Source organism: Streptopelia decaocto (genome assembly GCF_964273445.1).
Source record: "Streptopelia decaocto genome assembly, chromosome: 5".
NCBI classification, from domain to species: Eukaryota; Metazoa; Chordata; class Aves; order Columbiformes; family Columbidae; genus Streptopelia; species Streptopelia decaocto.
Genome location: NC_138659.1, coordinates 38536433 through 38657092, shown reverse-complemented (window position 1 = coordinate 38657092; position 120660 = coordinate 38536433). Strand labels below are relative to the sequence as shown.

At 37.5% G+C, this 120660-nt stretch overlaps 1 protein-coding gene across 1 annotated transcript; it reads right to left on the bottom strand.

The window, feature by feature from the left end:
- Positions 1 to 5656: 5656 nt before the first annotated feature.
- LOC309440491 (catenin alpha-3-like) lies at positions 5657 to 120019 on the bottom strand (the record flags this gene model as incomplete). The annotated part of the gene is made up of 7 exons (XM_082054179.1): positions 119916 to 120019; positions 112648 to 112840; positions 102032 to 102198; positions 91167 to 91286; positions 21847 to 22110; positions 15952 to 16155; positions 5657 to 5818 (listed from the first exon to the last, which is right to left on the bottom strand). Exons 1-7 carry the CDS (start codon positions 120003 to 120005, stop codon positions 5657 to 5659), a joined length of 1200 nt encoding a protein of 399 aa, XP_081910305.1. The 5' UTR covers positions 120006 to 120019.
- Positions 120020 to 120660: the final 641 nt, after the last annotated feature.

Sequence of the window (120660 nt, the reverse complement as noted above, 5' to 3'; positions counted from 1 at the left end):
TACACACAGCAATAGTCAGTAAGCGGTAAACAATCAAATACCGAAAATTATACTATCAATCACATCATCCCAGAACATCAAAAGTTCCTGTTTACATCACAGTTCATAGATCAAAAGCATCAGAATAACTTAAAGTTTTCTTCTTTGTAGTTTCAGGAACTTCAGGCTATTTTCTAGGTTGCTTTATGTATTACTTCAGCACAGGCTAACAAGATATTGAATGAGAACTCATTAGCAGCTGGTCAACTGTAAAGAGTCCATCAATCATTTTCATTTCTTTACTGTCAGCAACTCTAATTTCAACTCTGGAAAAAACTTGTGTTCTGAACTGTAAAATATATCACATAAAATAGTGGCATTTGGTAGTATGCTTTTAGATTTTCATGCTTATTGTGAAAAAGTTAGTTCAACATATAATGAAGTCATTCATCCTTTATAACCACCAAACATAATTAATGGGGGTGGGGGGGAAAGTTGCTTCATCTAGAGCAGATGAACAAACTACAATCTACTCCAGAACAAGTCCATCATTTTGTACCTAAAGCTCCAGTAAAAATAGCAAAACTCTTTCCTGTGTTATATTTACATGATTTCTTCAGAACAAAAAGCAAATATATATTCTGGATTGTTCTTATATTCCAAGTCAGTGAAACATCAACCAGCTACTATAAAAGGGCCTTTCAGCTGACAACAGGAGTCATATCTTCACCATACCAAACCCGGTGAACTGCTCCAGTTTTCAGGGTGCTGTTTTCACAGACAGACTTCCACAAACAGCTTTTCTACAAGAAACTTACTTGACATTTGGCAGAAGTTCATGAAGAGGGTAGCACTGCAATTAATCACACAAAATTGCATCATCACCCTCACAAATCACCAGCCTTTTCCTTCATGCGATTGTAGCAGAAGCACGCTCAATCTCCAAATGCTATGTTTACCATAGCTTTCTGTTTATTATAACAGAAAGATTCATAAAGTTGAAAACAATAACTATCTAGGAAGGAAAGCCCAGATGGCCAAGTGACTCAAATAATATGAAAATAATTACCTCCCCGTCCTCTGTATCCTGACACAGTGGGTAGCTTACTCCTTTCTTGATTCCTAGTCCAACGTCTTTCCTGGCTTGAAGCAACCTTAGAGAGTTTCCTCTAGAACCTTAGGAAGATTTTTTCCCTCCAAATCTCAGGTGAGGCTCAAGTGCAGCAGCCAGCACAGGTAGGGCAACGCACTCGCTTGTTCTTCTGGTTTTAGAATAGCATGGGATGAAGTGTATGCAGAACACACTGAGAGCCCAAACACTGAATAACCCAATCACCCAGCTCGTGTGGCCCGGCAAGCTGGCTGGTTCCCTGACTAACCTGTGAGCAAGGCTGCAGCTGCCTGAAATGGGAAGTAAATAACTCCTCCAGCCAGAGGCAAAACCAAGCAAAGCCTTATTCCCTCTTACATAAAAGCACTGAGAAGAGTGATATTGACATTTCCTAAATTATTAAATAATTAGCAAAACAAATATTAAAAGCAACATTATGTACAAAGAGTAATGTTAAATATTAAATATTATTTATTAGCTTTTACATTAATACTGGAAAATTATTGTGGATTACTTCCATACAACCAAATCTTAGACAGATTTGTTTCGTTGGTTGGTTGCTTGTTTTTTTTTACAGTGCATATCAACTTTCTTCAGAAAAAATTGTTAATATGAGAGAACAGCTCACATATTAAATTACACAAATGCAATTTGGTTGCTAAAGTTTTAATCTTGTACAGCGACATTCCAATCTTCTACTTCTTGTACCTGAGTTCTGGTTCTAGTTCATGAACAGATTATAGGATGCAAAATTGTTAGGTGGATTCTAAAATATTAAATTTAGATAAATCTTTCTAGTGTACTTATAAATTTGGCAGGGTAAAAAAAACCCCTGCTGCTATGGTAAGCTGAATCACTAGTAAATATATTACTTCCATGCTCATGACAAAATTGACTCTTAGTGTGCACAAAACCATTAACAGCTTTTTTTTGTATGGCCAGCCTGCCCCAGATACTGAAGGAAAAACTGCAGAAGGGACAGATTATTATCTGTAGATAATCTGGAAGTCTAAAAGCCCCACCAAATTTCAGACCAGATTTAATCACTGCATATGAAAAGCATTCACCATTACAATTCTAATCCAGGAAAAAAAATATTTGTAGTAAGAAAATGCACGACTGAGAAAATTACTTTAATAAAATGTAAGCCAAGAACCAGTGGAGCTAGAAGGGACCTAATGGTCACCTTTTCCATTTCTGACCACTGTGAAACAGCCCAAGTGTTCCTAGAGCTTCCCAGCCAGAAGGTTGCCTAATCAGTCTTTAACTGTGTCCATAAATTAATCTCTGCAGCCTCCTAAGGGAACCTGTTCCAGTGTTTACTCACCTATATGATCAATTTTTTTAATGTGACTTTGCATAAATGTTACCTATTGCCAATTACTTTTCTCTTTCTTTTAACAGATACGGAGAACAACTTAACAACATACACCTTATGAAAACCTCTTCCATATTTGAAAACATTGTGTTCCTCTACTCTATCTTTTCCATCCTAAATTACACAAACTCAGTTAAGTCAACTTCTTCCTACTTCTTATATATGTTCTAAAATCCTTGCTTCATTTTGTTGGTATCACTCCATGCTATTCTTAAACTGGGATGCCCAAAAGAAAATACTGAGCTGAGCCCTACTGACAGTTCACTTCATCTGTAATTCTCTACAGGTCCCAATGCCTTATGAACATTGCCACTAAGCCAGAAATCCTGCACTTTTATTCATACAGCTGACTTCTTCCCAAGGGTAATCATTTGCACTTGTCATTTCAACTTGCAGATTTCAGAAACTTTCTCCAAATAAAAAAGAAATCAAACTCTGCAGAAGTCTACTCTTCATTCCCTTGGCCACCTCATTAACAAAAACATGTCATTTACGTGGACTCAGGCCAGAATCACACTTTATTAAACTATGCCAACTTGACCTGCAATAGTATAAGCAACATTTCACTAGGAATATTATTTTTCAGTGAATTGTATTTTCCCTTAATACTAAGTTAACTATGCTTCTCAAGTTTGCTCATGAGAAAATCCTCCTCTCAGTGTGAAATATATGCAAAGTTACGTCCCATTTACTACTTCCCTTTTAATGACTAGACAGCTATTCTGTTAAACAATTAGATATATTTGACAAAAGGTATTTTGAAAATTCATTCTTGTTGTTTATCATCACCTTCTTACCCTGAAGACTTCTAAGAAATGAACATTTAAGGATTTCCTGTAGGTTTTTCCTGGTTATCCAGGTTACATGGAATGATCTATAAATTCTGTAGTTTTAAGATAAGTATTGCTTTTCTATTACTTGCAAATACTCATTCCTCACCATTTTTCTATGATCAATGCAAACGGTTCAGAAACTCCTTTCTTAAATATTCTTTAACTTCTTTCTGGCATGTATTTCACTTTGTCCAAATAACTACAATAAGCACTTACACTTAACTATTTACATGAAGCCTGAAGCAGGTAAAAAAAAAAACTTTGACTTACTGTCCCCCATTTACAAAGGTGTTTACTTCTTCATTCTTATTAATACTGGATTACTGGAAACTTCTTGCCTTATGCATCCTCTACTGGCTTTATCACATTCTGTGCTTCAGCTTTTTTGGCTGTGTCCACAATCAATGCTTGTCCTTTTATTTACACTACATCTCTATTTTCCAGTCACTAAAAAGCTCCTGATGCAGGCAAGTCAGAATCTTTCAACATTGTCCACTTTTCCCGAAGTCTGCTCTTGCACTTCAGATAGCTTCTACCCTCCACCTTACTTTGAATCCATTATCTTTATTACAATCATTATTAACCAATCATTTTGCCGTGTATTTTCTCATATTATTTTTGACTAAAATGTTTCCAATGCTCAGATTTTCATCCTCTTCTTCACTATTATAATTCACTAGTTACTTCTTTGTTTTAACAGGGCAAACAAAATCTTTGATACTATAGGAAGACCTGATGGAGTGTGCCTTGCTGTATTATTTTTGCCATAGCACATCTGTTGTTTGGACAAAGGAGCCAACAGCCATTCTGATCTAGAAACCACACATCCAAAAAACCTTCAGGTAGCCAGCAGCCAGGTCTCACAGAACTGAGGAGAAGGTCCAACTTCCACAGACAGATGGCAGCAAGGGTTTCCCAGTTCTCCCACAGGCACACTGTTATGAGGTTGTTCTAAGCACAGAGCTGGAGCTCACAGCAATCCCATGCCACTATTTTCAAACTCCTCCTCATTTACTGCCTCCTGTCACTGAAGATTCATTCTCACCAGCAGCCAGAGAGAATAGGAAGGACAGGATCATATTTCAGCTGTTTGCAATCAATGCATGATTCCCGATTTACAGGCTACCCTATACATCTATATCATAGATATACACAGACTCTCCACTACAGTAATAAACTAGAGAATTAAAAAATTAAAACTTCCAACCTGAATTAATGGTTAAAAAAAAAAAATCTCTTTGGCAATGCCTATAAAAATACAGAAGCCTGAATTACATCACCTAATTCACCTCTGTCCTCACCAGTGTTAAGAGTAGGATCCCCTCCTCTGCATGTTGCAAATGATACTCCTTCTCATAAAATCTACCTTTCCTTTTTTTTTTTTTCAATATGTGTTCGAGGGAATATCATCTGCCTCCTTTGGTAACCTCATCCCTTGGAAACTGCAGTCATGTAGCTCATACACAACCCACATGCCATTCAGTTACAGTGTGTTTCTGGAATACCTGCCTTACCGAACTTAGCCAATTATATATTTCTTTTTTGTCTCAGCCAAGAGCCAAATATAATCTACAGATCCATGCAGAACATACAGACTAGCATAAAACACATTCCATGCTGAAAGAAATCAGTGAGGCACAAAAACAGGTGAAAGGAGGCAGGAAGACTCTGCTGTTGCTGAGAGAAGTTGTTAGTCTATCACAGAGGTGCTGGTATATCCAAGAAAATGAAACAGGCTCACATTTCTTCAGTAAAATGCAAGGAGGAAAAACTCCCCTAAGCTTTCTAAGGAGGAATTAGTTGCAAAAACTACAGGCGTTAGGAAGGAAGCTCTCTAAAGAGAACCTCTCTATGGGTGGAACCTGAGATTTAAGACACATGTGAAGAATGAATCTGTAACACACACCTTGCCAAGAAAGGATGATGAGTCGGATGGAGAAGGAAGGAAGAGTGGGGGGTCCTTCTCATTTCCCAGGGTGCACTGAGTTAATAGCTCACAGCCCACAAAAGCAACAGTTCTGTCCAACAAGCCCACTTCCACACTCTGTTACTCATTCCCATTGCCCTGGGGATGGATACAGAGCTTGTGTGCCCTTCTCAGAGCTTGAGTCAGCTCAATAAAACTGAAAGAAAATCCAACAGGAACAAGAGAAGAATAAGCTTGGGCAGCTCACCTGTCCAACAGACAGGGTCCCTGAAGCAGCAGAGCTAGTGCAAGGGAGGGGAAGATCTGGGTGGCTGACAGCACAAACATGCAGAGTACACAATGGAACACCCCTTTCCAGCTGAATGAAGCACTTGGATCAAAGCAAGGGATAGACGGAAACTCTGATTAGACAGAAGGAAATAACTCCTTCACAATGAGGATGATAAAACCCTGGAATCGGCACCCAGAGAGTCAGCGGAATCTGCATCTTTAGAAATATGACCTGATTGAACAAGGCCCTGAGCAACCTGATGTAACTTGATAGCAGGCCCTTCTTTGAGCAGAGAATACCACCAGATGACCCTGATAACCTAAAATATTATATGACTGTATTAAAACGAACAGTTTCAATGATTAAGTTAATATTGAAGACAGCTACAAGAGATAAAACTAAGTAGTCAAAGGTTTCCTACTTGCTTACACTGCTATCACACATTTCAAATTGCATTGACAATGCTACAGACTAACTGAAAAACTAAGATATTATACCAAGAATTGAAGCACCACATCAGAGATCAGGAATAGAGCTGACTGGAAATTCTCCACAGGAATAATTCTTCTTTGAATTTTGCCAGTTTATCAAAAGCAGAATACTCCATGGAAATAAAGCAAGATCTTCTGAAAAAAAATGCAGGAATATGCCCTGTCAGCTCTGCAAGATGGCCCTGGAACCAAAATCTGAAAGTCTGGGAATGAAGAACTTAGAAGCACTGCTCCTGAAGTAGTCTTACTCTACAAAAATTGTGTTCCCACAGCTCAGAGAGGCAGGTGTTCTGAGGATCACAATAACTGAGGAGCCAAATGGCCTAAGAACTTGGCAATCTCACCTGAGGCTTATTTAGACTTTGCAGGCTCACTCATACGCAACAGCACTCTGGGATCCCGCTGGGATCTAGAATAACAACTTCCCCTCTCATGTCAGCAATCTGGTCAGTTGGTCCACAGCTGTTCAGGACTGGACAGGTATAAAAGTGACAATAATCTTGGCAACATCAGTCAACATCACCTAAGACATCCCAGCATGATTCACTTTGAAATCCTGCTTTCCTGTGTGCACAGTTGAACACAGGAGGTGGCTGGCAGAATGCAGAAGATTATTAGGCCCCTCTTTTTCAAATTAGAAACATTTTTTTTTACCAATAACTTGAAAGCAAAAAAATAAAAACTGAATTTCCTAGCCAATTGTAGTAAGGATCAAAAATGTCATTATGAACTTGCCTCCTTAAAAATTGGCTACAAGTTGTCATATAGAATTTCAGGATTCCTCTACCTACTCACTCTTCGGTTTCATTTTGTTCACACTTCCTACTGGAAATCTGCAAAGTTTTCAACTCTTTCTCTTCCTTATTATTCCAAACAGTAAACTGGAAATATCATTACCAAACCAAAATGGTCCCTACCTGTGTGCATATGCTCTCTCACGTATACATTGTCCATTTGTGCATATGCACAGTTAGCAAATAGACACATTAGACAGTGTTCTTTTGCTGTATTAAGAAAAAAAAGAATTCAAGTTTCCAGAGAAGAAATTTACCTTGGGCTCCAGTTTTGTTTTCTATTACCTGCTTCCAGGTTGTATGCAATTATTATTATTATTATTACATAATATATTATTTTATAATCATCATAATAATATTCTAGTATTTCTTCTTTTCTCTGGAATTAAAATTGATTATTATTCTTCATTTCTACTGCAAAGAGCTCAACAGTATTCAGTACAAGAATGGAGGGAGGGATTCCTTTACCAGTTATCTCCTTTTAAAGACTGATAATTCCTCCTATGCAACATTAAGTTTTTGAAAAAATGAGAAACATCACTACTTGATAGAAAAGATAATCCTAGATGATTCATGAGTATAGCCCCTAGTTAAGTAGCTGGCTTAGCCTTTCTTTCCATCTCCATATAAATTTTCTTTAATTTTTGACACTGATAATGAAACAAAGGTTAAAAATAATTAGAATAACCTAAGACAGAAAGGATTTTCCAGTAAATAGAGTAATTAGAATAATTTACTTTATTTAATGTATTCTACTAAGCATTGCAGCTGTCTGATTTGAGACATTTATTTTCTTCACATACTCAAACAGAAAGAAAATGTGCCAATTGGCAACACAGCCTTAAAAAACACCTGCGAGAAGCAATTCTTGGGAAAAGCTGGTCTTGAAAGGCCTTTTGCTTTTTTTTAAAATTAATACGATGGTGGGGGTTGGTTTGATTGTTCACTTTTTCAGCCTTCTAATCATACACATTGGTCACAAATGCAATGATACAAAGGAATATTCTTCCTTTTTAGTTTTAGTTAGTTAAGAAAAATAGTAACAGTACAGCAGACAGAGAAATGAGTGGAAATGAATCTCCCATCATCCAGCCCTTTCTGTTATGGGAGACAGCATGAGAAGGCTAAGATCAAGTTAAACACCACCCAGCACTCTATCACACCAGCCCACGTGTTTAAAGATTGCACAGAGATACCTGGGGTAGTGTAGGTTATGGACTTCGCAATTAAATGGGGTTTTTTTTAAGCTAAGAATTTAAGGCATTTTTGATTTGTTTAGAAAAAATAATCCCTTCGTTTAAAAGTTGGACTTGGTCTTCATTTGTCTGCAACATCAATATTCTATTAAGAGTTCCCCAAAATATCAATGGCTGATGTTTTTAATAAGAATCGCTATAAAAAAAGAAGTAGTAAACAGCTTTTAATCTGAAACAGAATACAATTCAGAAATGTAGCTGGACAACAAAAATTATCTGTCCTATACAGAGGATAAAAACCAAGATAAATGCATTCTGAAACAGCAAACTTCAGTAGTGTTCCTAGAAATGGCAAACTAACATTCAGAAAAAACAATCAGCCTTTAACGTCCTCCAGAAAATGGGAAACAGGTCAAGAAACACTGCACGTAGTGACAACTATTTCCCATAAACTGTAAAAAAACACCAAACCTTGTAAATCAAACAGCTAGGTAGATGTTGAGTTAACAAATACTTTAATATTTATTTGTAATGCTTTTTTATTGCCACAATCAATGATTTATTTCATCTTGGAGAGAGAAAATGCTACTTTATTGAAGGTTCCCTGAAAAAGAATTAGTCTCCAGCAACCCAATATCTGTCCAGTCCTGTCAGGTATACCAAATACAAATTACTGACTACTGTACTGAATCATCCTCCACAGATCCAGGAGTTGCTCATCACGCTACATTACTTCAATGCAAGCTTTAAGTTAAGATCCGATTAATCCTGAAATAACTTGGCTCAGAACCGTTAAATGAAAAACAGCCTAAGAATAGAAAACATTTCATTATCTTGCTTAGCTCACATACATAGATCCCAGTTTATTGCAAATTCTGTGAGACAATCTATAATCAGGTAAATTTAACTGCAGCTTATTTTGCAACTGTAAACCTATTTGGAGAATTCACTAGACTACTTTTGTGTTTTAAGTACACCAAAAATCTTCCTGAACAGTTCATATCTGATTTCCCTATAAAACTAAATGTTTGACAAAAGTTAACGTTTAGAAAAAACACATACTGCATATAAAAATGTAAGAAAACCCATTGTAAGAGTGTTCAAAGTCAACTGAACTAAGTACTCAGCCAATGTCAACAACTGAATTATGAAAACGACATGTTTTCCTGCATAAATGCCAGTATAACATGCCATATGGGCACACCAATTTTACTGGAATAAATATTTTTTTCTGAAAACATAATGCTCAATAAAGTCATTAAAAAAACCCTGAATCAGAAAAATCTGAGTGACGCTTTCCACCCACACATCACACATTGAAATGTTTATAGTTTACATTTTGCTATACCAAACTTCCAAATTTCTCTGGAACAGCAGTTTTAAAAAATAGTTGAATATGAAGAGAACAGTAGAGCAAGAACATTTGAATCCATTCTTTTTACAAAATGACATTAATACAAGCTCCATTTGTTCATTTTCCTACACAGAAGTACCAAAAAAAGGATTTTGGAAAGTCATTCGATTCAATCGCTTGCATGAATAACCAATAGCTATTCTGTTCTTGAAGACTTTAACAAGGCATTTCTTCAAACTCTCTGGTTAGTCTAGTCTGACACATTGGTGAAAAAAAGTGGAAGTAACCAAGATGGACAAGTCAAACAGTTCCCTGTTCTCAGCCACCTAGATGTCACACTGAAGTATATTATTGAACAAATAACATATTTAACAAAACTCTAAACAGTTGCCGTAATCTTCAGCTGTGTCATATATGATTGTTTGGAATACCTTTCATTACATGGAGAAAACTAGAGACACATACATCTAGCTAAACAGATAAAGGTACAAAGATGCATATGAGAATGCATTTCTTCAGTTATAGCTCTTAGATTCTTTAATTAATGAGTTGAATTATCAATTTACAGATTCACAGTATCATGTAGTCACACAGACAATTTCACAGGAAGCTGCTATCAAACAGTGTTTTGGAGGTCTGTAAGAAAATGTACGTGCCTCGGCAGAACTGGTAATGTCCTTCCAGCAGTTTCACCATCAACAACAACAAAGGACAAACACTGTGAAAATGGTAAAATACACACATTTAGACATGTATCAATATATGATCTGTGGACTGGTTGTAATACTTCTGATATCTGGCAAGAAGATCTCTTCTGACAAATGTTTAAAACGCATTACCATAGCAGTTTTCTATAGAAGAACGAACAGTAGCTGGCAGGTACTGAGATGAGAAGGTTTAAGTATTTATGAAAAATGTATTCATGAAGGAAACTATACATTCCAGATACATTTTTAGCATACTATTAAAAAATATTCATATTAGAATGTTCAGAATACCCCGACTACAAAATATAATGCAAATTAGCCCCAAATTAATGACAGTTTTAAAGTGGCAAACACTATGTTTCCTGAAGCAGCCTGTGTTCTCATCGAGCTCGGCTGACAGGAACAGGTGAGGTGAAGCCTTACGGGAATGGAGAACATAAGCTTTACCATGAAGAGCTGTGGCAGATATGAAAAGTGTCTGGAGCTTTTTCACGGGTTTGGTTATTTGATTCATGCAATGTGAATCTTCTCTGGTAAGAGATACCAATTTGGGCCCTAATTTCTTATTGATGGAGTATCAGTCTTTTCATATACATATTATTAGTCATCAGTCATCCATTTTTCTGCAGCTATAACATAAGGATAATTAAGAGACACTAGTCTCAAGAGATGCAAATATCTAACAAAGATGGCGAGGCAATTCTTTAAAGTAAACATATGAAACAGTCCCTTTTCAAGCTGAACAAAATGTTTCCTTCAATCTGAAAAAAAACTCTTTTGGAAGATTTCTTGCCTTTTCCAGGACTACTAAAAGTGTTCCCCCTGAGCACTGAAATGAAAAATCTACTGCTTAGAACAAGATTAAGTAGCTTAAATGCAAGCTACACTGCACCACTGTGATGATAAACCAAAGCGTCTTGTCTTCCCTCTATCCAGGGAATCATTAAAAGACTTCATCAGGAAACCGTAAAATACAAGTAACATGAAGTTTAAGGCATCTATATGTTTGAGGTATCTACATGTCCTTCCACTCTAAAAGAGTAAGAGTGGTGATAAAATACTACACAAAACATTATTAATCACAGGCAGTCACTACATGGAGATGGTGGGTCAGACCTTGAGCTGTTGAAGAGCACTCAAGAAAGGAGTGAAGCAAGGCATTAGCACTCCACAGCACTCAAATTTATGAGTTGAGAGAAAGGGTAAGGCCCAAAACCATGCCATCAATAAATAAAGACTCCTCATTTTCCACCCATTTTCTGGTTTGGAATTTCCAGCGCTCAGGTGTCCAGTAAATTAACAATTACAATTTGAAATCTAGACAGACACAACAGCACAAGTCCCAACTATCCACTATATCATCTTTCCTGCAGTTGGACCTTCCCCATGTCTACAGAGGGTTCTGTACCACACATCTTTTCCCCAGAAAAAGGACTCCCTGTCTCAGGTGTCCCTCTGCTTCCAGGGATCCTGTCTCCTCTGCTCTCATCCTCACAGCATTTCAGTTTATGTGCTCTGATCTATGTATGTCTCAAATACAAACGTGTCCCATATCCAGAAGCTGTGGACACAAAGGTGTGGTGAAACAACAGGCTTCAGAGAACCTTCAGGTGTTCCCAGTGAGACTCAAGTATGCAACACATGTGCTCCACCATCTGCCACCAACTACTTCATCTCCTTTGCAGCATCATTGCTGGAGTGGTCCAATGCTCTCTGCTGCAAAGCAGATGAGATTTACAGCCAGCGTCAGCTTGGCCTGCCCTGAGGCTACATGGATGGTCAGGGCTTGATTATCAGTGCCCTAGACATGTCTTATAAATATGTACAGTGAGTCAATTTCAGTCCACTTCTTGATCTGATCTCAAGGTAAAATGTGTCATTAGCCTCCTTCCGGCAGGTGTGAGAAGGGCTGGCTTGGCTCTGCTCCCTGCCACGCTCAGCCAAAACCTTAGGTAATTTTAACATAAAAACTCAGTTAAGAAACAGAAGTTTTTGAAACACACAATAAGAAAGAATGAAAACACAACCTACCAGAAAAGGCAAAAATAGTACTGGCCCAGCTTACATAACAGTGTGTGTGTATGTATATATAAATACACATGCACACATCCAACTGATATCCAGAATAAGCTGAGAAACAGATAAAGCTCAGATATGATGAAACAACATTTTACAAGTAAGGAAACTTTAATTCAAGAAAGCAGCTATCATATCATAAGCATATCCGACCTTTCTTTAACAACCTTATTTCAGTCTTGTCTAAACAATCTAGCCAGTGATCTCTATTCAAATCCACAGGTGGGTACAGAATAATCATTGAGACATCCCCTCCCTGTTTACTGAAGGCAGAGAAAGCAGTGCCTGCAATCATCCTAACTGCTGCTCACAGCAGCCACTTTAACCCACACTCAATCACAACTCTATTATCGCTTTTGATCACCCAGATAAGTGCACATCCCTATTGTGACTGGGAGTGAAAGCAGCTAGAGAACTCAAGAAACATAGAGCCAGTATTGCTGCACTACAATGTGTTCAATAACTTTTCATTTTAAAGAATCAGCAGAGACAAGAGCTTGTCATTAGGAAAATACAAGTGCTTATTACTAGAAAATGATTGCTCCTACGGATACATTATTATCCACAAAGCATAGGATGATTCTGCCATTGATAAGCTATCCAAACTCACAATAGTAATTCCTGTTATTTGATGTCCTGAAATGCAAATACATCCCTTAAAAATATATGTCTATAACTCAGAGAGGATAACAATAGTACACAAATAATTCTGAAATATTGGAAGAAAAATTGCTGTCTTTCAGAAGACTAAATATGTTTGCAATTTACTATATGTCTGAATTACTTTGTGAGCAGAAAAACTTCAAGCTTCTTGGAGATAGAGTGTGTCTTTATTAGTGTAGAGAACATTTTGCTTAATTTTCCATTGCATCACCTCATTGTGATATAGCCTGTGTGAAGAACAGCCACTACATGAAAGTCAGTATCTGCTGAAAAGATGTTTCTCTCAGCTTGTAGTAAAAACTCAAAATTTAACCAGACACCAATAGGCCCTTGAATTCACTTGATGTCCTTAAGACTTATTAAAGACTTACAATAATTGAGAGGAAAAAAAAAAAAACAAAACAAAACCAACAAACATCACACACAACACCAAATTTAGGAACCACAAAAGCCATATTCCTTATACTGTTTCAAATTTCTGTAAGCACAGAGGGTTAGTTTCAGAAAAGGTGGGTGACGCAGAACTTACGCAGAATTTAGGCACTCAAGTCCTTGGCAAGGATCCTGTTAAAGCTGAACACTTCCCAGGTGAGCCAGAGCCAGGGGCTTTAGAGATGCACTGGGGGCTGCCAGTGTCAGCGCAGCTCCCAGAGCTTCCTGGCAAACCAGCTGCTCGCAAAGCATTTGTGAAGGTGGCACTTACTGTGTGGGGTGTCTCTGAAGTAATGCAGCTCCCACTAGCAGCACTCAGATAGAAAGCTTAAAAAAGTAATGCAACCAGTATAACAGCAAGAAATGACAGGAATATCCAGATAAAAAAAATCTTCCGAGAAGCTGACTAGTACAACTCATGAGTGTGACTGAAAAGAACCGAAATGACAGTGGGTAGGTTTTGTTTTGTAAACCATCCACCACCAGGATGAGGACAGGAGCAAAAGCACGTCCTTTGTGGAGAGTGAGCAAGGAAAACTCTGTGCCTCACTCTGGGCATTAGGCACAAATATACCATGCGAACATATGCACAGACTCACATGAAGTATTACATAGAAAATGCGCTTGCTTGTGGAGTGCAGCAACGTTCCCTAGGAGAGGAAGGGAATCACGACTTGGTCCTTAAACTGCACTGTGTTAACAAATGGCTGGCATAATTTTTATAGCTCAAGTCCTAACTTCATGAAATTATTAATAGTAGAGCCCAGAATACAGTGATAAATCAGAACTGTCTGCTGAATCTGTCATCTATTCTTCAGTGAGTTAGAGCTGTGAAATAATGTAACTGACACATGATCATCTTCTCATTGAAAATCTTATTTAATCCAGTCCCCTTATAGCCATAAATTATCCTTGATGAGAGTTTTTCCATTGAGATCAATATTAATTGTATAAGCAGACTCCTGTTGTTTAACCCTAGAGTAACACTTCATACTTTTAGATCTTTTGTATTTTTTCCTTTCTGCTTCCCTCCTCAGCTTTGCCACCTTGTGCAGACACTGTGTCATGCAGCACATTAGGTTACACTTCCTCCTTTTACCATATTTTAAAAGCTGCTTCCTGACTTTCTCAAGTAAGTGGACTGGGATATGTATTATTCTTTTCCCCTTTGTCTGCATTATGTAACCCTAAAACCCTAACCATTTCTGAAATAGAAAAGATAATGACAATTTTGTTTCAAGAGTCCAAGAATTTCAGACCATTTGACTTACAATCACGTAGTTTTATTCCTGCAAGATGTAGAATTCCCCTGATGGGTTCTTGCAACAATCTCACAGCAATCTTTTGGATTAATATACACCACACCTGCATTATCTCACATGCTCTGGCTACTACAGGTTGATGTCTTATTAAATTTGCCAATATTTAACAGCAAACCTGATCCACCCTAGGACAAATATCTCAAAAGACATCTCCTACAAGAAAATAATGTTCCAAGCCAACCAGAGCTAAAGAAATCTCACATAGCTAACCCATGTGTAAAGCACCACCAGGCAGGTTGAGGAATTACGTTGCATTCAACAGAAATTGCAGCTAAACTTGGAGTAAAAATACAAAAGTATCTTTATCTGGTATAGGGACTGAAAGAGCAACTTGAATTGACAGAAAATTCAATAAATCAGTTGTAAATCCCACCCACTCTTGGGCCCTCAATAAATAAAAAGAAAATATCAACAAGTACAATATGTATGAAATGAAAAAAACATCTGATATACCCAGATTACCTTAGTCCCTATGCTTCATTATCCTAATGACAACAGGATAAGTCAAAGAAAACAGTCTCATTAGAACAGCTTTGGACTTGGTTAACTACTATGACTTACAGAACAGAAGGAAATTTCAGCTTCCAAAAAAAGAAACAAATAGCTGTATCATACAATTATCCTCTCAATGTGCTTGATGAATCATCAAGTATCTTTAGATAAGAACAGTATGCCTACAGATAACGTTTCCAGAGGAAAAGCATGATATTAACACTGTGTACCCATATTAATAGTATCAGTCTCTACTGTTTTATCATTTAACTGCCAGATGTAAGTGCCAAATTCATTCTTTAATAGTTATTTTTTTAAACACAAACTATATTCCTTTTCAAAAATTCACAGATTAATTGGCCTATAAGCATGCCAAACAATCAGATTTCTGGATTTACCAAAGAATCCTTGTAACTTGGTGCTCTTACACAGACCAAATGTAGTAGTGTGAACACTACTTTAAAATGATCTTAACAGATTATTTACCTTTTAACAAATTATTTAAATTGTTGCATGCTACAGGAACTGAGATCACATTTTAAAGGTCTTGTCCTAAAATTTTAAGAGATAACTAGGAAGCGAAATTAAAAGAAACTTCTGTGAACATATGAAGCATTACGCCTGTTCTGCACTCGTGACAGTTCACAATAAGCATAAAATAACATAAAGACACGTACATTGTATCTGTAATACAGCATTTTCCACAGACTGTATGATATAATATGATTCTTATGATTTCTGGAGATCCATAACTAGCTTTTGCTTAGATTTATGTAGGAAAATGTTCCTTTCAACCTTTTGAATAGCATGTTGAGAAATTTAGGTCAAACTCTGATTTACATTAATTATAGGTTAAATTCCAGTATACACTAAAATAGGCCCTGAGACAGGCATTAAAAAAAGGAAAAAAAGTCTGGTTACTTACATTGCTTATGTATTCAGAAAGCAGGTCTTGGAGAGCTTGGCGTATAGCATTGCATTCAGCAATGATGCGTTCTCGATGAACATCACGCGTGCAGGAAGAATCGGCCAGCAAAGCTGCTCCACTGATAATAGCTTCCAGACGTTTCTCTAGTGATGGCCTTATTTTCTCTTCATTCACTTCAAGAGGATCCAGGATAATTAAGTTCTGGAAAAGATTAGGAGGAGAGGTAAGAAAGTTCAGCGCAATTAAGTTGCTGCTTTAATTTTTATGTGCACAAACTACAGTGGCATTATGTTTCCTAGACTTGCAACTAGCCCTTTCTCTTGGAAAGATCCAAAATAGTTTTGACTGTGGCAGATTCTGTTTTCTGTTCTTGGGCTATGCATACAGGTCATTTGCAGACAAATCTCTATCTAAGTTAGCAAATCCTACTGGCCTAGACCCAGTACTAAGATGGCAACAGAGCTTTCCTGCCAGAGCTGGTTCACACTCAAGCACCTCACAGCACAAGTAGAACAAGATCACATCTACCTGCAGGCCATGTTGACATCTTCTGACTACAACTGCCTTGTCTCTGACTCCTTCCTCTTGTTTATTACTTTTGCTGTCTGAGATTTAAGATTGTCATCCTCAGTTTCAACCTCTCCTACACCTGTATCTGGCATTTCTACAACAGAAAGGCTATTTGCCTGCCTTCATAAATATGCACACATTCTTATCACTGCAGTATCCATTTGGTCAATCAATTGTCACAATACCCTACTCTACAATGAAAAACTATCGACCCCATTTTCAAAGCAAAAAATTGAGGCCCAGACTGTCAAGTTCATGGTAACACACAGGGTATGTCTTAAAAGAGTCAACTGTGTGGCACCTTCCCAAGTTCTCAGCCAGCATTGTTTCTCCTCTTCATGTCTTGTTGCTGTGCTTGTAAAAAAAAGTATTTCTTCTTTCAAACTCTTTCCTGTTTCTGTCTGTGCTTCTTGAGGATTATCTGTCTTCCTCATCCTCTCATACAGTGGGTCTGTCTTGCATATTTATCTTAAGATGTTTTATACTAAGCTAACAATGTCTATGTACAACTATGACATCCGCAGTGTATAAGTTCACTTGTCAGTAATATTCCCTATTTTACCTAAGTATCTCAGAGCAGAATCTCAGCTTTGTCTGAAAGAGGAGTTCAGCATCCCCAAAATTTAGACTTCTAGAGATCAGGAGGACCTCAGGATTTAAAACAAAAACAGCAGTGCTAGATGACAGCTAAGAATGTTAAATCAGATACACGAGCAGTCTAGTTCTGCAGATTTTTAGTTTAATACAATCCCACACTGTGGCAGAAAGTCACTGCTGCTACCTTTAGCAGGCTGAATACAGGCAAAGACCAAAATAGTAGCTTTTGTTCAACAACTGTTTTTTCAAAGGACACAGATATTGTGGCCTCTTGCTTTTCACTAGCCAGAAAGCAGACAAAAGCAGACAACTGTTTTGCCATGATAAAACTATAAAACTAATTACATCTGTGTGTCAAGCAAATATTCTGAAGAGAAAGAAAATGAGAGGTGATGTTTTCATGAAATATCAAAGTAAGTGTATACAATCTTCAGCATTTAAATGAATTCAAACTAGCAGTTTTTAATTTAACTGAACATCTGAAACAGTGCTACTATGGTCCAGATCACCAAGTTTATATTCCACATAAATTCATTCACCTGTTACATCTATATGTGATTCCACACTTTCAGAAGAAATATTAAACAAGAAAACTATGCCATATACCCTTAAGTGCAACTCAGGTCAGGTACATTGGAACTTATCAGTGCTTATCAGACTACTTTTAAGCTGGAGAATTTTAATTATTTTTTCAATTTAGATTTAATATCACAATTTCAGGTATTGTCTAGCTCAGGCAATTCTAAGAGTAGTGAGATAAAGGTAGTAAGATAAAAGCTTAAACACCTAGGACAGGGGACTTCAGTGACCTTGAGATTTTCTTGTTGGTTATTATTAACATTATCCTACATGTTAGGTATAATTCAGAGAAAGAAAGACATTTTTACATGTTGAAGCATCCCATCTTTTCTGAAATACACATGAATTGTTTTGAGACAGCTGGGAGATTCTCCAGCAGACATAGAGAAAAATCAGACTTGATAATTCGAATATTTCCCAAGGAAACCAGTGCAGGTTCTTTCTGCATTACCGTGTCATTCAAACAGAAGGTTGTATTTCCCAGCTCGCAGGATCAGTGTACGTTTCTAAACATTCCACCTCCACTACTGTTCCACTGCCCTGAAGTCCTCCACCTCATCTAAAAGCATTCTAGGTACTTAGGCACCCGCAGCAATTCAGCCCCATACTTACTACCTATTAACACACATAAAATCAGTAGACAATAAACTTTCTTAAATGACCTCTGTAAGACCTTCTGGGGCCTAAAGTTCTAGGATTATGTTATGCTTTGCACCAAAAACTAGGACTAGATGAACTCTAGTCTTCACATTTCCGCAATGACTAGAAAGAAAAGGTACTAGTGAATTTCTGTCTGTCCCCGCATTTTCTGTGTTGAATTTTGGGATTTTCATAGCACTGCAGAATATCACCAAAAAATCAGGCCAGTGATACTGCTAGTGCAATTTTCTGTTTTCTACTCTGAGAGACTAACGAAAGTCTAAAACTAAGTTTATGAACTTGTTTCAGCAAGTGACAGGATAGACCATTAAAATGGTTAAGGGGGTCTATGTCAGGTGTTTATGTGCAATCAGCAGATGCTACGTTGGATTAAAGTATTAACTATGTATTTCCAAGTTCCTGCATTTTCTCAAACCAATATTCACATATCCAGATGTACATAATAAACTGAAAAGGAGTTTATGTGCAAGCAGGAGGGAAAGAGATTAAATATTTTGAAGATGAAAAACATAGTTATTTGTATATCCATAAAAGCAACATATTAACCTTATTTTTATCTCTTAACTACTTCCTATTTGAAAGATAACACAGGAAGGCATTCTAAGTCAGTGTCCAGCAGTCAGGACAACAATTTCTGACATGGAAGACAGATTTATTTGTGTTAGAGATTTGAAATTCTGTCTCCCTCATATGTTCTGTGGTACCTCACCTCTGCTGGAGTTGTGCCACTTAGTCACTATTCACTTGAGCAGCAACTTTGCTATTGCATTCCTATGCCTTAAGCACCCTCAACACTAGTCCATTCATACAATGTCCATCATAATGTAAAACATACCTGCCAAGTAGAATATTTGTGTTACTACAGAAAGAAACAGCTTCATTGATTATGGAACACTAAGACATATTTGAAGGCTACAGCCAATTAGTCATTTAGCTAGTAAAAGGACTGCCTTCAAATCTCAGATGAAACAGGAGTAGCAATGTTTTCCTTTGAGAGACAGTTTGTAGAAAGCTGATGCAAAGATGGACAAAAAGCACTGGCAAAAATCTACTACAGTTCAGCTCTAAATTAAAAAAAAAAAAAAAAAGGCAATAATAACCAGGAAAAGATGATTTAAGATTCTGCCCACAGATCAAATTCTTCAAGCAATTTCATCAAATATTTATGATCAGTACATCTAGGCAGAAAAGACAATCCAATTTCCAGCCAATCAGAAGACACCAGATATGCAACCACCAATTTTGCACGTTTGTTTTAACAGAGCTAAAGGGTTAGCTACCCAAGTTCTTCAACACAAGCAAGCACTGAAAACAGAATTATTAAACAACTGTTTTCTCCCTCATTGGTCTTCTGATCCGTAAAAAGGAGGGCTCATGGGTATCCAGAAACCTGGTTCTATTTCCTGACATTTTGGGTTGATTTACAGTATTTTGACATTTCATAAGTAATTGCTCTGCCAGGTAGCCATGGCCAGATGGACACGCTAACAGAGTCAGGCACTGAAGACCTGTATCATTTTGTGAGATATCTCTTCACATTCAGAAGATGAAAGACCAGTGAAAAGCCTTAAATAAGCTGCACGTACACACTCTTTTAACACAGATCTTAATATGTAACGTCACAAATTTAATTGCAATTTTTTGGTTATTTAAGAATGACCTGGTAGTTACGACCTGGAGCCTTTAAGAGGAATTCTTGAGAATCTACTGATTTAAGAGTTAACTCCTCTAATTTACTTATAAATCTGTAATAGCCTTCACACTGCCAGCACTGGCAAAGGAAGAATAGCATAGCAAGACATCTAAATACTGTAATAGATTGTTGAGTAAGCTCCGTGATACATTTCTGCACTATAAACATTTAATGAGATTTATTCCCAACAGACTATTTACTACATCAATCTATTCCATGGAACTGTATTTGCAACAGGGAGATAGAGCAATGGCTATTTCAGGTCCTTAGCCAAAAGAACTTCCTGTAAAGAAAGAAAAGTGAAACCATCTAATTCACAAAATCATTTTAAGAAGTTAAATGCTCTATAAATTGTGCTTTATCTAAGTCACACAGCTTCAATTCCCATTGGTGTTACCTAGGTAAAACTATATTGAAAACTCCACAAACAAGTGGATTTTTACAACAGTCAGACTTGTACGTGCTTATGTTTCCAAATAAAACCAAATTCAATCCAAAGGAGATTTTTTTCCCTTTTGTGATTATCATAACTCTTATAATAATAAATTTAATTACATTTTTTAAAAAAATCATTAACATGGTCCTGCTCACATGCAAGCAAGATGATTTCTACAGTCAGAAGATGCAATCCTTTTGCCAAATTTCATTTAAACAATTTGTATGTAAAACATGTAAATAATAGAGCCCATTTAAAGTATATAATTTGTCATTCAGAGTTCCATTGTAACAAATCAGTATTACTCTTAAACGTTTCTCTTTAATTTATGAAGAAAAGAGATTAGAAACTGTAATTTTAAAACCCGGTGTGAGAAGCAAGGAAGGATGACCTGTAACTTGCAATTGTAGCCTGTTCCTTTGCAGGGAAAAAATTCCACTTTGAGCGTGACTGAGAGGTCTGCTTTGATCAATAAACTGCCACTACAAGATTTGTGTCATATATGGATGTCTATGTATTTCTCTACGCTTTCACTGAAAATTTTAGACAAAATCTATTACCATGAGTCATAACATCAATTCTCCTGACAATGTATCAACAAAACTGGAGTTTTGAGGCTGAGATCTGGTAAGTCTGAGAATCCACAACCAAAAAGACCCATATTTGTAAATGTGTTTAGAAACTTTCATTCCTTTTGTTGATCTAGGCCTACACCAGATGAGGAATGTGGTCTGTAACCTCATCTCAGGAGTCCTTTTACCACTTTTGGCAGAGCAATGGAAAATAACACTGGTAAGAAGCAGAGCAGCCATGAGAAAAAGGGAAAACTCCATACAAAAGGTTAGGATCAGGTCAGGAGTAGAGGAAAAAACTGACCTTCTCAAAGCATTTGGCTAAATAATGGAAGTAGAAATCACAATTTGGCAAAACGTATTGGTTATGTCACTTTATTTAATGATAAGCAGAAAAAATAATTAGGTTTCTAAATCCTTCAACTATATAAATCACTTAACGATCTCAATGACAAGCTTTGGAGTAAAGGACTTCATTTCACATTGTACTAGTTCAAATGCAGTCAAGGTAGCAGCGATCACCATCATCTGATAATCACTGCTATTTACAAACTAAACTCAGAGGTTCTTCCCACTTAAGGATGGGTCTGTCTCCACCATCAGTGACACAGTTGGAACTAATTCTTGCCTGCTGTATGAAGGAAGCTAAATATTGAACGTACATGACGACTTAATTCCAGACTCTTTTGAAGGAAGTGATAGCTCCCAATTAAATAACTTAGAGCGATACTATTTAGACTACAACTAAGCAGAGCACCAGTTTGCAGGTTCACAGGTTTACATACCTCAAACTCATCAAGGGCACTTCCAAGAGTAGCTGTATGAGATGTAGGTTGTGCCATTTTATTTCCAACTCCTTGGGAAGCATTAGAAATTACATTGAGAGCATTCTGTATTTCATTGCAAATTGAATCCTTGCTGGCTGTAAGGGACGCAACATCTGAATGTTCCAAACAAGCTGAACATATTGAATGTAGGAGAGAAGAATTCTCCTTCAGGGATGCACGTGCTGCAGCAATTTCATCTCGCTGATTGCTAGATTTCAAATCCTGTCAGCAAAAGAACATGCAGTTTATTGCCAAAAGCACTTCAAAACTGACAAGTAATGTATAAACAATTTTTTTTTTTTAATCTTTACTCTGTTTAAGGAAACATCAGGTTAAATTTGTCAAAGATTGTGAAAATGGGCTACAACAGTACTTACAATTGAATCATCTTTACCTCATGAGAAACGAACAAAGTCTGTGTAAAACAACTCCAGTTTTTATTGTGCCTTATTATCAGCACCTTGAAGTGTCCACAGCTTATTTGGTTTTAAGCAGTTTTCCTATGAGAAAACTAGCCTGGAAATCAGCTCTCTTTCCTCCCAGACATGTCTTTCTTAGCGAAATAGAGCAATAGAGAAAGAGAGAGGTGCAGACAGGATTAAGCAAGAAATTCTGTGATCGCTGCATTTAAACAAGTTCCCGGTGCTTGTTTCCCTGCCCCACCAGCGTATGTCTGGAGCACCCTGCAGAAAGGAACAGCAGGTCAGGGCTGGAGCCCTGTGCTCCTGGGAAACAGGACGCATGGAAGGTTTGGAAATGAAAAAGGTGCTGATGAGAAGCCACCTCTGAAGTGCCACTGCCTGTTTCTCCTCCCTTCCTGCTATGTACACACTTAAAGCATGGAAGGTTTGGAAATGAAAAAGCACTCAGGGAGCTTACTACACTCATCACGTTCCTCCCTTCTCCACATAGATCTTCTAGAACCCTGGCTCCTGCCAGCCCAGACAACAAGGAGAGCACAGTTTGACAGAGCTATCAAGTCAGGTTTAACTGTTTCTGGGAATCAAGCACAGGAGTTGTTATTTGGACAGCTGGAAGTTACGGACTTGGATGCAATCATACAGTCAGCATCAGGATTGTAAGGAACCTCCTGTTGCATCCATCCTATTTTACTCCAGATGTCCTCCCTACTCTCTTTTTGCATCTTCTACCTTTGGAAAAAAGCTGGTAGGTATCTGCAAAATGGCTTGGGTGAGAAAGTTAAATTCAGGGTAAAAATAAAAAAGGAAGAGAAAATAGCATATCAGAAAAACAAAAGCCTGTGGCACCAGCTTCAAACAGCATAAGACGCTCAATGCAGAATGAACAGCAAAATGCGTACAAAGCTGCTCTCAGCCTGCTCTAAAGGAAGCTGAAGTCTTTCTAATTATTTTCCTTTGCATTGCATCAGGCTGCATATGCATTATTTACAAAAGCATCCTAGTATCCACGTCTCACTGCATAAAGTTTATAAGTTTATGGCTGAAGAAAAGAGCATGCAATATTAAATGAACCAGTTCTATGCTTTTAAAATCCCATTTACTGCAAGAGATACCTCAGACATAGGATTGCACCTTACTTCCTCAAGCTAACTTAGAAATCTCAGGGACATGGTAAAGAAAAACCAACTAACAAACGAAAAATAAACACTATGACCCAATATATCAATGAATCACCTCTGTGCAGGAATGACTTCATTGCCCAGTGTGCTCAAACCCAAATACTAATGCACCTCCAACCTTGGTAAAGCATCTGCAATTTATCCAGTGAACTCCCAGCAAAAAAATATTATTTATTTTTGAACACAGACTCTTGCACTGATTAGTGAATCTATGTTTCCTACAAATAAATGAAAAGACAACAGAATGCCCTCCTTTCTTCTGGGCTGCAGGAAGCTACACACAGGGACATACAATGGCAAGTCAATACAACACTTTAGTCCAGCTGACTGCTATTCTTAGCTACTTCTTATTTTGCTGCATCATACACAAACGAACTCAAAAGTCCTTCCAAATTACTTTTCCCCTCTAAAACAGCACTGTCTAACCAGGAATGAGGTGTTCATACGAAATCTCAAACTGTCAATCCAGTAGCACAAAGCCAGTCACAGCAAGTCAATAACAGGGCATCTAGAAACAGTCCAAAACATTCATGTGTTATTAGTTTTGAAATACAGAATGTTTGGTTTCATACAATGTTGTGTAGAGTGTCAGAATCATGGTATTGGTAAATTCACCTATGAAGAGCCTCACTTTTATTAAATAACCTTTTAAAAAAATTAATCCTTAGACCCATGAAATTCATCACTACTTTTGTTGTTCAGTTGTGAGCCTTGGACAACCTCAAAAGCTGCAAGGCTGCTGTTCTTTTCCACCTTGATGAAGAATTAATTCCTCAAGATTTTTTCATGTGAACAGGAAGAGACGTGTAATAATCATAGTCTGATCTTCTGCACAAACAGGCCAAAAAACCCTACAATTCAGTGATTTCTCTATCAAATATTTGCGTATGTGGATTATCAGAATAATGTAACTAGTTCTCTGAAGAAGGAAGTTAGTCTCTACAAACAGATTGTTAACTCATAGTCAATAAACTTTTTCCAGTGGAGAGAAAAATACAGAAACCATCTGATTCCTTTTTTTACTTGTCAAAGAGAACACACCACTAAGAAACACAAGAAAGCAAGACAGAGAGCATACAGTTTGAGTTATCCTTTGACAGAACATATCACTTGAGAACTACAAGCTGAGTGTTAACATTCTCCCATGAACTATCAAACCATCACAGTTCTGAACATGTTCACAGGCACTGTGCTGAATTTGAATGACTTGCACACTTTCAGACAAGTTCCAAACTAAGACCATAGACTTTTAAAGGTCTGAGCATTCAGTGTATCAAATCTGGCTGCACTCAACATTGGACTCAAACTCTGCCTGTACTGACCCTTGCCCAAATACACTACATTAACTTTGGCACAGAATGCAACAAGATATGTTTCTCAAGCTGCAAAAGAACCATACAGGGAAAAGTATGTGTATAGGATTGGAATATCCGTAAAACATGGCACCAGAACAAAAGGAACAGGAAAACACATACTACAACCATGGGTTTTGTTACATGTTTTTTGAGATTATTTTAAGTATGGATGGATCACCTTCCACTTGAACAGAGGCAGAAGACTAACAGAACTAGGGAAGGGAAATTTTCCAAACAAGTTCTTACTACTACTGTCTTCATACCTTAATATCTGAGCATTTGTAGTTCATTCAGCTCCATTTCTGAGCATTACCATATTTTTCTTTTTCTTCACAGCTTACCACTTTCCTCTTATCTAAACTGTTTTTTAGGCTAGTGGACTATTTTCACTGATCTGGGATTTATTTTTTCCACACTAAATCATTAACTGAGCTCTAGATATGTCATGTAAGACCAGTTTAGATCAGAGATAATCGTGCATCAAATCACTGCCAATCTAAGAGGCCCAGTATAGTATAGTATACTTTCCCAGGCTGCTGTCTTAGCCCCCCCCGAGATGTACTATTATGTCTTCTCCATACCTGGTTGGCCCTGATAAGAATGAAAAAAGAATGGATAGTCACAGGTATTCAGCTGTGGGTTGTTCCAGCCAGACACTGTCAATGGACAAGACCACGCTGAATGGAAAGCTTGAAAATTATCTTCACAGTTAAGCTTCTGTTGTACTACTTCAATAAGAAAACCTGTTCTTTATGACACTTAAGACATGTAAGGTTTGACAGGACAATACACCAGGAAGCCAGCTCTTGTTCACAGCTCCTGGGATCCAAGCATCACTGTGGGTATAAACCACAGTGCCATATTTTGCACCGGCTGCAGTCAATGCAAGGTTCACAAAGGCAACTTCAAATGAAGTGCACTGCAGTGCTTTAGCTCACTCTTTGCAGAGACAAGTGCCATTGAACTGAGTTCTATCTCCAAGAAGAACACAGATATACAAATCCTCATCATTTCCTACTACTATAGGGCTGGGGGACAAAAGCATTACTTTTTATCACAGCTTAAACTTTGACCTTAGTGTTTAGCTTTCAGTCAAAAGTGACTGCCAAATTACGTGTATTTGGTGAATCAAAGACAATGACAAAACTCAACCTTTTCCCAGTGCACTCATGCACTGTTTATCTGGGCAAGACCCAAGTTTATGAACTTCCTAAGAACTGTGTAGTCATTCAGTGGAAGGAAAATATCTCCCAGACAAGAAAGTGAAAAAGATCTGGACTCACTGCCACACTGCTCTTCAGCTGTGTCAGTTATTCAAAGATACTACTACTTTCACACAAGTTTTAAAGGCTTATACCTGCCAGGGCCCTGCGAGCGCCGCCAGGCCTCAGATCCATCCACTCCTTGCCCCGGAGCCCTGGTTCAGCTCAGCCAGGGACACTCAGCCCCTCTCTGACCTATGTCGCAGGAGTGCCAGGCTCCAGCTCGGCCACAGCTGCCCCCCTTCCAGGCCTCAGCACACAGACTGACCTGAGCTCAGCCCTGCTCTGTCACAATGGTGCTTCTGAGCAGTCACTAGGCTGTCTCACACTGGTTACCCTCACCAGGCCCAGCCCTCACCCACAGACCAACTTCCCAGCTGCTTCCGACCTGTCTCATCACCACAAACTTTCCCGATTATCCAGACTCCTGGTTGAAGCCGGTTTCCATCACCTGGCATGCCCAGCTCACACTGACGCAAGGTTCAGGGCCCTGGCTGGAGAGGCTCCCACCTCCCAGAGCTGCCAGCCCTCGCTGAACCCCCAAAATACCTTGTTCTAAACAGAGAAGCACTCACCATCAGCGGGGATCACCTGTCATAAACTCCATCATAAAGTTGACCCTGCCTACTCTACAAAATGCTAAGTTCAGAGAAGTTGAACAGCATGACCTAATGGCTCCTTTCCTCCACATCAAGCTTTTAACTATACGTCTAAAATGACTACCTTACACAAGTGTTTGTAACCCGACAGAAGACAGATACAAACACACACTGGGAAAAAGACCTCACTTAGGATAATGCTTTTGTTGGCACAAGAAAAACATTGCTAGAACATAGAGCTGTGTTACACTGACCATAAAAGTTCATGTTACAGGCATTCACAGCAAGTTAAACACCACTGGGAAGGTATGCCAGTAAATTCAGAACAGCACTGAATCAAAGGAATTTGCTTAAACACACCTTTGTGCATTTCTCATTGAGTGAATCAAAATCCCACCATTACCTTCACCAGTCACTGTTGGATTTAAGTACTCTAGAAAGCAAATGATTACATCTTCAAGTGCCATAGAAATGGAAACTCACTGGAAATTCTTATCAAAAATCTCATCTGCTCCTTCGTAGAGAAAGCATTTATTCCAAAGCCAGTTTGTTTGTATTTTGGGTTGCGCTTCTTTTGTTTTATATACATGTTTCCAGAGGTTGTTCCAGGCCAAACATGTAGATGAAATAAACCAATACTACTACACCCCAGAAACATAAAAATTTTTCCTTTCTAATTTCTGTTCTTTAATAGACACACAACACTGAAACATCGACAGCAGCATTGGCAGGCATCGCAGAAGTAAACCATTTAAAAAGATATATCTTATAGATCAAGGAGGTCTGGAGACAAAAACAGAAACTTATCTTTACAAAGCAGCACCAGTTATGTGTTTGATGGTCAGGCATTCCAAGCTAACTTCAGAAGTCAGCAGCAGTTCTTAGTGTCTCATGCTACACTATACTACAGTGTGTATACACCAGATATATATACACACACACTACATATATACACACACTATACATGTATGTGTGTGTATATATATATATATATATATATATGTACACACTCTGTATGGCTATAAACTGTAGGCAGAGTTTCTTTGCATGAGCCTTACACATGAATATACAAGGTGTGAAGGACTAAGCCCTGAGTGATACCCTCTGCCTCCAGGAAGACTCTGCACTGTCTTTATCAAACCATAACTTTCAGTCAACTTAGAGCAAGCATGAAACATTTACGGGACCGAGGTTCCCAGTAGAAGTGAAGCCTTGCAACATTCTCGCTGTATCTACACCTATTTACTATCAATCATACTCAAACTGATATATAATACTGCAGAAGAGCAAAACTATCTTATACAAAGTATCAAAAATTGCCCATGACTGTTTAATATCCCAGCGTTTTCAATTTACAAATGTTTTCCAGAATTTGCTGTTCAGCTAGGGAAGATGCTGTTTCTTTTGATGACTTTGTTGCATCAGATTGCAACTATTGCAGAATATTCTGTGTCGCTCATGCTTCAGCAACTTCTAGCCCAGTTACAGATGACAGAGCAACACCTTGCTGTCACTTCTCTATCCATTATTTCAGGATTTGGTCCCCACACTTCTAATATCCTGCTCTGTTAACTATCAGTCTCTTAGATGAAGTAGGTCATTTTGAAAGTTAGCAAAGCAATTTTTCCCTGTAAGAAATAATGTAAGAATTTTTCTTTAAGTGCAGCAATCCTTTTTCTGCAAACATATACCACTTAATATATTAGCTCACGAAGGTTTTTCTCCTACTACATTTATGGCCACATTTGTCAGGAATGAGCTTGAGTGGAACTAGAGCAGGAAACATTCATCAGGGAGAAGGCTCTGAAGTTAGGAACCTCCAGAAGGTCTTATCGCGTCTTGAGGAGAAGGAGATGACTAATGAAGATGTGGAGAGAAACACAGCAGAAACAGAGATTAATTTAAAGACAGGGAAACGGGAGATACAACACAAAAGAGTGAGAGTGAAAACCGTAAGGAAGATTAGGATGAAGAAACAACAGACAGAAAGGAGTCAGTGAAACACCAACCTCAGTTGATGCCAAGCACTTGAGAAACAGAACGGCCAGTGTAGAAGCACCCAAAAGTAAGGCAGCAGTGGCCTACAGTCCTCTTCCTTAATTTAATGAGTAAAGCAGTGATTTATTCTTTGTAAAGAAAAAAATGAATAAAGCAGCACATTCTTTCTTTGTTAACACTTCCACCTAAGGAATGTCTTATCTTTATGCTGCTGTCAAATATAGTTTAAAATTTTCAGAATTTCAGTATTTTCATGGCATCATTTTCTTTCCCTGTCTAAAGTTGCTTTGTTTTCAGTGCTTAGTTCTTAAAGTGACTGAGAGATAATTTCTTTTCAAAAAGCTAAAGAGGTGGTAGGTGTTAACTGTTTATTTCAGAAGTGCCTCGTATCAGTTAATGTTGGCTTGACCCATGATGTTAAAAACTCCATCTTACACTTCGAGCTAAATAATCTGCTGGTTAACACCCATCCTTGAAAGAAAAGAGCTCAGAGATCAACACATATTTCTGGCAGTCAAGACAATTTATAATTTAAAGTTTAATATTAAAGCAACTTATCACAGTTTTCAATAGACAAGGAAGTTGCACATACACATCTAACTAAGGAAAGTAATACAAGGCAAACAATGCAGAACATGGAGCTTGCAGAAGCAGCAGGAAGTTCGGAAGATATCCCAAAATAGGACTTAACTTCTTCATAGGAGTAAACACACCTGAAAAGTGGCATTTCTGAGAAATGGTAAGGTTAAAACTATTCTCTAAACATTCATACAAAAAACAAAGTAAAACACATTGAGCAAGACTCAATGAAAGATTTTTCATACTGTAGTTATTTCAGAGGTATGGAAAATATAAAGTATCAATATTCATACATAGTACAATGCATAGAATACAGCTGTTAAAGCTTTCAGAAAACATTTTGGCCTGGAATTTTTTCAAAGGAAGATGAATCACTGAAAAATGTGGCAGAACGATTTTTATCCAGAATTACTTATTTCTGCAATTTTATTAAATTCTCATAATACCATATGTGATTAATTTTTACTTGCTTCTTTTCTGAATTTTTAAAATTAGAAGGGATTTTGGGTACTTATTAAATTGAAAACTTATTTCATTCTCTGCCTTAGTGGTATTAGGCTACTTAGAAACAACTTAAGTAAAAACACTAGTAGTGGAAGACCATGTTATGCATGGTCCACTAGCATTTTGACTGATACACAGTTTCACAGATACCAAACATTAGCTCTTTCACATTTCACTTGTCCTGGTTCAGCCTTCCTTTTATACATATAGTCATGTCTAAATGTATTCCATCTGCCACAAGTGTTCAGGATCTCTTTCTCCAACAAATCACCTCAACATTCCCCTAGGTACCAGTTTCTCCTGGTCTTGAACAGAGCATATTAAATCTTCCTAGATTTAATATCTCAATGTGAAAGATGTGAAATCATCAACAATAGACAGGTACACGACTCAGATCAGGCAGCCTGTTCCAACTGATATTTTGTCACAGATTATATACTCAACAAATAATGATGGCACTTCTCCCAGTTCTTCCGTCAAACTCTAGTTACAGTTTAACTATTTGTAATCATTTGTTATAAATGCTTCCCAAATATTTAAAATAAGTTAGTTTTCCTTATTTCTAATTTAAAAATCCAAAACTAAACCAAGTTGAATTAAGAAAATCAATGACATTGCCTCACACTCTCTCTTAAGATACACACAATTCAAACATTGCAGGGACTATTCAGTTTCTGTAACATGAAGACACGTACAACTGACGTATGTAAAGACTGACACTCAAGCAAATGGAACTGAAGTGCTAATCCATCAAAACAAGCTTATTAGCATTACCAATTTCAGAAATATTAACAGTAGGTTTTGGGTTTGCTGTTCAACGTCAACTGCTGATTTCAAGTATTTATCATGGATAATACTTTTCTTTTTTTCCCCTTCTACATCAATTTAGGATTTTTTATGTTCTTTTCTGCATACCTTGCAAACACTTAAAGGACAGCAAGTCAGAGCAAGAAAGAAAAAGCCATAAGCCCTTGAGCTCTGTACTGAATGTTAATGCATTTGTATATGATAGATTTAATACAGCACTGAGAATAAATGACTTTCAGCAGCTGCACTCTGGACCTATAAATTGCTGTGAGTACTACAGAATCCATACTGGGGAAGAACAGCTGTATAATTTACAGCATCACTATCTGTCAAGAAATGCTGCAAATACAGAACTTGACTTCTTCATTTTAACATTCCTATAAAAATTAGAAATTACCCTTACATAGATTCTATTTAGATTAGAACTTTTATTCATATTCCCTGATGGCACTTCAATGCAGAATGCCATTTGAATCTTACTGGTGTTAGATAAAATTCAAAAAGCATAAGCATCAAAAGAGGGTTTTTTAAATAGATTTTTTTGCGTGGACTATGCCTAGAAAAATGTATAGTACTCTGATCAGATGATTTATACTATACAACAGATGTAGGCTATACAAATCCACAAGAAGCAAATCTCAGGGGCCAAGGTTTAAATAGTTGGATTTTTCTCAAGATGCACCCTTACCAACAGTTGTGACAGCCACCATATCACACACTCCTGTTCTTCTTTATGCTTGAGAGAATTTTGCATCACCCTCTCAGCACAGTGCGACCAGCCCAAGAGTATAGCCCAATATGCTATCAAAACACATAGTATAACACAACAGCTGTAAAAAATAGTATGCACTGTAACTAATATCTAAAACTGCAGAATTTCATTAATGTTATGTAAGAAATCCAAAGTTTTGGGTCCCAAATAACATGACAATTCAACAGGTTTTTTTTTCAACATGATTTCTTATTTGTGAACACCAAGCAATGGATTTTTAAAGAATGAATAAGATCTGATTTTTTTACTAACAAAGAAGCATGACTTAGCAGCCCGTGGTTTTGATTCAGAAAATGAGAACTTCTGGATTGTGTTTTTCTTTTTTTTTTTTTTTTTTTCCAGACAGACAATGTAATAGTTGTATTTATAAAGATGTTATTACAGAATGTTTTTTATTAACACGAGTAATTTCAAAATCCATGGAACCAAAATGGTTTTGTTTTCTTGAAGGCATCAAAAATAGTTCCTTCAAGACAGAGATCAGTATGGAACTGCATTGCCTAGTTTGTCTGTTGCCTTAAAGGCTACTGCCTGCTAACAGTAGTTTAAAGTTGCATTTTAATTTATATGTCAGCTTCCAACTTCTGTAGTTGAAGTGACTCAGTAGGAGACAATGTCTTCTTGGTTTCATAGCAAGTGACAGTTAGCCCCATAGTGCATTTCTTATACAGTAAAAGGTTGGTAAATGCAGTTTCCTTGATCTCCAAGTATATAAGAAATAAGGTGTTCAAGTCCCTTTAAAAAATACAACTGAGGTAAGCTGATCCAAAATAAGATATTTCATTACCATTTTTGTAGCAGAAAATCAGAAAAGTTCCAATATATTATATCCGTTTTTTCTAAACCGAGTGCTCTATCAGAAATTCAGTCACAAGAACCCCTTCAGACTGGTCAGAATTCAGCTTTATCCCTGTATCAGACATGTAACCCTACCAAACAAAACACAGTATCTCATATGGCACCAGCTGTTACAATTCAGTGGATTCAACACAATTCTGAACCTTAATACAAGGGGTAAAATAGGCAACATGCTCAAAGACATCCATGTTCAGTAGAAACACCATCCAAAATGTAATGATTCTCATTAACACAAGAAACAGCAAACGAAAGCAGTCACAGTTTGAAGTTCATTAGGGAAATTTTGAAGAGGACCCTATGGATTCTGTGGTCTAGCAGAATATGTCCCTGCCCATGGCAAGAGGCTTGGAACTAGATGAGCTTTAAGGTCCTTTCCAACCCAAATCATTCTATGATTCCATGAAATTGACATCAAGACTTACAGGAAGGAAAAAAGTTCACCACAAGTTGGTGATGCACTGCAACAGGGACCTAGAAAAGTCAGGAAATTTTCATTCTTAAAGACATTCAGCAGTCAGCCAGACAGGACCTGAGCAATATGATTTAACTTAGCCCTGCTTTGAGCAAAATATCGGACTAGATATCTGGAGGCCCCTTTCAGCTAAAATATGATACTAACTTCCATTATTGAAGGGCTAAAGTGAATATTTTGGAGCTTTATGGAATGTCAATAATCTTCCTTTTCAGATAATTATATAATCATCCAGTCCTGCTTGAATGGTTTCCATCAGAGTAAAGAATATGTGATTTATTGTTACAGAAGATTCAAAACCATATACATGTAAATCATCAGCCTCAAAGTACTCTGAGGCCTTGGTTCTGCATCTTCAATGCAGAAAACTCATACTATTCAGGATATGCAAAACTTGCCATGGTGAAAGGCTAACTACCCCATATTCCATAATCCAACAGACTGGGAAGAGGAAATATTTTAGTAGACTTCTCTCCCCCACCATTTAGAACTTCCAATTCCAGTTAAGTTTGGAGAAATTTAATGAAGAAAGAATAAGTCACAAATTTCAGGTGAGATACAAAAAGTAAAAAAAAAAAAAAAAAAAAAAAAAAGACCAACAACTTACTTTGCATTGGCTTGTGTAACTGGTAACTGTTCATAATTTTGACAAATGAATAGGCTGGGCTAAAACTGATTGCATCATGTATCTGGAGGGGTGGTTTTGTTCAGGTACTTTCAACTTCAAGGCTAAGGAAAGCATTCTTCTCATGTTAATATAGTCTAAGCAGTATTTTCTTGAGAAAATATAGTATTTCCACTTTTTGAAGAACTGACTTCAAATTTGCTTCACTTGATATCATGTGAAGTTGCAGCTGCAACAATAGAGATCAAGAACAAAATACAGCATGATGGTTAGGGCACTTTTCAGAGAGAAGAAAACTCAGAATCCCTCATCCTGGGAGACGGCTCTGACAAAGAAACCACATTGTGTAAGGGCACAAGGGCAGAGAAGGTAAAGGAGCAGAAAGACTATCTCCATCTCTTCCTTATTTGCTTTGTCACACTGAAAATACCTTTTAACTTTAAGCCTATGTCACAAACTCAACATGAAAAAGCAATTTTATCTAAACTGGTTTTAGAAACTACTCCTAAAGCAGGTAAGTTATTCCTCCGTACTACTACTAAGACATTGTATTGAAGTAATCACATACTATTTTTCCAGTTAGTCACTCAGTGCATAATTTGTCTACTTCTCACAAAAGAAAAGCAAAATCTACAGAATTAAAGCAATTATCTGCAACTGCCAGGTTTGCTGCCTGCAGGCTCTTTTACTTTTTTTTCTATCTGTATCCAACCCAAAGCCTATTCATCATCAGAAGGCATACTTCTTATATATCACCTGATGCTTGCCACATACTTTTCTCCCCAGAACACTGGCCAGTGTTTTGATCTCTCAGGTTCCTGCAGCGCCAGGCCCTTTGCTGCTCCCAGCTCCAGCCACGAGAAGACTTGGGCACAGAAGCACACCTTCCCCCAGCTCTAAGGAGAAAAGATGCCACAATCGTACGGCCACACATCACACAACAGAAGTTAGTCGACTTAGTTAGTTGACCAGTTAGTTGACTGGTCAGAATTATTTCCTCCAGTCATCATATATTATCCACATGCCCTTGAGAATGAGAGAGGCTGTGATTGGGATATAGGCTCAGACATACACTAGAAGCAGCAAAAGTGAGGGGGAAAAAATCAGGAAAGACACGTGGATAAAGAGGAACAAAATATGGAAGAAAAGTTAAAAAGCAGGAATGCTAAATGGAAGATGTAGGAGAAAAGTTAAAGGCAACAAGCAGAAGGAACAGCAGATCTAACAGAAACTTTGTTTCAAGTGCTCAGCAAGTGCTAAATACTTACCCATTAAGGACTTTGTGCCACTGGATACTTCTCACTACCAGTCAGTCCTCTGAGACAAATACCATTGCACTAATGAGCCTATAATTGGCCATTGTTAGTTACAATTGGACTAAAAACAGATTTAATCCCAAACCCCCTCAAGCCAAAGGGAAACTTCGACACAAGACTTTGCAAAAAAGTGTAAATAAAAATACCACCACATAAACAACAGTCTTTTATATTTCTGCATCTGTCTTTTATGAAATTGACTTAGGCATTTCTTTCATTGATGTGCTAAGTATTGACCAATTAATTTGAATTTAATTACTTTCATCTCATTACAGTATCAGTCTTTTTGATTGTAGCACACTCACAAACTGTAAGATTTACAAGTATCCAGAGTGCCTTTCATTTATAATTTTGGATGAGTGGTGTAATTTCCTGGGTTGCTGAGACTAGAATGCTATAAATTATATTCTCTCTTTATCAGCCATAAGCCACACTACAATCAACATAAAATCTTATAATTTCAGGACTGTGAATTACATTTATTTTAAAACCACAGTAGAGTTATTTTGTCTTGGAAAGTTTATTTAACATGAAAATAAACTTTCTGAAACATTTCTTCCTTCTAGATTATTCTTGTGATATACTAATGCAACACTAAAACTTTTCTCATAAGATAATACCTCGCTGTTAAAATGATTAATCACACACAATGACTATCTAATCAATTTACTTTTTAGAAAGCGAACAGAATTTTTTAATAGTGTAATCCCTCAGAGATCTGATCTTCAAAGCTAAGCAGCATAACTGCTTTCTGAAAGGGAACACATCTTTTGTATTTTATTACAATAGTCTATTTTTACACAATGTTGGAGAGGTTATTCTTGCTTAGGAAGAAAGCTCCAACATTTCTAATATAAACTTATTTCAGCATGAATGTGGGATGCAGTTATGTATTTGTATATTTCAAAAGTGAGTTTCATATGGTTTTCCCCCTGCAACAGATTTTAAATCTGTGAACTGTATTCTGATTCTGCAATATTAGGTCTTTAAGAGAAGAGGTAAACAAAATCCTTTTCTCTGCTGGCACAATTTGCAGTAGTACTGCAGAGTAACAGCTGAGATCAGAGCCTCGTGGCACAGGCACAGCAGAAACCTCACATAAGGGACACTTTGCTCCTGACACAAGATAACAGAAACAGGTGCTGCTATGAAGAGGTATGAGAACCTACATGGAAAGGAGAAAATAAACATGTGAGCAGGAGGATACATAATTTAAGCCACGTGTTGTGCTTTTTGTTCTCTTAAACACAATCAGGCTAGGGGAGAAAGGAATGGAACGGGAGGAGGCAGGAAATGTTTGCAATCACATGGAACTGTGGCAACCGTAGGAAAGCTGGTTAGATGTATCTGGCATTCTCAATGTGTCAATAATAGTAAAAGAGAAATCTCACTCCTTTTAGTGATTACAGAAATTGAAAGAATAGCACCTGGCACAGGAGTCATCTGAGAGAGAACAAGAGAACAGTGTCCCGAAGAGGAGCAAAAGCCACGTGAAGCACTGCGAGCCCACAGGGCGCTTGGGCTCTGAGCAGGGCAGCTGTGCCCAGTGCTCGCCCCACACCTCGGGACAGGGGTAAGAAGGTGCTGCTGCACCCGGAGTCCCACAACACCTTGGCAACCCAATTCTTCCAAAGCTAAATCATCCCTTGCTTCAAGCATTTTTCATGCTAATCAACTATCAGTAAAACCTATTCCTACCTTAGTCTAAGAAGCCACAGATTTGCCAGTTTGGGGAGTTCTTTTTGAGTTGGGTTTTTCTAGTGGTCTGGTGTTTTTTTGTTGGGTTTGGTGGTGGGTTTTTACTGTTGTTGTTGTTGTTGTGTTTGTTTGCCTTTTTTATGTTTTTGAGGGTTTTGTTGTTGTTGGGGGGGTACTTTTTGTGTGTTTTGTTTGTTTGTTTTAGGAACTATCCACTGAAAACAAAGGAATCTGTGTAAAAATTGCCTAAGTCTCCAACATCATTTCAAGGTTTTTCATTCCACATTCACTCTATAGAATTGTGACCAAACTGGAAACTGTATTAGGAAATTGTAGCATAGAAAATATTCTTCTGTTAAAATGCTACTCATACACTAACAACAACAACAACAAAAAGATATTTAACAAATGCATACACCCACATTCTGGATACTTACTCAACTTACAACACCCACACAGCAGATGTGGAATGCCTGTTATTAACTATTTTTCCTGATTTTTAGACACTCTTCTAGCTTAGACAAAAATAATTTGTCCTTGTTAAGCAGTCATAGAATGCCAACCTGTAGATTTAAAAATCACCCTCATCAATCACTTCAGCACAGAAAAAGTCCCAAATGCAAAACATTTTAAATTCTTTTGAGCACTGTTTTAAACAGCTAGCCCTGAAAACTCAGATTTGTGAAAGTCGGTGAAATATGTTCAAGTGTGCTGCCAATTCAGCCTGCTAATGTTGCAGTAAAAATAGTAAGGTGCCAAAAATCCAACAACATAATTACAATTCCCACAGGAAAACAATTGTGATAATTACAGTCTCCTCAGATAATCAAGAAAAAGTTAATATCTAAGAACATTATTTTTTCCTCTCATAACAAAATTGTTTCTATACCATTTGTACATTGCATTCAAAAGCTACTATACTGCAAGGGAACTGTCAGATTGCTCTGGACCATGCGTGTTGTCAGACAACTTGGCACATTTGGCAACTCTCCTCTTGAGGGGCTGCTTGTGGACTTGCACTTGCTCATCTGCAAGGAAGTTTGTGTGTCGATTAGAGACAGTCCTTCAAAAGAGACAGCTGACTGCTGATAGGTACATAAACTATGTATTGAGAATGCCAATGACTATAATCACAAGAGTTTACGCTAATTAGACAGTAACTAGCAAATCCAAAATACATGCTTTATCTGACCTGGCTAAACTTACAGTTCCAGTAAATTGCAAAAATAGTGATATAAATAGATATACATGCCAGACAAAATGCAACCAGCGTGAGAAAACTAAACAGCCAACCAGCAATATATTATAAGGGGAGCAAAAGTTCATTATCTTTGCAACTAGAGCATCTGGGCACCTTTTCCTCCCCTGGCTGCTGCTTGGCCAGGATTGCTGCAGGAGTGTGGTACTTTGCAGAATGCGTGAATAAAAAGATAGCCCCCACAAGTGAAAACTCTGGGTCATACTGGTTGTGCAAGAGAACTTAGGATCTGTGGGTTGCTGTCAGCTTGGAGGAAATGCAACACTCCTTACTACCCTCTGGAAATAATGAGATAATGATCGGTGTGTCCAAATGAGGCTGCTTTACTGTCCCAATAGAGATGGCATGTTTCCTCCTCCTTCCCCCAAGAACTTGTACCTGAAGAGTACCGCAGTGTTTGTTACCATCACTACTCAGCACTTAAGTGACACCTGCAGGGACTAATTACTAGCTTTTGGAAAGCTTTGCAAATGTGCAGCTCAAAGCAGCCTTAGATTCTGTCTGAAGTGCCCCTTTCTGTTGTCCTCTACGTGACGAAAAATCACGTGTTGAATGGAAACTCACTGAGCTCCTGCTTGCTCTGAGTGGGACACGGATGAGGTTAACACAGAGAATGCTGGAAAACAAACAAGAGCTGTGACTTCCAACAACTGCACAAACTTCTCTAATTAGAAGAATTCCCTAAGCTTTCACTTCCCAATGAAAACAGCTCTGTTCTTTCCTGTGATAAAACAGAAAAGAAAACAAAAAGCGGAGGGGAGGGCAAAGGAAAGTAGCTCAACAGCCCTTCAGAGGATATATCAGTAAAACAAGTTTTAGCTACTTTTGATGTGCAAAGAAAAATTGCTTCAATAACCTAGCACTTTGCTTCTTAAGAGAACACCACCAAAAAATGAATGTTATTAATATCTTGCTCTTTTAAAAGGCTCCTTATCAATACACAGACCAAAGTAGTGGCCTGTTCATCCCTGTCAAGCTCAGAATCGGTTCCTACACACAAGGCACCAGCCCAGGAGAAATGGCAGAGGATGACGAAGCTTTTAATCATTGAGCTGGACACAGTACCAGTCACAGCATGACCTTCAAGTGAGGAGTAACTTCTTTGCAAAGAAGTGACCCAAACTTCATTGTTAGGTTAAGTAATAATTTATTCTGCAGTTCCTCTCCAGGGAGAGGTACAGAATTTTCCAACACACTATATCTATCTATCTATCTATCCATCCATCCATCCATCCATCCATTAGCACTGAGAAGAACTGTTCTGGTCATTAAAATTAATCCTTTTTCTGCATGAAACATTTAAAAGAAATACCTTTAAGATAACAAAGGGACCTGATTCATGAGAGACTCAGCACCTACTCTCAACTGAAGTCATCCTCTTACTCAGGTTTCGATTCTTCAGAGGACTACATAAATCTGACTCCTAACACGAGTGCCATCACCAACCTCCATGGGACTAGAGACACACTTTCTACTTAATTTAAAATAATTATGACGTGGTCATTGGTAGACTAATAAATGGACAGAGATGATTTCCAGTAAGACGGAGAACAGCTGTTACATGTCATCTCTAATCATCAGAAAAAATTTCAGATTAGAACCTCTGGTCTTCAAATGCAAGGTTCCATATATTGGTATAAAATTCTTGGAACAAACAGTTCCAATGCCATATGCCAAAAAATTCAAGTCTCTAATCAAGTCTTCCTAGTCAGTAATGAATCCTAAAAGACAAATCATTCAACCACTAAGGTGGAAGACATTTATCAGCATTTGCCAGGTTTGTTTATTTCAGAAAAGATTAAAGATTTCATTTCTAAAAAGGAATCTAAGGCTTCAAACTGAGCACTTGTACGAACCACAAAGCAATATTGCCCATTAGAAAAACTACAGGTAAAGGGTTCACCTTTCTGTTGTACAGTCAAGAAAGAAAAACAGGCATTTTTACCCTGAAATCAATAGAAGGCATTCAGCTGCTCATGAATAGGCAATTCATGATGGTAGTTATGAGAAAACCAAGTGCCATATGCTTACAATGTGCTGTAATTAACATAGCCAAGAGGTGAAGGCAGCCTGCCTTGTATATCAAAATCCAGAAATATGCAACATAAAATTATAATATTTTCCACTTTCACACTAGTTCACGGGATCTCCAGTTTTTACAGATATAGATATTTCCTTTTTTAAATCAGGATTATGGTTCTATATGCTAGCGTAAATAGATTAACTTCTGTAGAACCCAGTACTCCACTCTTAAATGCTGCAAAACTTTTTGAAACCTCTTTGCTTGCAGTTCCTTGGTGAAAATTTCAGTTGAGGGAAGAGTGATTAGAATAACAGCTGTACAGTACCACTTCTCCATAAATCATCCGCAATTCTCTAAATCACATGGATTTACTTTGAACAATGTTATGTGTTATACTTTGCATTTGCAGTTTGCTATCACACTAACAATCAAATGGATAAGCTAGAGCAACTAAATTAGATTATGCTACTGCTTCATTAGGAAGCCTTATGCACAGTTTTGTTGTGATGCACTACATGCAATAAATGATTAAAGGAAAAAAAAAACCCTTACCATAATCAGAAGTACTTCAATGGGTAGCATGTGGCAAAAACACATCCCAGGAACTCATTTTAACTTCATTTTAATTTGGAAAATTTCTGAGCAGTTCGTTTTTCTCAGATTAGCTACCAAAAGTGTTGGCTCAGGACAGTCAGCAAAAATACCTCATTTCTTGCAGCAGCTTCAGTGCCAAGCAAAAACATGTATGAATGAATAAACAAGTCTACAGAGGACGAGTGCCATTCGAAATAAGGCTACTAAGCTCAAATAAATAACTTACTAAGTCCAGGAGACTCCCACACTTTGTTACATGAAGACATACAACTCTCCCATACTGCTGTTGCTGTACTATGATTGAAATTACATGGAAAAACAGAAGTTGCTTGGTGAGCAGCAGAGCTAGAGAACAGATACCAGACCTGCAACACTCACTACCCAACCTTCAAAAAAACCACCAAATTTCTGTTTATTTTCACTGTTACCTGTGGTGTTCTTCCACAGGTGCTAACAAGGACCTGGAGTTCTCAATGAAATCATTCTGCAGTTGGCACATGCCACCTGTCACTATCTAGGCAAAGAAAGAGCCCAGTGTTCTGCATTTTGGAGCCATTTTCACTCTGCTAACCAGCCTTGCTAGAAATGCTTCAGGGCCAGTGCATTTCAGCACAAGTTTTACACGTCAGATATCCTTGATTTTCACTTCCAAATAACTTATATTTCAGTTCTTAATCTATTCCTGCATATCTCTCCATCAGACCAACACAAGTCACAAGTCTAGTCTCTGCATCCCCCAAGATCACAAGCCTTCCTTTCCGTACTGATTCTTCACTGATTCTTCTGCAACCTAATTCTGCTCTAGTAATTGCCACATCAGAGCAAAAAGCTCACAGGTTACAGCCTGTTGCTGCTTTTTGCATCTAGGTTGCACCTTTATATGCACGCAGGATGCCACTTGACTAGAATAAAGACAACTTTGACAGACACACAGTGACCTATGACAAACAGTCAAAATGTGGGAAACTGAGAGAAAAAAATGAAATGGGTTAATCCTCAAATACTACTTTACCTTCTCGGAAGGAAGAAGGCAACCTATCCAAAAGAGAAACTATGTCAGATTACTGCAATCAAATTTAAAAGAATAACACAAACACATGAAGGAAAAAATCAATACAAAAGATAAAATGAGCTGGAATTAGCCAGGGACCCACCAAACACAGCAAGAAAAGATTCTGAAAATATTGAATTAGTAGGAGAATAATGAAGGAAGCACTGGGGCACTAGAGGGAAAACTCTAGAGAGAGATTATACTCTGAAAGACAAAATGTTCACTGTTTTTTTCCTTCAAACTTGACTTGACAGATCACTCACAATCATTAATTAAAATCAGAAGAATGTAGTTAGATTTCAGGTGACTATTGGAAAAGAACACATTAAGAATGGCAGCTTTCAAATTGCCTAAACCTGTTAAATTTCAGCCCATTGTACCCTGATCAAGACTGAGTCATAAGTGGTTAAATTGAGATCCTACTGGAGTATTGTTGAGGTAATTACAGAACTAGGAAAAAGGATATCCTTAAAAGCAAGTATTCCTTAAAAAGAAGAGAGCAGGGAAGAGTAAGGGACTAGACATTTAACTGCAATTCTAGGGGAAAAGAAAAAAAAAATTATTTGTGAGCACAAAAATGAAAAGTGGAAAGTGAATTAAAGCCAATTTGAGTTACCTCAAGCAATCTCATTTATTTCTGTAATGGGGCCATGGGCATGTGACTAAAAAGTATTCAATAACATACACCATTTCCCTAGCATGGTTTTTAACCCCATCACAAATCAGGTTCTTCAAAGGAGGTTCAGAAAGCATGCTCTAAAGGAAGCTAGTGCAAGGACTGTACAAAAACATTGGCAGTGGAAGCATCTTGGAATAGATAACAATGGACCATTATTAAATGGAAATATGTACCAAATAAGGCTCTTCAGAAACTTTTTCTGTGTCTGGAAAAACTAAATATTCTCAACCAAGGTTATGAAAAAGAGAGAAAGCTGAAAAAGAAAACAAAGATGACAAAGTGCAAGAATAAAACTGAAATAGTCTTGATAACTTGCAGACACAGACTTAAGCTTAAAAACAATTAAAAAATACATTTATACATGTATGAATGGCTGTATTTGAACCAGAAAAAATAAGCTGCATGCTATATTGCAGTCCTACAATAAAGAATCACAATAGTAGAATTCATAAGCTTAGTGCAAGGGAAACACGCTGCCCTGTTGTAAATCCCTCGCCAGTCCCGCCCAAAAGAGCAAATATCCAACTGAAGTGAATGAACAGATTGCAGCCTGTAAGAACATCTGGTTACCTTTCATCACCTTTAACAGTGATAAATCCAGAGCTGAAGTGGTGTGAATAGTTGTGGGCATTATAGTCCCTAACTCTCCTACAAAAACCTCTCTTCACAAGAGGGAAGAGAGCACTGAGCATGCACAAGAGTCCTACAAAAACCCACTTTAATTTAGAGTAATAACTGAGGAGACTGAGGCTGCAAAGAGAAATGTTACAGACATTATAGATCTCTTTCAAATAGATAAAAAGGAAACTAATCATCTGTTCTGGATAGCAGGAAAAAAAAACAAACACACACACCCCCCCTCGATTTAAATTACAGGAATTAAAACAATTAAATAAAAGGGGAAACATTTTAACACTAAGGATAGTGGTATACTGAGATAGACTGCATGGAAATGTAGCACAGAGAGGGATAGATACTTTAAAGAAAAAAATGTTGGAATGGCTCATTTATATTTAATTCTGGTTTGGGATGCATGGATCCTGGATGACTTCCCTCATCCCTTTCAGACCTACTTTTCCGATTCTACAAACACACAGTTTCAAACAGACAACACATACCACAAATCTCCACCACACTAGAAAAGAGCAATTTCACATCCAATACAGAAGGAAATGTGTGTGACTAACATAAGAGAGTTACAAAGGCATAAAGAGGTCTTCTTTATGGGTCAGTAAACTGGATCTCAGTTTCTGTGGTCATGACCACAACAACTGTCCTGTACAGACTTATGTACAAATGTCAGGCATGTTGTCAGAAGAAGCCAGAAGATCACAGGGTCTGTGCTTCTGCTCTAATGGCCTCTTTGATAAACAGACCCGTGCATGGCAATTTTGCTCAATGCAGCAGCTTGCACAGCCGCTAAATTAAATGCTACAAAACACACAGCAATTATAACTACAGATTAATGAGTAAGCTGCATGTGAAGTACAGAAATCTAAAAAGAAGACATTAAAACCATTTACTGCACATGTTATTTTTGTTCACTATGTCTGAGCAAGTTCCTAAATTATGATATAACATGGAAAGTAACGCTTGCATTTTGGTCCCAGGTTTTAAATATTCTCAGTTCAGTAGTGTTTAGGATCTCAAATTGATTTATCAAGTATGTTTGAAATTATTCTGGAGAGCATCAGACTGCACCTGATATTGCTACTTAAAAGCCTGAACACTAATCCTGTGCAGCGAAGTGTGATGCAGAGATCCCCACACCAGCCCTGATCAGGGGTGAAACATCTCCACAGCACAGAGACACAGGGAGAGAACTGCCCCAATCCAGCAGAAATGTCATTATGTCAGTACAGTGCTGTGCCACGTTGTGTCACTGTCTTAGAGTAACCTCTGCAGGTATAGAAGATCAATATTTGGGGCTGTCTTGCAATAATCAGTAAAAGGAAAAATGGTAAAAGGAAATCCAAGTTTATTAGCCTCATGCAAAGTTGTGCTGATGGAGCTGGACCACTTTGGGACTCTTGACCTTGTCTGTTCAGTTGTACACAGCCCTGACAGTGCGAATGAACACCCATTCAGGTGGGTTTGCTACCACATTCCTCTGCTTAGTTGTCATTAAACCTCTATTTCCTTGCTACGTGTGAAATCCATTCCATACATTTTGTCTCTGCTATACAAACCCCAGAAATTTTACAAAACATACACATATAGCTGTGTTTACTGAGAGATATTTTTTCATAGAATCTGTGCAAAATAATTGATTAATTATTAACAGAAATAATTTAGTGATATATCTTCCAACCTTTCAAGTAATCTTTTAGAAAGCTATTACAATTCTCAAGCTCAGCACCAAACGCACTATCAGTCCTAAACACCTCTCACAGACTCTTCAACACATCTCAAACTTTTAACTGAAGAATCTCTTGGAAAACACTGCTTGCAACAGTTCCACAAATCAGCCGCATGCCCTGGCACACCACAGCTCTGCAGACCGCAAATCTAGAGGATCTTTATACATCACAAGAGTGCTGTAATTAGTGCTGCAAGACTGAAAAGCGGAGGAGAGAGCTGATTAAACATAAGCAGGGAACTTATTAAGTAAATGTTAAAGGTTTCATAGAATTCAGCAGGTGTCCTGTCAAGTGGTGGTTATTGTCCCCCACTGATTAAGATGATATGTCTCTGATGTGCCTCTGCCATCACCTTCTTCCTCTCCTCTTCAATTGCCTCATCTAAGAGGCCTCTGTTTACTCACTTTATTCATCTTGTGAGTGAGGCAGGCAAATTATACACATGGCATTAATCTGTTCTAAGGGCAATGGAGGTTTCCAAGTCTTGTTATCCTCTCCGTGCAAGCATGTGACAAATAATGTTTACAAATGGCTGTTATTATTGGTTTAGAACATGCTGGGTCTTTTTTAACTACACCAAACCAGTAATCACCCTGAAATATCTCCTCCCACAGTGTGTTTGGATCTTACTCATGACACTTTTGCATTTAGTCATTGTGGGATGTCTCACAATTACTCTCTTACAAACAATGTCATACAGCAGTGTTGCAGGGTCAGGAACTGCGTTACTGAAACCAATGAGCTTCCAAAAATGAGCTCAGTAAATGGCAGTGATGACAGGACCTGCCTTGGGAAGCAGGAGGTGTCAGTAGTTCTGTCCTTTCAGGCCAGCATGTGCTCTGAGGGGCACCCACAGAGCAGCCCAGCAGTATGTGCTCATGGCTGAGGAACAGAAAAAGCTGCCTATAACCTCCTTCCCAAAAAAGTCATGCACCTTGTCAGCTCTTTCTAATCACAGCCCAGCAAACAAGGACAATTGGAAATCATGCTTTGTTTTACAAAACAACTTAACTTAGTCTAGACCAGCTCCATTTTAACACTTTTTTTTGTGTATCCCAAGTCATAATTCATGACACTTCCTAATACTTAAAAATAACATTTTTCAAGCATTTTCCTGCTCTGCAAATTTCATATCCACCATAAAGCTGTATTAAAGCACCTATGTCATGTTTTACATCACTGCAACACTTTGAAAGAAGACAAAGTGTAGGAAAGTTAAATCAATTAACATATATTTCTTCACTATATGTTTGAATAAATCATCATAAAACATAAGAACGATTGCTTTCCCAAAAGTACGTATAGATGAATAGAGGGCTAAGACTCATATAATTTAATACATTTTGTTTCAATTCCATCTTCAGGTGAACGACTCGCTTTTCATTTTCATTTCCTGGAAACTCCAGCCAGATTTGTAAATTAACTGAAATTTTGATAGGGTTTTTTTTTGCACTAAGATCTGACTAGTTGTTATACTTTTTTTCTCTCTTGATCTTGTGATGCTATGCTAAATGTGAAAACCTGTCTTTCATTTGAACATAGACATTCCTGAACTGAACTAATTTTTGAATAGTTTTCACAGTTTGGGAGTCAAATCTCCAACCTCAGATTTTCATGACATAGCCTCTATTCATCTAAAGACTGTCTTCCAGCACAACAGATCTATAATGTGCTCATTTATGAAACACGATCAGCGGCTGACTGTGGTGAGCCATTGCTCATGTTGCATTGCAAGTGTTAAAGTTTATTTGCTTCACTTCAGCACTTACAAAATACGGCAAGACAGTGATATAGATGAAACGATCAAATCCAGCCCTGATGAACACACAACTCTTCAATACCTCAGCCCTGCCTTTCACAGAGAAATTACAGTTCAGAAAATCCCCCTGAAGTTATCCTTACTCTGACATTTACATTCAGTAAGGAAACTAAAATACATATCTAATCAGTGCACATTCTTTGACAAGTGGTAAAGTTAAGCAATTTTGGAAAATTTTAGAACTGTTAGTGTTGAAAATATTATCATTGAACATACAGACAACAAATTAAATCAAATGAGTGATAGATAATATACATTGTATAAGGGCATTGTTCATAAGGTACTATGTCAGAAACACTGTCAGCTTATAATATGTACATACATTAATAAATAGTTGAAAGGTTTAACAAGGAGTAGAGATTCAAACTCTGCAATCTACAAACACCTTAATTCAGCCATGTAAAAATTCTCCACAGCAGCCGTTCTCCCCCAGATCTGAACACCAGCCCTTATCCCCCCAGCAGTCTCTCCAGGAGGCAACTGCCCCATTGCCCTGTTAACGCTCTTCTCTCCTCCTCTACACCAATGGACAGGCCAGCAACCCTGAGGGGCTAGGGAAAAAAAAAAAAAAAAGGAAGTAGCTCTCTTTTTGAGTAGTAGATGGGGAGAATCACTTGCAGGGACAACAAGCAATCCCTGTAGTCCCAACGATGACAGCCAGGAAGCTATCAAGGGTTCCTTAGCAACCACAGATTAATGATAACTGAGTTTTACTTCCCTGTGATTGCTGAGGGTATCCTATAATTTTCCCTAGCTACGGCACCAAGGATTAAAAAAGGGGTGGGAGGTACAGGGAAGACAAACCATCTTCCATTTCTCTCTTCTTTAGCCTTGCCTAGGAAGCAGAAAGGTTGTTGCTGTGCTGAAGGGAGGCAGGCAGCTCCCCAGCCCGCATCTCCACACCGAGACACCGGAGAGCAGCGGGGCAGCGGCTCAGCCCCCATGGCCACCTTCCACTCCCCGACAGCAGCCAGCACCCACACACAAAGCACAGAGGGAGGATGCCTGCAGCAGCAGCTCTGGCAACAGCCAGGGCTCTTGGCCCATTGGAAGAAATAGACACTTCAGATTGAGAAACTCAAATGCATCTATATAAAACAAAATCTAGGAAGAGTACAGTTATGTCATTTTTTCTGAATAAGCTACGTATACAAAAAGGACTAAAAAGATCTTATCAATGTGTATCATCTTTTATGGTCATACTAATTCAACAAGAAAACTGGAAGAATACATAGCATTGTATTAAAAACGGCTTCAGTATTTCACAAAGCCAAGGAAAAACCTGAGAGGGCATTCAGAAGAATTTAAATCCATGTTTCCATTAGATTCATAAAATCATCTATTATATTGAAAATACTTTTGAGACTGCAAAAATATGTGACCCAAAAAGAGATCTATAAATACACCTTAAGACTAAAAATGCTAAGTTACATAGTCAAGTTAGAACAAAAAACGTTAAGCCTGTTCTTTTCTTCCAACATTTGTACTTCTCTTGAATCTTCAGGTCAAAGATGCTAACAATCAGAATGCCACTGCTCATCATGCTTTCTATTTTCAGTTTGCCGTTGAAAACAACCTGGTGTAACATTGCCTCACTAGTTTGTTGTTCCAAAATCCTGTAATCTTACATCCCTAATGGTTGCTGCAATCAATCACATGAAAATTATTGCAGCAAATGTTGAAACTGGAAAAAAATAAGATTAACGGAGGTTGTACTAGAAGGGCTATGTAAAGCATATTACACTGCTCAGTTTTAAATAGGTCACGAGCTAGAAGGGAAAAAAACGACTTCTCATGTACCAGAGAGCTGTGTAATTTTAAAAATCTTTTTTTCTCAGACACTCTAGGATGAACAGGAAACCAGTGAATTCTGTGTTACTGTAGTAATACTGAACCATTTTCATTTTGATAAAATTTATTCATTAAAAAATGAAAGACTGTGGAAGCCAAAATAATTTCTCCTAACAAAATGGAAGACAGCCATATTCCATGGTACACAGGAACAGTTAGCCTTCTCTTCCCATAGAACCAGACACTGTGTGCTTCAGCTCTGAGATTTTTTTTCACACAGGATTTCATCTGGAGCCCTGAAAGATTTATATCCACTGCACATCATGTATTGATCGAATGGCTCTCATTTATTTTTCGAGAATGTTTTGGGAAGAATGGGTTCCAACTCTTCTTTCCACAAGCTTCTGAAATGCTGTCCGTGAGGATTTAGGCCAGTACTAGCAGGAATGCTGACAGCTTCCTGCTAAATACAGTTTGATCCAAAGTCCACCTTCTCTGATACCAACAGATTCTACATTAGTCCAATGGTTACATAGCTGTTCCTGTTTTTATAATTTTCAAGCACTTAATGTTGCAGTCATTTAACAGTAAATAGGCTTTTCAGAGAACGTCAAAGGTCCTAATATTTACAAACCTCCCAAATTTTTTCTCTTTGTAAAAGATCATAATGTAACTATATAATTTGGTGTCCTACTGAGCTCTGTCTTCACTGATTATTGAATTCTTGCCAGGATAAGCCACATGCCATTCCCTTCATTGTTCATTATCACATGACTACCAAAAGCGTTAAAAGCAGTTGTTTAAAAAAGTGTCGTTACAATTTTTCATCACAGATACCTGCTCCCTTCTGCATTTCTTCTACACTCTGTTATTCCAAAGAGGTTTAGCTTTTTTAATGGGTTCTAGCCACTACTGTTATTCTTGAGAAAACTCCGGTGATGGGCTGAAATATTTTCATTACAAAAAATGTTTCAAATTTCTTTTTCAAAGTTGTCAAGTATTGCCTGACAAGCCAGCATGTCTCACAAACAAAAAGAACACAGCGTTAACACCAAACAGAATTTGTGTTCCTATATGTAGGATCTTATTTCTGCCTGACCTCAGCTGTCACATCTATTTTAAATAAAGATACGTCTCTCTATATGTAACTAGGGTGCCTGTACCCCTTGAACTGCACATGACTTAAAAGCAGTTTAAATGCACCTAAATAATCTCCAAGTAGGGGAGCAGGAATGCAAGGAGGATATTAGCTAGTCGAAAGCCCTGGATCTTCAAGGAAGGAAGCCACCCTCATCAAATCACCCCAGGGTTCAGCTGTCTCCTGAGTGATCACAGGAAACCCTCTTGTGAACTTGAAGTCAGCTCTCCCTCCCTCAGGCTTTCCAAGGGTTTATGGTATGTATCCTGTGGCTATTGGACATACAGTGTTAGGATATGCAGTCAAGTGGACAGGAATTTTGAACACCTGCGGTACACTGCATTTCCTGATACTCTTATTACTATTACAAGGTAGTTATAGTATTTAACTTACCAGTTCTTCTATTTATCAAAAATGCAAGATGAAAACATACACAAAAGATTATACTTCCCACTAGCAATGACTTCTTTGTACCAAGGACTGCTAGACATGGAACACCTCTCCTGTAAGCAGGGGCTGAGAGAGAGGAGGTTGTTGAGCCTGGAGAGGAGCAGGCTCTGGGGAGACCTTTCAGTACTTAAAGGGGGGCTTATAAAAAAGAGGGCAATGGACTTTTTAGTAGGGCCTGTTATAACAGGATAAGGGCTGATGGTTTTAAAATGAAAGAGGAAAGATTCAGATTGGACATGAGGAAGACATTTTTTACACTGAGGGTGGTGAAACCCTGGCCCAGGTTGCCCAGAGATGTGGTGGATGAACCATCCCAGGCCAGGCTGGACGGGGCTCTGAGCAACCTGAGCTGGTGAAGATGTCCCTGCTCATGGCAGGGTGGGCACTGGATGAGCTTTGGAGGTCCCTTCCAACCCAAACCATTCTACGATTCTAAGATCCTATGATTGTTAGCTAATGACCTATCCCTTGGGAAACGTGGCAAAAACAATGAGTAGAATTTATGTAGATTTAGAAATATATTTACATTGAACATTACTTAAAAGTAACGTTGTTCTGATTCTCGGTCTAAACTACTTCCCTAAATAAAATACTTGGAATACAAAAGTAAAGTGAAAGTGTTATTACCTAAACTCCTCTATTTTATCTAGAGAAAATCCAGCCTTCAACCAAGATCGCTGGCACTAGAATAGAATTAAGGCTTCACTGAAAGCATGTACACCCCACTGAGATCACAGTGGAGCTGGAGCAAAACCTTATGCCAGTTCTTCAAACAGTGAGAGATAAGGCAAACACCTCCTACAGTTACTGGCTTGGCTGAAATATCTCTGCCATAAACACAGACCCAGAAAGCCAGAATTGCTGCAGGGAAGCACAAGACCTGGATGTCTCAAGGTCACACATAAGCAGTGGCTCTGATATTTGTATCAGTATTACTAGTTTATCACAGCCCTGGAGGGCTATTAAGCAAAATCACAGTGAATTTCGTATATATTATTTTGTAGCTACTGTTTGAGGAAACTATCCATGGACAAGCAGAACAGCTTAATGTGTGTGATAAGTGGCAATGACCATTTAGGCAAGGAATCAAATGAATTACAGAAGTTACCAAACACATTCAGTTTTGCCTAAGCAAAACTGAAAAAGTAAAGAAAATATTTATGCATATGTTTCAAACACACCTATAGATAGCATCTCTGGATTATTTCTTACATTTTGCGTGCTGTTCCAAAACCTTTGGGTTACAATACCTGAAAGAATGCTTATGTTTGATCTTGCTGACGCAATGTACTAGGTGAGTACATACAAAAAAGAATTGTATTATTTTCACTTGATTGTTTATTCTTTAATTGGGAGTGATAAGTTGAATCTGCAGCAGTTTGACTGCTCTACCATGTCTATTGTTAGCTACTTTCAGACATGAGCCACTCTAGACGTAGTACACAATCTTCTGCTAAAAGATTGTTCAAAAATTCTTGTAATTTTTGTGTGAACACTCATTTCGTCTCCACACCACTCCTGTGAGAAAACCACAATGTCAGAAAGGTCTGGAGCAGCATAAGCCAGAAGCAACAGTGACAAGAAAAAAGCTCATGTTTGATCCTTCTGTGCAGATTTGAAGTGGCTGCATTAACATTTTGGCAGATGTACAATGGCACAAGTACTCAGAGAAATCTTCCCCTCCCTGATCATAGTTAAAGAGTGATTTTGATGTGAGAAGCATTAGCAGTTATTCTAACATTAGGTCAAAATTAAGCAACAGTCAACAGCATAGTCTGTGTTGAAGTATTAAAAAGAATTGCTACAAAACCTGCAGCCTCAGCAGGAAATACTCTGGTAACTGAAAAAGTAGGACCTAGGAGGGGCAAAAAAAAAAAAGTATCTCGACTTACTGCTTTTCCACATTACTAATCCCAAATGCACAAACCCACATGGCAATAGACTTGTAGAGTACTATCTTTCAGTGCCACACTGTGCGAAAATTAAAATTTGAACAGTGTTATTTTACCTAAACCAGAGAGGTCTTGGTCAGTGCTTTGATTTTATTCTATAGCAGGAAATGACCTCTTATATCCAAAATATAAATTCAGTTCAAAAATATCACCATCAGTCAAAACACACTGCATTTTGCTGCAGCTTAACTTAGCTAATAAATTTTCTGCTCATTTCACTAACAAGCCAGAAATTAAAGAACCATGTAAAATCAAAGCTGTCCTGCAGGCTGTTTTAAATTTACATCTACACTGGAACATTCAGATTTCTTGCCATAATTTTTTAATAACTGCAACTAGACCAGCACATCAGTATATATAGCACTGCTGCTCAGCGTAAGAAAAGGTTGCAGAACAGGTCCATGAGGAAGAAAAATCATCTCATTGCAAACCTGTGCAGCAAAGTGTTACAATTAGCACCACAGTATAGACAAACTCCTTATAATACTCAGTTATCTCCATGCAGATGTCTCTCATTACTGCTTTTTGAAATCCATTAAAATCTACCTAAAAAAAGAAATTTTAAAAAAATCCCATCCTCCCCTTAACTATCTTGCTGTAACACAACTGGTTTGGAACTTTCAGCACTTGCTGCCTGAACATACATCTACATAGTAGGCTTTGTAGAAACTTTATTGCCTCTGCTGCCAGTGCTCTCAAGAGGTATTACTATTTGTAAGTGTGGTCAACCAGTTAGATATTGAGGTCTTCAGTCAATCAGATACATTTTTAAGAAGCATTGGGCATGTAATACCAACCATTCAGTCAGAAAAAAAGGGGTGGCTAGCAATTCAGAAAACCGGGCTAATGCATTTGAAAAAACCCTGATTTGACTGCACGACACAAGGACCATAACTGACAACGCATAATCCCACATCAAGACCCAGACAACTTGAATTGTTCAGCAAGTTTATCAAGTGCAGGATGAAGATATTTGCAGAGAGAAGTTAGAAAGCAAGCAAAAAGGAAGAGTTTTCTAGATTGGGATGGAGAGAAGGAAAAATATCTGTAGAAGAGAACCAAGAAAAACCAACCTGCTTTTAGAATATGCCAGGTTTCTTCTCCCCAAGAAACTGACTAAAAGCCTCTAAAGTCCCGTCTTCAAATGCATACAACATATCACCTGGAACTCGCTGCTTAGGTGGAAAGCCAGTTCTCATGGTCTTTAGACAGGTACTGAACAGTTTCAGAGCAAAAAATATTTAGGGCATGAAGTTTCTTCAGCATAACCCAAGAGCCACATTCTGCTCTTAGAAATGTCAGTCTCATAAATGTGTTTCTACCAAATGCTCTTTTTTTACTACTATTTTTTCTCATTACTTCATCACCATTTCCCAGCCTTTCAGATCTGCAGAAAGGGAAAAAGAAAAAAAAAAAAGGAGGTTTGATGTGTTTGTGATGTGTTTGATGTTCCCTCTGCATTTTCTGCCCTCTGTTCCTTAGATCTGCAGACACGTTGCAAATATTGGTCTACAACAGCAAAGCTTTGAAGGACATGATTTCGGAATCAGTTGGAATACTTGTTTATTTGTGGTTAAAAAGGTACTCAGATGCTTGTCTGATTCAGGACCCCAATAGTTTCAAAGAACAAACAAACATTAACAACCGTCCCCACATTTTCCACGCTGTCTAGGTAAATAATGACATCTTTTTTGGCTTTGGGAAATTTATTTAGAGGAGAAACTGTATTTGCCTGCCTGCTGAAGCTGCTGTGATTAAAACATTAGTATTACATGAGTCAGCCAGAAGGGAAAACTGGAACAGACAATTCTTAGAACTTATCTTGAAACTATGTCCAAATGTGGATGTTACGGGTCCTTAAACATGCAGGGATTGTTTAGAATGGTATCAGAAAGAGTAATACACAATCTCAAGACATATGTTGTCTGCCATTTAGAAAGAAATTTTAATCTTAAAAGCACCAAAGCATAAATCATCACTCTATACTAAGCATATGACATCCTAAACATAAAACTAATTTTTAAGAATCTTCCAGAGTAGATTAAATTTCAGTGTCTTCCCCATGGCTTTCTGAGTAAAGACATTAGACAACATTTCCTCCTGCATACAAAAATAAGTTCACCTCTGAGAAAAGGTCATCCATGAAAAAATTCAGCCTTAAGGATTAATATTTGGAAAGTTCTGAGCATATATAAGAGAATGGCAAAAGAAAAATACTATTGAAGCTCAAACCACAGAGTTGGTGTTTTGAACCAGCAAATTTTGAAGGAGAAATATATTCTACTGTTACTGCAAATTTTTATGTTGTCACCAAGAACAGTGAACAAAGGAAGTTTTTTTTCCTTGAAAAGCCTGTCATTTTGGAAAATAAAAAGTTTTTGTTTAAGTAATTTTATCGAAGACATATTAATTCATTCTAGATAAACTGTGTGTGATAAAGAAAAAAATATCTAAAGCTATGTGAGATTCCATTTTTAACTGTATAATACCGATAAGAATAAGGAATTAATGTGCAAATATAAGGCACAAACTACACTAGTGGTTAACAACCCAATTGGATTTATTTCCAGAACTAATATTAATAGCCTTTAGGTAGACTTTGTTTTCCTCATAGAGAATTCTAAGGAGTTACATCCTTGTCTATTTTGCAGTTTCTTTTAATAACACACACCACAGACCAGGAAGTCTCTCAGCCATTCCATTCCAAAGATTATAGCATGAAAGTTCAGTCTGTATGGCAAAGTATACTGGAAAACCTATATAGCGTATAATTTTATTTATCTATTTATTTAAAACCTTTTTATACCATTTCAGGCTTATTCTCTCCCTTTCCAATGCTGTAATTAAATGAAACAATCTTCCAAACCTAGACTAATTGAAGTTGTAGTTTCTCAACTAAATAGTAAGTATATACATGTATCTATGTACATTTTCTTGTATTTTCATTATACATAATATATATTTTCAACTTCACTACTGGTAGTAAATAAACCATAAGTACACTATATATATTAAAAACAGAAACATGGTTGAAAACTCTTTCTGCTCAGGCATTTTCAGGGATAAGCTGTAGAAGGAAGAACACGTCAAAGAAATGTCAAATATTTTCCATTTCAATGTGCATTTTAAAGAATTCATTTGCTACGTTATTTGCACTGAAGTGCTAACCCACTTTGTTCGCATGCAAATTTTTACATAACTAAATGCACTGCATACAGTCTACCAAACATGGAGCTTTAGTGTATATTATACCTTCAAGAATTGTTTAAGACACTTACATGAGCCCCTATCTATCCCATATTCTAGCCACATTTGACATGACTTAGTGATTTCACTGGCTTTTGGGCAATCTGAAGCACAGAAGGTTCTAAAATACACTTCTGCTAACATTTAGATTCAGTCAGGACTATAATGGAGAGCAAAATAAAACCATACATTGTAGATGTCTAATGAAAAGACTATAAATAACTGCGGGTTAAAAGAACTGTGAGAAGCAGTATTATCCTTTTTTATCAGCCAACAGTAAAGAAAAAAGCAGGAATGAGAAAAATAAGATGACTTCAGAAGTGTCTGGGGCTCAAATTAGTTTTCAAAACACCTTGATAAGCTGTCTCCAAAGGGTTTCACGTTCATACATGCTTTGATTAGGAACAGGGAGAACCACTCCAGATACATGAAGGCCAAATTTATTAGCAGTCAAGCCTCACATTGCTCTCATATGAACTATTAATATTTGTTGCATAGCAGAAGACAGGACGTGCATGTGTAAGCCAGCAATGCCACTACATTACACCTGCTCCTCCAAAGGAGATCCTCACAAGCAGCATTCTGAACTACAGATCCTGCGTTTTTGGTTAAGTTACAAAAATTCATATACTTGGGCCTGAAGCTGGAAGTCCCCAATTCCGTCCCAAATACTGGCCAACAGAGATTACCACAAATACACACCGCATCAGCTTGATGACATTTCTCTGAAACATGCAGGCAGCCGCTTCCACTGAAAGAATCATAACCATTAATGGTCAAAATAAATAAAAAAAAAATTGCTGTGTTTGTTGAAGATGGTTGATTATATTTGCTACTGACAGATAAGAGGAGTTCTGCACCTTTTCCATCAAGCGAGCATACAAAAAGATGAGATAGTGGCAGCCCTTTGGTAAAGCTATGATTAAACACTGTGCAAAACAGCAATAAGGAGGCATCTTCAAACAAACAAAACCCAACCCAAAGTGAAACAACAAAAACAAAACAACACCCCAAAAACCCCAAAACAAATCACCACAAAACAACAAACCAAACCAACCAACCAACCAAACCAAACCACAACCCACCCAGAGCTCCAATATAAGATCTGAGAATCTGAGGGTCAGCAAGGCTCGGGTCACTGTTTCCAGTCCCACCCGACCCCACAGTTCCTGGCCCCTCAGGAAAGCCCCTCATGGCCTCTCCTCTGATCAGTCCAAACTGGGGCCACTACGTGCACCACATTGTCCTAGACCCTAGAAGTCCCGTGCAGAGCCCAGCACGGGCTAGGCCTCTGAGAAGAGCCAGCTGCCCCTCCTCTCCAGCAGAGCTGCCTCTCCGCTTTGTGGCAAAAGCATTTCTAACAGACTGGAACACGCACAGAAGTTGTGGTGGCTGGTTCAAGAAGCAAGCAAGAACTGAGACCCTTCTTAGATCCTTTAGGCTGCAAAAATTCAGCTGCAAATTGGAGCAAAATGGCCAACAGCGCAGTAGTCCATGTAATTATTTCACAGCAGATCTTGAAAACATCTCTTGGATTCACAACATTCAACAATTCTTGGCCTTAGAAGCATAGCAATGGGAAGAAAAATGGGTTATTATTTTTTTACATAAGCTATTGATAAATTGTAAATGCAAGAATAATACAATTCCATCTTGTTAACAGCAGTCCTTCAGACTTATAAGATCCTACAAAATTCACAAAATGTTATATAACTGAGCTTTGGAAGATTAAATTATGTTTTGATAGAAAAGGAAATTAACTTTCAATGTGGGAAATTTTTTAGCTCACTGCCTTTCAACCAAGCATTTCCAGATACTGTAAACACAAAAATATTAGCTCTTTTTATACCAAATAAGACCCCACTAGAAATATTTGAACATGCTCCTTCAGCATGGTAAGAGATCAACCACAATGAGATTGCTTTACTATCAGTCTTACCTTGAATACCATACTCTACAAGTTCACAGAAACATTTTCCTGCACAGCCAAGCAGTACAATACAATATTCAGCATTGAAGCCTCAGCTCAGCTTTTCTTCCTCAAGCATAATTCCCAGTGAAACCAAAGGAAATTACTCAAAACAGGATTGCTGAAGAGAGCCCAAAGTAGTAATGTTTCCAGTTCAGGACTCTTGCTGCCTGCCAACAGGCTGTGATCAGGCATGAAATCCTTGCTCCACTGAAATCAAGAGGATCCTACCACAAGAAGTGTAGCTGTCACCCTTTCTGTCTGTTTTTTTTTGTGCTACAACATTGGTCTTTAGAAGAGGGATAGTGAACTGGCAGGGCAGAGACTGTATTTGGTCTACAGGTCTTCCTTGTTTCCATGTATATTGCATATTGCCAAGATCACAGTTCTGTGCATATCATCATAGCAGGAACAGAGAAGCAAAATCAGTTTAGTCTATCAGAGATTTTCCAGTCACCTACGGAGTCAGAGTAACATGGTAGGCCCTAGGGGTTTGTCTTCACCAAAACACGTAAACAAAGATGGTTCCTGATTGCTTAGAAGTCTGTTAACTCTGTTTCTAATACGTTGCATGCATGGTGGTAATCGAAGTCCATGAAGACATTGAAGTGCTTTGATGGAAATTCACAGAAGGAAAAAAATATGGATGCTTGTGTCCAAAACAGCAGACAATGTAGAGATGGTTAACAAACTACCGAGCAAATAAAATGGATAAAAATAGATCCATTATCCTAACAGTTAAAATGAATGCATGTACGCATGAAATTAAATTTCCTTTTCAGCCTTGCAGTGCAGCTATCTAGAAATTACGTTCTGAGTGCTTTTGTATTTTATGTATTACATTGTATCCTGTATATTATATAGGACAAATAGATGTCTAAAACAACAAGAATAACCGTAAATATGTTTTCACAGTAATCTCAATTATTCTTAGATTATTTATGTATCCACAGGTGGTACTCTGGATTATTAAGTGCTCCATTTACTGAAGTCCCTCTATCTCACATGCAAGAAGAAACTCTTTTCACCATAAAGCCTCATAAAATAGACTGGCTTTAAGAAAGACTGTAGAATTGCAGCTTATACTGAGTCAAGTTAAGGCAATATTTTACAAAAATGAAGTACCATAAATCTGACATAGAATTGTGAACTGCACAGTACTAAAAACCTTGAGATTCACCCGACCAAAGTCACTGCTACTGCAATAAGAAAATAACCAAAATACAGTTATGATATTTCTCTCTTGCTGGACAAACTATGGTGTTTAAATATGGTTCCTGCCATCAACTGCATAAAGAACCAGAACCATACTGAGCTACTGAACGTTCAAAAGGAATCCAAAGCTTTCCCGCATGCAGATTATTTTGTTTAGTTGGTTGATTGTTTTTAGGGTTTTTTTTAAGAAGATGGGAGAGATTAGGTTTTCTCTGAACCATCTGTTTAATTCATATGTAAAATACTCTCAAGACTGACCATGCATGAGAGATGAACACTAAGCATCAACACTACCTAAAGAAGGTTCAATGGAGGCAGAAGGAAATTACAGACCTGTAAATCTGAGTGTGCGAAAAGGAATCTGCCAAAATTCTTTGAATATGTGACTGCTGAGACAGATAAGGGAGATACACTGGTTGTCATAGTTAAAAATGTGTTTGGTGTCTACGTACAGTGCAGTAACCCTTCAAGCCTGTACAGAAATCCCACTGTCTATTACGGAAGTTTAAAACTCTCGAATTTAAAAGGTAGGAAGGTTAGTTAGTGAAGCTTCAGTTTGTTATCTGGTGAGAGAAGGCACAAGGTGCCTCTGCATAACATTCATACTTGTAATGAGTACAAAAAACATAATAAAGAGACCCACCTCCAGCGCTGCTGAAGGCAGTAGCGTAATGGGATACAGGATTATGGTTAAACACGTTCAAAAGCAAGGAACAGGGAAAGAGCAACTTCTGTTAATAACATACACTAAATGTAGAGTCTTGAGGCCCTGGTAGTTCTTTTACTAGAGGAAAACCACACTGCAGAGGTGAACACAGCCTTTGCTGCAGCCACCACGCCCTGGCTGGAGGGGAACACCCATCTTTTTAAAAAACACCTTTCCCTGAATCCTCTTCTTGCAAGCCATTCTGTTAGAGACAGTCTGATTTCACAGAGCTGGAGTTGTAGTCAATTACCAGAATTAGGCCTTCCTGAATTACTTTGAACCCAACGAACATTGTCCCCAACTCTGTGCAAGTTGTTCTACTTGGATAGCATATTAATGGCATTAGTTGCAGGCACCAAATCAAAACCAATCTGATTTTTGGGATATGAGTTTGTAGGTTTGTTTTTTTTTTTTACTTATTCACTCATTATTGATTGGATTTATAATTCATGCAGATTAAAACTCAACTGTTGCACTGTGGTGCATTTTTATCACTGTAGTAACATCTAAAAGACCATGATCCAACCAAATGTCAGTTTTAAGACTGGAGATTATTTTGGTGAATTTTCTACTTTTGTGGTAAGGATATTCAGTACAGAAGTCAGATGTGAATATATAGCTGCGCTGTGCCATTGTTACTAAACCACTTTTCAGAGAAGAAACACATTCTATGATTTAGCTTCTTTCCAATGTAGCTTTACAGCTCAGAACAAAAAAGCTAAACCATCCTGCGATAAACCCCCGCAGACATGCTGAAGAACAACAGCAGTTACTTGTCGCAGGTTAGGACCTTCTTTTTTAAAAAAAAAACAAAAACAAAACAACAAAACTACAAGCACTACACACTACAAATTAGTGCTACAATAAATTGCTTTAATAAATTTTAAAATGCCAACAATATCACTCAATTTCTATCACAACCTTATATCCTTTCACTTGTCAGAAGCAAGTCTAACAAATCTAATGACTATCATAACCTCTATTTACCCAGTCTAAACCAACTATCAACCCAGGGTTTTGTTTGAACGAATACAAAATAACATAATATTTCTGTTTCCTAATAATTACAGTTTAAAGATTATTAGTTAACAAATAATTTTCTGAGTCATCACTCCCTGCTTGCATGCGTACTGACATTACCGATTTCCTACTTAATTCTTACTAATCCTACAGAAGTTCTTTAAGATGATGCAACAGAGATATTTTAACGAGACTTCAGAGGTACCATCACTGGAAAGCATGTGCAGCCGTGTTCAAATATCAAGGTGACAGGTATATAGGAATGCAGGCGAGGCAGAGTATTTTGTTTATTTTTTTTTTCACTTGACACTCATCAAAGAGGAGGACAATATTTTTGGTGTGGCACATACAAGCAAGGACATGCAAGGATATCTTATGTGTCACTACTACTTGTTGCCAGAAGTACTATGGACAATGAAGGGCTATTTTGCAATGCATTTCAACAAACTCCTTCCTGTCTTACACCCCTCTGAATGCTAAGAAGGACTTAGTGAGGTGTATTTTTTCAAATGGTTGACTGTGGTCTTGTTCAGTAAGTGACTGAGCTGTGCTGAACTGACCTTCCAAACTTGCTGTAGTTGATCAATATTACCCTGACAACAAATGTCAAAATACAGCAATTCCATTTGGTCAAAACTCTTTATAACCCCCTGCCTATTTTATTTTTCCTTTTTTTAAAGATCTCTCAGAAATGAAATGTTGACAATATTAAAATAATTTTGTGTAAGCTCTTTTCAACAGAAATGCATTTTCAAAACCAAAATGATTTTCCAATTTTTTCAAGGTAAACACAAGTCGTAAACTTTCAGAGAGCTGACTGGCTCCTGGAAGCAATTTTGCAATATGTAAGTGTATTCTTGTTTATGTTTATGCCACCACTCCATGATTCTGAATCTGTTTACACGTTTAAGCAGCTTTATTGGATTATGGCCATGAAGACTGATGCTTTAAAGTCTCTGTACACAGAAGTCTCATAGAACTCAACAGGATTTTTATCTGCTAAAAAACAGCAGAACCAAAGCCATATGGCCTGCTGGCTTGGATTATAGTATCATATGAATATTGACTTTTTATTCTCCTAAGGGTGAATTAACATAGTAATGGAATATGCAGTACCCTAAGGAAATATTTGTGTCCAAAAGCTAGAGCTGACTCTTTAAAATCACAAGGCTTGTTCTTGCACAAATGTTTCTAAGTAAAGCATTGGACTTCAGTCAGTGGCTGTTAAAACATTTGCAATGCAAATATATAATGTATTTTTACTGTTTTCTTTTGTTTTATTTACCTCCGCACCAACAAGTTTAGCCATATACACAAAAATAATTTAATCTTTTAAAGCCACCGGTTTAGAGGTTGGCTGTTCCATTATGCTAAGATGGCTAATATAGGACTCCAATAAAATTACTCATGTGAGTAATGCTTTACTGAACAAAACATTAATGTCCTGCAGACTTTCACAGATATAGAGGAAAATAAATTACAGTCCATATTTCCAAATGGTTGGCCTTACTTCTGTTATAAATAAGTGTATATCATTTATATCCCCATAAATATTCCACTTTATAAAAAAACACAGTTTACTTCTACACCAGTCTCCCCCAATGTACTGTAACTCAGTGGTAATTAATGACTTTTCTATTATAAAGATGTTAATGTAGTTCTTTCAGTTTTTATTACTGAATTTTTCAGAATGAAGATGAATGTTGACTTGTTTAACCCTCCTGCTGCTCTGTACACCTGCAGACTGCCTTATGCAGCCCTCCTGTTGTCCAGGGCATCTGTTCACATTTTACCTTCAAAATGTACAGCTTCTTCACATTTTGATTTCCCCTATGACTCCTTAATAAACTCTTTGTAGAGTCAAACAATGACAAATTGTAAGCCCAGCAGAGCGACTTTCCATTCTTTTCAATGGCAGATTTTGTGGTACCACAAAAACTGCTCCAATTTATCCCCTTGAAACTCTGTTTTTCTGTTTACTAATTCTTTTTATTCATACTGACAATTAGGAGCCACTGAAACCACTTATTTCCCAGATGAAGAGAGACCATACCTTGAAAATACTGAATGCTTGTCATATAAGATTTGTTCTGCCACTGTCTTTTAATTCCTTCCTGAATTTCTTACAATAGCACCATTCACATAATAGAATTCCCAAGAATGCATAAGCCATTAAAATAGGAATACAATATATTTATAATGTGCTAAATAGTCACACTAAATTCTATTGAGTTTTGGTAGTATTACAAAAAAATATAAGTCACAAAAAGGTCACTTAAAGGAAGCCTATCCTAGCCAAATTATTACAGATGAAAAAATAGGTTTTTTTCCAGACAGAAATGCTTTTGTAACTGCATGCTATCTTCAATCATGGGATAAAGCTAACATCTGGTTTAGTGGTTTGCTGTGAAAATGAAGTATTTTCTAACCCTGCACAATAGAGAAATATTGTCATCTCAAGGAAAAATCCCCATAGCCAAAAAGGTAAAAAATTGTGTGCAACAAATCAAATATAATATGAAAAAAAATCAAGGAACAGTGTATATTTGTTTAGCATTTATGCAATATAATTAAATCCAATATTAGAGATGTGCAGTACTTGGCAATAAGTTAACATCATACAACGCTTTTGTAGGTTTGGGGTGGAGGAGAGGTGCATGTTGGTTTTCGACAGAGACACCAAATGTATCACACAACCTTGCAAAGCCCAGGGTCTCCAGGAAATTAAAAAGGCCCCGTGTTCCCTAATGCACATCCAGACCTCATGTATGTCGATAAGACTCCTACCAGCAGACTGAGGTTACTAAAATGTAACAGCAAGGGAAGTTTCCTAAATGAACACATATGAAGACAAAGGGCAGCCCTCCTGGCTTGCTCTAGCAGGTTGCCTCAGCTGCTCTGAAAAGCAAACCTAGAGGTCATGGCAAAACATACCCATATTTACACAAACTACCACGCAAATGAAACCGTAACACTTAGAGGTATAGCCCCACCTCATCGTTAAGACTATTTATATCAACAGAATCACACATGTGAGAAGCAAATACAAAACCCACAGTTTCATAACAATGAGGATTGTCAAAGATAGGTAATTGCTTCCAGAAGCTCTCTCGCTGAAAGTATAAAGTAGTTTTTTTATATTTTGCTCATAGAAGCTAGCTAATGCTAGACTGGAATCCTTAGATCTCAATGTCATCTCATGACATCAAGTCATTATCTCTTATTCTGATTTATGTGCCAGAACATTTAAAGGAATACATCTTGCATTCAGTGCTTCACCTGTTAAGAGAAGTTAACTGGTATAAAACCAAACTGAAGTCAATATATATTAAAATATATGTATATATCTCTAGGTATTACAGAAAACTACTGCTGACGTTCAGGAAATTATTAGTTTTGGCTGAAGAACCTAAGTTATAATCACAGCCAAAGATTAATGGGCTAAAGTAAAATAATTTCTTAAATAAAATATTTGAGAGACTACTTTTAAGAGTACATAAAAGAGAAATGAAAGTGAATTAAAAAGAGAAAAAAGTTTTCATTTTGTTCAATTACATGTAGTCTTTTTTTTTAATAGTTTGGGTTGGAAAGGACCTTTCTACGTGATCAGAATTAATCAATACTACAGAAACAAATCTAATAGATATGAAGCAGAAAAGGTACGCATCTCTGCACTGTCTCTGTGTTTACATATAGAATTGATAGTATATGCATAGACACACCATCTGTCTGTTACATATATTCACAGAAAGATATAATTTAAAAAATGTACTCAACAATATCATTGTCCAGCTCATGGAGTAAAAAGTAATGGGAAACATGTGTGATGACTACTAGAGCTGTCCAGAAGTCCTGTTCATGAAGTATTTATACCTAAAATTTCTGATTTATTCCTCTTTAAAAATGGTATTTAAAAAAAGGAATAGTAAATGATACTCTGTAGGAGAGAGACATTGCCATTCATTCTTCTGTTACTAGTGCTGCAGCCGCATTTGTCTCTTCCTGTCACAACAGGATCACACTGAATGGACGTGACATGAAAATATGATTTTATATTTTCTATTATGAAAATAACTTTTCCTCTGTGCCACATAAAAATTCTCATCAGTGTCATAATGAATTAAAATGTACAGGTAAAACCCGTCGACTCACAAACTTTTCGAAGTCTCTCCCCATATCTATGGAAAGATTTAACAGTGGAGGTGGCAGAAATTCCATCTTATGAAAACTCCATTATTTTCACAAGGTATTTAAAGAGTGCAAGACAAATAGGTCTACAACCACATAGCTATGAGTTCTATAGTTCCTGCAACTAAACATTTACACAGATAAGTTTTGCAGCAAAGAAGGACAGGTGTCAAACTAAGACACCTGGTAAAAATTTTACTAGCAGTAATTCTTCTGGATAAAGGGGGTGAGACAATGTTTGAATTCCTACCACAGCCCACAGAAAGTGCAAACGGTCCTGAAGCCGCCCCTGTGCTGAGATGCAGGCACAATGTTTCCAAGGAGCTAACATGAAAATAAAGCAGCAGTGAGGAGAAAGTATTAAAAGTAACGTTTCAAAAATGAGCATAAAAATAGATGGCCCCTCAGTAGTTCTCAGGACATCTCAAAGGTGCTCGGAGAAGCAGATGTTGCCAGGGAAACAAGCTCTTTGCAGAGAGCCGAGGGAACCATGTTGAGGCCAGCAGTCCAGCAGCAGGCAGGCTGCCTTTCCCCATCACTATCAAGACTTGTCACGATAGCACAGCATGTTATGGAAGCAACAAAAGCTAGAGGAGTTACCAGCTCCAAAAGAATATCATGTTGCCAGCTAGCACTTCCCAGTCCCAGGGCTATCAGGAGCGAGCATTACTCCTTTATTTAGAATTCTTCTTCAGAGTCACAAAATATAAGCCAGGAGATGGCATTTCTTTCCAGCCAAGCAAGGATTTGGTTCCTTTGGTTTTGAGACAACTCTCCCATACTTAAAAAACCCCTATGAATTAGATATATTGGAAAACAATTCATCTTCGAAGACAAACGCAGAACAGTGGTTAATTAAGATTAAAGTCTCTTGCGCTCAAGACAACCATATGTTGGACTGACCACTGATTCTATGAACCTACTGAATTTTAAATCATTTGGTCCACTGCTGCACTTACAAAAGGAAGCAGTGCACAAGGTTGTAGGCAAAAGTTTGCTCATGTGTAAAGGAATACAGAAAACAGCTTTATGATACTGCCTTTAACAACACCTGAACCACACACAGATATGCCACTCTATTTATAGAATAGAATGTATAAAGTCTATGCACTATATTCTATTTAAATGCATCTTCCACCAAAAAGGGATTTGCTGTATAATTTACACACACGATATAGTTATATAAGGCCACAGACCTTCGAACGCATACTTCATGGGCACTAGTAATGCCAAGAAAGACATGAGCTTGCAGGCATAGCGCCAAAGTCATTCTCTAGGAAAATTCTTAAGGAATTGAGGGACCAAAAGTAACCTGGGCTGCATTAACAGACTCTTAGCCAGGAGGTCAAGGGAAGCCAGTATTCTCCTTTACTTGGGGCTTGTTGGATCACATCTAGAAAACCGTGCCTGGTTCTGGGCTCACTGGTCCAGGAAAGACACTGGTAAGCTGCAGAGATGTAAGTGGAGGGCCAGCAAATGACCAGGGGCTGGAACACTCCCTTGTAAGAAGCAGCTGAGAGAACGTGGTTCACTCAGCCTGGGGAAGAGACGGCTTTGGGTGTACCTAAGAGCAGCCCCTTAGTACCTACAGGAGGTCATCAATAAGAGAGTCAAGGTCCACACAGCAGCTAATGGTAGGAGATGAGAGACAACAGGCAGAATTCGAAAAAAAAAGAAAGGTCCTGAGTAGACGTAAGCAAAACTTTTTTGCCCAGGAGACATCCCGACAGGTTTTACAGTCTCCATCCTCAGAGATTTCCAAGTTGTAACTGGATAAAGCCCGGAGCAGCCTCATCTGACCCCCAAGCTGACACTGCTTTGAGCAGGAGGCTGCACTACAACTCTCACGAGGTCCCTTCCAATCTGAATTATTCTGTGATTCTATAATTATACGGAGAAACTAGAGGAGCTGGTAGTCATAGATAACTCACTGTGACATATAAAATAATATTGCAGTAAAATTATTATACAAGATTATAAAGAGTAAAGTCTTTATACAAAACTTCATAAGCCATTCTTATAGTTTGTATGAACATAGTAAAATTTATATGCATGGTAAAATGTCTAATTTAAAACTTTTATAGGATTTAACTGGTTACATTATATTACATTGCTTCCTTCCAAAAAAGAGGATTAAGTATTACAATTAACCACATCTTGCTAAACGACAAGTACACATTTTAATATTTAAGTAATGGACATGCTTCAGGTTTTAACTTTGGTTTTCTAGCTAAATAAATCTTGTCTGTGCCAGAAAATTTTACAGAACAATTCCCACCAGCACTAGTACTGCCTCTACTGAACTCACATTAACAATACCAAAGGAAGCTCTAAATCAAACAAAATTGTTTGACTAGGAGCACACTTTTAATTTTGCCCCCTATCTTTCCATCTTAACTACCAGAACAGCAAATGTGATGCAATATCCTGGAGCCTCGTTCACATTACAGCTAACCTGAACCCACCAGAAGAGGGGTGTTTGTTGTGTGGGGAATGTTGTTGTTGTTTGGGTTGGTTTGGGGGTTTTGTTTGTTTCATTTGGTTTGGTTAGTTTTTTTAAACAGTGTGAGATATGCTGTAATGTTTCTTTACTTGACTACATAGAACATCCTTCATTTCCATCCCCAACAAAGCTGCTCAAGAGAATGCAGTCATGTTTGTACATGTATTTCCTACATTTTTCAAACTTTGTCTGTATCAGAGGAGGCTGGATAAAAACCAAGAACTTGGCAGAACACTTTACTTTGAGAGGACACATGTACAACACAATATCTATAAGGAAAAAAAAAAAAGAATAACCGAAATGGATCAGACTAAAAATATATTTAGTCAAGCATCCTATATCTGACATTGGAATAAGACCAGGTCAGTCACAGGTGTCTCAAGGAATACTGATGAGCACACCAGAGTCCACCTTCTCTGGTTGGGGTTTCAGGGTATTTACTATAGTAGAACTTGGAAAATTAGAAATACTGGTGTGTGTTGCTCACAGCATGCCTCACACATAGCTTCATAAACTTCTGATTTGGCATAGGAATGAGCACCACAAAGAGCCCTTTGTCACAAGTAACATGGACAATGGTGATTGTAAATGAATAGCAGGAAAGAGAAGAAGTACTTAACACATTTTCCTTTCCTGGCTGTCATGTACGTTGGTCCCCAACTAAAAAAGTATTTCCTTCTAGCCTTTTTTTTTTTAATAGATAGCTGGAGACCAAATAAATACTACTATTTTTTTCTTGTCTAGTTCCCACACCACTCAGGCGCGCATGAATAGTACTGACAGCTCTCATCCCACACTGGGGAGTTCACCCTGTGCAAAGTTCTATAAACTTTGAGACTGTGAAAATAAGAGTAACACAGACTAGGAGGAACAGATGTGTGAACACCAGCCTTGCAGGTCACTGCTACACCTGCACCTATGGCAGACGCTTACCAGCAACCCAGCAACCAGGGACGCGGGTGATCGGATCCTCAGTTCTGGCTCCTAGAAGGAAGGGTGCCAGCTCCCTGCATAAATACTTTAAAGCATTATCTCTAATAACATTTTTAAAACCCTCATTCCTAGTAACACACCTTTCAAGACTCCTGTAAGGTGGTTTAAGGTTTATCTCTACTTACAAAGACTTGAAGAGTTGTCTGAGACTACTAAAAGCAGTGGAAAAAAGGAGCTGCTAAAAGCCATGAAGGATAGACAGAATGCACCAAAATTATTTTGAATTTTCTTCTTTGAATTTTCTTAGAATATTTCTCTGCTGCATCTTCTTTTGAAGTGCTCAAATCTATTTTACATCATTTCTGTTAATATTTTATTTCCAGAATTCTTTCCTCCCTCCCCTGACAACTGTTTTAATTTCTCAACTATGTCAGAAGCATCTGTCATTTCTCCCCTAAACTATTAAAGATACTTGGAAAGGGAGTACATTGCCTTTCTGGACTATCCTTACTGAAGACAATAATAGTGGAAAAAGATTAGGCAAGATTCATGCAGTATGCAGGCAGAAATATGCACAATTCTTTAAATTAATCTTCATTTGTTTTAACCTTTTCAAGATTCATAAGAGCTTCTCAGCTAGCTCTTTGAAAGTCTAATGAATCATTTTCCAGTGCGACATAAAAACCTTCCCATTTCATTTCCAATAAGCCAAGAAAGTGGCCAAGGCCAGGATCAAGAACTCTTTAGCATGCTTTCAATTATCTTTCTCACTAACTCCTCTCCCTGACCTCCTAGGTTCAATTCTATACACACCACAGTAATGAATCTGTCCATGCTCCTGTGACAAAATGCAGTCCGCTTCGCTAGCAGTCACTTCCCATTGAGTTCAGAAGGGACAGGATCAAGTGTATCGGGACACTTTGCTATAATTTTACTTCTGTTTAAAAATGAGAACCTATTTGTAAAATGAGGGAAAGAAAATTAAAAAAAAAAAATAAAGAAAAGAAAGAAAGAAACAAAAAATAGAAGAAAACAAAGAGCTACTATTCCTTATATCGTCTTCGTACCTATACTCTCCTTTCTATCAATTTAGCAATAAAACATAACTGACATCTCCAAAGTTTTGGTCTGCAATCAAATTTTAATTCTATGGACTTTAGCCCCTCCATTTAGGTTCAGATCCTTGACATACAAAGAACTGCTCTAAGAATCCTGGATGTTAATATTAGTGAAAACATAACCTTTGCCAGGAATCTCACCCAGAGACATATGGTGAGCAGCTCATTTCTGGCACATCTGTTATTTGTCTATAAACTCATAATCAGTAAGGAAGTTAAATGTAATGCTGCACACTTTGTTCAGATCCTGAAACAATTTATTGGCCTCTACTAATTTAGCAGAAGAGAAATACTGCAGTATTTTCTCCAGATGCTAAAGCAAAGGCTAACTTAACATTAACTTACTCATCTGAATGTGTGAAGAAATGTATTAATCATAGAATCATAGAATAGTTGGGGTTGGAAGGTACCTTCAAAGGTCATCTAGTCCAACCCCCCTGCAATGAGACTGGACATCTTCCACTAGATCACATTAAATGTAGGAGCAGTTACATTTATCCAGTCCTACAATTACATTCAGCCCTTTGAAGGCAAGCACGAGGCTGATGGGGCCCCCAGGGAAAATGCGTTTGACACCCCTGCACTAGATCATAATACTTCTACCTAGTGTCTGTACTTGCTAGAAACATAGTATAATATCTGTATTGGTCAGGAAAGAGAACCAATAACTAACCAAAACTGCAAGCTATTAGTCAATATATATGTATAAAAATTATTGACATCATTCACTTCTGCCTCATACTTTGCCTTTACCCCCTCCTGCAATTGTTAGTAGGAATGTGAACAGTTCAGAGAACACAACTAGTATTTGTGAGTACAAGTAGGTACTGGGCTGGAGCACAATGAGGTTTCTGCTACAAGCAATTCAGCAGGAGGATGGCACAGTTACAGAAGAGACTGGAGAATATCAGTTATATCCACCAATAAACATGACACTCATTTATATCTCTACTGATTGTAAAAGTTAATTTAAGCCATACCATACAGCTGTAATATCACTAAAATAGAAGTACAGATAATATACTGTGCATGGAGTCTGACAGTGAAATGGCTGTTGTTTAAAAAGAATTGCTTTCTCTTTCTGAACACTACATTTTCATGGTTAGCACTTCCTCAATATAGCAGCACACAGAAAGATCTGGAAGATAGTAACAAGGCTCTGCCTCCTCCTAGCTTTTTAAAGGTTTTTCAGTCTCTGATCAGAAATCGTACACTCAACTGAATAACGAATAAGCCCCAAACACCTGATTTCTCCATGCTTTTAGTTCCCATTCCACCAGCACTTGCAACAGCTCCTTTATTCTCAAATCTTTTCTGAACTGACTGTGCCTAAACTGACTATTGCAATCTAGATTTAGTATTGACTGTACTATAGTACAATCGGACGTACTTTCCTGATAATATGTCTAAATTGTAATTTTTTTTATGTTCAGTCTATACTCATTTGCACATCACTAGACCATATTAAAATTGTGTAAGACAAACCAGTGGTCTGCTCATCAGACCTTCTGAATCCATAACAGCCATTCTTCTAGGTCCTGTTCTCCATTTCTGGGCCATGTTCCAAGTGCAAATTAAATACATCTCTTTAATACAGTAACTCTGCACTTCAGACATACCATCTGCAGGAACTGCTCAGAGACATCTTTCCCAGATCCACAAATGAAAAAGGGAATCATCATTAGATCTTAGCCTCCAGTTCTCCTCTCCCTGAAGGATATTTAACCATACTCTGTGACCACATGGTCTGTTAATCTCTTTTACACTTTAGTCAATCCAGTGCTGAATTTCTTGAGCACAGATGACATAACTTAGTAAGTTTATAGAATAAAATGTGCCCCTTTTTTTGGCAACCCTTCATGTTCTAGCTAAAATAAACAGCTACATTAAATTGTGCTGCAGTACAGTTTGTACTTCTCTTCTAAAAATCAAAGAGGATGCTCATCTTTCTCCCAGTGATAACCAACTAAGTTACAGCTAAAATGAATATTGTTGTTGCATATGTAAAGCTTGACTGAAATCAGACTTTATTACATATTATCTCTTGTTCTTACAATGTAAAGTTAGATTCATGGTTAAATTATGCAGAAAAAAAAAATCTTTCCTACTCAAGGAAATAAAGCTTGATTCAAACTGGACAGAGGAAAGTGTTCACTGTTTCATTACCAGCAGAATTTATTAGCATTAGTTATAAAAGCACTGTTACAAGTATCAAAATCTTACTACAAAGAAAGTTTCGTTCCATAATGACCATTTACAGAAGCATAATTTCTGTAAATAACATGAATGCAGACTTCAAGGTAGATCAACCAAATAATTAGGTCTATAGTGAAAAGGAACAAGCTGTAGAACTTTTAAAGCATTAATGTCTTACAATACAGACTCATATTTGAACAAAAGCTAGGTGACAAAGAAAAATAGTAGAGCCTGGCAAGCCCCATCAAGCAAGGGGAAAGTCTAACCGTGTTCTCCCAAGTCCTTGATGAGGGAGAGAGTCAATGACAGGTCTATATATCACAGACAACCAGATGCATTTTGGCTGGGCTGGGACAAGGATCTAGAGCTCTAGACGGACAGGGAGGATGAATTCAGGTCAAGAAGGTCAAAACTAGGCTGGGGCAGTGACCTCTGTTATGACCCACACTTTGCTCTCCTTCCTACATGCATGGGCTGTGATAAGGACAGGGAGAGATCACTCACCCATTACTGTCACAGGCAAAATAGACTCAACTTGGGGAAATTAATTTTTGTGTACGGACAGAAGAGAAACAGCATATGTGTGGGCAGAAATGCTGTTTGTTTGAATCTAATGTGGTATCTTTCTTTGAGCAAAATGAATGAGTAAACACCTTCACAATGAACAAACAGGGAATGAGGTTCAGATGACAGAAAGGCTCAAAGGAGGAAGAAGACAGATTGAACAAGACTTGATGCAGAGTGACTGGATAAGAAATTAAAGTGCTAAATGACTAGAGTGAGTTTTAGAGGGAAACTGCACATGAGTAACATCATGGAAATGCAAAATGTAGAATGTAACTTTATGCAGAATATGTACCAGGGAAGGGGTGAGGGCATGTGTTCGGGAGGCAATACAAAAAGAAGGACTAAGAGCCCAACTCAATAATGTCACATAATATCTTGGGTTCAAAACAAGATAACAAGTGATTTGTAAGTGTATGCAACACTGAGTTCTATCTTCAGGGTTTTGGTTCAGCCTTGTGTAGCATTGTTGCAGGTTAGCAGCATCCTCAAACAGCTGGAACCCAAAGGTTGTATGGGTACCTACTATTCAAGTGACAGAAACCTCACTAGTAGGGCTTACAAGTTCTCCCCAAAAACAAGGCTGTCAGCCAGGGCTGAGCCATGAAGCTCACCTGCTACATAATCCTAACTGGTTCCAGAATTTGAGTTTCATGGGAGGCACAGAAATCCCTACCTCCACCTCTTCACCTCTGGCCAGGCAGTTGGAGGTATCCACATGAGAAACAAATGAACAAAAAACCTACATCCTGCATTAACTCTCTCATGTTGAAGCAGTGCAATCAACCAAATTTTGTATTTTCTCTGTAAATGTTCTATCTACTAACGCACTGAAGTATGGGCAAGTACTATGGGCACTGTAACTGGAACAAAGCTCAGCCTTAGAAAAATACAGCAAGATGACACAACTGTTCCTGGGAGACCCTGCTGTTGCTCTTATGTGCTAAGGGTTCCTGAAGCAAGCAGTTGTGAAACAATGTTCCTGCAGAATTTGTCCATTTGTTCCCAAGCATTATGTTCTCAAACCATTTTCCATTCACAGCTCAGTCATTTTGCAAAGCTTTGAATTTCATCTAACCTGACTTTTATGAAGCACCAAGGTAGAGAAACATTTTATAAGTGCATTTATTTTTCTGTGAGAAACCAGTATATGTCTGTCAGGCTTGGATCAATATAACACAACATTCCCCTCAGATGCTCCTCTATCGACTACTATTACTGTCATTTTCACCACGACATAACATCATTCATTAGACAGTCTTTCCTAATCAAGGCTTTACATTCCAAGCTGCTATTTTACTTCTAACTTGCATTACTTCTGCATCTGAACAACAGTTTTTTCTCACATTAAAAAATAAACAAACAAACAAACAAACCATAGTGGTTCAGACTGTATGTTTCATGCTGCCTCTAACCTTGTAAAGATTTGTCAGTTGTCCTCAGACTGAACTGGTTCACCCAGGTGAGACAAGTGAGAACATGAAGATCCCACACCAGACTGGCCTAGTACAGGGGTCAGCCTCCTGCATTCCTATGCTCCTTGCCTGACAAGACTTACCTAGTCTGTCATAAATCTGACAAAACTTCAACTAACCACAGAATTTTACTGGCACATCCTTACACACATATAGGTTTTTAATGCTTGGATGGAGGCATTTAGTGATGTCCTCCAGTAGGTCTAGTACTAAGAGGTCACAGAAGAAAGCTGTGGGAAAGCAAATTTGAAAATGTTCACAAGATGTCTATATGCATATCTCTTTCTTCTCTTTCTTTCTTTTTTAACTTTTCAGTAAGGAAAATCTCATTCTAACATCACCACTCTCTACTGCTTCAGACTGGCTTACCTGAAAAAAAGGAAGATCAAATCAAAACAGCATGTACATCACCTTGGTAGTGTTCAACAAATGAAACATCCTCTATAATTCTTGCTTCTTCTGTAGAAGACTCAGATATGTTACTTCCCAGAGAATTAGGGAATATATTTTCTCCTTCTATTATGGCTAAGAATCATGCATCACTTTACTAGGTGATGATTTCAGCTGATAAAAACACACTGAGCTGTAGATCTAGAAGACAGGGACAAAGAACTTGGAACAGTCTTTGAAAATAACATTCCTGAAGTATTTCAGATTTCAAGACAAATTTTTATTATTTCCAAAGAGATAAAGTTGGCACCTAGGCCTAGTCCAAATATAAACACTGCTTCTCATGCACAAATATGAAAGTGTTATGTTTAATAATAATTTTAATTTTTAAAAAATTGCCAAAGTTCCTTAGAGTGTAACGCTTTACAGATCGTAATGTTGCATAAGCTTTTACACGAGACGTATAATACAGGAATCATGAGAGGTGTGTGAATGAGGACATTAGAGCCCAGCAACCCCATGTCCCAAAAAGACCTGCAAGCAAGCTGTTGCAAACAGGAGTTCTGCAAGAGTGAACTAGAAGGGGAGAAGAAGATCCATACAGCAAATCATACTGAGAATATAACATAAGGGAAACCGTTCTGTATACAGTTGGTATAAGCATCCAAAGTGCAGGACTTACAACATAGGCTTTGAACTACCTAGTGGGGAAGAGAATATAGTAGCACAGAAAATGTTCAGCAAGATCTCGAAATGCATTAGTGTTTGATAAGGAAGGTGGAACAAGTGGTGCGAGGGAAACTCTTTTAGATTTTATTTTAACCAACCTGGAGAAACTATGTGAAGTTCTGAAAGCCACTTCAGTTTAATGATGGCACTCATCACTCTTGGAAAGGCACGATGAAAACCCACAAAACAAACAGCAATGTGTTCCATTACGGCAGTTGGCTTAAACAAATATCATCGCATGACAACAGAGAACTTACTTTGTCAATTGATGACAAAGCTACTGAATGCTCCTTGGTACCAATGCTGCCCTGTGAGAGAACACAGAAATCTGCATGACAGTGGAAGACTGAAAGGGAGCAAACTTGACTAGTCCTTTTTCAAAGAGAGAACAAAGGGATTAGACCAGTCAGTTACACTTAAATTCCCGTGGAAAAAAAAAAATAGAGTAAATAATGAAGTACAGTATTTTGTTATCTAGAAATAAACACATGAATAATAGCCACCACAGGTTTCTCCAGAGCAAGTCTTGCCAAATCAGTCTAATTTCCTTCTCCCTCTGTTCTTGCAGTCATAGGATAGGACAGCAAATGTCTCATAATATGACTAGATTTTTACAGTCTCATGTGACTTTCTCATAAATAAACAGGGGGAAAAAAATAGATTCAATTACTCTGGAATCAATTGAGATTTCTTAAGAGCAGTTACCAATGATTCACTGCCACAACAGAAAAATGCATTAAATGATTTTCTGCAGGGGTCTGTTTTGGGTGTCTCACTATGCAACATAATTGGCTAAGAAAACAGAAAGGGATTTCTTGGCAGGGAGGACAAGAAACCATTAGTGCACTGGAGGACAGGATTGAGCTCAAAGCAATGTTTGAGAATAGGTTTGTGATGCACTCGGTACAGTTCAGTAAGGATGAGTACAAGTCATCACGTGTAGGCAGGAACAGTCAGCTGCACTATCTAGGATTACAAACAGCCCATTAGGTAACACTTCACAAGAAATTGTAGAAGGATCGTAAAGATGATAGTGCTTACAAGGAAAGTCACATATGTGTAAATAAAAAATACCAAAAGAAATCCTTCCATTCCACTTATCACCAGCATCCTTTATTAAAAGGGGTAGAATTATTTGAGCCTAAGATTGTAACAAGAAGGTGTCAAAAGCATGACCTGGCAGGAAAGACTGAAAGATTGTGGCTAGTTGTTTTACAGCAGAGAAGCCTGAGAGAAGGAACAGCAATATACATGAGACTGCAGCAAAGTGAAAAAGGAATCGTCTGATTCTCCTGTCCATACTAGAAAGTACAAGACGCTATGATCTTAAATGTATTAAGAAGAATTCAGATTATGCATCAGGAAAAGGAACCTCCAGTGAAACATAAGGACAGCCAGGGATGTTATAGAATCTGTCACTGGTGGTGAACAAAATTCTAGATAAAGACAACTGTCAGAGTAGGTCATAGTCTGATATTATTGATATAGTTTATCTAATTTTGTAGTGGAAAAATCAGAATAATGTTCTCATGATGTACCTTTTAGTTTATGTTAAAAAATATATATATTTTTTTTTCCTTAGATTTTTTCCATACTTGTAGGAATTCCCAAAGCAATTTGACACAAATACAACATAAAGACGAAAAATATTATCTCCAGAAAAAGCTATCGTTTATATCAGCAAATCAACTCTCCTTGGTATAAACTCTACCCAGATATAGAACTTAACTTGTGTGGTTATATTTAGAAAATTATGAATTTTTTAAAATGTTCTTAAATGAGAGAGAAAGAAAAAAATGGAGTGGTGTGTTTCCAGAGACATAGAGATTCTGTAGTCAAATTCAGACACCACCACACTCTTCCTCCATTGAATTCAGAGCATTTTATGAAGCAAACTACGTATCATTGACCTTTTCATTGTCCTGCATATTGCAATCTTTTACTGTAACAAGCTAACCCCAGTTCTCAAAATTCTGTCTTTCACAGAGCAACTGAAACATGACTCAACTTTTTTCTGCTAAAGATGTCACCAGGAAAACTTTGACTCTGTATATATAACAGCTTTATAGAGCCATTACCCCACTATTATTCCATTTAATGTGTGACTTTATTTCTTGTCAGAGAGATTAGCTATGCTGTGGGAAGATCTACCTGGAATAAAATTTATTATTTCCTTGCAAACAGGAAGATGGTTCCATTTGAGACAGTCTAGATAGCAGAAACGGGGAAAATGTACTCAAACAGGAACGGTTTGAGTATCAACTCTGCCACCTCAGCCCTTGAAAGATGATTAAAAAAAGATTACTGACTTCCATGAGACAACTTTATTTATTTATTTATTATTAAAAAACACCCTCTAGCTTAATCTCTGAGCACTGGCTCTCCTGCTGGAATCTAAGGTGCCAGTAGACACCCTGCTGGGTTAATTGACAGGGTAACAAGGACCATCAGTCAATAAACTTACTGCTTCCTTAAGCCTCACCGGGCTTGCACATAACTCTGTAACATAAAAAAGTAAGAGAATTAAGTTGTTCCCAGTAGGGACAGCTGTAATCTTCTCCACAGTCATAAAACCCTCATATACACATTTCATATGATTGCCAAATACAAAAAGAAATACATAAGCACAAATCACAGAATAAGGAAATCAAATACACCACACCTGAACATGCAAATTACTTCTGAAAATATTAAGTCATTCAGTTCCAGGACACAGGCATACTTGAGTCTCAACAAACTCTAGAGTCGATATGGAAAAATAAAAGTCACAAATGGTTTAACATCTGACAACCAAATTTAGTCTCAAGAAGCAGCACCACTACAACTTCCAAGTTTCACATAGTTCTCATAAAAATGAAGACACAATCACTTTCTTACAAGCAAGCAGATGACTCTAGTAAAAGATTAATCTTTCATTTACAAAACACCGCACTCCCTTGTGATACTTTAATCATATAAATATACCTGTTTTGCCATCTTTACTGTATGAACGATGCAGTTTAAAAACAAGCATGAACCCTTTCTCCCAAATCACTCACCCACACAAACCAAATATTTGCCCCCAGTTACAAACCACTCACATTTAAATAGCCGTGTCAATTCAGAAAAATGCAAGAGTCCTTTCTACATTGTATCAAGGGCAATCGGGACACTTCATTCAATAAATTTAAGTTTCACTGTAAGTAGCTCTAAAGTATGACTACATGGACACAGACTTCTGCAGTGGGCAAGTAAAACCAATAGTGGTTTTTGTCATTTTAACTCAACAGGAACATAGAGAGAAAGCCAAAACTGTGTAACTAAATACAATACACAAGTTGCATAGAAAAAGAAAGGTGCTTTTCTCTGTTCTCCTAAACAAGGATCCCATAATGTTCACATAGAAGAAGCTAGAACAAGCATGCACACTATCACAATGACCTGCTGTGCAGCAGGCACATTCTGAAAACGTCAGAGGCCTGTACAAAACTAATTACTTTGTCTCATTAAAAAGAACAAGCCACAAATGCACTGATCCTATCACTGAAACCATTCCAGGATGAGAACTCCCAACTCTTCTGGCAGAATGGCACTACCACATGCCAGCACAGGAAAATTAAATGCACAACTGGAGTGGGTGGCGCAAATGGTTGGCAGATACTTGTTAAGGGGTGAAGCTGAAGCTGGTAAACTCTATAAGAAACAACTGGAATCAGAATAAACCCTAGAACTAGAGAGAGACCTGGAAGCATCTCCAGAGCACAAACATCTCTGGTTTGCTCTACTAGGAAGCTATCAACTCTTTTTACCCATGTACATATATCAGAGTTACAAACCAAAGGCTATACAAATGTCACTAAATACTTAGAGAGTGCATTGTTGTGAACAAATGACTATATCCTAAATGCTGCAAAACATTTGGATCTTGGTACTCTGTTGTAACATTTATCTGAAGAAGTGGTTTCAAGTTTGTATATTACAAGCCTCTGTCTGTAATTCATGCTGTAAACACACTGGCCTAAACTGAGTTAGCTGGGGGGAATTTGACAGGGACAGTAAAAACTCCATCCAAAATATATGATCTGCAATAGGCTTCTAGATTTTTTTTCTTTAGCTGCTCTAGTCTTCTATCTTAAGATTGCTGTTTTCCTCTCTTTTGTTTAATTGTAATGTGGATTGTCACTCTATTCAGGGTGTTAGTTACTGTATGCTCCATGATGTCAAAAAAAACCAAACAAAATTGAAATAATACTCATTCCTCAACCCCCATTTATAGGATTAATATATATTTTGACTTCCTTACTGTTAATTTACAGAAGTCTCATATAGTCTTACAAAGTATTTGGAGCCCTTCCAGAGAGGAGGATGACAATAAGAAGCTATTAAATACACTCCAAGTGCATTAAAGCAAAACAACAGTCTAACATTAATGTACCAACATGCAGTCATGAATGACACCTGTATGCAAAATTAAGGTGTAATGCAGGTCCTCCCAAACAAATGCACTTAACCACATTTAGATCACTGAACAAATGTACTGTCAGCTTTAAGGAGCACAATTTTCGATATAGCTAGTATTCTGCAACTTGCCTTAAAACAACATATCTGCATGAACTCCAAAGGACCAGATCTTTGCCATCTGTAGGAATGAGATAGATCTGAGTCTAAGGAACAGTATGTGTCAAATATTTTTCGAGGAGAACTATTATAAATAGAATGTTCTTATGAATTTAAGAAACTCTCAGAGCCCACTACTTTCTTTAGACTAGTTGATATCAGTATGAAAAGCCTAACATTCGACATAAATCTAACTTGCTTAATTCAAGTTTTAGTAAGTGCTTTAGTAAGTGATTGTTCCTTCATTTCTGACTTTCTGCGAGTTCTGAACACCGTCTACTCCTTTTTTCCCCTCATAATACATCTTTAGCTGTACTGAATTCAGCTGAATGCCACAGTTTAAGAAATAAAGTGTCCATGTCTTAATAGCTTGAATTTAGTTAATTTGATGCCCTTGAAATGCAATTCCACAAGAACCTCTTCATTTACGGATGGAACATTTTTCTCCTATCAGATGACTCCAACATTAAATACCTGGCTAACATATATACAAGAAAAATGTGTTTTCAGTTCATTAGTGGCAAAACTGTTGGCTTATTTAGGGGTATTAGACCTCTACAGAGTTTATATGTTCATATATTAATTCTCAGAATACAGCAGATTTTTCAGTTGTACATTCCACAGGGTAATGTACTTCTATTTTATCTTCAGAGACATCTAGGCTTGTGATTGTTTTTCTCATTCAGCAGTGAGAACATTCATTTTAGCACAACCACATTCATACAAGAAATAAGATGGAACTGTAATGTATTTCATTTTCTTACAGCCTTCGCTGCGGTGATTTACTGAGAGGAGAGAGTAACATGTAATAGCTGGTTCTCACAGTGGCAGCAGAAGACTCATGCTGGTTGGTATCTTTTTCTTTTGTGTATTTTCCTCTCCCTCACCTAGATCTGTATGTTATGGGTAGCTCAATAGCAACAAAAATCAGCTTTGGTTTGACACGTTACTGGCAATGCTAAGCAGCTTGCCCAGCAACAGACTGGTAAATGGGAAAAAATAAATAAATAAATAAATAAATAAATAAATAAATTCTAAAAAAATATCACCAGCAGTCTGTCTGTTCTTGAGCTCTAAGTTGCATTCTGTTCACAGATAGAATCTGTAAATTATATTTAAGTGGTGAAAATCAGAGAAGTCACTTTAACAAATTTCACATATGATATATGAACCTAGAAACTACAAAGAACTAGTGTTCTTTGTTAAGGCATCCTTGTGCTCCATTTTCATTGCAAGTACATGTAGTATGTGACAGTAACAGGAAATCACTTTGAAGCTGTGAACTGACCTGCTAGATTTTAAATATTTTTAAGATGTCTTCTGTAACTGATGAAGTTATAACAAAGCACTGAAACAACAAACTTATAGAATTTTATAGCTTATAAAATTCTATAAGTTTGTTGTTTCAGTGTTTTGTTGCTGCTCATATCCTGCTCTCAGGCAGTTTTCAATTAACTCTGTTAATGTATTTAGCTTCACTCTCCTTGACTTTTAAGAGCAAAAAAGTAGCACTTCGGATTTACTCCCACCATTGCTACAGTGAGTAAAAGACATGAAATAGAAACAAGTTTGAAAACTAGAAATACTACTGATTTTTGGTAACAATTAGAATTTAACAGAAAATTATCAACCAGCTCTCTAGCATATGAGATCACCATTGCTTTATATGAGTAAGTTTTGTGTTCTGTAGCCTACAAATAGTTTTCTCCTGCCAGACCTTTGCGTTTCTCTCTAATACTGTTGCACCCAAAAGAACCCTAATAGCTCCCTTTCAGGTGAAAATCGTTAGTCCTAGTGCTATCAGGAGTGCAAACAAATGATTTTGGTAAGCCAATTTTTCCATCTTGTTGGAGAGCCAAGAGCAGGTCTTCAGAGACAAATTTTCTGAGTGCAGGGACGTTGTCTACTGGCAGAGCTCAAGGTTCAAAATTGTCCAGCATAAATATAGGACCAGGTCTATGGAGAAGAGCTTAGCACTTTTATTTGCTGCAAGTGAAGTCTGATGTAAACATCATCAAAAACACGTGAGCTTTCAAGCCTTTAGACTTTTCTTATGTTTTAGACTTTTCTAATGCAAATGGCTTTTATTGACAACCAAAGAAAATACACACAAACTTCCATATCCACAGGCACACTTTGAATTGCCCCAAAATAGCATTTAAAAGAAAGAATTCCTGTGATTCTCTCTCATCTATCTTCCCTCCCCATATTAGTGCTGCTTCTTTTTCCTCCTTAAGGTTTTCCTCTCTAACAGGAGCTCCGTAAAGTAGGAAAGTTTATACATCAAAATGTCTCCAACAAGCAATCCCATTAATTTTCAGGTAGTTTCACATATATATGTGAAAAAGTATAGGGTGTTTCAAAGAGACGGACCCAATTTCAAAGCATGTTACAACTGAAATTAGGTCTGTCCCTTTGGAACATGTTAAAGATCAGATCAGATTTAATGGTCAGAATAACTAGAAGGAGAAAGAACCACAAACAAGCATTGTGATCAAGTCTGAGTTTGCACTTTGTCTTTTCTTTGTACTTTCAATTCTTTTTTACTCTCTCTTCCCATGTCACTTGGATTCACTGATGCTACTCTTCAGTTCCCTTATATCTGTGAGCAGTTCATAGCAATTCAAAGTACTACATTTCTTCCTCTATGACCACGTAGAGGGTTTTTTTAACCAACTGTTATAAGCGCCTTTCTATGGCAAAACTCTTGCAGGTTTCAATAAATTTACTTGTGTCTGTCTTGTCTGTGTATCTGGAAACAGGAAAAGATCAATAGAGGAAACAAAGCAACTCAGACTCACCTATCAAGTCCATTTTTTCCTGGTTTCTATGCCTACTCACTCCTGAACACACAGAATATTCTATTCTTTTCTCTAGTAGGTTATTATATGTTCCAAAAGTACAGGATATATTAATGACGTTCATACTGACTTGCAAAGGAGACACGACGTGCTGCTCACAGCTGTGTATTGGTTAAGTTTACATTAGTCCATGCAAAGCTTACTACTGATAAATTCCCTAGCAATAGGACTAAGTATGATTAATGGAAATTACCACAAAGAATTTCAGGAAAAACATTATTTATGAAAAAGGAAGACTAACCAAAATAAACAGGGAAAAGAAAAAAGTTTGATATCTCCTAGAACATTTCAAATAATTTTTATTTTAGAGCATTAAAACATGTAGAATTATTATAGAGCCCTCTTGATTCTACTGTTCTTTGGACTCTTTTAAATGGCAGAAAACTATTCAGGAAGGAAAAAAAAATACAACTACATATACGCCAAAAGAAAAACATACAAACAACAGGCACACACACACCATCTTGGTAATCTCTGCATAGAAAGGTTCAGTGGAATAAGTCTACCCATGCCACCAAAGAAAGACAATTTAAAAAAGTTTTTCCATTATCTCAAAGTGAATTATACAGTAATAGTAATACTGCTGTGTCTTCTTAATGTTCATTCTGAATACAATTCACAAGAATTGTGTGCTGGTAGTGAACAAAGCCAGGCCTCAAAGTGAGAGGCAAGCAATTTAGTTTTAAAACATTTAATTTACTGAAATTGCTCTTGTCCAATTAGAATAGATTCTGACCTTAGCTATACTGGTGTAAATTTATAACACTATTAACTTCCTGAAACTACTTCACATTTAAACCAGTATAAATAAAGTCAACTCAGAATATAGAAACTCAGTACTGAAGTCAATAAAATAAAATGGAAGGCAGAGAACCCAATGTGGTAGTTCCCAAAACAGTCTCCATAGAACACCTGGGTTACACAGATCTATTGATACTGATTGTAACAGAGACATTGGACAAAACAGACTATTATTAATTGGAAGCAGGGAAGACAGTATAAAAGAAGTCCCCTGCAAAGTGGATAGTTTATGATCCTTGATTATTTCCTCAATATAGAAGTTTAGTAAAAAGTCATCCTCTATTCAAAGGAGCTTCCATTAATCAGAAAATATATAATATAAACTTGAAGTATACTCAGTTCAGATATGTTTCTCAAAACACTGCTCTCTCACCATTTCCAGTTATTCTCAAAAACTTTGTATACCCCAAAGCCATTTGGCTAACACAAGGATTATCTTATTATGCCCTATAAACTCACCCAAAGTTTTTTCTTAAAATTTATGACTCATTGTCTGTTATGAAGAGAATTTGCATCTAAGAAGCTGATTGGGTACAGATGACAAAATTTGCATTACAGTTGAGATTTGGATCATAAAGTAGATAAGACAATCCACTCAGAAACACAGCTTCTGTGTGTATCCTGGATGTGAATAAGGGGCTCAGAGGAGCCCAGCAAATCAGTCCAGAGGCAAACCACCGTCAGCCATCTGATGCACTGTGTGCCCAGAGAAAAATGTGCCTCTCACTGCAACAACAGCAGCACAAGTTTGGATCTGTACAGAAATAGTACCTGAATTAACCCTGCATTCTGAACCAAGCAGGAGTCTACACAGCCATTGCTCTGTGTTGTCTCCTTTTTTTCCAGGCAAGGTGGTGTCTCTTCAGCTACAGAAACTGCCAAGGAACCCCAGGAGATACCCCAGGGTGCAGACACACTGACTGCCCAGGAACCGCCAGCTGAACTCAGGCTGCCATGTCTATTAGCAGCAGAAAGCAAACTCAGATGACTTTCTGAAAAGATAGTGGAGTGGTCTGCAGTTCTTTGGAGTTGTATAAAATAACAGAGCATGTCAGAACAGTTTAAATGTGTTCATTTGCAAAGTCCACAGTAAAAGGTGACTGATATCAGCATTTGGAGGTACGAAAATTTGTCTTTAAAGTCAAAGACTGGAACCTCTCTTGGAGGTTGGCTGAATTCTACCAAAACGATTACCTCCAGTGCTGTTACAGTTTTACAGTTAACAGGCCGGTGTATAAAGAACCTTGTCTTTAGTTCGTTTCAATCCAAATTTTTGAAAATAATCTGTTTAAAGTAATTAACGTATCTTGGATCACTAGACATAATGTTAATGCAGCAACATATTGATTTCTACTGCATTTTTTCATCAGAAGTGCTGGTGACCACTTATAATTCTAAAATCATCCCAGAGATTTCAAGATTTTTCTTCATTTTGCAGTAGACCAGAAAATGAAGCACTTTGAAAAACCTTTGTCAAGCCAAGAGACAGATTACACAGAATTACAAATACCAGACTCACTAGATCATGTTGCTTTAAGCGTCACAAATCAAACAGAACAGGAACTTCAGTCTGAACTTAGAGCAAATTATATTTTTGGATACAAGTCAGTCAGTCTGTCCATCTCATGCTCTTAGGAAAAATTGTATATTTACCCAAATGTAACTTTTTAATAAAAAAATCCAACTCCGGTAGCTATCTGTACCAGAAATGTCACAGCTAATGACTGCCATTTCAAAGAGTCTAGGCTCTTCAGCACAGAATTATTCCTTTGTGCATTTTAATACACAGATTCATTATTTCACCTTTACTCTCAGCTAAATCTTATCATCTACCTTAGAGCGCTGTACCCGTCCCACCCACAGTTATTCCTCCATATCAGATGCTCTTTATTTGTGCCTTCCTTGCAAGTGTGAGGAACTTGAACTATTTAGACTAGAGAAGTTATCACTGAAATAAGGGCAAGTAAGTGCAAGGGCACTTTAGCAAACCACTCTCTAATCCTAGATTCTCAACATATGCACCTAAATCTAGTTAACGTCACTGCATCTTCAGCAGCTGAGAGAATACCTTTTTCTTTAAAAATCCTAATCGTTAGGATAGAGAACCTGATCTTACCGTCTCTGCTCAAGAAAATCCCATACCACCTTAAAGTTAGCAATAGGTTTGCCTTAGGAAAGCCTGAAGGAATAATGTTCACAGGCTTAATCAAATTAGTTCTAAATCACATTGCTTCTCTTTCAAGTACTGAATGTTTCCACTTTGAATCTCTGCATCATCCAAAATTTGCACTGTATTTTCTTGATATGAAATCCAAAGAGAAATAAGCCAAAATGCTGGCTTTTAAAGGAGTGGTTGTCCAGTAGTCTCTCATGTGACCGTTTTTCCATAATTAAAAATTCTACTCTGCTACACAAGCTCCTACTTTATGCATCACATTGCTTCATCCACAATATGCTCACTGATGTTGCAGGCAGTTACAACAGCCACACCCTGAACCACTGGGGTTAGAAATTAAGCTGCAGTAGAAAGGTTCAGCAACGACACTCCTGTCAGTAGAACAGACGCTATCTGAAATAAACTTTCCCACATCTTTGATTAGGGCTATCTTTGTCAGTTAATACTTTCAGCAGAAATTCCAATACCTTTTTAAAATCAGAGTACCCCTTTATAGTGACACTTCTAATTATTTACTAAAAATCAACTTCTTGTTAGTCCTTCATCACACTGACTAGCATCAGGCTGGATTCTGAAGCCAACAGCATGAGGCAGCTTTGGCATTAACCACAGAACAAGCATCAGGCACTCAGATGCAACTATACTTCCTGGTTTCACCCTAAGGTTTCTGGTTTATTTTACCTAATTCTGCTGTTCTGATTTCTACAAGTAAAAACTGTATCTATAAGAAGACCAGCAAAACCTTCCTCCTGCTCCTCATGCAGCTCCACAGCGAGCACACCAGATCTCCATAGCATGAACCACACACACACAACCACCCCCCAGACCCCCAAAACACCCAAAACAAAAAATGGGAAGAAAAAAACAAACCAAAACAAAAGAACAAAAAAAACCCCACCACACAACACAGAAGCTAACAAACAGTTGGGGTTTTTTTAAAGAAATTCCCTACCATGTATCTTTTTTTGCCTTGCCATTTGATTTCTCCTTCCTTCAAATGGAAGAGGCATGACTTTTTCTGAGGTCTGGCTTCCAAGCACAGAAAGAAAAATTGCACACATGGAGATACGAACTGCTTGCAGCTTAAAATCATGTAAGGTTCAGCACTACATTGAGAGAAATGCAATTGAAGAGCTGAGCTGTAAAACCATGGTGCATGCAGTGCCAAAGTTCACAAGGGATACTTCCACCCCACCACCCTGAATACAAAATTCAAAAATTGTAAACTGAGGAATACCAGCACTTCAGGTGGGTAGGAGAAAGAAAAACCTCTTCATCCATTCAGCAAACCACATGGACACACAGAAGCAATGACTAAATGACAGAGCTCTAACCATGGAACCACCAAGAAATGTCAGGTGGCTTAAAACAGAATTTTCATAATTTTTCACTCAGACAGTGAGACTCATTTGTTGTTTGCTTTTTTAAATGAATGTGTAAATCAATTATTTTAATTACACAATAATATGATAGATAGTTGTTCTTATGCCAAGCGGAGATAAGAAACTAGAATACTGGAAATACAACTTACACTCTCATTTTATAGTTTCTAATGTGTGTGACTAAAAAGGAAAGTAAATAAGGCATTTTCAGAAAAGTCTATGGCAATCAAATGCCTATACGAACCTAAAATTTCTCTGAAATGAAACGCTAGGCTTGTTTGAAAATTCCTAAAAAAGACCTCAACACATCCAACCCTGCAGAAGAACAGACAGTGGCAGACTGGTACCAAACTCACTCATTTATTAGTTGCGGATGGCAATTCAAAAGGTATAAATCTGCCTTTCCACTCAAAATATCCAACCAAACGTACTGTCATTCTTCTCAAGGGGGGGGGGAAGAAAAATAAAATAATTCTCATTCACATTCATTGAATAGCACAAGCCTTAAAAATTTCCATAATAATTCCTGCCCTTTAATTTGCATCTCAGTGCACATGTTTTAGAAAGGCATGGATTACGGATATAAAGGCTACCAGCAGTGATTAAAATGTACTGCATCTCTTAACTAAGCCATCTCAGCAGTTACTTGTCAAAAACATTCATTTGCTTTCCAGTTTGAACTTTTCTGACTTTCATCCACTGGACTGTGTCATACTTCTGTGTACTGGAATAAAGGTTTAGTTAAGTACCTCTCTTTATGGTATTTCCAAGCCATAACCTTTTTCAGATAAGTTACAATGACTGAGCTCCTTAAGTTTTCCATCATAATGCTTGTTTTCTAGACAACAAATAGTTCACCTCTACCCTGAACTCCATTCAACTTTCAGCATATTTTTTGAAGTGTTTGTCACACAATAAACCTGCCGGTTGATAGGTGATAATCGCTTCTGAAAATTTGGCTCCAGCTTCTGGAGTAGAGCACTTTAGTGAACAAATCTAATGCTCAACACAATGTCATCTTAAAAAGCAAACTGAACAATCAAAGGTAGAGAATACAAATCCACTTATGCCATTTTAATACAGACAAATGCCATTGGACTGTATGAACGAGGTTCATTCCAAAATTAAGAATGTTAAAATGTAAATTGGACCTGTATAGTCATGAAGACAACTGCAGCAATGATGACAATGGGTTGCTCTGAAATAAAACAGGTTAAGGGCTCTGCTCCATTTCCTGAAAGCATTATTTCCCATAAGCAAAATGTGCCCCACAAATGTCTTTAATGCACCCCTTAACTCCTTCAGTTTCTAACATAACTGCTTAAAACATTTCTAAACATAATGATCATCAGGAAGTAATCCCAGAAAGGTTATAAATGGAATAACCAAAATGGCTTCATGTAGATTCACTCCTTTAACACACTATTAACTTGAGGGCATACAATCAAAATCAAATAAGTAAACCTTAAAATAGCATATATTTACAACAGGATACTGCTTTTATGGGTGTTCACATACTAAAGTTCTGTTGCAAATGTTAGATTACCACATTGATGGATACTTCTAAGCAAAAACTAATAGTGTTTGAGTTACAGTCGGCACTGCTAACACTAAGAAAAGCAGCAGCAATAATTTTTTGGTTTGACAGGTGCTAAATATCACTGAATCTGATTATAATTCCATTTTTATTGTAGCTATTGCCCAACACTCCTGAAATGACCTTACAATAAGATCATTATAGTGAATGGCCTTAAACCAGTACTGTTTTCAGCTCAACAACATATGGACAACATCCCTTCAACAGAAATAAGGTCCCACATGAGAAAAAAGGAAGCACCCAAGAAGAGTGTTGCGATCATCAAACCAGCTCTTATCCCAAAGTGCTTTTCCATTTTGTCCTGTCTCATTTCCCTTCCAAATATTCATATTGCAGATATGTTAATAGTTAGGTTGATACAAAACAATGCACAATGTAAAGCTTACTTAACTTGTATTGGAAACATTCCAATACATCACAGAGCAAGAGAATAGTTTTACTGCTCATTGTGGCATGGAGTTATTCTTTTTTAGTCAAATCTCAGAGATGACAGACAGTATCGAGGAGGTTAAAAACTTGTTTCAATGGAAAGGAATTGCCAGACTATCTCTCAGACAGGAAAGAAAAATTACATTTCCTGGAGACATGTATCTCCTGGAAGGCTTAAAAATGGCAGACTGGCTGTAAATTTATACTCTCCGTCCAAACAAATTTCTCTAGTGGATGCAACCCAACCCTAGAAGCACACAGAAAGAACTGCAAGTTAGACAGATGAAGGGACATCCATCCAGAATGGGGAGAGTGCTAAGTGCACAACTGAATAACAAAATAATGAAATCACCAAAAAGCAAGTAATTCTAAGTCAGTTTAGCACACTAAAGGACCTCTGTGCAGGGTTACACAAATGTCAGAATGGGAAGAACGAACAGTACAGGAACATGAAGTAGCCAGCACTCAGCTTGGCCAGCCAAGCAACCACAATCTGACCCTGAGCAGATCCTGGGCATTTCTTCACCTACATCATTGAGCGGCACTTGCAAGGGGTCAGCCTACATTCCACCCTTGAGTGTAAATGTTTTGTTTCTGTTTTATCTTCATCTGGCCTGAATAAACATACTTTCAACTAACTTGGCTAATAAGCCACATCTCTTGGAAAAGTATGGCAAGCGTGTAGAGATGGAGATGTGTGTTCCACTAACCAACAGTAAGAAGGAAAGCTCTGACACACAGCAATAGACTTGGCAGCAGACTTGCATACAGTGGGAGTTCATCACAGACAGCAACAGTAACTAGACCGGGCATATAGATGCAATTCAATACTTCACATTGTGTTTGGGACACAGAAGAATGATGAAGAGCATCATTCAGGTTTCTTGACTACAATACTAGATGTCATCCATATAGCTCAGCTTTGCAACACTGAAGTCTCCAACTCCAAGAACATCCCATCTTCCTCCTCTGTAACCACCAAAAAATTTAGCCACCCTGACCAGTGCCATTCCAGTTCCATTCCAGCTCATACGCACGCTCAGCCTATTTGCAAAATCAGAATCTATCTGAAAGCTCTGAGCAGCTTGATCAACATATGCTAACAGCTTTGGGGGTTTTGTATAAAGAGAGCCAGAAATGAATTCTTGGCCTCACTGCCCATTTTAAGGAGACATTTCTGTTGGCAATCTGCTGGCTATCCGAAAACTCAAGAGCCTCTACCCTATTCTGAAAACTGCCAGTTAAAACCAACTCAATATAAACCATCATCCCAAACATGTTTGACTCTTGTATACTTCTACCACTCACAGAAGTTTGGTCTATATTTATGAATCAGAGTCAACACAGGTCAGTTCGAACATCTTTTAAAAAGCACCGTTTTCATTTCCCATCTGTCCTGCAAGCTCCACCACTGAAGAATTAACTTGCTATATTGCACTTTATGTCTCATGTCTAAAAAACAAAGATAACCATATTTTACTCGAAAGCAATATTCATTACTTTGACTACATAAAACATTTACTTTACCATTAACTGATTCATATTCATATTGTATACAATTGTTTGTCTCCAAACAGATGGTAGTGACTCAACATTTTGCCACTGGCCCTACGAATATTCCTTTAATCTAGTAAGAGAGCATATAAATTGTTATCAATTAAATGTGTTCATTCCATTAACTCAGATAAAAATGTCACAAACTCAGAACAGTTTTGGTCCCAAACCAGGTCTGTGATTTTCGCACAGTAAACAAACCAAATCTTAATCTTTTCACAGAGAGAACACTTCCCTTTCAAAGCAGGACACAATTCAAAGCATTTTCTACAACAAATAGATACATCAGCTTTTCAAAATCCTCACTGCAGATTCTCCAGCAAGTTCTACTGAGATGAAAAGTCTCAGCATCAAAACTAGGTAAAACACTACTCAAGAAAACCATAAAACTACAGGGATCAGGTATACAATCCAAATTAACTATGACATAGAAAACATCTCTACTCTCCCTCATTTGTTTTTGGTTTGGGGGCTATTGTGGGTTTTTTTATTGTTGTTTTTTTTCTTAATAATTTCAGCCTTTGCCTAGTTTATTTTCTTAATGGTATTGTATAACATTTAAGAAAGATTCAGTCACAGAACAGAAGATAGAACAGCCTATCTCCTGTTCGTGACTGAAAGTAGGAAATGATTTTGCACCTAATGCACCTTTAGTACCTTCAAATGCAAAAGCTTCTGCCAGCACAGTTAAATATAAAACAGAAACAGCATGGGGAGATAGATGCATGTCTGATATTAAAAAAGGATGTTGAGATTCTCCAAGTGGCTTCAAAGTGCGAAGTATTGAGACGGGATGGGTAGTGAAGATCTGAAAAGAGGAGAAAAGATGCCCTGTTCAAGGTGAAGTATGTTATTGAAGCATATTCAGAGTCTGCTAGAGAACCACACATAGATAATTTGAAATAACAAGGAAATTTGCCAAGTCAAGTGTGAGAATTCAGACCAGAAAAAGCTACTCCGAATGAAAGTGTGATGACAGCCTGAGAAGTAATTATAGAATTTACACTTCCCTGGCTTGGAAACACTCTCCAGTCCCTCACAGATGTGACATTTATTATGTTTGATGTAATTACGAGATCAGATAACATAAACCCACATTAGTTGCCAGTTAAAACATTGTCTTTTGGTTGCTGGCAGCCCCATGTCAAAGGGCACAACGAATTATGCTCCACTGCTACCAGAATAACAGCTCCCACCACACTTAAACTCTCCCAAGCCAATTGCTCCCTGACCTCCATATCTCAAGAATCAAATATTTACCTGTTCAGATACCATCTGTCCCTGAGCCCTTTCCTAATTTTTAACTATCTAATCAATTACCTGATATAAACAACTGTAAGTGATCTGCTGCCAGGCAAAGGAAGTGTTTGACAACACTGACACCAAGCGACTGAATTCAGAAAAATAAAAACCAAAATAATCCTCACATGTTAAAGCATTTCATCAGTGTGCTCTGAAAGAGGCAAAGTCTTATTTTACCAAGAACACAGAAACATGAAGACCTATTATGAAAGCTGACATTTTCACAGAAGCCATGTGTAAGTAACAGAAAGTATGTCCAACATTAAGTACATATTAACAATTTGATATAACCTTGATCTTGCAAGCACTAGTCAAGGACCACATGCACTTCAAAGTTTCAAGCAGTTTAGCCTTGTAAATTCATTTCTGAAGAAGAAAAAATTAGTGGTTTGAATGTACAGTCAAAATCTGATTCCATTAACCTATGTGGATTTAGTTCACGTTTCAAGTCTGAAAATCCAAGCAGTACTTTTATGCATGTTAGGGTTTGGTTTTTTTTTAAATGTTATGTGTTAATACAAAGTTTAATAGTCAGTTATGTCTTTCTTGTTTTACCTTTCTCTTTGTTGAGAAGTCAAAAACTATGCTGTCCAACATCATACGCATTAAATGGAATTGTCACCCCTCCTACTGGCTTACCTGATGACATGACACAAAGCATAAAACCCTACTGACAGAACAATAACTCCATCAAACACATCAGTTTTACAATCCACCATATTTATGCCCACTATTCTGTGTCTTCCTACCAAGCTTCCATGTTCTTACCTGCTGACGTTTGTATGCCAAATAATCAAGATTTTCCAGATCTTTTCGAAACTTCTGGTAGGTTTTCTGTAGATCAGATTTACTGGATACATTTCTTAGAGATTCAAATGTTCTTTGAAACTGTGATTGAAAAACAAACAAGCAAACAAAAAACCCCATGTCATTTACACAGTTGCTGTATTATTCAGTGTATTAGGATTTTATTCTACTAAATACTAATGTTATGGAGTTGTGTCACCTCTTGAGTATACCACCTTCTAGACATCCCTAATTTAGTTCTAACATCAGTCTCAGAATTCAAAGTACAGTACATACGCTCTGTTTAACTAAAATAAATCCTGCAACTTCATACAGTCTTGCATAAGACAAAACACTAGTAATCAACACAATCTGTAATGGTTACTCTTCTATGCCATGTTACAGAATGGAATATATTCATATAGTTTTTTTCTCAACTAATAAAAGCATATGCAGCTTTATACAGGCCATGAACTCCTAATTCTATCAAGCGTAACAGCACATCTTATATATAACAGGGTACTCCTTTCCAAGTTAATTTACTTCAGAGTAATTTGCAAGACCGGATACTCACTTTGGGCAACGCATGCTGACATACTGTATGAAAGTTATGAAAACGTTAATTATACTTTGTCACAGATCTTACTTTTAAATTTAAAACTTCTTTCATGCATACTCTATTATTAAAAATAGTACCAGTATTTTTCAAAGAGATGAACAATACCAACCCAGCTGCAGGAAACTGTAAAAGAAAGGCTAAGATCTGTGCAAAAGAAGAACAGGAGCTACAGCTTCCTTGTTGCCTTCAGGAAATCATGAACCTTCTCCTTTGACTTTGTTTCCCCATCTTTAAATAATCTTCATCTCACAAGCCTGTGACAGCTGTAAAGCTGTAAGTAGTTTAGAAATTTTTTTTTATCACAGTAATTACCACCAGAAGCAACTCCATAAACATTTATTTACACCGACATAATCAGGAAGAACTACATGCTTCCTAAATCCATCCAAAATACTGACTTAGCTTGCTACAAGTACAGGCCCTGTAAATGAAATACCTATTGTGAGCTTGCACGTGTTACTGATGTCCAAAGAATGAAGCAAAAGAGCAAAGGAGTGCTTTCCCGTCAGTTCTGGAAAACCAAATACTCGAGTAGTAACTACAGTGCACATTTCTCTAGATCTTTGGTAAAACTACACTAACTGAACTGGAAAAATGAACCATAAGAAAAAAAAAACAAAACAACACAACCACCACACAAAAAAACAAGTCCACTCATCTTCAGTCCCTTTTTCAAAAGGTGACAATAGAATTGACAGCTAGTGCTGACCATGGCCATAGACTGCTCCACACTGGGACTCATTGGGCATTTGACCAAGAGCCAGCCCGTTGTGTACGGGCTGTTCAACTGTTCAACAGCCACTAGGTCATTCCTCTCTGTGGACAATAAGCAGCTGCAGTGGCTTTCAGATTATGATTTACAACAGACAGATACATCCTGGAATCTTCAGACAAGTTAGCACTTCTTGTTTGCCACACTGCAGCTTTTATTTCAGTCTCACTGCTCTCATACCCAAGAAGCAAGTTAAGGCAGTATTTATATCTACTTGTAATTTATCTTACTATGCCTCATTCTGCACCACTAGAGGTTAACTGGAGACTTTCTAGTGGCATTTGAAATGTTTATACCAAAAGAATAAAAGAAAGCTTTCTCACTGAATTCTGTGACAACATGGGTGACAGAACATAAACGCTACGACAAAATCACAAGACTCTCTAGTCTTTTCTGTTTGACTTCACTGTCTTTCACCTTTTGTAGGATCTGTTGTTTTCAGATTTTATCTCTGCTCCAGAATTGCTCTGAAAGCCTTGAATTTGCAATGCTTGCTTTCACCAACTCCCACTCAAGGGTATCCTTGACAGGTGGAAGCAATTGCAACACCTGCAGGTAAGACCCAAGTACAGTTTAAGCTGACCAAAAGCTATCCAATAGTGCCCTCTCCTTATAAGTAAGAAACTGCTCATAATTTATCTGTACAAGTTCATCATACACCCTCAGCTCCAAACCATGACACACTTTTCCAGAAATTACCACAAAGCTGCTGCACCCTGTTATGGGATAGAATAATACAGGGAAAAGGTTTCTAATGATTCCTAAACTAAGTGGACATAAAGTACTGTCTTGTCTTGAGCTTTTTTTTTTTTTTTAATCATCAACATGTCAGATACAATACAGTTGTAGAATCATCATCTTCTTAAAGATGTACTTAATCCCATAGCTTCAAATCTTCCTTTGGCAGGAACTCTACTAGCAAGCTCATTCACTTCCATATGTTCTGAAGCAACCCAAACATTAATAATTCATTTGGCTCTCTGGAAACAGGTATGTGAACCAGCATGTGTGTACGAGTAAACAAAAAACAAATGTGTAACTGTAATAAAATAGATGGGCAATGGCCAGGACATACACTTAGAAGAAATCTGTCTTTAGATGCAAGGGAAAAGCACTTTTTAAAAAAACTTAACTCAAGTGGAATTAAAAAACAAACAAGTAATTTTAAGAAAACATACGTATGCTCTTTTCACTGCCATCAACAGGAAATCAGAAAAATGTGTCCAGGAATGCAAAGGTTATCAGAACATGTTTTAAACATAAAACCACATCTGGATCTTTCTGTAACATTCTGCCATCAGTGTGAACCACCATTTTTGGGTGAATGGCATAAAAACTTCTCTCATCATCACTTTTACTGTCTATAGATGAAAAGAAATACTAGCATGCCAGAACTTATTTTTTTTTCCTCTCTGTCACCAATAACCAAATGTAAATAATCATAAGAGATCCACATAAGCTCTTATTTGCCTGTCGCTTTTCCGAAGTACTTTGCACATAGTTTCTGGAAGTTGAGCAGTAGCATTTCTTTACTACTATTACTCTCTGAGGCATTACGGGGTAACTACCTGAACTGATTTTTCCTCTGAGGAAAGCTGAACCACAAGTAGATAATACCAGTATTTCAACAATTCTGAAGAGCTGCTTCTGTTTGTCAAGTTACTGTTGATAACTTCATAGCACAGATATTTTATAGACAACTTTATAACTTTTCAAAACACAAGAACATTACCTTACATTCATGAACATTACAACATTCCTTTCACAATTAAAAAAATCAACAACTGCAAAACCAGAGCCAAGCACCCTGGCACTAAAACATGCAAGGTGGATAACACACCAGATGCTATGTCCTGAATAGGCATTGTTGAGATGTTGCTGAATGAATGTTGCCTGCATATCTGACTGGAAACCAACACAGGATGGGTCTCAAACTAAGCAGAACACCTCTCACAGACCCATTTTAGGCATCTTGAAACAACAAATGCCTTCAGAACTCTGAAAGATCTCAAATGTGGATGGGCCAGAAGAGTGTTATTAATATGGCCTCTTCATAAGTGTGATGCCCCAGATTAGTATGGTGAAATCCTGCAACCTCCTCTAAGATAATGATCATGGTTCTACCTAATTAGTAAGTATAACTGTAAGTATCAGGATTAAATTTATTTTGGTCTCACAGCTTATTCATTGTAATGTCAAAGAAGAGACGGGAGCTCTGACTGAAGTTTCTCCTGCAGTAAAGCTGTTTATAAAAGCTGAGAACCCTCTGATGTCTTTGTAAGTTCCTGATGTATCCTTCTGTTGTTGTTGGGGTTTTGTTTGTTTGTGGGCTTGTTTGTCATTTTTGTTTTTTTCTCCACTATCAATCTACCTGTTTTCAGGAACAGTGGAATCTCTGCTCTTCTGTCATATCTAATGGAAATGAAGCACTGCGTTCAAGAAGCTGAGGCATAATGTCGATATGTAATGTTTCAAAAGGAAACCATACAAAAACTTTGATACTACTTAAGTTAAAATGTACTATGTTCTATCTTCATTCAAAAGTCTATCCAATTTAATAAAGATTTAAAAGTTTCATCATGTTGTAGCTTAACTCTGCATCTTTGTGTAGAAGGTTAAGTTCAGTGTTCAGTGTTGCTACCATGTTCAGATGTTGCAAGCAAACTAACTTCTGAGTATTTGCGCAATAAGTAATGATATTAAAGGCAGTTACTGTCTGATTTTTAAAGCCTAGTTTACCTATTACATTTCAATCATGTCACTTTGCAGCTGCACTTCACAGCATCCTTTATGGAATCCCAAGGAAACAGCCTGTCCACTAGCAAGTTTGAGCTTGTTTGGTCTGAGGTGGATCAAATTCTCTCCAGGTTTAATGGGATGTCCTTAACAAGCCTGGAAGCCTACACAGAGGCCGTGAAAATAAATGGCTTGTCAGTTAAACAGGAGGCCAGGCCACAAAAATATGAGATTATAAATATGCGAGGCAAAGTACTTCATTGCTTACAATTCGAATATGTGGGAGGAGACATCATTAAGTATGGAGTACACAGTCTTATTCCTGGTAATAACCTTACAATCTCCATATAAACAGAAAGAGGTATAGGAGGCAGCAGATGCTGCTGCTTCAGTTTGTGAATGATGTTATTTGACAAACCACATACATTTAATGCCATTTTCCTGGGATTCTAGCTATGTTATAAGGGTGATGAAATCAAATGGCCTGCTGCACATTCTTGACTAGGTGTCCTTCTACATCCTTGGTTCAGATTGAGACCAATGCTGCAAAGAGCCAGCCTGATATTCAACAATAAGAAATGGTTCTTTTCTGGTTTGTCTAGAGCTTCAGAAGTGAAAGAGTATTTGTCTTTTATAATATCAATACTATAGTCTTCCATGGTGCAAGGCAGGAAAAGATAACTGAATTCTTTTTTTCCATTTCTGAAATATTTCTCTTTATCTTCATGGGGATTAATAGGAATTGAATTAAGGCTGAGAAGCAAGTTTTATTTCCATTCTGACAAAAGGAAGCTGTTAATTAAAAGATACTTTATTGTTTTAATAATGTACTGCTTCTTCAAAAGACTAATTTGTACTAAATGTACTATTTCAAGTCACCTGGAGATATTGTTTTAAATAAAAACAAAAAATCAAAACCTATGTTAAATGTCAATTAGTGAATATACATACTTGTGAGAAAAGAGCTGCTCTCACACTGTTTTGCTGTAATGGAATGGGCAACATGTGTCTTTGGAGAGGTTTATGGAGAGTAGGTCACACAGCTTTTTCCATTCACAAAATATCAGATGATTTTGCTCTCATTTTAAGAAGGTCTGAAGATGTGCATTTTGATGGTAAAGCAGATACTGTTTGTTTCATATGCATTTCCTCATTTCTGCCTCCAAAGCAATTTCTCTAGATCAGAATGATCTGTGCATGTTTGAGATACAAATAATTGTTGATCAGACTTCATTATTATACTACCAATAAATAATCTGCCAAGACAAACTGATTTTCCACGGTTATTCTACCAACCTAGAATCTGCATTCCAAGATCAGCACTCAACAGAATAAAACTTCAGAGCATGTCTTCCATATCATTCTCCTATAAGCACTGCACTTCAGTGTTAAGTAAGTGTTGCTGTAGTAATAACTACTTAGAATGAAACAATCTAGCAATGCTCTGTTTTCATGATAGGTTCAAGGAGAGTCTATGGCAATGGAGTCCTCATCACTGACTGGAGCATGCAGGCATTTACACAGTCCAAATAATTTAAAATAGGTGTCTTAGATTTTAATTAGATACAAGGAAGAAATTCTTTGCCCTGAGGGTGGTGAGACCCTGGCACACGCTGCCCAGAAAAGCTGTGGTTGCCCCATCCTTGGAAGTGTTGAAGGCCAGGCTGGATGGGGCTTTGAGCAACTGGGTCTTAAAGGTGTCCCTGCTCACAGCAGGGGGGTTGGAACTGGGTGATCTTCAAGGTCCCTTCCAACTCAGGCTATTCTAGGATTCTGTGTTAACACAAACCAGTAAAATTCCATCTTAATTAAAGAACACCTTATCCATTCAAAATAAGCCCTACTTCTTTCACTCTGCCTCCCCTTAATACCTGGGTTATGCAAACAGTTTGTATAAAGTTTAGGACCAACTGAGTTCAGATGAGTTTGCTTCATCACTATTTTCTCTTGGTTTCTGTAATGAACAGGTTGCTGTTTACATTCTCCCTCATCATCTCAGAGATACAAACATACCAAGGCTGTCTAAGACAGCTTTTCCCAGCTTTAGTAATCTTTTCCTTAACTCTTTTTCTTAATTTATAATTTGAAAATGTTTATGAAAGTTTGTATCTCCCCTTCCTAGGTCTGTCTATTCACCCCTACATGCACCATTTTCAATAGATGTAAAAACTCTCTCCCAGGTCCCAAGCAGGAGTTTCAAGAGGGCAATCTGTTCCCTCCTTTTGCCTTTTTTTTTCTTCTTTCCTAGAGAGCAGTAGATGGGCATGATTTTCCTTTGCTGTTGTGACCCATGACCTTATTCAAAAGGCTGTGGCTGAGCAGTAGGTAGGAAAACTGTGTATTTATCTGCCCTGACACCGCTAAGCCTAAGGGTCTGCTTCTGCTGTAGTCTAAATCATGCAAACACTCTGAAAGCAATGGAAATGATCCTCTCTCAAATCTATCCAGCATGCTTTGCTCATGGAGACACTTCCAGAATACTGGGTAGAACAGGGAACAGTCAAAGACAGCAGACAGGGTGCCTGCAGCAGAAGCAAAACTTGGAAATTCCTGAGAACTAGAAATTCCTGAGGAAGCTGACCCACACCTAAGAATTAGAGGTCACAGCAAAGTTTTCAATGCACATGAAGACAACACTGAAGCATCTATTGCAGACACAAATCTGCTGAGAGGTACTGAACTAGAAATAAGAACTAGAATAATGAACTAGAATAAGAAATAAGAAGGGAATAGGAAGGGAAGGCTCTGCACCGCAAGGAATCAAAGATTAGATTTGTTTCCAAACCTTTTCATTTAGGTGTGTTTTTAATCCAGCAATTGTGTTTTTCTCTTGGAAATATGGCCACCATATTCCATTTGTTTTTCTTGTGCTCTGGTAAGACAGGTTCAGGAGCCTCCAGGCTTGTTGACTTCAAAGAAATTCTGGAACAGTAGCTCCTGAAGCTGGCTAATTAGAATCCCTTCAAAGCCATGTTTCCGACTGGCAAGAAAAGAATATTATTCTTTTTTTCAGTGTTTTCCATGCTAAGACCAAAACCAGATATTATATGAACAGAAGTGCAGTCACTGGAGAGTCCATTCCTTAGCAACAGCTTTTTAGAAGAGTCATTAAGAGTATGCTGTTTCAAGGGAAGTCCTAGGGGTTGTAAAGCCAGGACTCATTAGGCAGTTACAAAGCAGCAGTCAAGAGACCACCATACCAAGAATGGAAGCAGATCCAGGTTCCTGTTGCACTCAAACAGATATTCACTTTGAAAAGCCCAACTCTTAAAAGTAATTCTTTAGGAGCTGTTTTTTCTCTGTCATTTATTGCACAACAGATTGCCACAAAATCTGCAGAGTGCAATGGTAAACATCGTCACGCTGATAACAAACAGCTCCATCCCATGTGCCATAACTGACCTCGAACTGGTAGCAAGAATCCATTTCTGCTGGTTGATGGGAAAATAAACATGAGTATGAACCAAAGGAAAAGGCAAATCCTCTCCCAAAGACTCCTGTCATCTTCTTAACACTCCTCCTTTTCAGAGCTTCCTCTTGCTATGGGAGTGACCCATGCCCACCAAAGGAAGGTGAGAAGAAAGTAGAACTTAATCTGGCTACTGCCATAAAAGACAATAAAAAATGGTTCTTTAAATACATTAGCAACAAAAGGAGGGCTAAGGACAATCTCCATCCTTTAATGGATATGGGGGGGAAATATAGTGACAAAGGATGAGAAAAAGGCTGAGGTACTTAATGCCGCCTTTGCCTCAGTGTTTAAAAGTAAGACCAGTTGTTATTGGGGTACACAGCTCCACAAGCTGGAAGAAGAGAAAAAGGAGTAAATGAAGCCCCTACAGCCCAAGGGGAAATAGTCCACAACCTGTGACACCACTGAGAAGTGCACAGGTCTATGGGGCCAGATGGGATCCAGCCGCCGGTTCTGAGGGAGTCAGCAGAGCTGCTCACCAAGCCACACGTGTAGATGGGGCACTCAGGGACACGGTTTCATGGTGAACTTGGCAGTGTTAGGATAACTGTTGGAATCTATGATCTTAAAAGGTGTTTTCCAAACTAAATGATTCTCTGATTCTGACCACTTTCAGTTTCATAACCTGGCCCTGTACCCCCTGAGCAGCCTACATTCTCTTTTGCCCTTCTTCCATTTTATAATGTTTTAGAATTATTATATAATACCAATACAACAATACCAAATCATGTAATACCAATAGCACAATACCAAACCAGGCAGAAAGTAATGTGGGAAGCAAGTCAAATTCTAGTTTAAGCAGAGTTATGAGAGTCAAACGAAACCCCTAAACCTGAAGCATAGGTAAGCCTGAGATGACTTACTTCTCTTCTTTTATGTAACCATGCTGTTTTTCTCCTGCTCAAAACATTTTTTAACGCTGATGAATACTCTCCAGGGAAGGGAGGAACAGACAGCATTATGTCCACAGGGCCCAGGTTCACAAGTTGCTTCTTCTCTGTAACCATTCTCATATTTTTTTCCTAGCAAGAGTTTTAAATAACTCTAAGCAAGCATTCAATAAAGATCATGCTGTCTGAGGTGTTCATGAAAAATATGAAGACTTAAACAGTAAATCTACAAGCATGACAAGACGGGAAAAAAGGCAGATAAAACATGTTGGCTCAGTGTGATCTGAAATAGATTAGAGAAAGACAGACTGACAGTGCACTTTGAACGAATTTCTTAGAACTTGTTACCTTCTTGATGTTCTCCTCTGATCAATAAATTCTAGCAATTCCATTAGCCTGTTAATTCACTTAATTAAATAATATTGAGCACTACTAACCATAATAAATGAGGCTGGTAATACCACTCCGAATCAGAGTGCAATACATGAGATAGCCCTATGTCTGACAACATTTTTCAAAACTCAGGTTTTTTTATTAGAGACTTTGAACTCTAAAGTAAGTATGGACACTCAGATACGGACAGCTATTTACTTAAACTCTTCCCTGTTTCAAAAAATGTTATTTGTTTAAAGAAGCAAAACCTTTGTTATCAGTGTGATGTACTTTATCTTCTCAGTCAACTCTAAAATGAGCTTGCTGTTTGCACTGCACCATCATACTCTAAGGCCATAAATTCCATAAAAAGCTAGAAGTGCCAAAATATAATCAGTCACTGAGAACTTATACTGGCTTCTAATACACATTTTGCTTGGTGAAGATTCTACAGAACCCATAAAATGACCAATATCTCCATTTTATTAGTGAATTCTTTAAAAAAACTCGTCTGATGTTCACAAAGGTATGCTTTTGGAAATTTTGGAGTGAAATTCCTGCCAATTTTATCAAATTCTTCCAAATAGACTGATCTATTATTTCTAATTCAAAAGTCACATTTCAATATTTTTGTGACACAAATATTCAGTATTATCAGCATTATATTCTGTTTTATGTATGAATATTTTATTACACAGAAGTCAAAACAGTCCAAAGTCTAAGTAAAATGTACAGAAAACAATACTCTTATAGACTACATGCATCTCCAACATTTGTCAACATTGGATGTTTCAAACACAGCATTGAAACCCACACAAAATTGCTTTATTATGAAATACTGTTCCTACTCTGGGAGCAAAATTTTCACTCCCCTGTCCTCGCCAAACTCAAATTGCTTCACAATGGTCCCCCTTAAGTCAGTGGGTCCTCTTGTGTCATAAGGCACTATTAGAGGTGGCACTGACTATTTACCTCTGCCCTGAAACATGAAGCAATCAGCAGAACTTTGAATTTTTATCAGTCTGTCACACACTACTGAAAATATTAGGGAGGGGGGGAAAGCAAAAAAAAAAAAAAAAAAAAAGAAAGAAATTAGCACAATTCCTTGCTCTTCCCAGGGAAGACACACACCAGACTGAATGGAGCAAGTGGCCAGAGAAGAAATTCAGTTAACACACAAGACGCTGGGAATATTAAAAAAAAAAAAAATAAAAATCACACTGTTCAAAAAAGGAAGGAAACTTGCTCACATGGGACACCATGGCTGACATTAAAGGAACTCAAGTTTATGTTGACTTCTGTATAACAAGAGCCAAGTAGAAAAAACAAAAGACCCTAAACATAGGACTATTATGATATGTACTTCTGAAGCACATTATTCCCTTGAGTGAAAAAGTGGCTTTTAGAGAATATATTCTACAGTACAATTTTTAAAAATCTTTGCCAATATTAGGACTTTCTGTCTGCACTGTACAAATACATAGCTGGAGCTGGGGAGTTGCTGGAGGCCTCTCTCACACATCTCCTCCCTCTCCTTTTAGCTGTTCCCTCACAAATCGACTTGAATACAGAGATAGACACTTACCTGCTTAGTTCTTTCACTCCATAGATATCCATATAAAATTCTACCTTTAAGATTGTCTACAAATAAATTATTCCCTACTACTGCCACAAATATCAAGAAGGGTTCATGCATAAAAAGCTATACAATAACTCAAGTAAGAAAACAGGAAATAAAAGGAAATTAAAATATAATTGTATGGATAACCATTTGCTTCTCCAGATCAAATATGTTGAGTTAGAAGATGGATTTTTTGGTATGTTCTACATATCTCATCTGGAATCTAAACTTTTACTAATTGCCAAGGTGCTACATGCACAAGCTCTGCAATTTCCAAGTACTAAAAGAATTTTCAAGGCAGAAAGTACCATCAGAAGACACTTCTCTGGCTAAAGGGAGTATGGGTTAAGTCTGATTCTACTCACCACAGTTAAGTGTTCCAGTAAGTATGCCACATCAACCATGTCCGCCAGAATCAGAAGCCTTGTGACAGCTGTAAGCAGAGATTGTGCTGCTTGGACCACAGCCTGCCTCTTTGGCAGATAGCAGGGATCGCTGGTGAATGCCTCTGCTGATACCTTTAAGGCTTGACCTGCAAAATGAACACATAAATTCCCTTGGGTTATATATTGCGACACTCAGGAAAAAAAAATAGCTGAAATGCGTTCAGTTATTTGGCAAATCACAAGTATTGTCAATAAATTGGGCATCTTTTTGTTGCCCTAATACCCTGAAATAAAGGTCAATTGTTACAGATCATGTAGAATGTTCCACGTTCTGAGTGATGTTCCCTTTCTATTCTTCTGAATCATTTAATTCTGAAATAATTCCCTTGGCGATTCCACCATTACTCTTAACTGTACACAAGAAGACCAGGGGTGCAATGTTAAACTTTTCTAATCACTGCTTTTTATATTATGTACTTTACTGTCCTTCCTATTAAATAATTCCAGGTCACAGCAGGGAATCAGATATTGTTCTTCTCATTATAAATGTAAGTTAATGGAATGAAAAACCTCATACACTCACACGTCTGACTCTGACATAAAAATATGTGAAATCTATGCAACGGAACTCTGCCAGTAGACAACAACAGACTGCTCTTCAACATTGAGTTTTGTAAGTGAAATTTAACAATAAGAACACACACCCAAGTTTACTCTCAGCAGTCTGTCACCTAGACTTACTCCGAGAAAAAACATGCCATTGAACTCATTTCTAAAAGCATTTCAGAGTCTATTATCACCTGAGGAGCTTTGCTAGCAATGGCACAACCTCAAGAGAATTCACTCTATGCAGAATAGCACTGGAAAACTCCTGTCACACAAGCAAAAACTGCTAAAATAAACGTCTGACCCATTAAACTCTCCATATCAGCTTGGAAACCAAAGATGGATCAAAAAAAAAAAAAAAAAAAGTTTCTTTCAGCTATGCTAAAATTAGAAAACATCCTTAGTAAATGTTGCTATAAAAGACAGCCAGGCCTCTGTTGACAACTGCATTAAGCATTCAAAAAGTCTGATGTTGCTCCAGAGTTAAATCCTTTATTATGCAATATTCTTTCTACCTGAGCCTTGGTATAAGAATAAGGTACATTTCATTTGTATAACAGACATTTTCTACATAGAAATACAGAAAGAGATGGTACACAAGAACATGTAATTTTTTGTTTAATTTTGTTCTCCAAATTCTCACCAAAAGGAGAGAATATTGCCTTCTGAAATAAAATTCACAGTATCCTTAGCATTGTATAGTTTCAGTCAAAGGCAAGAAGTCTGGAGAGGCCTCACAAAGGAAAGCTAAAAACAAGCTTTACCGCTCTCACTAGAAACCGCATTTGAGAAAAGTATTGAGCAAAGCCTACAGAAATAAACATACCAATTGCTACAGAGTTCCCACACCAGCACCTGAGATAATACTGGCCTAATTCTCAGAACACTGAATACTTCCAACATGCTGAAACTCATCAGTTTTCCAGGAACACCCACATGGTTTTCTCTTAGATTTGTCAAAGTCTTTGTGCAAATCATGTATCTTAAGTACATGCTTAGCAAACTCCATAAATAAATAAAAATCAGACTTATCTGAGATCTGATTCTAGAATCTGCTACATCACAAACCAGTGAAAGCCAAAAAAACCAAAAACCACACCACAACATTTTCTTGTGCTCAGGACAGCAAATTAAAACTTGTCTCTAGTAGCTGGTGAGATAATGCACTATAGCTGAGAATATCAACAAACAAAACCACAGGAAATTAACAAAAAAATCAAATATTAACCAGAACCACTGTTTTTTAAGGTGTTCTTTTACTTCTCCATATGCAACAGACAGAAACACCTCTCCAGATGAGTACTGTTTTCAATACTAGAAGTTTCAAAGGACTGATTTGAGCCTATTAATCCTGGATGAGGGGGGATGTAAACAGAGAAAGAAGATCTTAAATGCATATATATCGTGAGATGTATTTGTGAGGGTGACTAATACAATTGTTAATAAATGAATATCAATGTGGGAAGCTTTAGTAGGAAATTAAGATATCAACTCTGGAATTTCATTGTGCCTTAATAAGTACAGGGGAAATACAGTACACACACACACTAACACACTAAAATCCTTGCGCTTTCATTTCTCTTATGACTTCCAATAGAACACTTTCTGAATTTCTGAGAATAAGCCATTTCAATGAATAACCTGTCAAATAGTCTCCATTTATTTTCACAGTATTTAACTAGCATCTGTTTGTCCTGACAATTATTGGGTTTGAATATCTTAAATTAGACATGTTATCTTTCAGGCTGTAAAAGTTAATATCACATATTTTTAATGTATTTGGAACATGCACACTGTAGTATTAATTCAGAGCATTATAACGGTCAGATTTTTAAAACATTTGCACAAAACCAGGAAGTTGACACATGCCATGTCTTAATAAGACAAGAAAGCATGAAACAATGGATTTTTCTCTGCAATTAAGATGTATGAGTGTAGAGCTGTCCATCTTGGTCCCTCAGGATTCATTTTAATAGCTACTGACTAAAGCACCAGGGAGATGCTATTTCACAAGACAAAATTATCATCATTGTTCGACTGGTCACCTGCTACCTTTTGGACTTTCTGGCCAATGTCAGTATCTTCACATAGGGGAAGATATTCAAAGTTAGCTAACTACTTTTCCATGAAAATAGGCCAAGTTAGAGCCCTCACTGATCGCAAGCCAGGGCTGGCAGTAAAAGCTCACCTATGACTAAGCTTCAAAGAATCTATAGAAGTGTTGAGATGCAAATTTGAAGGAACACAGGCTCTTTTTGTTCCACCATCTATAGACTAACTTTTTTTTTCTTTAAGACATACAGAACATCTGAAGTGTTTATAAGGAGAGGAAGAAGGCAGCACACAGGATTCTACTACCTCTTATTTATTAGCATTTAATTACAAGGTAAGGAAACGGACCAGATTCACTACTATTTTTGCAGTGTCTTGTGCCATCCAAACAAAGGCAAAGCAGCTACTAACTTATTTTAACTCAGCACTTTAAACCAGATTTGCATAGGTTTGTAGCCAACCTCACATACTTCCCAGGATAAAAGGATAAGTAGCAAGTCAACTTGGTGACCTTTAGGGAAACTTAAAACTTCATAGGCACAGAATCAGCTGCAGTTCAGAACTTCCGTTGAAAACCAGTTAAGCCTGGAGAAACTGATAAATGAATTAACAAAGGGAAGGCAATTGGAAAAGAAAACAGAACTGGATACTTTGAGAGGAAAATTTGCAGGGTGTGGAGAATTAACCAACCAGAGGAAGACTATGTGGAATCCTCAGTCCTGTGTTTCAGCTGTCCGTGGGCCAATGCCTAGTTTGGTGCAGTACAACTGTGACCTTAGCTGAGAAAAACCTTGGTAAGGTGCAAGAAAGTATGGTAGCTAACATCACGTAAGTAAAAACACAGATAGAAGTAAAGTTATATAAACAGTAGTAATCCACAGTCAAAGAATCTAAGAGGAAAAAATACTGACATGAAGTTATAAACCTTAGGTAAAAAGACCCAGGGAACCTGCAAGATGATAACTCCGCAAAACTGAGCCACAATCCCACAGCAACAGAGGCCAACATTTCCCCATGACTGCCAACTGCCTGGCCAGCATTACTGGGGTAATAAATACATTAACACTTTGCTCAGTCAGTCATTAGCCTTAGCTATCTGCTCTATACATTAGCCACTAACCAACTACTTTTTATCTTTTAAGTTCCATATAACCTGCTAGTAGAATTTCTTTGTGCACAGTAAAAGTTGTCTAAACAAAACTGATCGGGAAAACAGAGCCATTTCAACACTGATATCCTCTGGGTACTTGAGCCAAAAAGACACTGAAGGGACTAGAGCACTTCTCATATGACAAAGGGCTGAGAGAGCCGGGCCTGTTCAGGCTAGAGAAAGCTCAGAGGGATCTTATCAGTATTTATAAATATCTGAAGGCAGGGTGCAAAGAAGATGGAGCCAGACTCTTTTTAGTGGTGCCCAGTGACAGGCCCAGAGGCAATGGGCACAAACTGGCACACAGAAGGTTCCGTCTAACATCAGCAAACATTTTTCCCACTGTGAGAGCAACTTAGCAGTGGCACAAGCCAAGAAGATTGTGGAGTCTCCATCCTTAGACATATTCAAAAGCTGACTGGTCATGGTCCTGGGCAGACTGGAGGACCTGCCTGAAGAAGGGGCTTGGAGAAGACCTCTAGAGGTCCCTTCCAACCTCAAACATTCTGTGATTCTGTGAGAGTGTAACCAGAGACAAGCCAGAAGGCTCTGAAATACGACAAACCCCTTAGAAACTAGTTGGGCATAAGCTGGCATGGCCAGATGAACAAGTATAAAACCATGACCCTAAAAGAGATATATGAGATGCAGCCTAGGCAGATAGGAGCTCCAAGTACAAGCAGCAGAAAATGACAGCTTCAACAACAACATGTTAGAACTTTCTTAAAATGCAGTAGATGGCATGATGGTTCGATGCAATTTCACCCATTTTATCATCATTCCCATCAAGTGGGTATTCTTCCATAATTACATTTGTCACGAACAATGAAACATGAAAGACAGAAAGACTGGGAGCATTCACACTATTTCAATTATTTTAGACATTCAAATGAGAAGCAATTCAAAGAACCAAAGTCAGGATATATCATAACTATGTAATTATCAGAAGGCAGATATTTCCAAGAGTCTATTCAGCAGACACAGATAGACAACTCCCAAAGTAAATGCTGTTACTATCATTAGCTGATCAGCTACCGACTGCTACTGTCAAATGGCAATTACTTACACATGTGCTTAACAAAACCTATGCTCGGGCATAGGGAAAGGTAAAAACACAGTTCAGCTACAGGTAATTTTTTTAAAAGAGGATCCATGCACTTTATTCAGCACCGAAAATATAAAAAACCTTACACGCAAATTCATTTAAGAACACATCAACTGTAAGCCTGTTGACAAATCCTCTTTTAGCTAACATCTGACAAAAGGTATACACTTCTGCTGGGCTCTTAACCAACTGCACTCAATCTGTCTGCACAGAGACTTGCAGTAACACACTGAGTGCCGTCGGTGAGCACCTGCAGAGACAATGCCCAACATCACACTAAGGCAACAGTTAAATGGTCTTTTTTGTTTTAGGCAAGATAATCAGAATTATGCTTTCTTCTTTTATTTATTTGAATAGATTTTCTTTCTCCTACTAAACCCTGAGCATCACATTTCCCTCTTCTCTATTTGTTTTTACATCTGGCTTTCTCTGCTCATTTCTTATTTTTAACCACACCACTGTGAAATCTACAAGGAATGCAGTGATTTTTATGTCATTCTTGTGTCCTTCCATAAGGAGATATTGTTGCCAAGAAAGTCTTGTCACCTACTCCTGTGAACTGCATCCTTAGAGGTTGGGTGAATTTACAGTTCCAGAGAAACATACTTGTCAAAGGGAGCCCATTGACTAAGGGAAGGAGACACCAGACACAGTAAAAAGAGAGGATTTGAAACGTTCTAGTTGCAAACTTGAGAGAAAATAATGAAAAATAAATTGTTTGTACCAATAATAGAAAACTTAGAAGCTCTGATTTACACTAGTATTTGCAACCTTGAGTTCTGCAAGCATTCACTAACACATAAGCAGCATCATTACCAGGGAAGGCTGGGAATCAGTGTCACATCAGAGCACAAAACAAGCTACCCTTTCTAAAAATAAGATCTTAAACAATATTAGGCACTAGTATAATCACCTGTTCTGCTCCCACAAATCCCGTACCCAGCAAATAAAGGTACAGCAAATAAAGGACTCTGCTTCAGCCAGCCAGCTGGAAGTGACACCATCTGTGTCAGGGCAAAGCAGATTGATACCTCCTGTATGTTCCTAATATTCAACACCATAACAACTCAGATTGTCACAATAGCCTTCCGTAGATGTTACAGGACATTTTTCTCCTGCCATGCATTCTCTTACCCGACTCAGATATCACTGTATTCTGTTGCATTGCAATTATTTCACCACTGCCTACCAGGAAGTTCCATTTTCACACCTCTTAATGTGTAATAAGAACCACCACATGTCCCCTTTGCGCCCTATACCATGTCTTGATTCTCCCTTTCCCACTCAGGGACACCTGATCTAGTGACAGTGGTGTCAGAAGCTTTTCTAGAAGAGATCTGTTCTTGGTTTGATGAAAAGGGTATACAGCACAGATTATTTTAAGCCACTTGGAGAGCTAAATTCTGTCTCTCAGAATTAAAAGTCCTTTAGAAGCAGAATATATACATGTACCTGTTAACGTAGGATGAGAAAGCTGAGTTCATTTTTAAGATTCTGGGGGAGGATTTAAAAAAAAAAAAAAAAAAAGTATAAGACAAGAGACCGCTATCTCCTTACTTCAGTAAATAACCTTACAGCACACTCTCCATTTCTAGCCAGTGAATGGTAGTTTCTCCCATGCCAAAGTCTTCCCTCTCCTGTTTAACATCAAAAGACATTAAATACAGATATCTGAAATTTCAAATTATTTTTTCTAATTTTCTTTTAAAGAGCAGCTGAAGGCTCAAAATATAACTCCAGCAAGCTTTCAATTCACTGTTACGTGTGATGAAAGGCTTATCTAGGAACACACTTGAGCATGATAACAGCTAAATGCATGAAACACTGACATTGCAATAGATAGAAACAACACAGACAACAGTTGTGTTTCCGACCATATATAGTCAGTAAGCAAGGCAATAAATAGCAAACATTTTAACTATGCCCATGCAACTGCTGGTAAACCATAAGCAATCACACCTTGACGCAAATACAAAATAATCACTATACTAACACTAGGCTTAAATGCAAATTCCTAAGAGAACATTTCTCCACGTAAACTATATTGCTGTTTTGTCTTAAAACTGATTAACTATCAGAATCAAGACATTAATTATAGGCTGATGTTTAGTGTTAGAAGCATTCATGGCTGAGCAATGCTTCTTATTGCTCTGAATAGAGGTCAATTATCTGACCCTTAATTCACAGTACATTATGAGTCAGAAGGAAAATTTTCAAAATACTATATACATGAAAACTGGCAGTGAGAACTTTTCATGATACTTATACTTGGGTTTACTATGCTATTTTAGAATAAAATTGTGAACATGAGTTCTCTTTAACAAAGCTTCACCAAACCAGATGAACAGGAAAACATGGCAGCTCTTCAGTGGATTTCTGACCAGCCACAGGCCTGCCCGGTGACTCATATAGCAGAGTTCCACAATAAGGTGAATCCAGATGTGCACAGAGATAGGCCTTGAAAAATATTTTCTTGAGAGGAAACTCAAAGAAAAATGTTTTATACACAGGTCCTCCACAATCAGTCCAAGACTAAAAATCATCGGTAAATCTGCACACACATCAAAGGAAGCAGAAACTAGATTTGTCCAGGGAATGTGCCTGCCATCCATTATAGCATCATTTCCTTTCAGATGTCACTAACAGAACTCAACTGAATTTGAGGGACCAAAAATCTCATCTACTGCCTGTGTTTGTCAAGACCAACTGTAGTCAGCGAAGCCATACCCATGTCCCCATTTCTGAAGACATTAGATGAGTCACTAATGCATCAGATCAATCAAATACAAAAAATTATTTTTCTTACTTCCACTGTTCACTTCATCCTACTAATTTCACCCTTTATTCCCCCAAACATTATTATGAACAGGATTATCAGCAGCAGCTTGAAAAGCTATCACTCCTCTAAAAGTAATCCCTATTAATGAGCTCCAAAACTAACAAAGCAGTATTTTTACACTAGCGATTGACATACCAAATAAATAAGCATTACAGTCTTCAACTCAACAAGCTTAGTGAGTGACACAATCTAAAATGCAATATGAGACAAGAGAGTATTTATTCTTTCCAGATGTTGGTGTGCAACTCTGGGACCGATATTTTGCTTCACATCTGAGTGAAATTGTCTAGAGCACTGTTTCAAAATTCCACTATACAATAAATACAAGCTGTGGCCACATGCAAAAACTCGTAATTTAATAGCATATTATTAAAACTATCTGCCAGTCACCACAGATGAATATGCCCACAGAAAATCAAACACTATATGGTACGACATGCATGGCAGGTGACTGCATGCAAGCACAGTTTATGACCCACATACCCACATCCTTTCAAAGAGCTTGAAGTAAATAACACGAGACATTGAACAGAAGCAGAATGTGTCTTCAATAACAGGCAAAAATGTTATTTATGAAGTGGCATACCACAAATTAAAAATAACATATGGCTTCAAAGGACTAAAAATATCTGCAAAATTAACAAACTGCTATTTATTTTACAACTGTTCACCAACTTCTTAAAATTATCTTGTGCAGTTTGGCAAATCCTTAGAGGAAGATTGGCTGTAAACAATTTTTCATTGCATAACGATAGCTGATAACATGGATTTAACTACAAAAATAAATAATACATAAAGCAGATTATATACCACTCACACATTTTAAAAGAAAGTTCTCTGGTCTTGGCTGTGAATCAACAAATACATTAAAATGTGAAATATTTTTATATTACCTGTGTATAAAAATCAATATAAAATTATATATTTTATTTTTGTCTCGTGCTACCAACCTGGAATGGATGGGCTAACATTTTAACAGTACTCAAATGAATGATTTTTTTTTTTTTTTAGAAGCCTCAGCAGATCAGTGTGACAGATTACAACAATATTTGCTCATCATAATGCTTCTAATCGTAAAGGACCTTAAGGTATCTCAGACACCATATGCATATATCAAACTCTAAAATGCAGCAATCTGTGGATCCAGAGGAAGCCAATAGCTATTAATGACTACCATGAACAACAGTGGGGACTCGGAAACTGTCCCAGCTACACATGGAGGAAGACAAAATCTAAAAAAAGGGGGGGGGGGGGGGCGGGAAAGGCAAACCCACCCCCCCCCCCCCAAAAAAAAAACAAACTACACCACCAAATAAAAAAATCCTCATTAAGTTGCAACTTCAGTAAGAGCAAGGTGAGATGGCTAACATGCAGTCCTTCAGACACAAGTTGTCACATGGGATAAGAACATCTACCATGCTGCTCAGTAGTGAAAAGGCAACTGAAGCCCACCCTGCCCCTTGACCAAACCAAGCCTGGTGACCAGCTCATTTGACAACATGTCCTAACAGCATCTTCATGGTACAGATCATTGTTCTTTGCTTGTCTGCTCCCACTTGTTTGGGAAGGCTTTCATCTGATTCCAGGCAACCCTTGAGAACCAATTGTTTACAAAATTATTCACAGAGCACTGATGAAAGGACATAATGCTCAAATGACCAGGTACTAAAAGCATTACTCTTCTGTCCCCTTCTCCTCTGAAACCTTCTCCTGTGTCAATTTTCAAGGCTGATTTCTACAGGAACATATTTCAGATGTCTGTCATCCACCTTATTACTATTTGAGTCTGGTCTTCATATCCACCCATATCCACCCAATTGGCTCTGATTATCTATGGGAAGAATTAAAAAAACAAACAACAACAACAACCAAAACAAACAAACAACAAAAAACCACAAACAAACAAAACAAAAACAAACAAAACAAAAAAACAAAACAAAACACCACCACAACAAAGAACCTGAAAGAAAATTGGCTAATACAGTGTTCCCCTCAGATCATAAAACCTAGTCCTGTTCAGGAGAGTATGGCTAGAAACAGGGAGACAGGTCATGAGGAAATGGAATATGGAAAAACTCAAAGATGAGCTGCTGTATTGTGAGGGGATGACTCCTACAGTAGGTTAAAGAATCCATCTTCTGGGAATGGTGATTAAATAGCTGACATTTAAAAATGTCTTTTACTTGATAGGTTTTTGGGACAGCTAATTTTTTTACAGTATTCTATGCCTTTCTTGTTCGAAGTACCAGCCTATAATCTCTTTAACTCACTCTTAAAAATATGACTACTGAAACTCAAAACATATCTCCAAATGGGACTATCACACCTTCCCAAATTAAGTCCTTCCTACTGCACAAAAGAGGGAAGACTTCCAGTTTTAATTTTTCACCTAAAAAGCCTTGATATCAGATTCAGGAAAACTGTTATTTTCAAGAAGAGCATTAAAGCATGCATTAACTTAAACGTGTGCTTAACAGCCACTAAAATTAAAAAGAGAAATCCTATCTTCACTGGGAAAAAAACAAAACAAAAAAAACCCAAACAAACAAACAAAACCCACAAAAACCCAAAACAAAACAAAAAAACACAACCCCACCAAAAAAAGCACACCACAAACAAACATACCATTTCTACTGACAAAAGTGTTTTTTCCACAATGGGGCTCAGCTTGCACACTTTACCTCCTTATAAGTGGTACCTGAGAAAATACAGTTAGACAACTCAAAGTTCAGACACGTGCATACCAAAACATTTCCCATGGATATCCTAGCTTCATTTTTATAACAGTGTTACATAGATAAACTAATTCTTTTTGGTGCCTAAATTATTTGTCATATACTTACTCTCTTTCTGAACATCAGCGAGTGCTGCATGAAGTTCCTCTTTAAACACAATTGCTTCCTTGGCAATTTTTTCCCCTTTGTCCAACAAATTCCAAGTGGCCTCTTCCACAGAAGCTAGCAAGACACGAGCTCTTTTGGAGCGGCCCTTTTTCTTACGAGAAGGATTCTGTGGACAGTTCACTAGCGTTGTAACCTACATTTAAAAGAAACAAGAAAACAAAAGTAGTGTAAGTTCTATAATAAGTCTATATATATTATTCTCAAATTTAAAGGAAAAAAATAATACAGTTGAGAATAAGCAATGGGATTCTCCCTGCTTTAGAGAAGGACAGGGAAACTCAGCATACATACTGAGAATGGGCAAAACTATTGAATCAAATGTGACAGATAACTTTACTTAATGTGCCTCTTCTTTGTGTTCTTCTCTCTGTACGATCAAATCAAAGTTAACAGAAATCTCGCTGTCATATTAATCCTGATGCAAACTCCTGATACTGCTTACTTTAAAATTTCCTCATGATTTAAAAAAAAAAAAAAAGCTAATTCTATCTAAGGAGGCTTCAGCCAAGGCAAGACATAATCAGTGCCAAATCTGCCCATACTTGCAGCTTAAATCCTCCAAGTTATCTCAGAAGCAAATACCCCAAATGAGTACAGACACATTTAAAAATGTCTTTTCTTACAAAGGAGGATCACAGGGGTCAGAACTCAACACCTTAGAATTCTCTGGGGGCTCTCAACATTGAAATCATACTTCATTTTACCCAGAATGTAGGTTAACTGCAGCTTTGTCCAAATTATGTTTTTTAACAACGCATTTCAGCATCCATAAAGAACTTATTTTTATACAGCATCCCACTCCACATTCCTCATCATTTGAGCACAGCCTCCACATTCCAACGGCATGTTTCTAACAGACTATTCTCTAAGGCATTGCTTGAACTGTCACACTAAGGAAACTCTCCTAAAAGATTTTTATATAGTGTTATATAGATATTTAAAAACGTACTTTATTTTCATTAAGTTCACTGATGTTTTCAGTCCTCCTTCTACTTCCATTCTCAGTTCCAGAACATGCACAGTATAATATTAAATACAGATCTTGGCTTGGAGTTCATTGAACACATTTTATATGTAACTTCATCATTTTATTAAATGGCATTCCGATCATCGAAGATGTTGTATTAACAAAGCAAAAGCTGTATAAGAATTTCTCAGTCCAGCAGGCAAACTTAACTAATGGCTGCAGTACAGCATGTGGTTTGAGCTGCTCTATGGAGCTCCGTTCCCAGGTATATAATAAGAAGCGTGCTACCTGTGCCCCAGCTCACCTTTAGATCTTGTTCATCAATCCACACATTTCCATGTTTTTCATGAATCAATGTTTTAAAAACTGACAAACATCCTCTGGGAAACATTTTTATAAACTCATCTTTGAAAGAAAAAAGTCCTGACCCCTACATAATTCATGTGGAATCTGGGGGGAAAAAGGACCAGCCACTTGCCATCAACTGCTCTGGCATGTCACAAGGGACACAGCAAAGTAAATAACTGTGGCTCACATTGTTAAAGAGGGCTCGAGTATCTTTCTGACTGTGGCTCAAAGAAAAAAATCTATCAAGTAAAAGATATTTTTAAAGCGTCTTAACCATATAATAACCATTCCCAGAAAACATATTCTATTTCTCAGATTTTTACTGTAGTCTCCTTTTTATGTGCAATACTATTTTATGTACTGTTCATTCATATGTTTTGGAGGAGGCAGAAGGAAACAAAACAAATGGGAAAATATGAAAAAAATAGTCATTTGTGTAAGTGAAAACTCCTAACTGTAAGATCCCTTCATCTTCAGCATCACTGTCGGGAAATATCAGAGGCAGCTTCTGATCTCAAATACAAGTTAAAATTTGATCTGTAGTTCTTGGCTCATGGAGATTAATTAAGGAATACCAAAAAACTACTCTGAATTCTCTAACACAGAGTACCAATGAGGAATGCAACAAATTTATGCAGATCCTACACAGAAATAATTGAACTACACAGTAACTAATATAGCATGCCCTTTTGATCCGTTGTCAACACAGCTTGTATTGTAGTGGCAGAATACATAGATAAAATGATACCATTGTAAGAAAAAATAAAACCATACTCCCATTAATCCTGCTCATGTCTGGTTGCCTTTTCCAGTTATTAACACTTTCTTATTTCTACATAGAGCACATCTCCCAGCATTCAATGGAAATCACTGTCAAGAAGTTATTTTGTGTTTCTGAGAGGAAGCAGTGTTACACTAGAAGCACAAAGTTTTTTTGAAGTGAGATTTTCAAGCCCATATGCCATCACAACTACAAAGCTGAATCATTTTGTTGTTCCCTGTTATTACCATTATTTATTAGGCTGAAGGGGTGGGACTTTTGTCATGATCACTGAAATACTGAATTCCTAAGGAACCGTGCAGCAGTTCTGCCACTGCTATATTCTGTTCCCGCCAGCCTTCGCAGACAATCTTTTAATATTGCAGTAGTTAAGGAAACAATGCCTTGGTACCTTGAGTATCAAAAGATTTGGCTCACCTTTCATATTAATGTAAAAGTATTTTCAAGCATCAATCATAAAACATTAATTTGTGTTTGAAATTTACTTCAATGTGACTGCAATCCCTAAACATTTGAAAAAACAAGACAAGAACCCAGTGATCTAATGACAACGGCAGAACACCCTACTCACTGTTCCAAATCTGAGGCAGATGCTTGAGGACAGCAAAGTATTGCCCACACAAATAAACACTGGTCAATCACTTTCAGTATGCATAAAGTAAACTTATCATACATAGATCTAAAACCAACAGCGTTTGTTTTCTCTGTAAGCAAACTTTTGTCAGTGTGGATGACAGGTGAGCATAAATGCCTTTCAACTTCCCTATTTTTTCATCAGTGATGCAAGGGACTCTAAATTACATGTATGTTTCTATATACTCTGTAAAACATACTATCTCTTGCAGCCATAAACTTTCCTTAGCTTGTATTGAAGTATAAAATATTAATATAAAGAGATAGAAGACAAGAGGTTTGGCAAGGAAAAGCTCTTACAAATATTTGCTTATGTATGCATACATACACATAACATATATACTAAGTGTGTGCATAGAAAAATACATGGAGCTTTAGCTACAATATTCAAGTGGCAAATTTACAGCCTATAAGACTTGCAATGACTGCAGAGCAAAGACAGTTACAAAGCGCTTCCTGCTATACAAATCTCATCAAGTTCTCTTTCAAAACTTTTACTTGTACATAAATTCAAAAAGAACAAGTCTTACAATAGTTTGCTACAGAAGAAAACTTACTTAGGCATAACTGTAATCAATACATAGTACAGCAAAGAGATTAAATAGACTTCAGTCTCCAAGGATGGGATAAAACAAGAGGATATTTTCCATTACAATAATTGTTACATTTTGTGAGTAAATCTAGCACAAGCATGACAAATATTAGACATCAACTATGCAATTGAAAATCCTTTATAATATACTGATTGCTTCACACTAATTGTTCCATGACAGTGTGCATCTCTGATAAAAGCCCAGAATTAAGGAAAGATTGTTTGTCTGAGCAAGTATCCAATTTATATAAGGCAGCTGTCAGTAGAATTATGTCAATTTGGACAACTATTATTTTTATTGTGTTAGATGCATCGGTAGAGAAAACTTTACCTAAAACCCTTCCTTTCAAAACTAATGTTGGCAAAGCACCTGGAATAAAATAAAGGCCACAGAGGGGGAGAATCACCTCTGGTGAGGGAACAATTGAACAGGATTAAATAAACTTTTTTGCAATACATAGAAAACAGAGTGCATATGGTGGTTCATGCCCATGAGAGTACAGTTGATAAGGCTGGATGCAGAGTTACACTAATACAGCTATGCCACTCCCACCATCTGAGTTTCCATCTCTGCAGAGCCTTGCACAGCACTATTTGAACTTACCACCCAGGGTCAGACCAGTGCTTGGGGTGCAAAGAGGGAAATGCAGAGAGACTGCTGCCCCAGCAATCCCACATACATTCTAATTTAGGGGCATCGTTTTATTCCAAGGATGGAGAAGTTGCCAACTCAGAGAGAGTTTTGTACAAAACAACATGCGATACTGTTTTCACAGTTTTAAAGTGATCACCACTGCCAATTGCAGGGATGACACAATCTAGCAAAGTAATTTCCAAAGTTACTTCCACATAGGCTGGTTTTGCCTTCATTTTCTCCCATGTCGACACATGACGCTCTAACACAGCATAAGTGGTCAGACACTTCCACTGCCACCTTCCTCCCAGAGGATTACAAGACTACTAAATATAATAAATAAATAAATCAGAACATAAATCTCAACGTGTTCAAAGCAGTAGCTCCCAAGTTAATCAGGCCAGAGCATAATACTATTCATTTTTATCTGTGCCTGGTCCAATTTTCGTTCTAAACATAGATCACTTGTCATTTATTGCCTTTCCAGCATCTCAGTCACCCTTCATTAAATATTAGGTTTAATCTCTGCTTTTGTATTTTCAGCATTTTTTCCTGTCTCCTTCCCTCTCAAAATGGAAGCTTCCCTTCCACAGTTCTGTTATGAAACAAAGCAAGCATTAAGGTTGAGAGGGGGAAAAGACAGCCAAAATCGTATTCTCTTTGAACCAGAGCACTTCTATTTTTAACAGACTCAAGCTTTATAAAGATGCTTGAGAAGAGTTTTAAAAAAATTAGATGGTTTATTTGTTTTGTTCTGGAACTTTGTTTTGTCAGGTTTCTTTGATCTTGCAAAACTCAGGCCAAAATTTACATTTCTCCATCTCTTTAAAAAAAGAAAAATCCACAGTGTTGCAGCTGCCTGAGCACAGTCTGACCTACTGGTATACAAGAGAATGTTTTAAAATGCAGTCCTACTACTCTGAAACTAATTTTATAATCCATCCACATATGATACTCCACCTTGACAGCTTCCCACAAACCACTGAACTGTTAACTGAGGTTTTATACACTGTCAATCACACACAGGCAAAAATAGATAAATAAGCACAGGCAAAATGAGAAGCAGCTCAGTTAATAACAGCTGGAAATGTAGTAATGATAAAAATAAAAGTTACTTTCTGAAGAATCTCCCAGAAGGAATGAGTAAGGGAAGAAAAGAAGATCAAGCCAAAAATGAGAGAAAAATTTTCAAATATGACAATGAAAAAAAATCAATAAAAGAAACTGAATGAATTAGGGAGAGGCGAAATTTTCAAATGGGGAAAATATAACTTTATTTGTTAAAGAGAAACTTATTTCAATCAATTAACTGGTTTTTAAAAGCAAATTTTCCTAGAACAGTTATAAAACATGATCAGCACCTCTTCACTTCTCCTAACTTTTAGAGCACACACAGTACTTCTGGAATGAGGGACTTTTCTGACATGAAAGTTAAAATAAACATAAGAACCATCACACCAAACATATTCATCATTTCATTGTCCTCATCTTTCATCTCTGTATTCTTCTTCCCTCCAAACATTACAGGCCACCTCTTTAATTATAATGACTGTTCCCCTGTATCTGGTCATCACCCCTTGGCAAGCCCAGGAAAACAGCATGCAAAGGACTGGCTCCCAGGACAAAGAGGGAAAGAAGCCATCAGAGCAGTGTGTGTGAAAAGAAGCGCATTCCTGAAATAACAAAATTTACCATGTACCTAAGTGGCTGAGTCAAGTCAAATCAAGCCCATGAGCTGTACAAGAAAAAAAAATATTTTTTCCTTTAACATCTGTTCAAGTACAGTACTAATTGTTCCAGTTTAATTAAAATGATATTATTTACCTCTTTTTTTAAAAATAGAAAAGTTGCAAACTGAAAAAATTGGAAATAATAGAAAAATTAGGAGATACGTCCCTACCTTTTTTAAAATAAGCTGTACACCCCCAATTCTTACATATATATAAAGAGAATAACAGCCAGAGTACAGTATCCAGCCTGGCTTTGCTCTATTTACCAACTACCATTCTACCAGTAACAGTTTTGCTTGTTGATTGTTAACATAAGCTATTTAACAGAAAGTTATTATCTTGTAAGAGGAATTGATCAAAGAGCTTGGAAAGATCTTAATCAACCAACCACTGAAACTACTTCATAGCCATTATATCTGACCATCTTCACAACCTGAAAAACACCAAAGTACTAATTCTGCAGAAAGTCACACCTTTCTGTACCTACACAAATTGCAGCCAGAGCAGCAACTGCCATGTAAACATACCCTCAGGCACCAGGAAAATAATACTAAATAAGTAGTGTACAGCTGTGACAAGTAGTTTGATCTACAACATCTTGGCAAGGCTGAAGGCTGGTGGCAATCTGACATCCAATGCTACATGCCATTGATTAATTAAATACAGGTACCCCAACATCTTTGTTCCATGTACGATGAAGAGACAATTCAAAATAGCTTGTTTCAAAACAGATTATGTCCTTTCTGTTCTTTACCCTATAGCATATTGCTACAGAGGTCTTTTAACATTTTCTTAGTTACATAAATTATTTGCCAAATTTGGTCAGATCTTCTGCAAGTAGGTCCTTTCCATTGTATTAAAAGAGACATTTATAATCCATGTCAAATACAGAGATAATGAGAAAAATTTATACACACTAAGTACTGCATATTTAACCAGTGAATACTTGAAAAAGAAGTGGAATGTGCAATAAAATTGTTTTAACAACAAACCTGAAAGCATTTTTGTAAATCCCTCAGTCCAAGTTTTCTTCACTTGGAAGGAAAAGTACTAAAATAGCTTTATACAATATGCAACAGCTGCATTGTTCTTAGACTATCTCTCCTAAAATACAACAGAATGCAATTTTATTTAAGGTTCAGATAAAGAAACTCACCTACATAGCTCAAGGCTGCTCTTTTCTGCTCTGTCTGCTACTTATGCAACCGTTCATGTGTTGGAAATCCATTTTCAGTGTATTCTACATTTAAATATCCACTAGATAATACTGTACAAGAGACTAGCTGCAATACACAACTTTTGCTATGATATACTGTGTGACATTTGCAAAAATGGAAGTGACAAAGGAATGACCAAATTTGGAAGAAGACAGATCTCCCTGGACAGCTTCTGAGCCAGAGGAAACTACAAATACAGAAGAGCTGTGGGTACACCTTTCATAGTAGTCTCATTAGGAAAAGTTCTTCAGCCTTATTCCTTTCCCTCTATGGTTATCCAATTTATTTTCTGCAATACCAAAATACCTGAACTATCAACGGTTCCAGTAATTTCTCCACTGTAAAAGTCTGGATCTGCAGATCCCAAGGATCAATCTTCAGTTTAATGTTTGGCATTTTTGCTGCTGTTTCACCTAGGTACAAAAGGAAAAAAATTACAATAAGCAATTATTAGCCACAACTGCAAGTCACATTGCCCTGTCAGAGCCCAGAGACTGCCTACTGGAGTACAGACTTCACTCCATAACAGGCTTAGGATTTCAAAAGATAAATGTTTTATGATTTATCATTTCTAAATTGTGAAAAAATATGCAGATGGCTGCATAAGCTGTAATAAAGTGCATATAATTCCTTATCTTCTCTCCCAAATTTCTAAATCAACCATATCTTAAAAAATACACAAGAATAATTGCATTAGAAGACCTCTGAATGTAAGTTCTCTACCAGTCAATAAAAAGGATCTTTAAAGCAAGAATTATATATAATTGAATTTATGACAAAACAAAAACATTAATGCTATGTGCGCAATACCTGTATCTTATTCCATGTGCCAAATTACAGTGGTCATAACAAACACTTTATGACAAAAATATATATATCAGCTCTTAAAAGTCCTGGCAATAAATAGCAGGAGAAAGTGAAACAGTTATTTTACACCTGGTAACAACAAATATTTTCTAAGTGTCAAGACAGATTAAGTCAAGAAAGCCTTTACTGAAGTCAATAAGATGGAATTAAAGCTAAGTAAGGTCTTTAAAGTGAATAAATCATT